Source organism: Diceros bicornis, chromosome 36 (genome assembly GCF_020826845.1).
Source record: "Diceros bicornis minor isolate mBicDic1 chromosome 36, mDicBic1.mat.cur, whole genome shotgun sequence".
NCBI classification, from domain to species: domain Eukaryota; kingdom Metazoa; phylum Chordata; class Mammalia; order Perissodactyla; family Rhinocerotidae; genus Diceros; species Diceros bicornis.
The window spans coordinates 34,695,914-34,817,809 of NC_080775.1; the positions used below are offsets into that span (position 1 = coordinate 34,695,914).

Sequence of the window (121,896 nt, forward strand, 5' to 3'; positions counted from 1 at the left end):
ATAAATGAACGAGGAAACATTACAACTGATTCCACAGAAATACAAAAGATCATAAGAGACGTCTATGAACAATCTAGAAAAACAAATTGGACAATCTAGAAGAAATGGCTACATTCTCTGAAACAGACTACCTACTAAGACTGAATCATGAAGAAATAGAAAATCTGAACATACCAATAAGGAGTGAAAAGATTGAATCAGTAATCAAAAATTTCCCCAAAAATGTAAGTCCAGGACTATATGGCTTCACTGGTGAATTCTATCAATTATTTAAAGAAGAATTAATACCAATCCCTAAACTCTTCCAAAAAACAGAAGAAGAGAGAGCACTTCCAAACTCATTTTACAAGGCCATCATCACCCTGATACCAAAACCAGACAGGACATTGCAAGAAATAAAAATTACAAACCAATTTTTCTGATGAATGTAGATTAAAAATCCTCAACAAAATATTAGCAAACCAAATTGAACAATACGTTAAAAAGAGCATACACCAGAATCAAGTGGGCTTTATTCCAGGGATGCAAGGATCGTTCAACATCCACAGATCAATCAAAGTGACACACCACATTAACAAAATGAAAAGTAAAAATCATCTAATCTTCTCAATAGTTGTAGAAAAAGCTTTTGACAAAATTCGACATCGATTTATGACAACAACTCTCAGCAAAGTGGGTATAGAAGGAACATACCTCAAACATAATAAAGGCCATATATGTCAAGCTCACAGCTAACATCATACTCAATGGTGAAAAGCTGAAAGCTTTTCCTCTAAGATCAGGAACAAGTTAATTATTCCCACTCTTGCCACTTTTATTCAACATAATACTGGAAGTCCTAGCCATAGCAATTAGGTAAGAGAAAGAAATAAAATGTATTCAAATTGGAAAGGAAGAATTAAAACTATCACTATTTGCAGATGACATGATATTACGTAAAGAAAACTCTAAAGACTCCATCAAAAACTAACTCCATTACTTATAACAATAACTATAAGAAACAAATTCTATACAAATTCTAAACAAATAACTATAATAAACAAATTCAGTAAAGTTGCAGCACACAAAATCAATATACAAAAATCTGTTGCATTTCTATACACTAACAACAAACTATCAGAAAGGAAATTAAGAAAACAACTCATCTACAATTGCATGAAAACAAATAAAATAGCTAAAAATAAATTTAACCAAAGAGATGAAAAACCTATACACTGAAAACTATAAGACTCTGATGAAAGAAACTGAAGAAGACAATAAATGATGTAGTGTAAAGCCTGATAGCTGATTTTTCATTTTTGTAATCTAAGTGACTGACTTAAGCTTTAATTGCCAAGATATCCACTTCAAAAATGGCTATGTTAATAAACACATTCCCAGCCACTCGACTAGATAAAGAGCCAGACCACCCACATTGAAGTTCCTTTGTTTAAAGATCTTTCTTTGATTTAGATAATTGACCTTTGGCCACTTGTTTTTTAATCTTTTCTTCCTGTGCTTTAATTCCTGCTCTTCTGTTTTAAATTTACCTATTAAGAGTGAACTTGCAAAAGCCTAAGCCCCCACCCTTGAACCCAATAAAAGTAGAGCTCCATGCCTGCACTCTCTCTCTCTCTACCAATAACCTCACTGTGTGGCCCCAGGTGTGCCATGTACCTTCAGGACTTGTGAGTAATAAACCTTGTCCTCTCACAGTTTTCTGATTGTTATTGCATCTTGAAATCATAAAAAACCACAGCATAGTCCACTTACAACATAGGTTCCAAAAGGGAAACCCAGGCCAGCCAGGTGAGTGCCCACAGACATTTCTAGCTGATAGCATCACTATTGATAGGTAGACACTGGCACAAAACAAAGTGAAATACATTCCACGCTCATGAATTAGAAGAATTAATATTGTTAAAATGCCCATACTAACCAAAGCTATCTACAGAGTCAATGCAATCACTATTAAAATTCCAATGGCATTATTCACAGAAATAGAAGAAAGAGTCTTAAAACTTTTATGAAACCACAAAAGACCTCAGATAATCAAAGCAATCTTGAGAAAAAGAACAAAACTGGAAGCATCATGGTCTCTGATTTCAAACTGTTACAAAGCTATTGTAATCAAAACAGTATGGTATTGCCATAAAAACACACACATAGATCAATGGAACAGGATAGAGGGCCCAGAATAAACCCACGCATATATGGTCAATTAATTTACAAAAAAGAAGCCAAGAACATACAATGGGGAAAGGACAGTCTCTTTAATAAATTATATTGGAAAAACTGGACAGCCACATGCAAAAGAATGAAACTGGACCACTGTATTACATCATATACAAATATCAACTCAAAATGGATCGAAGACTTGAACAGAAGACCTGAAAACCATAAAACTCCTATAAGAAAACATAGGCAGTTAGCAACTTGACATCAGTCTTGGTGATGATTTTTTGGATTAGACACCAAAAGCAAAGGCAACAAAAACAAAAATAAACAAGTTGGACCACCTCAAACTAAAACTTCTGCATATTGAAGGAAACCATCAACAAAATGAAAAGACAACCTATCAAATGGGAGAAAATATTTGCAAATAATCCATTTCCGAGATATATAAAGAACTCATACAACTCATTAGAAAAGGAACAAACAATCTAATTTAAAAAAATGGGCAGAGGAACTGAATTCTGCAAGGTTCTAGAATACCAAAATTTATGAGACTTGAGTCCTTATCCATGGGACCTTCACTATCATTAATTTAGAAGATGCATCATATTCAAAGTTACAAATGAAAATCATTTTTAAAAATTCATGTTACTGTGAAAGAAGTGTGTGGAAACAGTTGTGGCCTGGTTATTGGGGAAAGGCTTTAAAACTGAAGTGAATTTTAAAAAGCTTAGTTTTGAAGGAAAGACATTTGATATGTGTCTATGATATGCAGGGCACTACATAGAGGTTCTGCTGGAGCTGTTGAGACACCTGTGCTCCCTGGAAGGCAACCAGGAGTAAGAGCCAAGCCAGCAAGAGCTCCAAGTTTGGACTGAAGACTTTGAAGTCTCCTATATTCTATGCCTTGTATTTCCTCTCATTACTCCTAAATTTTATGGTGCTGTGGCGTTAAGGAAGGATTGCCCACACCTGTGTAAATCTGTACAAGTCTCCTTTCACACTGAAAGGCACTGGAGGAGATCTGTGATCTCTTATGAGCCGTTATCAGCAAAGGCAAGGGTGAGGTAGAATACAAGAGCAGAAAAAGCTGAAGAATCTATTCTTGTACAAATGAGGGTTAATAACTCAAAAATAGATGAGGAATATTTGAAAGGGGTTGATGTACCAATGGGACCTGATGACATGTTAATTTTGATTAGATATTAAAATAATAATGGCCACCATAGCTAACAATTAACTAGCATTTAGTACTTGCAAGGCACTATAATTTATTCTTTACATATATTATCTCATTTGATCCTCACTACCCACTTAAGTGACAAATAATACTATTCCCATTTTAAAAGTAGATAGATTGAGGCTCAAAAATATTAAATAAATTTCCCACTGTCATTCCCCTAAGAAGTTTCAGAAGGAAATCTCTAATGCTGTAGCCTGTGGTCTCAGCCACTCTGCTACACGGGCAATGGTATGAACAGTTAGATTACAATACCTAATTGTACCTACAGGGACACTGGCAGATCTAAACAATATAAATAATATAGATAAAAATTGAATAGTATCCTTATGAAATTTGAATGTTATATTCAAGAAGACATTAAAGAAAAAGAGAAAGCTATCAGAAAACTGATAGAGCAGAACACATTTTGTTAGTGTTATCTGTGTTTTAAGCTAAAAATGATGTAGACAATTTTACCATTAAACATACATATGTTTTCAAATCTAGGCAAATCCTACATAAATGTGATTACTTTTCCCAAGATACTTATTTATTTATTTCTAATTATAGTCAGCATTTCCTCAATAACCAATATTTAGAGAGTCCATTTCAATGAGAAATGAGGAAAAAAGTGGAAAATTAATTTTCTCAGCTATATATATGTTCTCAGTTACATTTTAAAATTTATACACTACTCTAAAACTTAGTACATGTATTTATAGACACCTGAAAGTAGAAATTAAATTTTGGCTCCATTGATATGGTCCACACACTTTAACAAAATAAGATAAAATTCCAAAAGTTGTTCCGTGAGACATATCTTTAACCTCTTGTGAAGTATAAGGTATAGACAAATGGCCAGTAATATACACAGAATAGCCAAACTGTATGTGGAATTAAAACAAAAGATAGAGGACCCCCTAAAAGAAAAAGACAAAATGGACTCTTCGTTTAACTAGGACCTAAAACAAAACAGAGTCAAGAGGCCATACCAGGACTGAGGTGCAGTCGTGTACTCTGTTCTCAGAAAAACCACAACTTGTATCTGACACTGAGCGTCCCTTCCTGATGGATGGCCAGAAGCCTGATACAGCTGATTTTAGAACTCCAGTATCTATAGGGGAACCAACAAATCAGAGGGCTTTCAAAACAATCCCTGTGGTCTACAGTTTTTGCCTTTATAAGCTCTGCCCTCCTACACCCTCCCGGGAGCATACTTTCCATTTGCTTTGGAGGCTACCTCTCCCCAGTTTGCAAACTATATGAGCAATAAAGCTTTCCTAACTAAATTCTTGTATTCCAGAGATTTTTGTTGATGTGTGTAACAAGGATTTCAGCTTGGGGCTAAAAAAGATTATCAGTGTCAGCACATTGAGATGAGGGACTGGTGAAGTGGCCTTCCAGGGATCCATTTACATGAAGAGTAGGGGAGCAGTCTGGAAAAAAAGTCTCACCAGGGAAGAAAGAATCAAAGTACATAAGTTTGATCCAAGAATTATGTCTCAAAATCAAAGCTGAAAGATAATTTTTGGTAAGGCATTATGTACAGGTCATCTTCTGGGCCCACTTGCATGAATTTTGTCACAAAAGTTTAAATGATGCCAGATAAGATGCTCATAATTTTGGACTGAGAAACCTACCGATCAGGCAGATGTATCCAGTGATTTCTGGGATTCTCTGGATAATTCTTATTGGTTTCTCTTTATTTCTCTTACCTGGGCACCTCAGTAACCAATCAACTCAAATAGAGAGAAGATACCTGTTTCCAAAATATCTTTTTCTACTTATCATCTTGGAAGCTGGTCCTAAATATCTTTATTCATAGAGAATTGGATCTCTGATATGATCACCTTTGATGTCTTTAAGACCAAATATTCCTTCTAAAAAAACTACCTAGGGACAATGTCTTTCAACCACTCCAAACTAGGATATACGAGACATTCTAGCAGTTCAGTTTCATGTCAAATGACATGGGTGGCTGTCTTTCAATGCTTGACTTTTCACTACATGCCAGAATGCCTGTGTAGAAGTCTATCTAGTCTCAGAAATGGAAATATCAAGCTGTACTTGGGGTAACCCCAGGTGTGACTGGATTCTAATAGCAGAGACAGTGAGCCTGGGGTAGGGCTGGACAGGTAAAATAGTTTTAGTAGTTGAGTGAGCACACAAACAAGATGTCACATTTTGATATCCTCGGTCTCAGAAGCTTGCTTCCACAATATTTTCTATAACATAATTTCATCATAGACATAACCACACATTGCCTAAACATACTTTTGAAAAGATAATGTGTTTGAGGAGGCCTATTGCCCTCTCTACTGCCTCCCAGAAATACCGTTAGATTGAGAATCCCTAGTAAATCTTGCTTTGGAAGAATATTAGAACATATTTTATGGATACCTGAAGATAGCAGTGATCCCATGATATTATGTGAACATGCTGTTCGTGTTTGGGGAATGGTTTAGGGAAAGAATAAGAGAGAAGGAAGAGTGGTCCCTCATGGAGTCTGAACTTTCAATCACTGAGATTTAAATCCTGAATTTGTCATTTACCTAAAAACAACTGAGTTAAAGAAGAAATTATCAAACTATCCTTTAATAGCAAGATTCTTATTGCTATCAATAGATACAGATGTGTATAAGATTTTTGAGATAAGTTAAGAAATAAATATTGTTTTTTGACTATTTTGTCCCTGTAATATTCAAAATATTATGGACTTTCTTATATGTATTTATATTTAATTTGTTCTTTTTTCAAATTTTAGAAATATTCTGTTGTGGTTTTCCAAATGATCATCCAGTATTTATTCTGGGTCTATCATGAACGGTAAAACACAGTCATTAACTTTAAAAGACTTGCAGTTTAGTTGAGGAGGCAGAACTTATGTACGTGTAATCATAGTATTAAATGTAATCTAAATGCTAAATTTATGGCACAGACTAATAATGCTATAGTATTTCAGAAAAGAGAGTTCATAAGAGTAGTTGGGCTTGTCCAGATTAAAAAATTCTTGAAGTTCATGGGATACCTGGCACATAATGAACTCTCAACAATAAAAACCATAGTTAATAAAAAAGTGTGTGTGTGTGAGAGAGTGAGTGTGTGTGTGTAATTTGGCTCCATAGACTTACATTGAGAGGAGGAGGAAAAGGAATGGGTAGAAACATCAGAAGGAAGAGTCTCTCGTTCTACTGTTGCTGCAATTAAGAACTCACGAGGAACTTTCCACTGCTATAACAGAAAGAAAGGAAGAAGATAAGGGGTTTTGCTTACTATGGTGGTAGATTATATACAGGAGGCAAAAAAGAAAAAGGAAAAGAGAAACTACTAATTATTGGGAAGATCTAGTGCATTCTGTTACCAGAGGTTTCTGTAGATGTGTGGTAAAGAACAATAGTAGGGGCCGGCCGGTGGCATAGCAGTTAAGTGCACGCGCTCCGCTTCGGTGGCCTGGGGTTCGCAGGTTCGGATCCCGGGCATGGACTTACACACTGCTTATCAAGCTATGCTTAGGTGGCATCCCACATAAAGTAGAGGAAGATGGGCACCGATGTTAGCCCAGAGCTAATCTTCCTCAGCAAAAAGAGGAGGATTGGCAACAGATGTTAGCTCAGGGCTAATCTTCCTCACCAAAAAAAAAAGGAACAATAGTAATACTAGAGCATAACAGTGATAATGTGCTCAATTGAGGGTAGGAGTTAGCACTGAAGACGTAGATTTGGAGGAGCCCAGCTTGTTGTGGTACCTTGTACCAGGTGCCTTGGTACCTCATGATTTCAGTAGGATAGGTTAGAACTCACACAGCACCACTCATGGTCAAGTACAGAGCAAAGGGGCCCACCCACTCCTGCAGCTCTTCCCTCATTTCCACAGTTCCTATGGACTTATTTCAACTCTGAAAACTTCTAGCTCATTATGAATTTGGCTGTCATGCTACTGACAACCACATGCATTTATAGGTAGAAAAGGTAAATCACTAGTCAAGGTTTACCAATCTAATAGTGGTCTGAGGCCTAAGGCTAAGATACAAGAGCTGCTGTGGGAAAGTGATCTGAAACACTCCTTGACACTCAAGTAATAAGCTAGAAATGGTCATTCAGCTTGTGGTTATTTTGCAAGGTAAATGTTACAGTCTCTGCCCTTTAGGACAGTGTGTTGTTCAGGCACACATTTAAGGACAGCAATACATCTTGGAGATAGCTTTCATTCCTGATCCATATTTGTGGTTAACTATAAATCTATTTAATCCACCAGCTCATTGTTATCATCAAAACAGAGAACACACAAAATATTTCCTTCATTATAAAAATAAAACATAACTTCTCTTTGCTTCAGATTTCTTTTGAACACTAATGCATAAAAGCCCAAATTCAACTAATCTCATCTGTCACAGTTACACTTCACAAATGAATCATAAAATAGTTTCCTCTTTGCATGGCAAGTTGCCCTTGACAGCAAATTAAAATCTAAATAAGAGTTTGAAAAATACACATGCATGACCTCTTTCATTCAAACTCAATGTCAGAATACAAATTCTTTTGCTTTAAATTTCGGATATTGTGAACTTTTGAGAAAGTCTTCTAAATCTGTTTTCCAGTGGTTTTAAAGTCTCTGTACACTTGAATACCTTTTACTTACCTTCAAAATAATTGCTTTGGAAATCTCGCCAGAGTTGTTGGATAATGGTTTGTTTTTTTAAAAAAAATCACGTAAAAGTAACTTATTAACTGTTTACTTAAATAATACAAATATTAATGCTATAATTCTCTACCTCCTCTACCCTTCCTCAACAACAGCTTCTCTGGGGCTGTGACGCAACAGAGAGAAGTCAGGGGTCAATCTGTCTTACAGAGACGGATTCTTGATGGCACCACAGAGCAGGAAAGCAACCTCTCAAGACTGGGACAAGTTGACAGAAAGCTACACTAGAGAACAGGTGGAGACTCCAGCTTCAGTTCCAACATCTAAAAAGCGTGGAGGTTGTCATTTCTGTCCTTACAATAATAAACAGCTAAACAAACTAAAAATAAGTGACTTTTTTGGGACCTATCACAGAACCGAGGTCTCAGCACAAACCATGACTCTGAAATCTGGGGATAAAGGTGAATCCAGAAAGTCAGAGCTGGGATCCACTCACTGGGAATGAAAGTCTCTGGAGCCGTAAACTAGTCGGAACACTTAAAGGGTAATTTTGATGAATTGCTGGAAGCTGAATATGGACAAGTGTGAGTGACATATTCTTGAGGACTACAGTCTAAGGGAGCTACATTTTTGTGACGGTTGCCTTCAGAAAACCCATCTAGGGTTCTCACAGCAAAGAGCCATCCTCTGTGGCTCTGGCAGGGGAGGGGGGAGAGTAATCATTATTAAATACACCCAAAGCATTCTCCATAAAAAAAATTCTACGCTCCAAGGGAAAATACTTTACCAGGGCTTTATGCCACCTGGGAAAAAAACAAAACAAAAACATTTCCCTGACTCTAGCCCTTTCTAACCTCCCATTTCCCTTCAGTCGGTGAAAAAAAGCTAAGGAACCTTGTGAAAGTCACAGCCCAGGCACACAGCCCCACTAAAAGACTGAGATTTAATCATAAGATTATATAATATCCCCCCTCCCCCACATTATACCACCTCATCAAATAGGGCTCCAGTATAATAACAACGGATTGCAACTGAGAGAGCTGCAAGATTCAGAATCTATCTAAGGAGGACTTCTTAGGGAACCTCGAAGACATTAGCAGAGACAAAAACAAAGGCACGAGAGGAGTTTACGGCCTCTGGCATCTTCAGCTACAGCAAACATTAAACACAGCCCAAACCTCACATGAAAAATCTGCTTAGCTCGGTTCCTGTTACCTAATACATGATGTCTGTTTTCAACAAAATATTACAAGGCACACTAAAAGGAAGCATATGCACAGTCTGGAGATACCAAACCAGCATCAAAACCATACTCAGATATGACACAAATTTTAGAATTATTAGACAGGGAATTAAAATAATTATGATCAACATGCTAATGTTGTAATGGAAAAAGTAGACAACATGAAAGAACAGATAGGTAATAGAAGTAGATGGATGGAAACTATTTGATGGATTCATCAGGAGACTGTACATGATTGAGGAAAGAATTGGTGAACTTTAAGACATGGCAATAGAAACTTCCTAAGCTAAAACTCAAAGAGAAGCAAGAAGGAAAAGAAAAAAAACAAAAAGTTGGAAGGAAGTTATGGAGGGAAGGAGGAAAGAAGAATAAATAATAAAATATCACTGGTATCTAGACTTCTTTATAGTTATTGTGGTAATTTGGGGAGTGGATTAAAAATAAAGGACAAAGGTCTAGTCAAGATCACATAATCTTGGGAGATTTAACAATTGAATTGATGCCTAAAGAATCATGGAAGCTAGGATCTGAGTGTTTGTATACCCACTCAAAGAGGCATGTTTTAATCAAAGCTTGTATAAGACATTTATTCTCCCAATGCAACATTTTTCCATCCCTTCCCAATCAGGATCCTCTCTAAAACCAATACCACTGGTCTTCTGTGATGCGTTTAGTCTGACTGTATAACACACACCTAAATTCAACAATTTCTGTCCTGGAAGACTTTATTCCAATGATCATCATTCAACTCATTATCTTGAAGCCAAGGTAGTTAATTTTATTTTTCCCAGGTCCAGCATCAATAGATCAGAGCAAACACAAAATTTATATGGATCCTACTCCTCAGATTAGTTGAGTAATAAAAGCACTATCCAAGGTGACCAAGAGAAGAGGTTAGTAGTAAAGGGTAACTACAAACTTTTAGATCCCTAGATATTAAGGTAGATACTCAATTTGCTGACCCCATTGCATGGAGGTGTCCCCTTTTAAAAGTTATCCAAACAGAATATTGGGCTTTGCTCTACTCAAAAAATATTTTTCATATTTTCTGTAGGAAAATTGTACTCCAGAAATGAAGCTTGTGTAATTCTCAAAATCCATGTAAGCATAAGAGGTTGTTGTCCTATTTCTCCTGAATGACAGTGTCTCTAATTCCTGTCCCCTATAGGTCTGGGAGGGAACATTAAGTGGAAGCAAAGCCAGCCATATAATTCAATCTTCCTAGTTTTCTAGCACTGGTTATCCAACTATTACTTTACATAGGAAATATAGGCTAGCAATGTTCTAGTAGTTATTATAGTTATTATAGTGTTCATGTACCTGGGACAATGAAGACCAGATTGTAAACCATTCTCAAACCAGTTTTTCTCCACTTCAGTGTTCTAGTATTTTTGTAGATTTTGAAAATAAAATTCCATTTAAATATTTGCTTTATATACAAAAAATGTACAATATTTCAAAGTTGCTGTGTTTTCAATACCAAATATACTATTTGAAAGCTCATTATTTTGATTGACATAAGCTTAATGTCCTATATTTTCCATAATAATTCTTATAAAATCTCATTTGATGACCAGGCTCTCTTGGAGATTCAACAATTCAGTCTTAGGATTGGATTTTTAAATAGAATGTTTTTGCAGTAATTTCTTGATGTTAGCCTTAACTGTTTGGATCACCATAAATCAATTGGGGTACACAAAATAATCTACACAGAAAATAGACAAAATAAATGTAGTCAACTGATATTTGACAATGGAGCAAAGGCAATATAATGGAGCAAAGATAATCTTTTCAACAAATGATGCTGTAACAACTGGACATCCACATGCAAAAAATTGAATCTAGACCCAGGCCTTAACAGGCCTCATAAAAAGTAACTCAAAATGGATCATAGATCTAAATGTGAAATACAAAACTATAAAACTTCTAGAAGATAACATAGGAGAAAACCTAGATGACCTTGGGTATGATAATGACATTTTAGATACAATACCAAAGGTATGATCCATGAAAGAAAGAATTGATAAGCCAGACTTCATCAAAATTAAAAACTTCTGCTCTGTGAAAAGACAATGCCAAAAGAATGAGAAGACAAGAGGCAGACTGGGAAAAAATATTTGCAAAAGACACATTGATAAAGGAGTGTTATTCAAAATATATAAAGAACTCTTAAACCCCAACAATAAGAAAACAATCCAATTAAAAAATTGGCCAAAGACGTTAGCAGACACCTCACCACAGAAGATATACAGATGGGAAATAAGCATCTGAAAAGATGCTGCACATCATATGTCATCAGGGAAATGCAAGTTAAAGCAACAAATGAGATACCACCAGACACTTATTAGAATGGCCAAAGTCCAGAACGCTGAAAACACCAAATGCTGGCAAGGTTGTGGGGCAACAGAAATTCTTATTCATTGCTGAAAGGAATGCAAAATGGCACTTTGGAAGACAGTCTGGCAGTTTCTTACAAAGCTAAATGTACTCTTACCATATGATCCAGAAATGTGCTCCTTGGTATTCACACAAAGGAGTTGAAAACACACCACACAAAATCCGCACACAGATGTTTATAGCAGCTTTATTCCTAGTTGCCAAAACCTGGAAGCAACCAAGATGTCCTTCAATAGGTGAATGGATAAACTGTGGTACATACCAGAGAAATGGAATATTATTCAATGTTAAAAAGAAATGAGCTATCAAGCCATGAAAAGACATCAAGGAACCTTAAATGCATGTTACTAAGTGAAAGAAGCCAATCTGAAAATACTACATACTATATGATTACAATTATATGACATTCTGAAAAAGGCAAAACTATGGAGACAGAAAAAAAATCAGTGGTTGCCAGTTGTTGGGGACAAGGGGAGGGATGAACAGGTGAGCAAAGAGGAGTTTTAGAGCAATGAAAATACTCTGTATGATACTGTAATGATGGATATAGTTCATTACACATTTGTCCAAATCCATAGAGTGGACAACACCAAGAGTGAACCGTAATGTAAAATATGGATTTTGAATGACTATGATGTGTCAATATAGGTTTATCAGTTATAACAAATGTATCACTCTGGTGAGGGCTGTTGATAATGGGAGAAGCTATGCAAGAGTGAGAGCAGAGAGTATATGGGAAGTTTCTGTACCTTCCTCTTAATTTTGCTATGAACCTAAAACCACTCTAAAAACTAAAGGCTTTAAAAAATATATATTTGACTAAAGTTTTATATCTAAGAACGTTTGTTTTAGTTTTAAACACACTTGTTATATGGCCTCTTCTGAGAAGCAGTATATTATAGAGTTTAAGATCATGGGCTCTGGAGTAGGTTTTGGGTTGGAATCCTGTGCCTATACCGTAGAGGTTATGTGACTGGAGAAGTAATTTAAAGCCTTAATATTCTCATCTGTAAAGTTGAGATAATAATAGTGCCTATTTTGTTTAGTTCTCATGGGGATTACATGTGTTAATATATATAAATCATTCAAAATAATGACAAAAGATTCAATGAGTATTTGTTATTATTTTAAAACTCTCTTTGATCATGAAAATTACACAGCCCTGGGGCTACACTTACATGTTGCTAAAGCCAGCTGATTTTTTGGTAAAATCATTTTTTAAAAGATGGACAAGTGTTTGTAGTTCTGAAAAATATATCAATGTTTAACTAAGTGGTGTTTTCAGTTGCTACCCAATAAGGTAAAATTTGATTAATATACACAATGTTTCCTGCAGTAGTTATCATCAATCTATCTTTTTAAGTTTTCATGTTTTTCACATAGAATCCTGTCTTTCTCACCTCAACTTACCAACAGAATTTCCTGAAGCACTTGTTAAATGTAGTGATGCTTAGGGCTCTCATCTGAAGGTCTGGAATGTGGAACCTCAGAATCTATACTTTTAATAAGTATCTCATGTATTTTAATGATTAGCTCAGTTTGAGAAATATAGATCTGAAATATCTATATATTAGCTGATTTCTATGTCCCAAGATGGTTGGAAACAAGTGTATTTTTCATATGTATTATAAACCATATTAGAAAGTTAATCTTCATTTGTGCAATAGGATCCCAAATATCTCTGAGACTATTGAGAATGACTTGTCTTTTTGGATCAATTTACATGGTTCATCTTGACTCTCATTGTTGGAATAATCCATTCCTTTTTCCTAATGGGGGGGTGTGGGAGGCAGAATTATGCACCCTCCCACCCTCAAGATGCCCACTTTCCAAATCCTTTGAATCTGGTATTATGTTGTTTTACATGGCAAGGAGGAATTAAAAGTTGTAGATGAAATTAAAATTGCTAATCAGATGACCTCAGAATGAGATAATCCTGGGTTATCCAGGTGGGCCCAAAGTAACCACAAGAGTCCTTTAAAGTGGCAGAGGGAGACAAAAGAGGATGTCAGAGTCAGAGACAAATTTGAAGATTCTAGGCTGCTGGCTCTGAGGATGGAGGCGGGAGGCATGAGCCAAGGAAGACAGGCATTCTCTAGAATCTGAAAACGTCAGGGAAGCAGATGCTCCCTAGAGCCTAGGAAGCAACACAGCCCTGCCAACTTGACTTTAGCTTGGTGAGACTGAGCTATTTTGGACTTCTGACCTTTAAACTGTAAGATAATAAATTTGTGTTGTTTAAAGCCACTAAGTTTGTGGCATCTTTTTATAGAAGCAATTGAAAACTAATACATAGGGAAATTAATGTTGACATTCTGAGCATTTGTCAAGATGAAATAGCTAATTTGAGAGTTGTAAATTTCTCTGAAATTTTCTCTGAAGTAACTTTAATTTATTGTTTTGAAACAATCACATACATGTGCCTGTGCAACCTCAAGCATACTCCATGGCACCAGTAACTAAATGCATACTAAAAATAGTCAATTCAATCACATATTTTCTTATTTCCTCTATTCTATTATCAATAAAATGACTAACCTCACTTTCAGAATGGTTTCATTGAGGTATTTATGATATTGTTGAAATGCTTTCTCTGTCCACCTCTTGGTTTTCCTTCATTCTGTATTCACATAATTTTCATGTGGCTTCTCTCCAACTTTGACTAAAAATGCCAAATTGAATCTCAAGAGTTGTATCCTAACTGTTTAACAATTCCATGGAAAGAAAGTTCTTTTATTTACTAGATCTCTAAAAATATCTCTGGGTTGATTCTTTTTCTTTCCTTCTCTTTTCTTTCTTTCCTTCTTTCCTTCCTTCCTTCCTTCCTTCCTTCCTTTCTTCCTTCCTTCCTTCCTCCCTCCCTCCCTCCCTTCCTTCCTTCTCTTTTTTCCCCAGCTTTATTGAAATATAATTGACATATAATATTGTGTCAATTTAAGATGTACAACACATTGATTTGATACATTTATATATAGCAATGTGATTGCCACCTTAGCACTTAGCAGCTAACACCTCCATCTTGTCACATAAGTACCATTTCTTTTTTTGCAATGAGAACATTTAAGATCTACTCTCTTAGCAACATTCAAGAATGTAATACAGTATTGCTACTACAATAACAATGCTCTGCTAGATCCCTAGAATTTATTCATTTTCTATCAGGAAGTTTGTACTCTTCTATCATCATCTCCCCATATCCCCCACCACCGAGCCCTGTGTAACCACCATTCTATTCTCTTTTTCTGTAAGTTCTCCTTTTTAAAATTCCAAATGTAAGTGATATCATACAGTATTTGTTTCTCTCAGTCTGACTGATTTTACTTAGCATAATTCCCTTCAAGTCCACCCATGTTGTTGCAAATTCTCTTCTTTCTCATGGTTGGATAATATTCCATTTTGTGTATATATATTTACATCTTCCTTATCCATTCATCTGTTGACAAACACTTAGGTTCTTTCCATATCTTGGCTGTGTAAATAATGCTGCAATAAACATGGGAGTGCAGATATCTCCTCAATGTCTTGTTCCTATTTCCTTTAATATACACCCAGAAATGGGATTGCTGGATCATATGGTAGTTCTATTTTTAATTTTTTGAGGAACCTCCATACTGTTTTCCATAATGGCTATGGCAAATTACATTCCCACCAACCGTGCACAAGTATTCCCTTTCTTCACATCCTCGCCAACACTTTTTATATCTTGTCCTTTTGATGACAGCCGAACAACACGTGTGAGGTGATTTCTCACTATGGTTTTAATTTGCATTTCCCTGATGATTAGTGGTGTTAAGCATCTTTTCATGTACCTGTTGGCCACTTTGAAGAAATGTCTATTCAGTTCCTCTGCCCATTTTTTAATCAGATTTTTTGTTGTTATTGCATTGTATGACTTCTTTATATATTTTGGAAATTAACCCCTTATTAGATATATAATTGGCAAATAATTTCTCCCATTCTGTAGGTTGCCTTCCAATTTTGTTGATGGTTTATTTTGCTGTGCAGAAGCTTTTTATTTTAATGTATCCCACTTGTTTATTTTTGTCTTTGTTGCTTGTGCTTTTTGTGTCATATCCAAAAAATGATTGCCCAGACCAATATCAAGGAGCTTTTTCCCTATGTTTTCTGCTAATATTTTACAGTTTCATGTCTTATGTCTAAGTCTTTAATCCACGTTGAGTCAATTTCTTGTAAGCAGTCTAAGATAGGGGTAAAATTTCACTTTTTCTGCATGTGGTTATCCAGATTGCCCAACACAATTTGTTGAAAAGACTATCCTTTCCCCATTGGATGTTCTTGGATCCCTTGTCCCTTAGTTGACCATATATGCAGGGGGTTATTTCTAGGCTCTCAATACTGTTCCATTGGTCTATGTGTCTTTTTATGCCAGAGTATGCTCTTTTGATTATTATAGCTTTGTAGTATAGCTTGAAATCAGGAAGTGTGATGCTTCCAGCTTTGTTCTTCTTTCTCAAAATTGCTTTTCCTATTTGGGTCTTTTGTGGTTCTATGAAAATTTTAGGATTATTTTTTCTATTTCTGTGAAAAATGCCTTAGAATTCTGACATGGATTAATTGCATTGAATCCATAGATGGCTTTGACTAGTATGGATATTTTAACAATATTGTTTCTTCTGATGCATGAACATGGGATATCTTTCCATTTGTTTGTGTCTTCTTCAATTTCTTTCATCAGTCTTGTAGTTTTCAGTGTAACGATCTTTCATCTCCTTGGTTAAATTTATTCCTAAGTATTTTATTGTTTTTGGTACTATTGTGAATGGGATTCTTTATTTCTTTTTCAGATATTTTGTTGTTATTGTATGGAAACACAACTGATTTTCTGTATGTAATTATATATTCTTCGACTTTACTGAATTTGTTGATTACTTCCAACAGTTTTTTGGTGGAGTCTTCAGGATTTTTTAATATATAAGATTATGTCATCTGCAAAAAAAGACAATATTACTTTTTCTTTTCTGATTTGCATGTCTTTTATGTCTTTATCTTACCTGATTACTCTAGCTGGGATATCCAGTACCATGCTGAATAAGTGTGGGGACAGTGGGCACCCTTGTCTTGTTGCTGATCTTAGAGGAAAAGTTTCAGACTTTCACCATTGACTATTGTGCTAGCTGTGGGGTTGTTGTATATGGTCTTTATTGTGTTGAGCTATGTTCCTTTTATACCCAATTTGTGGAGTGTTTTTGTCATGAAAAGATGTTGGATTTTGTATAATGCTTTTTCTGCATTTATTGAGATGATCATATGATTTTTATCTTTCAATCTATTAATACGATGTATACATTTATTGATTTGTGTATGTTGAACCATCCTTGCATCCTATGGATAAATTCAATATGGTGATGGTGTATGATCCTTTTAATGTGCTGTTGATTTTGATTGCTAATATTTTGCTAAGAATTTTTGCATCCATATTCATCAGGGATATTGTTCTGTAGTTTTCTTGTAGAGTCTTCATCTAGCTTTGGTATCAGAGTAATGCTGGCCTCGTAAAATGAGTTTTGCAGTGTTTCATCCTCTTCAATTTTTTTGAAGAGTTTAAGAAGGATAGATGTTAATTCTGTTTTAAATGTTTGGTAGAAATCACCAGTGAAACCATCTGGTCCTGGTCTTTTTTTGGGTTGTTGGGAGGTTTTTGATTACTGATTCAATCTCTACTCGTTATTAGTCTGTTCGTATTTTCTATTTCTTCGTGATTCAGTCTTGATAGGTTGTATGTTTCTAGGAATTTATCCATTTCTTCTAGGTTTTTTAATTTGTTGGTGTAAAATTGGTCATAGCAGTATCATGATTCTAAGTATTTCTGTGATGTCAGTTGTAATGTCTCCTCTTTCCTTTCTAATTTTATTTATGAGAACTCTTTTTTTCTTAGTCTAGCTAAAGTTTCATCAATTTTGTTTATCTTTTCAAAAAACCAGCTGTTAGTTTCTTTGATTTTTTTCTATTATTTTCTGGTCTCTCTTCATGTATTTCTGCTCTGATCTTGCTTATTTTCTTCCTTCTGCCAACTTTGGCTCAGTTTGTTCTTCTTTTTCTATTTCCTTGAAGTATAAAGTTACTTTGTTTCTTTGAGATCTTTCTTTTCTATTAATATATATCACTATAAACTTTCCTCGAAGAACTTCTTTTGCAGCATCACATATTTTTTATTCCCCTTTTTATTTCTTTGTTGACTCAACAAAGCCCACGGCCATTCTTCCTCAGCAAAAAAAAAGAGGAGGATTGGCATCGGATGTTAGCTCGGGGCTAATCTTCCTCACACACACACACACACGAAGAATGTTCTTCATCAATGGAGTTTATAATATGATTACTATGTAATTTTTGTTTAATAAAAATATTCAAATATAAAGTTCACTGTTTAATTAGCAAGGAATGTATGGACTTGGGAAGGAAATAATATGAAAAGAATGTAGGATGTATGCTACAAAGAGAAGAGTCTTTTGTGTGTCAAAGAAAATGTGTATTAGAATTGTTTGTTTTGTTTTGTTTTGTTTTGTTTTGTTTTGTTTTGTGAGGAAGATCAGCCCTGAGCTAACATCCATGCAAATCCTCCTCTTTTTGCTGAGAAAGACTGGCTCTGAGCTAACATCTATTGCCAATCTTCCTCCTTTTTTTCCCCCCAAGCCCCAGTAGATAGTTGTATGTCATAGCTGCACATCCTTCTAGTTGCTGTATGTGGGCCAAGGCCTCAGCATGGCCGGAGAAGCGGTGGTTCGGTGCACGCCTGGGATCCGAACCCGGGCCGCCAGTATCAGAGCGTGCGCACTTAACCGCTAAGACATGGGGCCGGCCCTAGAATTGTTTTTATATTCTATAAAAGTCTTTTGAAAACAACTACTGACTAGAAAGAATGAACAAGCTGTAGAAAATATCCATTTATGAGCTAGTATTCAAAAATGAACCTTTTTGTGGGACAGATTTGCAGTTTTCATAAATCTGAAAACAAAACTCACATGATATAAATTCAATTTATTGCCATATTTCCACCCTTCCTAAATATCATAGATTTATTTCAGTAGGATTACCATAGAAATATTTAAAATATATTCTACCTAAAATTGATTAACCCGAGACATATGAAAACAGAGAACATCTTTAATAGTTAAGAATCTGAAAAAAGGAGACAGATGACAGATCTCTTACCACTAAATGTTAAAACACTATTAACCTCTAATAATTATACCTTTTATTAGTGTTGATCTGGCACAAGAATATTAACCATCATGTTGCAAAGTTGTGAACCCCAAATCATATATAAGAATTTGGTATATGAGAGCATTCAATCGCAAATTAAGGGGAAAAGGGATTGGTGCAGGAACTCACTCAAAACATATTTGAATTATATTCTCATCTCAAGTTACACTCTCCAAAAATTCCAGGTAGATTAGGCATAAAAATAATGAGTACACAAGTGAATGAAATTGAATGAGGGGAGAAATGGAAGGAATTAGAGAGGAAGGATGACAAGGATAAAGTAGATAGATATAAATCAAAGAGTATACATGTTGATTTATCATATATGCTATGATTTAGTAGAAGTAAAAACTGAGAGAAAATTACAAAAGAAAGAATTTTAGATTTTGGTGCATAAAATATAAAAGTTTCTGCATTAAACACATATCAAGTCACAAGGGAGACAACAGGAAACACACGCAAACATGCACGCCGTCACACACGAGTGCGTGCACATACCCAACTCCAGTAAACATGAGCAAAGAACATTAGTGGACTTGACCAAAGAGGAAATGTAAATGACTAATAAAATTTAAGAAAAGCCCGTACTCATTAATAATCAAATAAGTTAAAATAATAAGATACTATATGTTGATTTTTTTTCTTTTTATAAGTTTTGAAAAAACTACAAGTTATTTGAGGTCCTGTAATATGATGATATGAGTGTTTAGACTTTGCTTTGGGGTATGTAAATTAGTATAATCTCTCTGACATTTAGCTTAATATGTATCAAGGGCCTTAAAAATGTCCATGTTCTTTGATTTATAAATTCTAATTTTAGAAATCCATCCTACAACGTAAAACCTTGATAAGAAGTATTTAGGAATGGTCTTCAACATAAATATTACAGAATAAATGAATGGTTAAGTATGGTGTGAGGAATAGTGTACTATCTTCTAAAATATGTTTCCAATCAGGTTTGAATGAATGACCTGAAGAAAAGCTTACAATACAATCTTATGTGAAAAAAAGCAGGATAGAAAGTTGTGTATGTAATTTAATCTCAAAATAAAATAATAGAAAGATTGGTAGGAAGTCTACTAGAATATTAGAATTTTTTTCCCTGAGGTCTGGACGTGTATAGCATCATTTTTTTAAATACTTTTGTAGTGTAAGTGCCTGACACTAAACTTTTGATTGCCAAGGCCTCCATTTCCAAGACATCCATCTAGAATAAACATATTGTATTTTTAAACAATGTGTATTTTTAAACAATTTTTAAACAATACAAACAGTTATATGACCCAGTGACTAGCAAACCAACAAGATAAGAAACCAGGCCACTCCATCAAGTTCCCCTTTTAGGAAGTCCTGAGTAACCTAGATAACTGACCACTTGAGTGACCACGCTTCTCCCGTCCCATGCTCTCATTCTCGCTCCTGTATTTAAATTTACCAATAAAGAGTGTGAACTCACGGAACCCTCAGCACACCACCATCATTCCTCAATCAAGCAAAGCCCCAAGCCCGTGCTCTCTCTCTCTTCCCACGACCTCACTTTGCGGCTGTGTCGGGGGGAAGAGACATGCTGTGTCACTTTCCATAGACATGCTGTGTCACCTCAGGACCTGCAAGTAATGAATCTTATTTTTCAAGCTCCCTGATGGTCCTTGCTGAGGTGTATCTTGCAATCACAATAAGCACAAGGGCCAGCGCAGCCACAACGTGGAGGCCAGTCAGGCGAGCGTCGCAGGGGCTCTTCACAAGCAGTCTGCCAGGCGAGTGCCCCGGGCCTTCCCAGCCTACAGCGTCACTACTGACAGGCCGAGACCGACAGTAAACAACTCTCTATATTTTCTATCTCTATATTTTTATTGGCTTCATGTGTCTTTAAAAATCAGAAAAAAAAATCATAACTCTCCTGAAAATCATCAAAAGCTTGCAATGGAAGACCCGGGCAAAGAACTTATGACTAACTCCCCGACAGTATCCAGTCCTTCCCCTCAACTAGAAAGAGCGCTAAGGATCCATCGTCTCGAATTTTTACCGTCATGGTTAAAACACACTTTTTATCAACCTTAAGGGATCTGTCCAGCTTATAATGTTAAGTGCTTAGGAAAATTTATCCTCAGGTTTCAAGAAAAATATTAAACAAAATGTCTACTCTTAAAGAATGACAAAAGGAAGCATTAACTAAATGCCAATGGTCTAAAACTCACGTTTTCTAATGAAAGGAGGAGGTTAAGGATGGGAACTTCATAAATTATTATCTTCAGTTAAAAATATAAAGAAATTAGTTCTGGTAACACATTATTTAAATTTCATAGCATCAAGTCACACTTCCAGAATTGTTATGTGCCTTCTGTTGGGTGGGAGGATTTTGCTACTGCTTTTATTAAATTAAAATAAAGTGAAAAATATTTGGTCCGAAATTAACTGAGGTAAACATAATTGAAGTCCGCTAACTCCAATCTCAGTCCCCCTCAAAGACTTCATATTTCAAAGGAAGCAGAAGTTTCATGTGTGGTGTGAATTACCCTTAGATTTAAAGGCTATGGCATCTGTCACATATTGACTGCTGGGAGTTAATTCAGCTGGCTCTGGCTCACTATGGGCCTCTGAGCATTCACCCAACACTATCTGATAGCAATGTTCCACAGAAAGTGTCAAATGTCTCTGGTTTCATTGCAATAGTCTAAAAGTGATAATTGGTCAGACAGTAAGATTCTAAAACACAGATGTGTTACACCTCCCAAATTCAGGTATTACCTCCCTCCAATCCTAGACTGTAAGGCCCTGGAGGGTAAAACTCTTAGCAACTGTTTCATTCCCAGCACATTTCACAGTACCTGATAAATAGCTGACACAAATATTGCTGACAAGGAAAAACATTATGGAGTGATCCTCTAATGGTAAACACGAGTCCCAATTAACTGATGCAGCAGTAAAATTAGCGACATGGAATGACTCACATCTTAGAGCTTTCTTGCAATCTGTATGGTTGATAAACTGTTTCTTGTGGTTTTGGGTCTTTTAGATTTTAAGATAAATGGGTATGAGTCAGTTGATTTCTGTTATTATAGTAAAACCACACTACATAGGTACCAAACCCTTTATCAAGGAATACCAGAAGTATGAAGCTTCCCTCCACATTTTATTTTGCTGTCTACTGCGATGGATTACTATATCCTCATCTAAAGGAAAAAAAAGCAAAACAGATTTTCAACAGTCAGAAATTCTATAAGTGTTATTTCCAGAAAAACACTTAAATTCCATCCCACCTCAATTCCCTCACATCACATAGAAAAACAAGGGTCCTGTGAAGTTGAGGGCTTTGCCAGAGTCATGAGGCTGGCCAGTAGAAACCAGAAATGGGACCAAGTCTCTCAACTCGCACTGCAGAGCCCTCTGCTCCACACTGGCGACCTTGGAAATGGAACAACAGAGGTGGGAACTCCACTGCAAGGATTGCATGTCTGCAAAGGATTACTTTGGCCCAGAACAGATGAGTGAAGGCTGCACCTTAGACAGAGTCCACCCTCAACACAGCACCAGGGAGCTAGGGAACAGTGTTCAGAGGGGAGAGGGGAATCAAGAGGTTATAACCACTTCAACCTCCTCCACTCACCATTCACTGTATCTCTACTAAGAAAACAGTAGAAACCCCAAATCCGAGGCCGTGAGAAAACGGAGCTCTTAGGGCTAGTGATTATTTTCCGGATTTAATCGTAGGAAGACTGTGCTGGGACCATTTGTTGACTTTTTTTAGAGTTAAGTTACTCCTTAACTCTATTTTACTCTTTGTACTTAAAAAAATTAAGAGTATTTGAGACTTCATGTAAATTAGCACAACTCTGAGGAATTCCAATTCAATCTGGCAACAAGACACACTCTAGCTGAGACTTAGCAGATAAGAAGACAAGAAAAGTGCATTTTAAACTTTCATTTCTTTGAACTAACTCAAAAGGTAACAAAAAATTATTTCAATATTTGTAGCCTCTGGATTTTCTTATTTTTATATTTAATTTTCTTGGAGTGTAATTTGTAAGGAAGTCTTAGTCTCACATTTGGGGTATCTCTATATCATCACTTTACTTTTGGACCCTCTTAATATTGTCATTAAATTTCTTTCTTTTTCTTCCAGCTTTATTGAGATAGAACATTGTGTAAGTTTAAGGTATACAATGCAATAGTTTGATCACGTATATATTGCAAAATGATTACCACAATAAGGTTATTTAACACATCCATCACCTCACATAATTACAATTTTTTTTGAGGTGAGAACATTTAAGATCTACTCTCTTAGTAACTTTTAAGTATGTAATACAGTATTGTTAACTATAGTCACGATGCTGAATATTAGATCCCCAGGACTTATTCAATATAAGTTATAACTGGAATTTTAGTACCCTTTGACCACCATCTCCCCATTTTCCCCACCCCCCAATCTCTGGCAACCACCATTCTACTCTCTATTTCTGTAAGTTTGGCTTTTTTTTAGATTCCACGTATAAGTGAGATCATACAGTATTTCATACAGTATTTGTCTTTCTCTGTCTATTTCACTTAGCATAATGCCCTCGAAGTCCATCTACATTGTCACAATGGCAAGATTTCCTTCTTTTTTATGGCTGAATAACATTCAATTGTGTATATATACCACATTTTGTTTATCCATCGACAGATACTTAGCTTGTTTCCTCGTCTTGGCTATTGTAAATGATGCTGCAATGAACATGAGGGTCCAGAAATCTCTTTGTGATGGTGATTTCATTTAATTAAAACGGGGCTGGAGTTGAGTTTCCTCCCCTTCCGCTTTCCCTCAGTGTGCTGTTCTGTAGAGCTATGCAGTAACCACACATATGGTTCCTCAGTACCCTCGACTTCTTCCCCTGGGACAAAGGGGCATGTGATCCTACTTTAAATTTGAAAGGAAAAGAAATTCTGAACTGATCAATTGTGAAGCATGTTCCCTTTTACTATCTCTCAATAATGAAGGAGTAAGCAGAATCAATGAAAGCATAGATATGTTCAAAATATAATTTCAAGAGTTCATTCCACATCTGGCTCATACCACCCTGTCCAGCCTCAGATTTTATGTTCTAATTACACTAGCTGGCCCACTGCTATTCTCTGAATGTTTGTGTCCCCTCAAAACTCATATGTTGGGCCGGCCCCATGGCTTAGCGGTTAAGGGCGCGCTCCGCTGCTGGCGGCCTGGGTTCGGATCCAGGGCGCGCACTGACGCACCGCTTCTCCGGCCATGCTGAGGCCACGTCCCACATACAGCAACTAGAAGGATGTGCAACTATGACATACAACTATCTACTGGGGCTTTGGGGGAAAAATAAATAAGGAAAAAAAACCCCAAAAACTCATATGTTGAAATCCTAATCTCCAAGGTGATAATATTAGGAGGGGAGGCCTTTGGGAGGTGATTAGGTCATGAGGGAGGATCCCTCAGGAATGGGATTAGTGCCCTTACAAAACAGGCCTGGGAGAGCTCCCTTTTCCCTTTCACACTGTGAGGTCATCAGAAGAAAGCACCGTTTATGAACCAGAAAGTGGGCTTTCACCAGACACTGAATCTGCTAGCACCCTGACCTTGGACTTCTCAGCATCCAGAATGGTAAGGAATAAATTTCTGTTGTTTATAAGCCACTCAGTTTATACATTTTGCTATAGCAGCCTGAAAGGACTAAAACATCCAGCATATCCACACTTACACCACACTGCTTTCTGCTTTCATATTTTGCTTATGCTGTTCAGTTTGCCTCCATTATCTGGCGATTTCTGTGTTCCAAGACTCAGCTGATAGCATTTCCTCTAGGAAGCTATCCTTTTGCCCTCAGAGCCCCTCTTCTTCACAGTTCTCTGTAGTTAGGGTATCAAGGCCATAATTTCAATTATCGTAATATATTGGAACATTCTATTTACATGTCTATCTTTTCCTACTGGACTAAAAGCTCTGCAAGGACAGGAATAATATCATCTTTACTTTCTAAAAACCCAGCCTCTAGTGTAGAGTATGGCATAGAACAGTATCTCGATAAATACTTTCTTGAACTTAGAGGACATATCAACAGCTATTTACTTATGTTCTCATATTTTTCTAAGTGACTTAGAATAAAACTGATATGTTTTAAAAATGAGTATCTGTTTAAAAATGCTTTCTATGGAAAAAAAAAAAACACAGACCAGACACTAAGAGAACTAAAACTACCTTTTAAAATATTTAATTCATTATTCTATTATGCCCCAAAGTTACCTTTATTTGGTCTGGTGAGTTAACTTTGAAGACAGCTGTCACATCAACTTCTATGATCTTCAGAAAGTCATTCTATGCTTCAGTTACTTTTCTTGTGAAATTGGAGATGATAATGACTGTGTTAAACAATATTCATAAAAGATCCTTAATTAAAAATTGTCATAAGTGAATGCTGCCAAATACTGATTTCAAGCACGTTTTCTAAGGTTCTGATCATCATAGTAGCGATCAAAAAGAGGAAGGATGGTGTTTCTATTCTACAGTTTGATATTTCTGTTTCTCAGATTAAGGTCACTGAGTTAACATTCTGGTCGTATTTAACTCATATCTCTTATTTCCAAATTATTCAACTATACCATGGAAAATAATACTTGCTTGATCTTATTATTAAACAGTATGCTGACAGGCTTACAAAAGCATATGATTTTTCATTTCAGTAAACCATGTTTAAATCATCATCGTCTTCCTTATCTATCTACTAGGTGGTATTTGGTTTATTGCTATCAATGTGAATTTTATGTTTTTTGACTCTTCACTCAAAATTGCTCTTATCATCCATTCCTCAAATTAAATACTACACCTAGAGATAGTGTAATAGTAAAGACAAATGTCTGAGTAATACAAATAACCTAGGAAACTGATGACAGTGTTTGGGGATAAGACTAAAAGTTGAAGATTTGCTTTACATCGAGACTGCTGTGCCACATCCTTTGCTTATAAGTTTATCAATGACCTCTGTCCATACCACTTCTTTGTTTTCACTTTTCAGCATTCATAGAGTTACAGTGTTCACTCTTATGTAGATAAATTCTGAATTGCTAGATCTGATTTCTCACTGTATTTTTAGAATCTCCTATTTCCTGTGGATATCTCAATTTGGATATTTCAACTTTTCAAGTTCTAGTGAATGAGGCTAGATCAAAAACCAGGTTTACATTCAAAGTTTGGAGACTAGCTTTGTTTATTACCAAATCAACATATATGCAGAGCAATTTCTGTACAAGATACAATTTTAAGAGACTGAGTGAATGCAACTCCTGTTTGAAACTTTCTCAGTTTCCCAAGGCGGTGTGATGGAAGTTTAGTGGTGAGTGCTGCTGAGGCAGACTGAGACGCGTCAAACAGAAGGGTCCCAAGGAGAGCTGACAGGAGACTGCAGGACTCAAGGCTCTACCCAGAGCCACAGGTGCACCCTTCTACCTTCTACTGCTTACGAGACCCAAGGCCAGATAACAGGTGTGAACTTGACCCACCACAACCTTCGGTAACACTGCGCTAGACTCAGAAATCAGTGTGTCGCCATCTCCTCAAAACCAGGATCTTTCCCTCACTGTAATCAATGGATCCTCTGTTGCCATGAAGCCACAGTCATAGGAACTTGGCAGTATTGTGGTTAACTTTCCCTTCTTTATCTAATCTGACCACTTCGTGACAATTTGTTCCCAATAGTATTTCTCAGATGTACCCTTTATTATTTCAGCAAATTTCTCACAACCAAGAATTTTTATTGAAAACTGTCATATGTTCCTACTTTTAATATCCTTTCTACTTTTAACTTATCCACTACAAGATTGTTAAATAACATTCCTCCAACACCACTTTTATCACATCACTTTCCAGCTAAACTTCTGCAGTGGCTCTGTAGCTGCCTCTCTGACTCAATTTGACCCTTCAGTCCTGGTCCTAGTGTCTCTCTGTGTCCCACCACTAATCATCAAAATTAATTGCTTGTTACTCTCCTCCCGCATGCTAATGTCTTAATAACCCCCTAAACTGACAGTGTTTGCTGCCATGCTCCTGGGATCATGCCTTTTAACCAAATGCTTTCCTTCCTAACTGCCATTCCAGGTGATTATGTCAACATTGTCTTTTTTCTGTTAAACATTCTTTGATTAGCCCATTAATCTCTGGAGCAATATTGCAGCCGGGCAATCTCTGCAGCAAGATGGCCCTGCTCTTGTTTTACTTGCCTTGGTAAGAGGAATAAAGCAGGAAGTACTATATTTCCCTCACAATACCAACTAGGGTTTCTTTACACAGGTAACCATGAGGCAGAGTGCCAAAAATGTTTCTAAGCAGGCTAGTGTTCTGGTCAGGATTCTCTACTAGTGTGAAGCAAGGGCAAAGAAGGGAATTTAGTGAGTCAGGAGGCCCATCTCCTGTTTTTGTGGCTGGGCTAAACCACCAGGTGCCAAGGAAAGCCTGTGCCCTTGAGCATGCATCTCCAAGCCCACTAGAGACTGAGACCACAGGAGGACAATTAATCCAGACTCAACACAGCAGTAAGCTTGTCATATCCTTCCAGTACTGTTCAAGACTCATAAGAAATGAGAGAGTTGGGCTGGCCCAGTGGCATAGTGGTTAAGTTCGCACACTCCACTTCGGCAGCCCGGGGTTCACAGGTTTGGATCCCGGGTGTGGACCTACACACTGCTCATCAAGCCATGCTACGGTGGCGTCCCATAGACAAAATAGAGGAAGATGGGCACAGATGTTAGCTCGGGGCCAAGCTTCCTCAGCAAAAAGAGGAGGATTGGCATCGGATGTTAGCTCATGGGCAAGAGCCTGCAGAGTCAAGGCATCAATGGCTGGTATTCAGTGTCGTTTAAATACCAGCTGTTTAAAACAGACGTTTTAAAAATTGTATTCAATAAATTTTGTTAATTCATTTGCTGATTATAAGAAGACTGTTATAATAAACATAATAAAAATCAAGGCTATTCTGAGCCAGCCCTGATGGCCTAGTTGTTAAAGTCGAGCGTGCTCTGCTTTGGTGGCCTGGGTTCGGTTCCTGGGAGTGGAACCAAACCACTTGTTTGTCAGTAGCCATGCTGTGGTGGCAGCTCACATAGAAGAACTAGAAGGACCTACAACTAGAAATACAACTATGTACTGGGGCTTTGGGGAGAAAAAATCAAGGCTATTTTAAGTTTTATAATATCCTACGCTTTTTTTGCGCATGGCCATTTTCATTGAGACAATGCTCCACTGCTATTCACAGGGTTTTCATGGCTGATGTTTTCAGAAGTGGGTGGCCAGGTCCTTCTTCCTAGTCTGTCTTAGTCTGGAAGCTCCACTGAAACCTGTCCACCATGATGATCCTGCTGGTATTGGAAATCCTGATGGCAGAGTTTTCAGCATCACAACACGCAGCCACCACAGTGTGACACCCGACAGATGGGTAGTGTGGTTCCCTGACCAGGAAACGAACCCCAGGCTGTGGCGGTGAGAGTGCGGAATCTTAACCACTAGACCGCTAGGGTTAAACATCAGTAAATGGAAGGCATAGAATTCAAACTCACACCTTGATCACCTTAACTTTGCATTCTCTCCAAGCACACTGTACACTGGACCGGTCCCTGCTGACACTGCTCTCTGTCCATCCCTATTGCCAACTGATCTGAAAGCCCTGTTCTCTAAGACACAGTAAAAAACAGTTAAGAAATTCTGAACATTCCTTTTATTTATTTAGTTAGTTAGTTTTTATATTTTTTGTGTGAGGAAGATCAGCCCTGAGCTAACATCCATGCCAATCCTCCTATTTTTTCTTCCTTTTACTCCCCAAAGCCCCAGTAGATAGCTGTATGTCATAGTTGCACATCCTTCTAGTTGCTGTACGTGGGACGCCGACTCAGCATGGCCGGACAAGCGGTGCATTGGTGCGCACCCGGGATTTGAACCCGGGCCGCCAGTAGCGGAGCCCGTGCACTTAACTGCTAAGCCACGGGCCCGGCCCCTGAATATTCCCTTTCTTAGAGGGGATTAAAAAGATAAACATCTAACTTATTTTAAATCTTTGAACTTTTTAGAAATTGATTATCAAAAATATTGCAAATTATCTGTTATTTGGATTTCTTTTTTTTAAGGATGGTCTTCCCCCTGAGGTAACATTCATGCCAATCTTCCTCTATTTTCTATGTGGGTCGCCTGCCACAACATGGCCACCGACAAGTGGTGTAGGTCCACCCCTGGGAACCAAACCCAGGCCACCAAAGAGGGGTATGCTGAACTTAAGCACTAGGCCACAGGGCCAGGCCCTTAAAAGTTCTCATCATAAGGAAAAAAATTGTAACTATGCATGGTGACAGACGTTAACTAGACTTGTTGTGGTGATCATTTTGCAATATATACAAAAATCAATCATTATGTTGTACACTGAAACTAATATAATGTTATAGGTCAGTCATATCTCAATTTAAAAAATAAATAAGGGGCCAGCCCCATGGCTTAGCGGTTAAGTGCGCGCACTCTGCAGCTGTGACTCAGGGTTCCGATCCCAGGGGCACACTGACGTACCGCTTGTCAGGCCATGCTGTGGCCATGTCCCATATAAAGTAGAGGAAGACGGGCACAGATGTTAGCCCAAGGCCAATCTTCCTCAGCAAAAACAAGAGGCAGATTGGCATTGGGTGTCAGCTCAGGGCTAATCTTCCTTACAAAAATAAATAAATAAACAAACAAACAAATAAATAAAGTGGAACAAGAGCTATGCAAAACTACTATTCCTGAACTTGAATCAAAAGTTACAATTCAACAGGAACAAGAGAAATAATAGGAACTGTTTAGACGAGCTCCTGTAAGAACAATCAGCAATGATTTTTCTCTTTTTCCTCTTTTTAAATGGTTAATCCTAAAATCATAAGGAATGAGTCTTCTGATTTTACCAAATATATCTGTATCAATAATGATAACAATAATAATTATAAATGACTTTTAAAGTAGAAATTAAATTGGAACTAAGGTTGTGATAAGCCACACTTCACAAATCATGGAGTTTGGGGGTCTGTAACAGTTGGTTAAATATTCCTGAAATCCAGACAAATGACAACTGGCAAATATAAACTTAGGAAAGTCACTGAAGCAATTCTTGAGGATCAATATAAAGAAAGGCAGCAGACAAATACCATTATCTGTCACCCTACATGTGATTTGACCACAAACTAACCATTCATTACCTCTAAAATGTATTCAATTATAGAAGCTAGGGCAGTAATCTAGTTGTCTGAGAAATTGGTTGTGTTCATAACACGATCAGTAAAAGTTTTCTCCTTCCATCCCTCCCCAAACCCATGATCTCTCAGGTGGCAATTTGGTGAGCTTGGTCCCAATTTAAATGCTAGAAGCATTTAATTGGTATTTGGGCAACAAAGGCAATAATTTTAAGCTCCTATAGAAATGCAATATTAATATAGAATCTATTAATATAACATAAAGTTCATTCTAGAGATTATTAAGAGCAGTCCATTAAAAAAGTTACTTCCCTTGAAGATGCTTCAAAATCCATGACTTAGTTGCTTATTCAAACTTTCACATAGAATGTAATATAATTCTTCACTTCTATTGATTTAGAATTCCAAACTGGAAACCTGAATATATCAATGAATAAATAATTATAGAATGTATAGAGTACTTGAACTTGTCATATTTTTCCAGATATGCATTGATTTAAATTAGTTTTTTCTTAATAGTATCACTTACCTTTAAAGAATCCTTCAAAGTGAATGCATCTTTTTCCCTAAGAAATCACATAAAAGATAGTTGTGGCAAATGATATTTGAAAAGAAAGTCAAGAATTATTTCCCATTGAAAGTCAGAATTTTTCCTTGAATTACCTTAGGTAAAGGGTAGATTTGTTTCTGGTTTTTCAGTATTTTACATTATTTTTAATTTATGGACAGTAAAATTTACTCTTCTTTTGTGTAGTTTTATAAGTTTTGACAAATGTATAGAGTTGTGTAATCACCACTATAATCAAGACACAGAAGAGTCCCATTACCCCCTAAAAAACCTTCTAGTCGTGACATTTGTAGTTAAATTCTCTGTCCATCCTTATTCTCTGGTTACCACTGATCTGTTGTTTGTCCCTACAACTCTGTCTTTCCCGGAAAGTCATATAAATAGAATTTTACAGAATGTAGCCTTTTAAGTCCTTTTTCCATCAACATAATGCATATGAGATCCATCCAACTTGGTGAGTACATCAAAAGTCAATTCTTTTTTGTTGCTGAATAGTATTCCACTGTATGGATGAACCGCAGTTTATTTATGCATTTACTAATCGAAAGAATTTTTTTCTGCATCATTTGTTGAAAAGGCTGTTTTTTCTCCATTGAATTGTCTTTCTACTCTTGTAGAACTTCCAACTTACTCTAAATGTAAGGATCTATTTCTAGACTCTCAATCTATTCCATAGATCTAAATGTCCAGCCTTGTGCCATTACCACACTTTATTACTGTATCTTTGTATTAAGTTTTGAAATATGAAAATGTGAGTCTTCCAAATTTGTTCTTTTTTTTCAAGATAGTTTTGGTTATTCTGGATCCTTTGCATTTTCATGTGAAATTTAAGATCAGCTTGTCAATTTTGCATAAAAGTCAACTGGGATTTTGTAGACTCTGTACTGAATCAGTAGATCAGCTTGGAGAACAATATTCAGTCCACCTGTCTATGAACATGTGATGTCTTTCTATTTATGTAGGTCTTTCTTAACTTCTTACAAAAATATTTTATAGTTCTCAGTGTACAAATCTTGAAATTATGTTGTTAAATTTATTACTAAGTATTTTATTCTTTTGGATACTATTGTAAGTGGAATTATTTCCTTAATCTCATTTTCAAATTGCCCATTGCTAACATGCAGAAGTGCGATTCATTTTTGTAAGTTGATGTTGCATCCTACTCATTGTTGAAATTTTTAATAGTTATAATAGTTTTTGGTGCCTTATGATTTTCTATATAGAAATTCATATCATCTGCAAATGGAGATAGTTTTAACTTCTTTCTTACCAATCTTGATGTTTTTATTTCTTTTTCTTGCTTATTGCTGTGGATAGATCCTCCACTACAATGTCGAACAGAGTGATAAGAGTGGACATCATTTTCTTGTTCCTGATCTTAGAAGGAAAGCATTCAGTCTTTCACCATTAAGGATGATGTTAGCTGTGGGTTTTTCATTGATGCCTTTATCAGGTTGAGAAATTTCTTTTATGTCTTAATCTTCTAGGGCTGCCACAACAAGATATCACAGACGGGGTGATTTAAACAACAGAAATTTATTTTCTCACAGTTCTGGAGGCTGGAAGTCCAAGTCAAGGCACATTTTTCCCTCCCCATTAGAATCTAAAATTATACTGAAATAATTAAATAGAAGAAACTGGTGTTCTAAAAGCAGCGGTCCACGTGTTTTCAGGGGAGAAAAAGACTTTGGGCAGCTTTCCTGGCCCTTCTCAGTCTGTTACTAGATCTATGAGCTTCCTTTCTCTCTGTGAAGTACTTGGACTATGTAAGTCAGTGGGCAAATTCATGGCTGACAAAGAAGCCTGGGAAAAGATAAATCACAAGTTCACCATTCATAAAACCATGACCTGAAGACTGCCTGACGAAGACTATTCTGCTCATATTAAAACTGTAAGTAAAGGGGCTGGCCTGGTGGCATAACTGTTAAGTTTGTGCATCCACTTCTGTGGCCCAGAGTTCACAGGTTCGGATCCCAGGCCCAGACCTATGCACCACTTATCAAGCCATGCTGTGGAAGGTGTCTCACATATAAAGTAGAGGAAGATGGGCATGGATATTAGCCCAGAGCCAATCTTCCTCAAGCAAAAAGAGGAGGATTGGCAACAGATGTTAGCTCAGGGCTAATCTTCCTCACCAAAAAGAAAAAAAAGAAAAACAAACTGTAAGTAAATATATTTTCAGTCCTCATGCAGTGTAGCTTCTGGGAAAATCTTAGTTGAATAAAAGAAAGATACCATTAGCCTAGAGGAGAAGAAAATGCCGTTGGTGTTAACCTCAACCCAGTTACAACACACAGGTTGTATCTACAAGCAAGATAAAAATAAATGCAACAAAGGAAAGCTTATTATCATTCTCTGTGGTATTGATGTGTGACAGGCCCAGGACAAGCATGATAAAAATAAATGCAAAAAAAGAAAGCTTATTCTCATTCTTTGTGGTCTTAGTGTGTGACAGGCCCAGGGTTTTACACTGGGGAGCAGGGTGTGGTAGACTAGAACAACTTAACCTTCTGGTCATGTGCAAGTCTGCTCTGCATAAGGCTCATGAAAGCAACCAATGAGAGAAAGTGAGGAGAGATTTGGCGAGATGAAGTTTCCTGTAGACAGCTTTAAATAAGCAGCCATTTAAACAGGAGGAAAGGCAAGCAAACAGGTAAATAATTCACAGGAGTTGAGTTTGACACATTTTCAGAAGGTAATAAAAGGCTGTATTGATTCCTTTAAAGAAATAATTCAGCATTTATATTGTTTAGCTGGGTTGCTTTAAGAACTCTATGACAATATTTCATTGACCTTCTACAGTTACCTAGAAAAGCAGCTGTAATCATTACAGAAAGGGACATACTCATAAATTCCCTTTGAATTGTAACTCCCACATGATCACACCATAAATAATTCTAAGAATTCTAGGTGTTTCCTATCATTTAATTTTTCTCTTAGCATTGACTGTCTTCTATTCTTTTTGCAGTCTCTGATATTTTCTTGTGGCTTCAGTGTAGACCAAGCTTTAAAAGTCCTACCTGGAACTTTGTATTCAACTGTGAGAACACCTGTGTGCCCAGACCAGAGGGGAAGAAAGCTGGGATGTGAGAAGGGAAGTAGGACATAGGAGGGATCTTCTTTATCTGAGGATGGAAGCTAGAAACAAAAGCACTCTCTGGTGAACTTATACGGTGATACCACTTAAATGAAATCATGATAGATTTTCTCCAGAATTTGTCAAATAGAGATGATCAGGAGGAGAAGGGCCATATATGTTATAGTCCAAATTGGAATGCTTTTGAGAGTGGGTGGAGGTTTTAAAAATAACGAAATTAGGAAAACAAGTAAACCAGGACTGGATTGGGCAAACTGAGATGTAGGGCCATTCTAAGTCATAAAGTTAGAAATCCTGAATTTGTCCTTGGGTGACTGAAGTGAAGCAGGAAACAGAATTTGCTAACTTGTGGAAGGGACAGTAGGTAGCCACAGAGTTGGTGAATAGTATTCTCATCATCCCCTTATTGAGGAGGATGTCCTTATTCGATCTACACTCAGAGAAGCATGTTACTGACTAAAGAGAGATGATGCCTGCCCTCCAAGAGTTCACAGAAGTACTTGGTTCAGCAACAATTTTCAAAATGTTAAGACCTTCATTTTTATTCAAACTTGTGTTAATGATTGAATAGCACATTGCTATAATATATTTTTAATTTTACTTTTTATTTAAACCCTGGGTGTAAAGAAATGCTCATGTTTCTAGCCAATTTATATTGTACCAACAGATTAACAGGTCTTCTCCTTTGCAGAATATATTTCAATTAATGCTGCCAATAGCAAAATGACCTAAAGAGGTGGGTCCAAGACTGAAGATGCTTACAAAATAAATGTGATGACTATAGAACTGGCAGGAGTTAATACTATCTCAGCCTAAATGAAAAGTATTACATAATAAAACAAAATAAATGGAAAAAATCTTTCATGAGTGTCAATCATCTATCTATCCATCTACCTACCTGTCTATTTATCTATCTATTATCTATCTATCTATCATTGCGGTAACAACACTTAATACTAGATCAACGCACTTACATTTTTAAGTCCACAATACCATGTTATTAACTATAGGCACAATGTTGTACAGCAGAGTTTTAGAACTTATTCATCTCATGTGACTGAAATTTTATGCCTGTTGAACATCACCTCACCATTTCCCCCTCCTCCGAGTCCCCGGCATCCACCGTTCTTCTCTGTCTCTAGGAGTTTGATTATTTCAGATACCTACTATAAGTGGAATCATGCAGGGGTTGTCCTTCTGTGGCTGGCTTATTCACTTGTAGCATATGATAGCAATTCTTTCTTTTTTAAGAATGAAAAAGATTCCATGGTATGCACATACCATATGCTCTTAATCTATTCATCAGTCAATGGACATTTAGGTTGTTTCCACATCTTGCCTATTGTGAATAGTGCTACAATGACTATAAAAGTGCAACTATCTCTTCAAGAGCCTGTTTTCAATTCCTTTGGATGAAAACCCAGCAGTGAGATTGCTGGATCATATGGTAGCTTGATTTTTAATGTTTTAGGTAACTGCCATACTGTTTTCCACAGTGGCTGCATCATTTTTCACTATGACCAACAGTGTATAAAGGTTCTAATTTCTCTACATCATTGGCAACACTTGTTATCTTTTGGTTTTTTGATAATAGCCATCCTAACAAGTGTGAGGTTATATCTCATTGTGATTTTGATATGCATTTTTCTTATAATTAGTGAGGTTGATCATCTTTTCATACACTTTTTGCCCATTTGTATGTCATCTTTGGAGAAATGTTATTCAAGTTCTTTGCCCATTTTTTAATTGGATTATTTGTTCTTCTGCTATTGATTTGCAGGAACTCCTTATATATTTTGGATATTAGCCCCTTGTCAAATATAAGACTTGCTAATATTTTCTAAAATTTGTACGGAACCATGAAAGACTTGTAATAGCCAATGCAATCTCGAGAAAGAAGAACAAAGCTGGAGGCATTGCACTTCTTGATTTCAAAATATATTACAAAGCTATAGTAATTAAATCAGTATGGTATGAGCATAAAGACTGACATATAGACTAATGGAACAGAATAGAGAGCCCAGAAATAAGTCCACGCATAGTCAACTGATCTTTGACAAAGCGGCCAAGAATACTTAATCAGAAAGGATTGTCTCTTCAATAAATAATGTTGGAAAAACTGGATTTCTCCACGTGCAAAAGAATGAATTGGACCTTTATTTCACACTATACACAAAAATCAGCTCAAAATGGATTAAAGACGTGAACATAGACCTGAAACCATAAAATTCCTAGAAGAACACATAGAGAAAGAGCATCATGACATTGGTCTTGGCAATGATTTTTTGGAAATGACACAAAAAGCACAGGAAACAAAAGCAAAAGTAGACAAGTAGTTACTACATCAAACTAAAAATCTTTTGTACAGCAAACAAAACAGTCAACAAAATTAAAAGTCACTTATGAAATGAGAGAAAACCATGAGTGCCAATAATTTAGATTTATGAGGTCATCCATAAAAAATACAATTTCTTGGGGCCAGCCGGGTGGCGCAGCAGTTAAATGCACACTCTCTGCTTCAGCGGCTCGGGGTTCGCAGGTTCGGATCCCAGGTGTGCACCGATGCCCCACTTGTCAAGCCATGCTGTGGCAGTGTCCCATATAAAGTAGAGGAAGATGGGCATGGATGTTAGCCCAGGGCCAATCTTCCTCAGCAAAAAAGAGTAGGATTGGCATCAGACGTTAGCTCAGGGCTGGTCTTTCTCACACACACACACAAAAAATACAATTTCTAAAGGATTGTCAAATGTGTGTCTGAGAACTTTTATTTCCAGTTGTGTTCATTTTATCATTTGAAGGGTTACAGAATCGGAATCTTAAAATGCTAAAATGGGTCCATAAAAACAAGTGTGGAAAATGGATCATGTGTAGTGAATCATTAAGCACACCATATCTTTCACAATATTCACAAATATATGGAGGTTTCAAAGAGTTTTTAATTAATGCTTAATTATATGTTGCAAGATTTCATTCTTTTTTATGTTAAAAGAAATGTCCTAGGACTGCCAATGGTAAATATAGATATTTCAGCTTCCAAGCATATTGTATGTTGGGGGGGTGTTAATAAAAGGAATTTCAATGGATGCAATGACACTTTTCAAATCTAATTACCATTTCTGTGATTACAATGTCCTTATTTTACAGACGAGGGGTCTAGGCATAAAGAATATACAGTTCCAGTTTGGACTGGAAACTTTCAGATCCCACTAGCCAGCTCTACATTTCCCATTGCCTTAGCTCATCAGTTCTAATCCAGTTGGATAGACTCACAGCTGTGTTCATTCCGATTTCACTCTAATTGTGTTTCCATGAAATTACATTGCATGGGTTTTATTACAATCAGGAGGTACCCACTGTCTCGTTAATGGAAACCTGGGTAAAGATCCTAGATCAGTGGTTCTCAACTTGGGTGATTTTGTCTACACCCCAGGATGATTTGGCAAAGTCTAGAGGTATTTTTGATTGTCACAAAAGTGGGGGGGGGGGATGTTACTGGCATCTACTGGGGAGAGGCTAGGGATGCTGTTTAACATATCCAAAGGCACAGGACAGTCCCACCATAGAGAATTAATCAGTCTCATATGTACTGTGCCCTGAAGGGCCCAAGTGCAGTGCTGAAAATGACCAGGTGGTCTCTGCCATCCCAGAGGTTTCAGTATGGAGGAGAGAAGGACAAAAGCATGGAAATAAGATGTGCGAAAGAAAAGACCAAGTGTTACCCTGAAAATAAAGCAGGGGGCTGTGAGGGGGTGATAGTGGAGGACTGATTAGGAGGGTCTGAAAGCCCTCACTGGGGTGACATTTGCTGGGACCAGAATGACAGGAGGGAGCCAGCCCTGCACGAGTCTGGGAGCAGCGTGTCAGGGAGAGAAGCTGCGACTGATGCAAAATCTTGCAGGCAAGAGTGAGTTTGGCCAGAAGAGGTTAGAAAGGTGGCCAGTGCGGCTGGAAGGAGCCTGGGAGGAGAGAACAGGAGCTGGGGTGGAAGGTAGGGCCAGGGCCTGGTGGGCTGTGTCAGTTACCTTTCCCTCTCTGACTTCATTGCCCCAACCTTGCATTTCAAAACTACAAATGTTGACTATCTCACAATTTGTGTGTATCAGCAATCAGGCACGTTTTAGCTGGGCACCTCTGCCTCAATGAGTTTAACAGCTTGGGGCTGTGGCCTCAACTGAGGCTCGACGGGGGGAGGACTGGCCCCCAAGTTCACTCTCAGCCTTCAGGGTTCAGTTTGGACTGAGAGCCTGAGTTCTCTTCTGTCTGTTGGCCTGGGCACTCCCTTGCTTCTCTCCTCGATGGGCCTCCACGTTGGGCAGCCCCAAAACACCAGTATTTGATTCCTCATTTCCAGGGATTCGACAGAGTGAGAGAGAGACACGGAGTAAGAGGAAGTGAGAGACTTTTTTAGTTAAAATCTAGACAAGACATCCCGTCACTTTGGCTGTTATTATGTTCAGAAGCCAGTTACTAACCACTTAGTGGTTCCACGGGGAGGTGTATAACATGGGTGGGGCTTACTGGGTACCACTGTGGAGGCTGTCCACCTCATAGGCCAAGATGAGGCTCTTGGGTCTGATTCTACATAAAGCAGCAAACAATTGAATGGTTTTATGCCACAGTATGGCAATATCTGAATTTCCATTAGTTTCAACCCCCTCATGATGCTGACCTGAAAATGAGGCCAAGTTGGATGTGAGTGTCCCAATATCACATTCCTGGAACCCAGGCCTGTTTTGAGTGGTGTTCTGTGCTGCTTGTCACCCCTCATTATTATTCTTCCATCTCTAAGTTTGGGCCTTAGGTACATGTGACACCAGCCCACAGGGGTAATAGATATTATCTCATATACACTGGGTGACGTCCCTAGGAAGTAGATTCTAGCCTGATCCCCATGGTGCAGGTTTGGAGACTGGGGAGGACCTGAGAGGCACAGTGACTTTCCCAGGATGCAGAACTGGTAAGAAAAAGGAGGTCTGCATTCATCTCTGTCTCCTCAAAGCTAGGACCCTAGTGAGGTTTCCAGGGAGCTGTGGCTAGGGCTGTGTGGGTTCCTTGTGTACAGTTCAGGAGATGACATGGGGGAGGAGGGTGAGCAGCCCGGGGGCAGGGAGCAGCTCTGGGCAAGTCTGATTGAGGGAAGGGGCCCAGGTAATGGAATCTTGAAAAATGACCTCACTTCTTTGGTCACAGACCTCAACAGGTCTTAGAACTCTGGTAATCAGGCACCCACAGACCCCCATCCAGCTCACTTGACTGGCGACGGTCAACAGACAAAGATGTTTAGTTGTTGTGTCCCGATTTTTGGAAGATCTGGGCTCAGAAGAGCCCAGAAAGAGAATCTTTTTCGTCGTTGCCGACGTTGGCTCAGCCCTCATCCCCGATGCCTCTGGGCATCTGGCAGGAGGCAGCGAATGGTAACAACGGGGCAGCCCAGGAAAGGCTAGTGCAGGCCAGGACACAACTGTGATCCCACCTGATCAGCCCCACACCCCTTGACCCTCTTCGTGTGTGTGTGTGTGTGTGTGTGTGTGTGTGTGTGTGTATGTGTCTGTGTGGAGGGGGGAAGGCAGGGCATGAGGGGTGGGTCTTTCCTAGGCAGGAGCTGGTAGTTAGGTGTCGGAAGCCTGGTGGGTTTGTCATGTTCATACCCCAGGTCATGGCTGGCAGCATGAGAAGGTGAGCTCCTCTACTCATATGTTACCGAGCCCTAGAGGTTTCATCTCTTTCCCTCCCTGACCACAGTTCTTTGCAGGGATGCCCCTCTGTGCCTGAACTGAGGAGCAGACTTTCTCTTGGGGGTCGGCCCCAGTGGCAGTGTGCAAGCAGCCCCTGATTCCTTGTGGCCCAGCTCCCGGGCAGTCTTTGCAGAACTCCACTCAGGAGGTCGTCGAGGAGCTGCCCAATGGTTTCAACTCCACCAACTCACTAGACAAGGGGCAGGTGCACGAGGCCACCCGCACCATCCAGTGCTGCTCTGAGATGAGAGCAGGAGCAGAGGGTCTCCACACTCAGGACCTTGAGACACCGGGCTTGGACCAGAACTAGGGCGGGACCAGACTGGGGCTGTCCCTTTTTCAAGCTAAAGGGGATGCACATGCAGGTCACCTTGCCTGGTTCAGAGCTGAGCTGCCGTGACCCTCTTTCCCTTGCCCGGTGTGAGCTTCTGGAGGCCACTGAGGCAGAGCCAGAGGGTAAGGGGGACTGCAGGCTGGGTATTCCCGGAAGGGAAGTGGGATCTTTCCTGTGTTTAGAAGGACACGTGGAAAGTCAGCTATGTGGGTGAACCTTTCCCTTTATCCCGCTGCAGCGCCAGCTGCAGAGCTCCAGCCGGCGGCAGAAGCAGGGCAGTGGACAGTGGTGGAGGTAGAGCTGGCTGCAGCTCCGTCAATACCACCCCCTCTAGCGCTGGAGCCAGCGTCCCCTCCCTCAGCAGTGTTGGAGCTGGAGCAAGGGCCCACGTCGGCTCCAGCAGGAGTGGGAGCTGCTGAGCTGGAGTCACCTGGACCATCACTTCTAGTGGGAAGTCCATCTCCACCTGTGGCCATTAAGGAGGGTGAGAAGAAGCCTAACCTCACGGCCTTCCCTCCTAATCTGGTGGCGGAGCAGTTGACCGTGATGGATGCGGTGAGCAGCTGGGCTCTCAGGGCGGAGGGGCAGGCCTTCCCTCTGCCATCAGTGCCCCAGACCTGATCCGGACTCCTATGACCTGGGCCCAAATCCTGGCACTCCCCCTTACCAACCGTACGACCTGGGTATCTTTCTGAACCCCCAAGGCTTTGCTGTCCACAAGCAGACTGTAGAGGTGGACACTAACAGGACCTGCTGCACAGAGTGGCTGTGCCGGCTCCATGAGGTAGAAGAGACGGAAAGCTGCACGGGGCCTGGCCCATCAGTGGGGGAGGGGAACTCACTGTGTGCAGCCAGGTCCCTGGTGGCCCAACCGGCTGCTCAGGAGGCTCAACAGCCTCAGCATTTATTAGAGACCTGATGTGTACTTCACTACAAGGGAGACAGACAGGGCCTGTGGTTGTAGCTGCCGCAATGGAATGTGCATCAGAGTTGGAGTGGGACTAGAGGGGGGATCAGGGTGGTGGAAGATGCCCCCTTGGGATGAGCCGAGTGGAGCCACCATCTGGAGCTTGGAGTTAGCCAGGACGGGCTGGGTGCAAATGCCCCCTCCCTTCTCTGCCAGTATTGGGTCCTGGGTCATCCTGTGCTGGGTGCCCGCAGTGGACAGAGAAGAAAACCCAGGGACTCTCACAAGGCTCAGACCACATCCTGAGCTTCCTGAGCTCCAGCTCTAAACCATGACCCCTGTGCGGCACTTTGGGGGCGGTAGACACGGAGCTGGGGTGTGGCAGGGCTGGGTGACACTCCCCCTGTTCCCCAGGAGCTCTTCCGGAAGGTGGTGCCCTCTCAGTGCCTGGGCTCCACCTGGGGCAAGAGGAACAAGCCCGGCAATGAGCACCTGGCACCCACCGTCCAGGCCGCCGTCGACCACTTCAGAAGGGTGGTCAGCCTCGTCGTCACCACCTGCCTCGGGGACCCGAGCATGACGGCCCAGGACAGGGCGAGGGTGGTGGAGCACTGGATCCAGGTGGCCCAGGTGTGCTGCGGGAGGCCCAGTGGAGCCCCTCTCTGGAGCCTTGGGAACTGCCTCCACCTTTATCAGCTCCCAGGATTGCAGTGTGTGGTCTAAGCCCCTGCACAGTCCCTAGGCCCTTCCTGCCAGGGGCCCGCTGATCTTGACTCCAGGTCCCAGTGGGAAGATGCTCACTTCCTCCCTGGCTCCTTCCCTGGGTTGAGCTAAAATCCTCCTCCCTGTGAGCGTTACTCTCTGGGTCCTAAATGTGCCCTTCTGGGGCTCCCTGAGCATCTGTCTCATCCAGGAGGGGAGATTTAAACAGAAGGGGACTGAAGCTAGAGCAAGCGGGTCTCCAGCGCCCCACCTCACAGCTCATTCTCTTCCCTTCCCCAGGAGTGCGAGATCCTGAAGAACTTCTCCTCGCTCCGCGCTGTCATCTCTGCTCTGCAGAAAACCTCCATAAGCCACCTGAAGAACACGTGGGCGGATGTTTCCCGGTGGGTAGGCCTCTCTCCATAGGAGGATAAGGGTGGATGGGGGATCTCTCGTATGTCTGCCATTGCCCCCTCAGTCACGTGGGAACTCCTGGGAGGCAGCAAATGCTGGGGACAGGGCCTGGGCCTCGGTGGGGGGTCTCTAAGCCTCCCTGGGTCCTTAGTGAACCAGTTCTGCTTCAGGACTCAGTTTCCCTAAATGCCAGGGTTGAGCCACACTGGAGATTTTCAAGTGTTTATGGCAACAGAACTCTATGCCCAGTTGAAACTGAAAGTGGTCAAAACAGAGGTGCTCTGTAGAACTGGGGAATGGAGACCCCAGTGAACAACAGGAGAGTTCCCTCCCAGTCCCATGAGACCTTAGCGCTCAGAGGAGCCCAGTGAGAACACTCCTCCAGGCAGGTTGCATCTCTTGGGTTTGCAAAGAAAAGGGATTTGCACTCAGACCCCTCACATTATCCCCCAATTTATCCTTCCTTCTTTCCCCTCCCCTCAGGGAGAGCTCTGAAAAACTTAAGGAGCTCTATAGCCATGACAAGTCCTTGAGAAGAGAATTGATGACCAAGGTAGAGTGGAGGCTGGAGGTCTGGAAAGAGAGGAGGGGCGAGGGGGAAAAGGGGACTGGGCAGGCTGTGGTTTTGACAGTTTCTCACTTGAACGTTCTCTGAAACATTCCTGTCTGTCTTGTCCAGATTAACAAGCAGAGGGATCTGTTTGGTCCACGGGTGGGTGGGGTGCCATTTGTGGGCACGAGGCCCTGGTCCTGGGACTCGGTGGTGTTGGCTGGGCTGTTCCAGGAGGATTTGCTGAGCTGGCACCATCAGCAGGTCTCTGGCTTCCAAGCACGTCCATTCTGCTGGATGTAGCTTCTTCCAGGCTGTTGGGTGGTTGGGCTGGGTTTAGCCCTCAGCCTAAACCTGTCCTCAAGAAGCCAGGCCCCTGCCGCTCCTTCTGTCTTCACCATGTCTCCAAGGGGAGGCCACCCTGCCTGCCCCAGGTTCGGGCATGGCAGGGGATTCCCGTGGCCCAGGTGGACAAACAGGCTGCTCAGCCTTGGTTCTGAACGTCTGGACCAGAGACAGATGTGTGTGCATTTTGGGACCGCCCCGAACCCCTAGAGCAGTCACTGGAGCCAACCACAGGAGTCTCACCTGAGTGCCCGGTTGGCAATGACATATGCCCCAGGTGGCTTATGTGAAGCGTCTAGGCAACTGACGGATTCTTAGTGGATCTTTCTGAAAGGACGTTGGGAGCTTCATGTAAACGAGGAAGCAAAGCGTCCTGTCACCCCCTTCCCTGTTGATCGGAGGTGGCACCTCGGGGGTCCAGTTCCTGAGTGGATAAAGAAAGAGTTCATTGCAGGGGAATGTCCTGAGGGCTTTCTTGGGGAGGAGTAGGCTTTGGCACGGCCTCTGTCCCAGCCTGGGGGCCAGACACTCCATGGGACTGGGGCAGGCAAGAGCCACTCAACCGGACTCCCAAGACACCTCGTCTTCTCCATCCACAGCTCGGCCCAGGACCACGCTTTGAGAGCTCAGGGGACAGTACTGTGGTCAGTGGTGGGGCGGGGGTTAGGTGAGGACGTTGGTACAGGGCCTCCGGCTGGGAGGGGCAAGCGGCCTCTCCTCTGTGGGCCCCTGAGCAACTCACTGCCCCTGTTTGGGCCTCTGCCTCTTCATCACGGAAGTGGAGGGATGGTGATTGTGTGGTGCAGGCCTCACAGGGTGGTGATGAGAAAAGAGGGAGGAAAGGAATGTGGGAGCTTTCTGCCTGCTCCACACGGAGGGGTGAGGGTGAGGACAACGATGACAGTCATATGTCACTGAGTCCTCAGGAGAACCTCTGAGGTAGCTGGAGTTCTCACACTTGCCAGATGAGGAAACAGGTTCGGGGAGGCCAGGCCACAGGCCCAAGCTCACACCCAGAGTGCGAGTTGGAGCTGGGTTTGTTATGGAATCACAACACCTTGGAGGATGGAGTGGCACTGGTACCAGTTGACTCGAGTCAGATGTCCAGGGTGGGAGGCCAGTGGTGCTGGAGAGAAATGGGGTGAGGGGAGTATGGCCCGCTGACACTGTCCTCGACCCTGGCAGGAGGGGCCCTCCACGTTTGCCCCCCCGGAGATCAGCCCCCAGAGAGTGCAGGAGAAGCAGCAGCAGCAGGTGAGTGTTCCTGTCGGGAAGGGGCTCTGCCCTCCCAGCTGGAGGCCTCAAATCAAGAGAGGAGGGCCCTTCCTCCTGGTGCCACAGTGTCTGACTCCCCTAGTAGAAGTGACCAGGAGGGGGGCCTGGAAGAGCTGGTGCAGGATGGGTTGTTGTGGGGAGGACTGGGGACCGCATACCCTGTGATTTGCCAAGAGCCGGCCCTGGGAGGTGAGGAGGAGGAGTGTGGGTGTTCTTGGGGTGTGAAGGGAGGAGGAATTGAGGGGAGGCTGCTAAGGGTCCTAGGCTGCTCCCCGTGGGAACCCTGGGGTAGGCCAGGAGGCTGAGGGTGAGGACTTTTCAGGGGAGGGTCTGCAAGGGGACGACTTGAGAGCAAGGGCTCATCTCACCTAAACCCCCATGTGACAGGGTGTCGTCCCCTATCTTGGCACTTTCCTCGGTGACCTGCTGATGCTGCACCTGGCGATGGGTGATTATCTCGAGGTGGGTGAACGTGGGGACCAGGCAGGGAGGACCAGGATCCTGAGCCTTGGTTCCCCAGGCTGGGGAAGCTCAGAGCTGCCTGATGGCACAGCTGCGTGAGGTTTTATCTGAGCTGGACTCAGCCTCTCCCTCCCATGCTGCCCGTGGAGAGAGAGAGGATTCGGGCCCCTCCAAGTCAGGCAGCACGTAAGTGGCTGAGCAGTCCCCTCTGCCTGAGGCCTCAGTCTCCAAGTCTGTCATCAGAGAGGGTTGTGCTGCCAGGTCCCTCAGCCTCACTCCCATGTCCTCCTTCTCTGGAGCCCAGAGCCTAGCCTAGGTCCAAGTCCTGTTTTCTCTGCATGCCCGGCCCCCTCTGGGGACCTGGCAGTCGTGCACCATGAGAAGGGGTGGGCATAGAGGGCTAGTCAGGCTAGGGGGCTCTGTCTGATGGACTCTGGCTGTCTGCCTTCCAGGGGAATGAGATCAATCTTCAGAAAAGGACTGAGGTGAGCAGCTGTGGCACTCCCTGCAGGGGAGGGGAAGGAGGTGGAAATCAGAGACCCTCTGGCCAGAACAGTCCCTGGCTCCACCCCCCTGTATCTTACATTGAGTGGAAGAGTTTGATAACAGAGAAGAGGGAGACCCATCCAATTGGCGGGTGGGTTGAGGGGAGGACGGCGTCAAGGAAAACTTCCTGGAGGAGGGGCTGATTATTCCCCTTCTGAGAACAGGTAGAGCCTGGATGGAACTGGAGGGAAGGAGGGTTTCCAGGACTGGTCCCCTGCCCCACTTCTCACCCCCCACAAGGCCCCTGCAGCATCCCCCACCCAGGACCTGTCTGCATCCTCTCCTTTCCTCTGGTCCCAGGAATACCGAGTCATGAGGGAGATCCTGCTGCTCCAGGTGGCCGCAAAGAATTACAACCTAGAGCCCGAGGAGCGATTTGGGGCCTGGTTCCAGGACATGCAGCTGCTCAACGAGAATGATAGGTGAGGCCGGGCAGGAGTTGGCTGAGGGCAGAGGTGGACTCTCCCTGTTGGCCAGTCCAGAGAGCCTGTCTCCTTGGCCCCCCGGTCAGCCCCAGGCCTTATCGTGTTGCGACCTCTGGGACACCCAGACTCCAGCTGCTGGGCAGGCAGTGGGGGGACACATGAGCTGTGGCTCCTGGTAGGCTCACAGGTGCCTCTCTGTCCTGGAGCTACAGCCTGTCCTGCCAGCTAGAGCCCCAGGCCTAGTTGGCCAGCAGAATACTCAAGGCCAAGAAGAACCGGCCATCATCAAGGTCAGCGGTGAGTGAGTGTCTGGGCCGGGGTGACTGACTCCTAGGGGTTCAGTAAAGCTTCGGGCTAAGCGTACCCTTTGGGAGTCGGACAGCTGGCACTGGGATCCCAGCTCCACTACTGAGCAGTCCTGTGACTGGGGTGACTCTCTTCAGCTTCCTGAGACTCTGTTTCCTCCTCTGTGAAATAGGTGATACTAAATGATCGCTCATGTGACAGGGACAAATGGGGTACTGGTGGCTGACAGCACTGAGCACAGGGACTGGAGCACCCAGTGCAGTGGGGACAGGGTGCGGCGCCATGATTCTGAGGGAGACCTCCCAAGATAACCCGACTCTTCTACTCAGCCCCCAGGCCCCAACACCCAGCCCCGTACCAGTGGCCAATCACAGCCGCATCCTCAGCAGCGGGGACACAGCTGGGATGCTTGCAATGCACCGGGCCGGCTCCTCCCACCTGACGCGTAGGGGAGCATTGCAAGCTGATTCCTGGGGCCCCGTGAAGCCCAAGAGAGCGGGGACGACCCCACATCAGCTCCCTGACATGTCTACCCCAGCATCTAGTCACCCATTGGGGAGGGACAGTAGTTATGTGTTGTAAATAATAAATGCCATATTTGAATATTATATTAAAGTCCTGTTCCCTTTATAGCCTGGGAGTTGTGGTGTGGTTCTGTCGCTTTCTGTAGGCATGTAAGGGAGACATAGAATCTCACATTTCTCCTTGAATCAAGAACTCTTCTGGGTCATCAGCTTATTGTATGTAGGAGAAGGGAGAAGGGCCAGCCCCTTCCCTGGCCAGTGGGGACACACCCAAGTCCCCCTAAGTCAGAGGACAAGTTCATTTCAGTATCATTCAGCTGCTCCAGGAGCAGACACGGCCCGCTGCCCGTTCTCTTGGGATTTAAAGGCTGAAGGTACTTTCACAGGCAGAGCAACAACCACTGAAATGTGGGTGTCTTTAAAACAGCACTACCCAGGACCATGTCGTGCCACAGGCAGGGGCTGCCTTTCTACATTCTGGAGGAAGAGGGAATAGTTTCTGCTTCTCTCATTGAGGTTTCTTTTGATCACATTTTAGGAACTTGTAGTTTTCTAGTTCAACCTCTGGAATTGCATCAGCTGTAAGTGGGGAAAACAATGTAAAAAGATCAAAACGTGCACGGGGAGAGGACAAGGCCCGAGGAAGGTCATTTGCAAATGGTCTACAGGCAGGCAGGACTTTCCCTCCTCAGGCCCCTCTAGGGGCTCCGTGTTCACCCCTGACCTAGATTTGAATCCTCCTGGGATCCTTGTCCAGGTCTCTGACTTCCTTTTCCTGCTTGTTTTGTATGCAGGGGGAAATATTGTGACGCAGCTTTTAAAGCTACTGCTGGGCCTTGTTCCATAAACATGACTGCTCTGGGAACTAGGATTTTCAGCACCCCTGCCTTCCTTATGCAATACCCTTTAGGGCAGAAATTCCCGAGAAGGCCTCCAGCCTCTCTCTCAGGTTCATCCTTGCTCCTCCTCCCTGGCTTGGCCTGATGGGTCACAGGTGAGCTCTGCTTTGCCAGGATAAGGGACCATAATCCTGGCCAATGAGTGACCCCACACTGTCCCTTGCTGTCCAGGGTGACTTCTGAGCCCATGTCATTCTGAGGTCCATGGTCTCGGACAATCCTCCAGTTTACACAGTCATTGTTGGTGTTACCAACTTGTCCAAAGGGGCAATTGGGCCCGAGCCCTTAAAGTGTGTCACCCCTGGGTGGCTGTGTTTTTTTCCCATCTTGTGCTGTGGTTACATCACAACCACCTGTGAGGGTATGACCCTTCCCTGTTGGGAGCTTTGAAAGATGAGGCATTAGAGGGGTGTGGGGGGGTCCAGCAGGGAATGCCACGGAACTGATGATCCATGGATGTGCATGAACACAGCCTTACCAATTAAAATACTGAAATGCTTCCCATCTCGTGGTGAACAGACACTGCTCTGAGCTTACCCCGAGAACCCACCCCATGACCAGGAGCTTTCATGCACTTTTTCTTTATTTTTTTTTTGTGAGGAAGATCAGCCCTGAGCTAACCACGATGCTAATCCTCCTCTTTTTGCTGAGGAAGACCGGCTCTGAGCTAACATCTATTGCCAATCCTCCTCCTTTTTTTTCCCCCCCAATGCCCCCGTAGATAGTTGTATGTCATAGTTGCACATCTTTCTAGTTGCTGTATGTGGGATGAGGCCTCAGCATGGCCGGAGAAGCGGTGCGTCGGTGCGCGCCCGGGATCCGAACCTGGGCCACCAGTGGCGGAACGCGCGCACTTAACTGCTAAGCCAAGGGGCCGGCCCCAACCAGGAGCTTTCAAAGGGTTACAATGCAGCATTTTGAACCTCATCCCTTGGGGACACCCTGTAAGACAAAGGCCAGATGAATCGCTTGGCACTTGTGAGTTATTCTCTCCTTTCTGATGGCTGCGAGTGTCACCCAGACACACAGGCTGGACTCTGCCAGGGAGACCTTCTCAGGACAGCCAGAAGCTGAGGATGAGTGCTGGTTCCCAGCATCCCAGGCCCTTCCTGACATGGGACAGCCATGCAACAAAGAACAGAAACATGCAGATCTAGAAGTAGATACCTTATTTGAGAACATAGACATAAAAGCGCTTTTGAAATAGTATTTTGGAATCTATTGGAATATTACACAAAAGGATTATCCACTTTAAGTAGGTTTTACCCTGACTGTGAGGGCAAAACCCGACTCATCCCATGACATTGATAACTCCCTGCTGACTTTAAAGTACAAATAAATAATGTACATAGTGAAGGAAAAGGAGAGAACAGCATGAAAAAGAAAGATCTCCCTTCTCTCCTCACCTGAAACCCAACCTCTCACCTCAGAAAGAAACTGCTGTCTATATTTTCTATGTCACACAGCAGAGTTTAATGAAAGAAAAGTATTGGTATATTTTAAAGTTTCAAGAGCTCAAAGCAAGGAAATATTAGGGACGCTGCCAAGAGATCTCACTGAGGTGCCTGCTCCATTTCATCTGCTGTCAGGACGTCCTCCTTGGCCCCTCACTTTCTCTGCCTCGCTAGCAAGTCTGTCTGCCATCAGTGCTATCACCAGTCTCTCTCCTGTGCTCCTCACTGCCCTTTCCTCCTTCCTGATACCTTCCTCAGTCACCAGAAATTGTTGGCAGTGGAGCTGTGAAATGCCCAAATCAGCTCCTGGAATCATCCCTGCCAAATCTGAAGACCGGCAGGAGTGGGCATGGGACCTGGAGTGCAGACCACCTGCGAGCACACCTGGCAGGGATTCATTCACCTGTGTGACTAGGTGCAAGTTTTTGCAACGCTTTGGCAAGATTGAAAGGACTTACCAGTTGTCCTGCACTGCTGCAGGCCTGGAGTCCTTGCGGTCTCTCGGGCCAGCAGACCTGGTGGGGCTGGTCCAAGGTGTCCTCCCAGAGGCCCGTCATTGCCAGGATGGGATGGGATTCTAGTAACCGGCCTCTTGAATATGTCACTGGACATCCTCAAAGGGATGGCGATGCTTAAACCAGGCTTTGGTTTGGACTGGTTCCCACAGTCATGCTGCTTCCTCTGTGAAGATGTGACTATCATCCTTCTTATCATCCTTCTTTTCCTCTTACCCTACAAAAATAAATCATGAAACTGGGTCAAATGATAAAGGAAGCCTGCCCTTTTAGGACAATTATCCTGGCTGTTTTGTACTTCCCACCCCCATCCTCTGGGGATAGATCTGACCTGTGTCCTGGGATGTCATCAGGCAGATTTGCATCAAGAACAGAAAGCTCAAGGTCAAAACTCAAGGCTCCTCCAGATCATTTCCCCCCTCCATCCTGTTAACACGCCCTCCTTGTTTGAGTGTTAGTCTATTCTCTTCTTATTCTTGTCACTCTCAACCGCACAAGTCCGGGCACTCCCTCTCAGGACAGTCGGTCCCCAGTCCTTTACTAAATCCCAAATCCTACCATTTCTGTGTTTTCTGACTACTCATTTGCTTAATCCATTGACCACTCGGTGTTCATAGCAGTTAAATCAATAGTGACATTATCGACCAGCCCCTGTTAGCGACTTACTCCCACATCCCAGATGTTCACATAATCCAAATGGTGATGTTCAAAAGTAACTAATTCAGAAAACATATTCACCCACCACAATTTCCTGATCTCTAATATTTTTATTCAAACACTCATGCAGTAGATACCTGTGCCTCAAGATCAGAAGTAATGCCAGAGCACCAATCCTCACCTTAAATTTCTCCTACACCTATCAATCCTGGATTGCATGGACTATGATCTCAATAATTTCCTTGGAATAATAAAAAATTCCTTACCACTCATTTATGTTGTAAACCTCCAAACTCAGAAGATCTCGATTATCTGCCATGCTGTAGCTACTGCTGGTCTTACAAAAAGCTGAAGAAAAAGCACGAAACATGATCTTTTGGTACCCCTGTAAATACAAAACCATCTGCATCAACTGGGAAGCATCCACAATGCCTGGAAATTTTGTTCTCTTTTTTTGTGTTGGCTCAATAGCAAAAAGACATATCAATTTAAAAAACGGGCAAGGGACCAGAATAGACTTTTTCCAGTGAAGACATACAAGTGGCCAACAGGTGTATGAAAAGGTGTTTGGCATCACTAATCATCAGGGAATGCAAATCAAAACCACAATGAGCTATCGCTTCACACCTGTTAAGATGGCAATTATCAAAATAACTAAAGATGACAAATGTTGGTGACGATGTGGAGAAAAGGAACCCTTGTGGGAATGTAAACTAGTACAGCCATTATGGAAAACAGTATGGAGGTTCTTCCAAAAATTAATACTAGCATGTGATCCAGCAATCCCACTTCTCGTATATACCCACAGGAATTGAAATCAGGGTCTTGAAGAGATACCTGCACTCTAATGTTCATTGCAGCTAATTCACAATAGCCAAGATACGGAAGTAACCATATCTAAGTGTCACTGATGGATGAATGGATAAAGAAATGGAATATTAGTCAACCTTGAAAAAAGAAGGAATTCTTGCCATTTTTGACAACATGGATGGACCTAGAAGACATTATGCTAAGTGAAGTAAGGCAGACAGAGAAAGGCAAATACTCATTGATATGTGGAATCTTAAATAGTCAAACTCATACAAGCAGAGGTTAGAATGGTGGTTGCCAGGGGCTGGGGGATGGAGAAATGGGGAGCTGATGGTCAAAGGATACAAAGTTTCAGTTATCAAGATAAATAAGTTCTGGAGATCTAGGATACGGCACAGTGCCTACAGCTAACAAGACTGTATTGCACACATCACATTTGCTAATAGAGTAGATATTATGTTAAGAGTTCCTACCAAAGAATAATAGTAATAAAGGAGGTGAGAGAAAACTTTGGGAGGTGATGGATATGTCTGTGGCCTTGACGGTGGTGACAGTCTCAAGGGTGTATACTTATGTCCAAATTCATCAAGCTGTATATGGAAAAGTATGACACCATTGTTGATTCTTCTGCACCTTGAAATATACCATGATCTCATCACAAGAGAAAAAAAATTATAACTGTGTATGGGGACGGATGTTAACTGGACTTATTATGGTGATCATTTCAACATATGTACAAACATTGAATCATCATGTTGTACCCCTGAAACTAATATAATGTTGTATGTCAACTTTACCTCAATAAAAAAAACACAACAGACAAAACCATTTGAATATTGTAAATGAGTTCAGTGAATCCCTGAAACTGCCCCATTCCTATATGAGAGTTACAGGAAGCAGAGAGGATGAAGGAAGATGGAAGAAAGTTGTACAAAACAGTATTCAAATTAAAATCATTTAAGTTGCTATCAGCTCCTTGTGGCAGAGTTCTGTGAGCACTGATCTTCTTTCACATTTTTCCTGGAAAAGCATACTTTCACATCCAACCCATAATAGTTTCATCGTTGGCTCTCATAAGAAAATTTCAACTTAATAAATAAAACCAAAAGCATCCCTTATGTGTGAATAAAGTTAGTGAACTTTACAGAGAAAAGAGCATATTTGCACAATCTCAATAAAGGAAACAGAAGAACTGAATGATGATCGATTCACATTCAAGCTTATCTTTGAAAGCCAGCAAGACCAGGTTATCTTTTCAAGGATGTGTGTAGAGCTGTCAGCCTTGGAAGATACAAATAGTGGCCTCCTCTGGAGCAAAGGGCAGGCTCGCTTACTGCCCAGTATAATAAAACTAACACCCCCCCGGGGCAAAGGTCAGCAGACTTCCTGCCCGTTATCAAAGATTTGAGTTCCTTCAGCTCTGAGTTCTTGCAGCCCTCTGCATGTCACCTCGCCCACTGTGTATCACCCTGTAGGAAGTGGGATTTAGTGAAATGGTGCAAATGCTGATACTCTGGCCACTGCCATTGCTGTGTCATTAAGTCCTTTGTCTCTGACCCATGGGTCTCATGTCTTTTGACAGCATCTATAAGACCATGGTAGGCTAACTTATTTGTTTGCAGGTAAGGGAAAATATCAGGCCTTTACAGTTCCTGACAAGCCCTTAAAGTAACTAGTAGTCTTAGGGACAGAGAGCTATCCAGAACTTATGCATGGGTGGTCTTCATAGAAGACTTCATAAGTCTCTGAAACTTCAGTAAGTCTCTCTGACCTCTTTTATTTCGACCCCAAGTAGAAGGAAAGGCACCAAGCTATTACAGACCTAGGGCTTGTGCAAGCCACCTAGAGACCTAGTGACCAGAAACTTCCCATGGGGAGCAAAGACAGATGGGCATATTTCCAAAATGGACCCATGTGCCTGTCATCCACCAGATAGTACATTATCTTAATTTATGATGATTTGATTAAAATCTTGTGATGGGCCAAAGATACACTTCTAAGAGGAGTGAGGCACATGGCAGTTGTAAGCAGATTAACACATTTGATGAATATCCAACTCTGAACTAAACTTAGTGTTCTAATCAATTAAAAGGTACAACAAATTTAATTAGGTCAATTAAATGATATTTAATGGTCTACCTGCCTATTACCCTGTAATAATGAACAAGCAGCTAATATAAATAACTACAATTGGTCTTTAAAATATGATAGTCAAGACTGTTTGAGATAAGCTGGAGAGAAGGAAGGGGAGAAATAGATAAAAGTTAGCTGCTCTGAAGCCACTCTCAAGACCCCTGGATCTACATGCAACCCAGGAGATCGAGGCAGATGGCTGTGTGCCTAGATCCTCCTGCACTGTGCTTCTCAGGGATGTCACGGGGCTGAAGCAGCTTCCTGAATCGTGTTTACACATCCATGTGTACAATACCCCTGACCATGGGGGTGAACCACCATTCAATCCTCCCTTACACCCCTCTAATTAAAAATTAGATTTCAGAATCATTGTATCATTACATGATAATTTATTCTCCAAACCTGTAGGAGGCCAAGCTAAAAGAAAATCAAATTTCAATGGCTTATTTACTTTGAAGGACCAAGATGTTCTTTCACACTTGGAATCCGGATTAGAGGATAAATCCATCAAATCAATGGAAACAACTTAAGAAATGGACAGAGGGATATTTCATTCATATATACACAGTTTGCACTGTGGCAAAAATAGAGTTATATTTTAAAAAATTAGAATTTTTGGAAATTTTATTGATATTAAAGACTTTGTTCTGCTTCTACTCTCTTTGGTTTACCAAATCAAACTCACTCTTTAATGGGCATTTCTAGCATTGAGTGCTAATAACAGCAGCTTTTTTAAATTCTTAAATTTCCCAGGTCAAAGACCAAGGGCAGAGGTCGTCGAGAGGTCAAGTCTAATCTACCTATGGATGTGGCAGCCTTAACTATGGATGTTCCAGCCAGACATTGCCAGCAGAGCCGCATCTCATCACCCACAGGTGAGTTTTTACTAGTAATCACAGATACTTGAGGCTATAAAAGGAAATTCTTTATTAAGAACTGAAGTTATGGATTCCTATCTTGGGTTCATTACTTTGAATTTTTGACCCAAATCATATATATCGATTAGACCATGTTCAATTCTATGATCATTAGAAGATGCAGCCTACAGCTGAAGAGAAACAGATACAACACCAATATTTTATCCTCTCTGAAGCCCAAGTGAGAGCCCCTGGAGTCAGAAGTTTTCAAGACAAGAAAAAGTCATCCTTCTTCGGAACAGAAAGAGTAGAGGCTAGTCAAACATTCAACTTTAAATTGTTAACATGACTTGTTAGAATGTGATGGAGCAAGCAGAATACCTTCTAAGTTTCATGATTTTTCTCCAGAATACTGAGATGGATGACCTTGAAGGCCAGTTTCCCCATTAATGTCTTTATTCAGTGAAAAAATTAATTTCCCTATAAATTAATTCCCATAAAAATGTTGAAACTATCATAGTCTCTGACTAAAAGGAAATAAAACAAATTGAGCAGTTGAATAGCAGTGTAATAAATTCCATACAAGTATCTTACTGCAGCATTATGTATAATAGTGAAACTGGATGTAATCCCAACTCTACCAAAGAAGAAATAAACAGATCATGGTATTCCTGTTCTTTGGAGTACCTCTAAAACATCTAAAAAGCTAAGTTAGAGTGACGTGCACTGATAAGGAGAGATGTCTATGATATATGGTTTGAGAAATAGTAAATTGCAAAATGATGTAGTTATGTAATTTATGTTAAAAAAAACTTTGTGTATTTATAAATTCATAGGAAATGTCCAGAAGAATAAGCCGCAACCTCTTAACAATAGTTCCTTCTGACTAGATGAGTGAGTTTGCAGGGAAGGGGATGGAAGGGGAAGGTTTCACTTTACTCTACATAGATCTGTGTAATTTGACTTTTTTTACAGTATGTATTTCTTTCATAATTAGAAAAATGAGTGTTGTGACCGTTTGGTGCAGGGCAACAGTATTATGTTCACCAGTCTCTGTACTGTATGTTACTGCACAGCACGGACTGTAGGAGAAAGCCCAGAGGAGCAATGAAGACAAAGAAGACATGACACCTGCAAAAAGTCAGTGGAGTATTTCTACATAACAAACCTTCCAGGTGAGTGACGGTCAGTATCTTCCACTGCTCCAGCTCTCACAATAAACCTAGAAGCTGCCCAGGGTAAGCCTGAGGACCACGCCCCGCTAGTCCACTCCCCGCCCAGGGCCTGTGTGTGCAGGGTGACTTCCATCAAGCAGACAATGGACTCAGGATGGGGCCTGTGCCTTTGGAGAGGCTGGCAGAGAGGCGCAAAGTGGAACACCAAGTGCACACACCTGAGAGGCAGAGTTCCAGGTGGAGACTCAAAATGTACCAAGAAACTGTGTGAAGTAAAGGAAGCTACTCGACCTCTCTGAACCTCAGTGTCCTCCCCTGTAAAATGGGTGTCACAGGCCTACTACACAGAGCTGTTGGGAAAGATACATAAAAGTGCCTGTGACAGCCAGTGTCCACATTATTAACAAAGTCGTATCCGACTTCAGAATAATCAATGAAAAGAATAATCTTGATGAGACCAAAGATGAGATGCCCAGCTTCGTAAGCAGCCCCAGCAGCATGAGAATGAGAGGACCTCTGAGTAAGCAGGGTTCTTCACAGCTCCACTGGAAAGGACGAACGCGGGCTACAACAGTATAAGTGGGTGTTGTGTAGTGACTCGTTTAGAGATCGTGGGTCCCTAAAGACACTGTCAAATACAGTTACACACAGTGGCTCCTAGGAAACAACTACAAAGCAATCAATGCAACAGACAGGAATGGGAAGGGGGTGAGCAGAGGAGGGTCAGAGGCACAAAATATGATGGAAGACACTGAACCACGACGAGCGCCCAGCTCTCAACAGCTGCTGTGGTTGTGCCAGGAGATCAAACGTCTGAGACAGCCATTGTGGGGACTGCCGGGAGCACAGTGGTCACTGCAGCCACACCCCAACAGCAGTGCATCAGAGCACACAGAGCCCGAGACTTTCCTCTCCATTAATCCTTGTTTCAAGATGATGAATAGCTTCATGTTACAATGTCTCCTTCCAACCCTTGTGGACCAGCGTCATCAGAACCCCCTGAAGAGGGCACAGGCCAGAGTAGGATGGAACACTGGGGGCTGGGGGAGCGGCACTACACCTGACCACATGGACTATCAGTTGGGCCTATTGAACACGAGAGAAGAACCCGAGGATGTGGTCTAATGAGACTTCCCCGTCTTGCCACATTCAGAGACACTACAGAGTTTCTTGTCCTTTCTTTACAAAAATATTAAGGAATTCATGTGTCATTAATTCATAAAGAGGCAAATTCTTGACAAAGTGAGAGAGTCCAGTTTCCATGACCAGGTTTTTCAGTTGTTTTGATAATATCCCACATTCAGGAATCGGAAATGTAACCTACTGGGACATGTAATATAAACAAGGACTTTTTTCATGTAGATCAATGCCCAGATTTTTAGAGACGACATAAATCATGAAAGCTGCTAACCATTCCTCCACAGCTTTCAATAAAACTTTTAAGTTAGTTTACTGATCTCAGGAAAAGAGAATTTGGCAATTCAAGTTTTTTGATTCTGCATTCAAGCGTACAGTACGGCCAAGAGAATGAGCAGAAAAAAATTAACAGGAAGGTCTTGCTTGCATTTTATCTTTTGCAAATAAGCAAGATATTTTATGCTGTTCCTTTCACTACTCTAATCAATTTTTAAAGAAATATGGTACAACTGACTATCCCTAGGTGTGTTTATCCTGGAACCTTGCCAGAATCCAAAGCAGAGATGTTAAAGCTGACGGGTTTCAACTGCTGCCTAGGTGCTGTCTACTTTGAACATCCCTCTCCCAAAGCTGGACCACTGGTCTCTTCCTGAGGGATCAGAGTCACCACCTGTGTCCCTGAGAGACTGGCCACTCACGCCTGGGCTGAGATTAGGTGATCAATCTAAAGGGCAAAATACTTAAGCTATTATCATCTTAAGGTTGCTGTTTCGGAGGCCTCTGCACTGGAATGGGTTGGTGAAAACAGCCTACTAGATACTTGCCTGGGAATTGGGCCGTTCTCCTCTGCTCTCAGTGGCTCCTGGGGAAACAAATCATTAACGTCAGAGATGCCTCAACTTCCACATCTGCGAAAAAGGCAAGCAACAGCCAATGTTACCACCCTGCAAAGCTCTTAAGTTGTGCTTGCAAGAGGGGCCACAGCAGCGAATTTCTCCCAGAAGCTGATGAAATGATGGCACTTTGGCTGGAGAAGGCAGAGGGCAGCAGGCAAAGTGGAAAGTTTGGGGATGTCAAACCAGTTCCCATAAGCAGTTTAGAGAAGCACCTGGCCCTGGACTAGGTAGGAGGCTGTGGAAAGACCCACAGGCATGCAGGTGGGAGGAAGAATCAAGCAGAGGAGGGAGTAGGTGGGGAAGAGGCGCGAGCCCCGCTTCAATTTTGGACAAAAGCAGTTGCACGCTGCAGGCCCTCGGCTGCCCATGCAGCCACCACACCCTCCTAACTCCCTGGTCCCGGTGGGCCCGTCACATCCCTCCGGGACTCAGTCCACGTGGAGCGGTGCAGGACCAGAGTCCTGAGCCAACGGCGGTTTGGCCCTCGGCCAAGCGCACACCGCCCTGCTCCTCCCCCCAGGACTAGGCTCCGCCCCGTGCCCAGAGCATCCTGGGAGTTGTAGTCCTGCAGCCCTGCAGGCTGCCGGCTGTGAGCGGTTAAGAGACAACAGGTGCGGTCCCAGCATGTGCAGCGCGGGGCCCCGCCTCCCGCGACTTCGCCCCTTCTCTCCACCACGCCCACTTTCCACGCCCTGCCCCGCCCCCCCGGGCCGGGCTGCGCACGTTGAGGCTGGCGCCCAGGTGGGGCTAACCAGCCTAGTGGAAGCCCACGTAGAAACTCCCTGGCCGGTCTGTGAAAGGTAAGTTCACGACCTAAAATGGAAATCCTGGGTGCCTGGGAACCTGGATCTTGCCTTCTCAAAGCCACCCGTCCCGCCATCCCCTCCATCCCTCTGGCTGCCAAGATCCTCCCTCTGGACCCCGTGGTCAGGGTCGCTGCAGAGCGCCTCTTGGAGCCTGCCCGCCTGATGGGCCCATACCTTGGTCAGGCCTCTTAGCCATGACATTCATTTATTTGCTGTTGTTTTCCTAGTTTCCTAAAATGGAAGCTTAGATTATTGATTTTAGATCTTTCCTGTTGTCTAATACATGCATTCAATGTTACAGATGTCCATCTTAGCCCACCTTTGGCTGCATCCCACACATTTTGATAAGCTGCGTTTTAATTTTTATTTATTCAAAACATTGTAAAACTTTTCTTGAAATTTCTTCTTTGACTTGTGTTATTTATGTGGGGGGGGGTTTGTGGGGGGGGGTCGCAGAGGTCAGCAAACTTTCTGGAAAGGGCCAAAGAGTAAATATTTTAGGTTCGAGAGTGATGTGGTCTCTGTCTTTACCACCCAGCTCTGACACTAGCACAACAGCAGCCATAGAGAATATTTAAATGAAGGAGCATAGCTGTGTTCCTCTAAAACGTTATTTAGGGATGCTGAAATAGTCTTCCTCTTTTGCTTTTTTCTCCCAACTATTTAAAACTGTAAAAACCATTCTTAGCTTGGGGCCATACAAAAACAGGCGGCAGGCCAGATTTGGCACTGGGCAGAATGTAGTTTGAGAGAAAAAAAAAAAAAACTCTGTTGTTTAATCTCCAAGTATTTTGGGATTTTCCGGCTATCTTTCTTTTATTGATTTTTAGTTTAATTCCATTGCAGTCGGAGAGCAAATATTGCATGATTTCTACTCTTTTAAATTTCTTCAGGGTATGTTTTATAGTGTCTATCCTGGTCAGTGTCCTAGGTGAGTTGAGAAGAATGTGTAATCTGTTGTTACTGGAGGACTTAGTCCATAGATGTCAACTGTGTCCAGTTGCTGTCCATGTTGCTGTTGATCCAGCTGTGTCCTCACTGCCTTCTTCCTGCTGGATCTGTCCATTTCTGTTAGAGGTGTGCTCAAGTTTTCAACTATGATACTGGACTCATCTATTTCTCTTTGCAGTTCTATCAGGTTTTGCCTCACCTTGTTGTCAGGCATGTACCCATTTAGGCTATCCACGTCTTCTTTGAGCATGGACCACTTTATCATTACATAATGCTCCCCTTTATCCCTGATAGATTTCCTTGCTCTGAAGTCTACTCTGTCTGAAACTAATATAGCTACTCCTACTTTCCTTTGATTAGTGTTAGCATGGTATATCTTTCTCCATACCTTTACTTTTAATCTATATGTGTCTTTATATTTAAAGTGGGTTTCTTGTAGACAACATATAGTTGGGTCTTGTTTTTTGATCCACTCTGACAATCTCTGTCTTTTAATTAGTGTATTTTGACCATTGACATTTACAATGATTATTGATATGGTTGGATTAATACCTGTCATATTTGTTACCATTTTCTATTTGTTGCCCTTGTTTTTTGTTCCTATTTTCATATTTCACACTTTTTCTGACTTGTGGTTTTAATTGAGCATTTTATGAGATTCCATTTTCTCTTATTTCTTAGCATATCAATTATATATATTTTTTAAACACTTTAGTGGTGCTGTAGTGTTTGCTTTATACATTTACAACTAATCTAAGTCCGTGTTCAAATAACACTATAATGTTAGACAGGTAGTGCAAATACCTTATAACAACAAATATTCCTAATTCCTTCCTCCTGTCTTTTGTATCATTGTTGTCATTCATTTCATTTGTACATAAGCACACATAAATGTTTATGCATACATAATAAAATGCATTGTTGCTATTATTGCTTTGAACAAACTTCCATCTGTTAGTTGAATTAAGAATAAGAAAAATAAAAGTTTTTATTTTACTTTCACTTATTTCTTGTCTGATGCTCTTCTTTTTTTAAACGTAGATTCAAGTTTCTGATCTATATCATTTTGCTTCTCGCTGAAGAACTTCTTTTAACATTTCTTACAAGGCAGATATACTGGTAACAAATTGCCTCACTGTTTGTTTGTCTGAGAAGGTCTTTATTTTTCCTTCACTTTTAAAGGATAATTTCATAGATTACAAAATTCTGGGTTGGTGGGGTTTTCTCTTTAAACACTGAATATTTCACTCCACTCTCTTCTTGCTTGCATGATTTCTGAGGAGAAATAAGATATAATTCTTATCTTTGCTCCTCATGATGTAAGGTTTTTTTTTCCTCTGGCTTCTTTCAAGATTTTTTTCTCTTATTTTTTATTTTCTGAAGTTTAATATGATATGCCTCGGTGTAGCTTTTGCCAAATGGTGTTCCCTGAGCTTCCTGGATCTATGCTTTGGTGTCTGACATTAATTTGGGGGAAATTCTCAGTCATTATTGCTTCAAATATTGTCATTATTGCTTCAGATATTGCTTCTGTTTCTTTCTCTCTCTCTTCTCCTTATGATATTCCCATATGTGTGTGTTACTCCTTTTGTTGTCCCACAGTTCTAGGATGTTCTGGGGTTTTTTTCATTATTTTTTTCTTTTATTTTCAGTTTTAGAAGTTTCTATTGTTATATGCTCAAGCTCGGAGAATCTTTCCTCAGCTTCGTCCAATTTACTAACGAGCCCATCCAAGGCATTCTTCATTTCTGTTATAGTTTTTGACTAGCACTTATGTGTTTTTTTTTTTTTTAGAATTTCCATCTTTCTGCTTACATTATCCATCTGTTCTTGCAGCTTGTCTACTTTTTCCATTAAAGCCTTCAGCATATTTATCATAGTCTTTTTTGTCATTTCCAGGTTTGAAAATTCCAACATTCCTGCTGTATCTGACTCTGATTCTGATGCTTGTTCATTCTGTTCAAACTGTTTTTTGCCTTTTAGCATGCCTTGTAATGTTTTGTTTAGAGGTGGACGTGATATACTGGGTAAAAGGAACTGCTGTAAATAGGCCATTAATACTGTGGTGGTAAGGTGTTGAGGAGAGGGGAGGTATTCTACAGCAACATGACTAGGGTCTCAGTCCTGCGGAGCACCCGCTCCCTTGGACTGTGAAGTTTACCAGTGCTTCTGAGGGCTTCTTCCTCGTCCTCAGGCAGGACAGGAGGGCTAAAGGGGGCTGGAGTTGGGTGTCTTCCTTCCCCTACATGGAACGCTAGAACTAGCTGAAAATGGATATTTCCCTTCCTCCAGGTATGTTAGGCTCGGATCAAACAGCATCAGGTTAGTCTCTGGTTAAAGAGTTTAGAACAGAATGCTCTGGCATTTTTCAAAATGTATACTTTTCCCGTCCCGCTGCCAGAAGCATGAGTGTTTTTCCTCCAGTATTCACTGTGGGAACCTGGTAGAGCCCCTGGAGATAAAACTCACAAAAGCATGGGCCCCTCTATGGCCGGGTTCCCCTGGAGTTTTTAACTTTCATACTTGTCCTCACTAAGCCTCCAGCAAATTGTCCATTTCTGCTCAGGTTTTCATACTGGTTCCCAGTGAGAGTTTGCTTGTGGATTTCTACTCCAGTAAGTTGTGATTCGCTGTATGTGTCTGTTTGTTTCTCCAATCTTGGGGCCAGTGGTTTCCCTGTGACCTCACTTCTTTGATAATCTAAGAAGGGTGGTTGTTTTTCATTTTGTTCAGCTCTTTACTTGTTAGCATAGAATGGCAACTTCTAAGCTCCTTAGATGTCAGACCAGGAACCAGAAGTACCTCATTTCATTTTATGTATCTTCTCTAGGTAATTTCTTTGTGGTTACCGTAGGGATTGTATAAAACATCTTAAAGTTATAACAACCTATTTTAAACTGATAACTTCAATAAGTTGCAAAACTCTACTCCTTTACCTCTCTATCCTCATCCATTTTATGTTATGGATGTCACAAATTACATCTTTTTATATTTTGTTTCCATTAACAAAGATTTGTAGTTATTTTTTATGCTTTTGTCTTTTACATTCTATACAAGAAGTACAAGTGGTTTACACACCAACAGTACAATACTATAGGATTCTATATCTGTTCATATATTTATCTCTACCAGGGAATTTTATATTTTCATATGGTTTCATGTTGCTGTCTAGTGTCCTTTCATTGCAACTTAAAGGACTCCCTTTAGCGTTTCTTGTAGAGCAAATTTAGTGGTGATGAACTCCCTCAGCTTTTGTTTATCTGGAAACACCTTAATTTCTCCTTCAGTTTTGAAGGGCAGTTTTGCTAAATATTTTATTCTTGGCTGGTAGTTTTTTTCTTTCAGTACTTTGAATATATCTTCCCAGTCCCTGCTGGCTTGAAAGGTTTCTGCTGAGAAATCCACTGGTGATCTTAAAGAAGCTGCCGTACATGTGACAAGTCACTTTCCTCTTGCTAATTTCAAGATTCTCTTTTTATCGGTGACTTTTGCCAGTTTCATTATAGTGTGTCTCAGTGTGGGTCTCCCTGGGTTTTTCCTAGTTGAAGTTGTTTGAGCTTTGATTTGTATGTTCCTTTCTTTCCTCAAATTTGGGAAGTTAATGGCCAGTATTTCTTCAAATAAACTCTGCCCCTTCTCTCTCTTCTCCTTCTGAGTCTCCCATAATGTCTGTATTGATCTTCTTCATGGTGTCCCATAAGTCCCCCTTTTTTTTTTTTTGCTCTTCTGACTCAATAATTTCAATATCTTCAAGTTCACTGATTCTTTCTTCTGCTTTATCAAGTCTACTGTGGAACTCTTCTAGTGAATTTTTCAATTCAATTATTATATTCTTCAGTTCCAGAATTTCTGTTTGGTTCTTTTTTACAGTTTTTTCTCCTTTTTGATATTTTTCACTTTGTTCATGTATCATTTTTCTGATTTTCTTAGTTGTCTTTCTTCTCTTTTACCTTGTTCAGCATTTTTAAGATGGTTATTTTGAATTCCTTGTCAGGTAATCCATTGTTCTCTGTTTCTTTAGGGTCGATTTCTAGAAATTTGTTTTGGTCTCTTGATTGGGCCACATTTCCCTATTTCTTTATATGCCTTGTGATCTTTTGTTGAGACATTGCCATTTGAAAAACAGCCACCTCTTCTAGTCTTTATAGACTGGCTTCATGTAGGGGAAGACTTTCACCAGTCAGCCCACTAGAGATTCTGGGACCTCTCAGAATTTCTCTGGGACGTGTCTTCTCTGGGCTTGTGAGTGTGATTTCCCAGTTAAACAGTTAAATGCCCCTGTTTCTTCTCACGAGCCTGTCCTCTCTCTTTCCCTGGTGTCTGAGATACTGCAGTCTCCCTGATGCTGCAGCATCTTGACGCCTCACTTTGTTCTCAGTGGCCCCCAACCTGGCAAGCAACTATGCCACCAGTTCTCATCAGCACTCTTAGTCAAGTGAGACAGAATATTCCCTCAAGGAGCCCCACAAAAACTTTGGGCCTATGTTCCACTTTTCTCTTTTCTTCCTGCAGGAGAAGCTGGGCATTGGGAGTTTTCTCCCAACCACGCCATGCTATGGGGAATGGGGGGAAAAGCTAGGGCAGGCAAAATGCAACAAGCTTTTCTACCTGCTTCAATGTGGCTCTGTTGGCTTTGTATTAGCCTGGGTGCTGCAGCCTCTTAACTGGTTTCTGGAAGTCTGACAAAGGCAATTTGGTCTGTATGTTGTTAAGTTGGTGTCTCTATGGGGCAACAAGGGCCTGGGTCTTCCTATTCTAATATCTTGCTGATGTCCCACCTTCTAAAGCTCTATTTTTAAATGTAATACACTATACTCCTTTGAACCGATAACTGATTTTTCTGACTTTGCTGCAACTGAAAATTTACGTAACCATTTCAATTGCAAATAAGTGATTGAATTGGGATATTGTCATTCAGCTTCACAGTGGTCATGAGAAGTCATTATCTTAATACTAAAGATACACTAAGAAAAATCCAAGGGGACAAAGCGTTTAGTCCTATGTCTGTGTTGTTGTTGCTGCTGCTGTTTTGCAGTCATTTAGACTGTGAGCACAGACTCCATAGTCAGACTTCCTGGGCTTTTATCCAAGCTCTACCACTTACTAGCCGAATGTCCTTGAGCAGGTCATGTAATCTCTCCTGCCACAGCTTCCTCATCTATAAAAAGAGAAGAACAAAATTACCTACCTTATAGGGTTGAGGATTAAATTATACGCTTAGAAAAGTACCTGACAGAGGGTAAATACTTGTTATTGTTGTTCCTACTATTGTTTTGATTCACACAGAAAAAAATCATTACCTGAGAAAATGAATTTAAAATTGATTTTTAACTTGGAGGGAAAAAAAATGAGTATTTATGAAATCCACTGTTCTTCTTTTCTCATGAATTCTTCATTTTCCATTCATATTAACAGAAGGAATAATAGTATAAATAGAATAGTGAAGCAGCTGTGAATACCCAATTATATTTTATTTAAGCTAATCTTGAAGTTAGTTTACTTTGCTTAGTATAGGTTAGTGGAATGTATTAGCCAAACATGATGTGTGGCAGGGAAGGAAGAGGATGGGTCAGATGGTGTGAAACACTGGTTGCAAATTGGCAGATGTTAATAACTGTTGACATCCATTGGGTGTTCAGTCACTGCTCTAAGCACTTCACTTGTAGTTACTCTTTCAAGTCTGACAACACATTCAGGAGTAGATATTAGTATTATCTCCATTCTGAGGTGAAGAAACTGAGGCCCTGAGTGGGTAAACAACTTGCCCAAGATCATACAACTAGTCATTGGCAGAACCAGAATAATCCACGCATGTATCACTGAAAATTAACTTTACATGGTGAAGAAAATAAGAATGTCATTAATTATCATAGAATCTTAATTTGAAGGAATTTACATGTAATCTCTTTGAATCACTAGAATATTGGTGCCAATTTGATATCAGATGATATTTTTCTTAAAGTTCAAGTACATAAATAACTGTATGTGTAAAATTAATGCAGAACTATTTCAAAGAGAGTGTTTTTTTTACATGGTATGATTTTTTTTTCCAGAACTCAGTTAATATTGTCAAGATAACTAGCCATTTTTCTGGAAATTGAGGTACATAGTCCTACTTCTTAAATTAGTCTCTCCTTTGAATTAATGTGTTACTAATAATTTATCATTTGAATGATCTATCTCTTGTAAGAGTCCCTGTAATTGTTTCTTAAGAGTCTTAACTTTGTGTGTGTTGTTCTCAACTGGGGACAGTCCCCTCACCCAGGGAATACCAGGCAGTCTCTGGAGACATTTTTGATTGTCACAACTTGGAGGAGAGTGAGGTGCTACTGGCATTTAGTGGGTTGAGGCCAGAGATGCTGCTAAACCTCCTACAGTGCACAGTGCACACGACAGTCCCCCACAGCAAAGAATGTTAATAGTATCAAGGTTGAGAAACCCTGATGTGTGTGTATGTGTGTGTGTGTGTATCAATGTCATTCTAAAACATAGGCATACAAAAATAAATTAATTTTTAGATGGTACTTTGTTATCAAATGCAAATGTTTATTCTTTATCATTCAGTTATAATTGATCACTTCCAAACAATTGTCACTTGATAAGATTCTATAAATGTGTATTGAGCACTTCTTCTTTGCCAGGCACCATGCTAGACACTAGAGGTAGACACCATTCCCGCCATCATGAATCTTAGTATATCCTTCTAAAGGGACCTGAACATTAAGTTTTGTATCAGCCTAGATTAGACTATTTCACAGTATGATATTTTCCCAAAAAGAAGAAAGGAAATTGGCTGTTGACTTTCTCAACTCAAGATGGAAATATAAAAGTAAATTAAATGAAAATAAATGGAATCAATGAAACTGGTCATTGTTGGCTTGAGTAAGTTGATGGAAAGTGTTGGCGATGTCACACCACTGATTTTTCTTTTCTCCTGTCCTTTAGGGAGTAAAGTTTCACAGATACCATTGCTCTTACTAAAAGTAACTGTCTCTTAGGACATAGTGAAAATGACATTTGGAATTTTTAAAATGGTCTCTTCTAGTCCTACTTCTTCCTATTTAGTGACACTGTTAGTATTATGCATAATCTGGCAGAGCTAACCTTATGGAGGAATGAAATGAGTATAGCAACTTAAAAGCACTCAAAATATTTATCCCCATTATGCCTGAAATTGCAGCACTTGAGAATAATTCCTTTGGGTAGGCATTATGTCTTCAAGAGTTTTGTATTAAAATGCAGATACTCCAGAGAGAAAAAGAGGGAGAACATAACAAAAAGTAAAGTTTGTGAAAGATTTTATTTTAAATTTTCCTACTTTGGGCATTTAGAAAAGATACTAACTTGTAAAAATATGAGGGGAGAAAAGCAGATTACAATTGACAAAATAGCAGGTACAATGTAAGATACGTATTATACGCTTCGTGTATAATATGTGACATATAATACACTCTCAGTGGTGTGATTGTAGGGGATTATTATTATTTACTTGGTCATACACATGCATATTTTGTTTCTTTTCCAGTTAACGTGTCCTATTTATGTCAGTTTTTTATAAAGTTAATTATTTAGGTCAAAAAGAAAGCACCGAGTCCTCAGGTAGGTTTAAGCTCAAACTACACAAAGTGTTCTGGAGATCTGGAGGGGGTGGGGCACATTTGGGCACACAAGAACATGTGCAGTCCACGAAGGACCCGGGATGGAATCGCAGAGATCTAACTCTTGACACAGCTCCCATCGAAGTTGAGCATGTTTCCACTGAGCGGGCCATTGAGCTTACACAGGATATAACGCACGCTGGAGACGGGGGTCTGACTTTGTCTTGGGTCGGGGAGGGATGAGAATATTTCCTTGGCAGTTTACAGTTACATTCTGCTCAGCGTGAGCTCTAAAGACATAAGCCCTTTTTCAAAATCTGTGACACACTGACAAGATTTCATGCTCAACATAAGCAACCAAACCAAATGCACAGACTTGTGCCAAACAGTCTGCCACCGTCCTCAAAGGAAGGCTACAGACAGACACACTCTAACTAAACCACCACATCTAATGGCTGAGAATTCTGCTAATAACATACTTGATTCAAAGAAATGCAATATCATTGCATTGTGCCCAAACGTGCCCCACCCCCTCCAGATATCCAGAACACTTTGTGTAGTTTGAGCTTAAACCTACCTGAGAACTTCAGAATATAGAAGTGTTTAAGTTACAGCCAGTGTTTGCAGGTTAACAGCTTGTAAAATACTCTGAAATCAACAGTGAAGACTGTTCTCTCTTTCAGTGTGATTATGTGCAATGTTTCCATTCGTTTCACCAAGCATATGTTGAGTACCCGCTGTGTTTCGTCTGTGCTAAGTTTGAAGCTAGAAAGATGAATAAGTTATGATCTGTGCACACAGGGCTTAGAGTTCAATGAGGGGCACCAGCCCGTATGGTGTGTGTATGATGCTGTGGAACACAGAGGAGGGATGCTGGGGGCATGGGGGTGCTGGGAAGGTTTGGGAGGAAATGATGCTGGAACCGAGCCTTGCCAGACAGACAGGGTGGAAAGGAAGGAAGTTTCAAACTGACATAAAAGCACAGAGACATGCAAGAGCCCAGAGTTTTAAAAAACTGCAAATAGGGGCTGGCCGGTGGCGTAGTGGTTAAGTGAGCACACTCCATTTCAGTGGTGCGGGGTTCACAGGTTCAGATCCCAGGCACGCACCGATGCACCGCTTGTAAAGCCATGCTGTGGTGGCGTCCCATATAAAGTAGAGGAAGATGGGCACCGATGTTAGCCCAGGGCCAATCTTCCTCAGCAAAAAAAGAGGAAGATTAGCATCGGATGTTACCTCAGGGCTAATCTTCCTCACACACACACACAAGAAAATGGCAAGTAGTTCCAAAAGATTGAATTGGACTTCCACTTCTGGCCAAGATGGAGTAACATGGACTGGGTTTACCCTCCCATCAGAAACAACTTAAAAAAACAGGCAAAACGTAGAAAACTCTTGTTTTCAGACCCTGCACACCAGGCAGTGAGGACAGTGACCCCTGAGAGAGGGGAAACCAATGAGGGGAGCCCTGTGGTCATCCTAGCTCACTGCCTGGAGAGAGTCTCCAGGGTGCAGCTTAGAGAGTGGGAGCCCATGTGGAGCCTGAGTGTCCGGGGAGGCCATGGCGTCTTCAGTTCTCAGGAAGAGAAGCAGGGAGGGGAGCGCTGCACAGGGAGAGAGCTCCAGAGACCCGCAGAGGCCCCCAGAGTCTTCAGGGGAGTACCGATCACCTGAGGGTGGGGGAGCTACCCGAGGCTCAAGAAAGAACCGTTGGATAGAAGCAGAGAGAATAGTCCTTGAATGAAAAACCTGATAATTCACAGGGCATCAGATAGAGTATTTAAAGAACATTGCTTCAGTAGTGTGCCAAAATTAGCTCTAGAATAAAGGCCACTCTCATCCTGCCTATCAAAGCTTAAAAGAAGCTTCAAAAAGATGACACTGTTTCCAAGTTTTTTTAACTGCTTCCCAGAATAAAGCTCAAGAAAATATTTATAGGAATAGAAAAATATCCAGCACCTAAGAAGGTAAAATTCACAATGTCTGGTATCCAGTGAAAAATGACAAGGTGTGCAAACAAGCAGGAAAATACAATGAATAATGAGGAGAAAAATCAGTCAATAGAAACATACCCAGAAATGACACAGACATTAAATTAGACAAAGATAGAATTAGTATATAAAGACATTAAACGGTTATTATAACTATATTCCATTTCTTTAAGAATCTAAAGGAAAGACTGAGCATATTAAGTAGAGAAATGGAAGACATTAATAAACAAACTGAACTTGTGGACATGAAAAATACAATATCTATGGTGAAAAACATACTGGATGGGATTAACAGCAGATTAGACACAATAGAAGAAAAGAATAGTAAAGGTGAATGTGTAGCAGTAGAAACTATCCAAAATGAAACACACAGAGAACAAAAGTTTAAAGCAAAATGAGCAGAGCGTCAGTGAGCTATGGGACTTCAAGTTGCTTACACTGTAACCCTGTACCTGAGGCCAAAGCTGATTGATTTATAGGTGGACACCTTGACCATGGCTGGGCCCGTGACTTTCTTCCTTGGGACTGTGAATTTAGGACCCAGAGAGAATCAAGCCAGTGTCACTCTGTGTGACTGAAGCAGGAACACAGAAATCTCCATTGTTTCCCACCAGGTAGACTGAGAAGCAGAAGAAGTTAGTGTATAACAATGGGAGGAAAGAAACAGACATAGAGGAAAGTAGAGGTGTGATATGGAGGGAGAAATCATGGAGTTTTCCAGGTCCTGGCTCCAGTTGCTTCTGAGCTTAGTTGTACCCCCGTCCTGTTCAGCTTCTTCTTAGAGTCCATGAAATATGTTTTTTTGTCACATATAATGAAAAAGGCCTTAAATTATATAGAGGTGATGCATTTGATTTTGGACTCATGATGGGAGTGTTTATGGGATATCAACATGGAAATGTCCAATAGGCAGGTGAACAGACTTCTCTGAAGTTCAGAGAACAAGTATGCACCCCAAATTTACATTTTTATTCTATCCATCTATAGAATAAATAGACTCCCTAAATCTGTAGGAGTATATGAAATTGACAATGGAGAAGATATAGAGGGAAACAAAAATAAAGCCAAGGATGGGACCTGGAAAACAACCACATTAAAGAGGCAAAAAGTGTATCCAGAGAAAGACTGAGAAGGAACATTTATCAAGGTAGGATGAGAGCATAAAGTTGAGGAAATCAAAAGAAGGCAGAATCTAAAGAAAAGGGAAATTGATAATATTGTCAAATTCCTAAAGGACCTAAGACATTCCTAAGCTTTGATTGGCAACCACCAACTTCCTATATTTCTAACCTTACTTCCTTTTTTCTGCCCATATTTACCATACTTGAGTTTATATTTCCGTTTCTCATCTCAACGTGCTAAGATAACCTTAGTTATTCATCTCTTTAGGATAGTTTGACTTTGGCAATCTTAACCCTACATTATTTACAATACCTGACAAGGATCCGATCAAAGCAGATCCACAGAGAAGAGCTGAGCCCTTCTCCCCAGAAAAACAATTGCATGCCAGTAGGACTGGGGGAGGCAAGGAAGGAGCTGGAGGAGAGCGTACGGTTTCCATAAGAGGAAGTCAGACCTCATCAATCTATCAAAGCTCTTTTGGGAGGCATATATGCATATGGACAAAAGCCCATCAACGGTGTCTATTTAGATTTCCAAAAAGCCATTCACAAAGTTCCACACAAAAGGCCATTTTAAAAATGGAGTTATCCTGGTATGATGGAGACTGGTGCAGTGCACAGGGAAGTTGCTTAGAGACAAGAAACAATGGTTTAGGATAAAAGGGCACTTCTTGGAGGAAGAAGCATGAACACGGGCATTCCCCTATGACTACCTTTGTTTAGTATTTTTATGACTTATTTGCAGGAGGGAAGGCACAATGAAAAGCCCAAGGATATGGGAATAAATTGATGTTAGTATGAGGCTATGTGAGAAGGCAGAAAATATTGAATTGTTCTTTATAGGGGCAAAAATAAAATATTGAACTTAGGGAAAAATAATCTCAAGTATACTTAGAAGTTTCTTTACTCATTCATTCATTACACAGTTATTGAGGATCTACTATGTGGCCAGATATTGTGCTACAAGTTGGAGAGAAAATAATTGAGAAGGGGTTTCTCCCTGCTGTGAGAGAGCTTAAATGGAGCAAGAAGATATTCCTGATTCTTGAGAAAAGTAAATTAAAGGTGAATAAAAGGATGTAGCTCACAGAACAGGAAACACATGGAGCTTAGTTTTCTAAGAGTTAAGCTAAGGTTGCAAAATGTAAATATACTCAAAATATTTAGATAATTCTTAAAAGGCACTGATATGCTAGCTCTGTTAAGGGAAGCTAGAATATTTGGGGCTGCATACATAATATCTCTATACATCAGGACCATTTTTTGTTGCAAGGGACAAAAACCCAATTCAAAACCAACTGAAAAAGAGGTAAGCCTGACTTCAGGCATAGCTGGGTGTGGAGAGGCAGATGTCACGAGAGCTTGGTGTGGCTCCCTCGCTCTCCACCTCTCAGCTCTCTGTTATTCTGTGTTGGTTTCATTCTAAGAGTTTTTTCACAGGGAGTAAAGGTGGCTTACATATGGGTATGGAAGGTGGAAAAAATTTCAGTTTTCTGTGTTGCACAGCACCTGTGACCCTTTTTTTCCCAGCACCCACGTCAATTCCTGAAAAAGGACAGTGAATGGCTGAACCACTCACTGTGGCCAGAAAGTTGAAGTATCATTACTGGCCGGGCCAGGGACAGCACAGCTGCCAACCCGAAGAGCCAGGGCGAGGGGGAGCAGTCAGCCTCCCAGAACCACACAGACTGAGAATGAGGAGGAAGTCGTTTCCCAAGTAGATGGTCGGCAGACAAGAAGTAAGAGAGAACAACTATCTGCTTCCTCTCTATAAGTCATCATAGACTGATTATGGTTGGGGGAGGAGCCTCTAAGATAATCCCCCTCTCATTCCTGCCTCCTGCTATTCACACCCCTGTATAATCCCCTCCCTTTCAAGGTGGGGGATTTAGTGACTCACTTCTAAAGAAAAGAATGTGGCAGAAGCATGGAACGTCACTTCTGAGATTCGGTTATAAAAGACTGGGCGTTCCAGGGGCCAGCCCCATGGCCTAGTGGTTGAGTTCAGTGCGCTCCCCTTTGGTGGCCTGGGTTCACAGGTTTGGATCCCAGGCGTGGACCTACACCACTCGTCAGCTATGCTGTGGCAGCATCCCAGATACAAAATAGAGGAAGATTGGCACAGATGTTAGCTCAGGGCCAATCTTCCTCAAGCGAAAAAAGAGGAAGATTAGCTCAGGGTGAATCTTCCTTGGCCAAAAAAAAAAAAAAAGACTGCAGGTTCCATCTTGGATGCCCTCTTTCCAGCTCTCTCTTGGATTGTTCACTCTGGGGCAGCCACCTACCATGCTGTCAGTCCTATGGAGAGGCCCAGCTAAATGAGCTTGGAAGTGGACTTTCTGAGACTGATAATAACCAGGTGTGTGAGCTTGGAAGTGGATCCCCCCCACGCCAGTCTTTAGATGAGACTGCAGACCTGGCTGACAGCTCAACTGCAGCCCCATGAGAGAACTGGAGCCAGAGGCACCCAGCTAAGCTGTCCCCAGATTCCTGACCCACAGAAACTGAGAGATCATACATTTTTATCATTATAAGCCACTAAGCTTTGGGGCAATTTGTTAAACATCAATAAATAACTAATACACTGGGGTTGGTACAATAAGGTAATATTTATGTTCTTATGTGCAAATGACCAAAAATAGGTAAATACAAGATCAGATAAACAAATCTGTTAAAATATCATATGTGATTCTGTCATGTTTGAATATTTTCTGTGTTGAATGTGAAGAAAATGAACTTTTCCCCCATAGATGAAACTATTGGGTATTATTTTTATCAATAAATAGACTGAATATATAGCAGCTGCATTGTATCTTATTAAATACAAATCTTAAATCAAGATACAGTAATTACAGCATTCTGTAGCTAGTTAAAGTCTAGACTACATTATTTGGCTGTGTTCTGGACTGTTTCTCTAATTTTTTTGTGGTTCCAATGAGATTTTCAATTGTAATTGGCGGTTAAAAAGAATCATTTTGCCAAATTTCCTTTTACTCCTTGTTTAAAAGATCTGACACGAATCACCATGAGGGAAAGGTCCATATGAGGTCAACATGACTTTGTCTTTGAGATCTGTTTACGTCTTCGTGTTGGTAGTTACCTAAGTACCTCTCCCTGATGAAAAGTCTAAAAAAATCTCAAGGGAAAAAGAAAGAGGACTGAGTCCAATATCAAAAAGATGTTTATTAAAGCCAATTTTCTTTAGCAGCAGCCTTGCAATAAAATAAAAGATATTTTTAAATGTATAAATTCATAAGCCTGGGTATAAACCTAGACTGATGTAGTTTCATAAAAATTATCAAGTTGTAACCTCTAAAAGCTAAGTAGGTAATAGAACTGTTGATTAACCTCAACTGAAGTGCTTATACCTGCTACTATATTCAGAAGTTAATAGCTACCCGGGGGCATTTTTAACTTACATGTGACGTTGAGTAGGGTTTTCCTCTGATGATCGCCCTCGTATTTCAGAAAATTCTAATTAGCAACTAATTACCATTGCACCCTGTCATCACACAACCCTCATGTTGCTGCTGTAACTTTATTTCTTCAAATAAGACAGAGGGAGGCTCCAACAAGTTCTGAAGCTGCTTTTGATAATTATATAGCACAGAGAACAACACTACCTTTGCTATTATTTCTGTAAGATATAACTGTCTCCAGACAACCAGTGCGCTCAATGTAGAGCCAAAACAATGTTGGTCTGCTTGTGTATTTGGGAGACCAGTGTCTCACAGTGAGCCTGTGTTATGTTTCCCACCGTCTCATAGGGAAGGTTATATGTCTCCAGGTTTTCTTGCAAGGCACTGGAAGCAGGGCCCTTTACTTGGGATTCATTGGAATTCAATGAATACTTAGAATTCATTACTCATTACCAGTTAACTCATTTTATGGTGCAAATTTCTTCATCCTAACCAATTCTCACTCACGTGCATAGAAAATTCCATGTTTTAACATATAGTATTACATTTGGTTGAGTTTTTTTTTTCTTTTCCTTCCTTATATAACTTTCAACTACTGTAGAGGACTGTTTTGAAACTATTTAATTGTTGTTGTTGTTCAGTCCTCTGAAGCTTAATGAGGAAAGTTGTATGAATATACACATAGTAATGCAAACATACTCCCTTATTGCCTAGGTGCTAGGTAATGCCCAAAGTTATTGAGCCCAAGGAACTGAAGTCGTGTTTGTGATGATGGATGCTTTGCAGAGAGCCAAGTCTATAGAAGCTGGAGAAGAAACAGAACTGATGGTTCCATCTTCTCTTCCAGAGACAAGAACTTCGACACCCCAGGGCCCTGAGAGGTTTAGATCACCCTGGAGCTGTTGCAAAGCTAATCTGGTGCCATTATGTGGAAATGGAGGGATTCTGTGCACCACCACCCTGATTTCACATTGGAAAGCCAAGGGTTTTTTATTCCAACTCCAGACAATTCCACAGAGAAGTGGTTATTATGTATGATTATTTGCCTACTTAAACTACAAAAGTTTTCTATATATAATAGCAAAAAAAGAAACCATAAAGGAAAGCCTGATAGATTTTGCTACAAAAAAGGGAAAACATTTCCAAGTAAAAAAAAAAATACAGTAAATAAAACTAAAAGGCAAATGAAAATAATGGAAGGTATTGGCAAAATGTATGACAAAGGATTAGGGCTAATGTTTGTAATACACAGTTCTTTTTAATCTCTATAAATACAATTAAGTTTCTTTTTCTTTTCCTTTTCTGGGGATAGTGTCTAGAGGCATTCAAAATGGTCCAGCACTTGACATACTGTTGTAGGCTATCTTACAATACAGCTTCCAGCAATGCCAGGCTGTCCTGAGCCCCTGGTATTAGAATTGTCTATCTGTATACCAAGAAGGGAGGGACAACACCAGAATCCACATGTCGCGTGTGCCCAGGTCAGCTTCAAGGAGTTCATGCCGTGAGACCTAAAGTTCTTATGAGATTGTCTAAAACAAAAAAACATATCATCTGGGCCTGTGGTGCCTCCATGGTTGCTAAATGTGTCTGTGACAGGATCAAGTATGCTTTTCTAAAGGAGGAACAGAAAATCATTGTGAAAGTGTCGACGGCACAAGCACAGTCAGAAAGCTAAATTTAAAAATGGAGATTTTTTTGAATAATAAAAATAAAATCAAAAGCCTTCTAAAAATTTAAGTTTCTTCTGTTCCTACATCATGGGAAAGTGGATGGGCATATTTTCACCAAATTGGGAGATATATTTGGGGTGACCTGACTTAAAATATAGCCTATGTGTTGTACAAGAGGTCCATTTGGGAGGACCCTGGGGAAAACCAAGGGAGTTGGGCAGTGCTGCGTTAGAGCAGTTGGACCTGAGGCTCAAAGCAAGGCCCTTGGGAGTGTCCATTGGGTCAGACATACTAGCTGAAGTATCAATGGTATTGACACTGGCTAAAGCATAGAGTGTTGTGAGGACTCAATGAGATCATCCATGTAAAGTGCTGAACTCAATGCCTGGCACATTCACTCACTGATTAATTTACTCAGTAAATTTTTATTGAGTGACTGCTGTATACCAGGTGCTGTGTTGGGTGCTAGGGATACAGCAGTGATCAAAACAGACAGCCATCTCCACCCTCTTGGGGCTTACATTCTGCTTAGGTTCCTTTTTTTCTAAATTATCCAATTTGCTGGCATGTAATTGTTCATAGCAGTCTCTGATAATCCTGTGTATTTCTGTGATATCAGTTGTAATGCCTCCTTTTTAGTTTAAATTTTACCTATTTCAGTCTTGTCTCTTTTCTTGGTTAGTCTAGCTAAAGGTCTGTCTATTTTATCTTTTCAAAAAACCAACTCGTATTTTTGGTGATCTTTTCTATTGTCTTTCTAGGCTCTATTTCATTTATTTATGCTCTAATCTTTATTATTTCTTTCCTTCTGCTAACCTTTGGGTTCGTTTGTTCTCCTTTTTCTAGTTTTTATAGCTTCTTGAAGCATAAAGCTAGGTTGTTTGTTTGAGATTTCTTTTTTCTTAGTGTAGCCATTTGTCACTTTATACTTCCCTCTTAGAAATATTTTTGCTGCATCCCATACGTTTTTGTATGTTGTGTTTCCATTTTCTTTGACTCAAGGTATTTTTTGATATCTTCTTTAAACTATTGATCCTTCAGAAGTATGTTGTGTAATTTCCACATATTTGTGAATTTTCCAGTTTTCCTCCTGTTATTGTTTTCTCGTTTCACACCTTTGTGTTTGGAAAAGATAGCTGGGATGATTTCAGTTTTTTAAAATTTGTTAAGATTTGTTTTGTGGCCCAACATTCTGTCTATCCTGGAGAATCATCCATGTGTAAGGAAGGAAAAGAAAAATGTGTATTGTGCTGCTCTTGGATGGGATGTTCTAGACAAGACTTGTCGTTCCTTTTGGTCAATAGTGTTTTTTCACTTCTGCTGTGTCCTCATTGATTTTCTGTCTCAATGATCTATCCATTGTTGATAGTGGGGGAATGAAGTCCCCTCCTACTATTTTATTACTCTCGATTTCTCCTCTCATTTCTGTTAATTTTTACTTTATATAGTTAGGTGCTCCGATGTTGAGTGCAGTATATTTACAGTTTTTATGTCCTCTTGATGAACTTCCCCTGTATCAATATATAGTGACCTCCTTGTCTCTGGTGAACAGATTTTGACTGAAAGATTATTTTGTCTGACATAAGTATAGCCACTCCTGCTCTCTTTTGGTTACCATTTGCATGTTATTTAGTTCAATTCCTTCATTATTACTCTATGTATGTCCTAAAAGCTAAAATCAGTCTTTCGTATGTAGCACAATGTTATATCTTGTTTATTTTGTCTGTTCAGCCATCCTGTGTCTTTGATTGGAGAATTTAATCCATTCACCATTAAAGTAGTTATTGGCGGGTTAGGACTTACTATTGCCCTTTTGTGTGTGTGTGTGTGTGTGTGTGTGAAGATCAGCCCTGAGTTGACACCTGCTGCCAATTCTCCTCTTTTTTACTGAGCAAGATTGGCCCTGGGCTAACATCCGTGCCATCTTCCTCTACTTTATGTGGGATGTCTGCCAAAGCGTGGCTTGATGAGCAGTGTGTAGGTCCACGCCCAGGATCTGAACCTGCTAACCCCGGGCCACCAGAAGCAGAGTACACAAACTTAACCACTATGCCACCAGGCCAGCTCCACTATTGCTCTTTTTTGGATTTTCTGGTGGTTTTGTAGTTTCTTTCTTCCTCTCGCTGTCGTCTCTTGTGATTTGTTGATTTTTTTGTAGTTCTATGATTTGATTCTTTTCTCATTATCTATTGTGTATCTACTAGAGAATTTTTCTTTGTGGTTTCCATGAGGCTTATGTAAAATATCTCCTACCTATAGAAGTGCAACTTAAAGTGATAACAACTTGACTTTAATTGCATACAAATCTATACACTTTTATTTCTCCCCTCATTCACATTTTATGCTATTGATGTCACATTTTACATATTATTATATTGTGTATCCACTAACAAATTACTGTAGCTATAGTTATTTTAATATTTTTGCTTTTAACATTCATACTATAGTTAAAAGTGTTATGCACCATCATTACAGTGTTGGAATATTCTCAATTTAACTATATGTTACCTTTACCAGTTAGATTTATACTTTCATATGCTTTCATGTTGTTACTTAGTGTTTTTTCATTCAACTTGAAGAACTCCCTTGAGAATGTCTTGTAAGGCAGGTCTTGTATTGATGAATTCCCTCAGCTTTTGTTGGTCTGGGAATGTCTTCATCTTATCTTCATTTCCGAAGGACAGCTTTACTGAATAAGGTGTTCTTGATTTGCAGTGCTTTTCTTTCAGCACTTGCGATAGGTCACCCCACTCCCTCCTGGCCTGCAAGGTTTCTGCTGGGAAAACTACAACCCCTTTAAATGTGATGAGTCACTTCTCTCTTGCTGATTTCAAAATTCTCTTTTTGTTTTTGACTTATGACGATTTGATTATAATGTGTCTTGGGGTAATATTCATCACATTGAACTTGGTGGGGTCCTTTGAGCTTCAAGAACCTGAATATCTATATCCCTCCCAAGATTTAGGAACTTTTCAGTCATTATTTCTTTAAATAAGCTTTCTGCCCATCTCGCTCTCTCTCTTCTCCCTCTGGGACTTCCTAGTATGCGTATTCCTTCCCATGGTGGTGTCCCATAGATCTCATACACTTTTTCACTCTTTTTCATTATTTTTTCTTTTTGATCTCCCAACTGGATGATTTCAAATGATGTTTTTGAGTTTGCTTATTTTTTCTTCTGCATGATAAAATCTGCTGTTGAAGCTCTCTCGAATTTTTGGTGTTGTCATTATACTAGGATTTCTGTTTGATTCTTGTTTATGATTTCTATTTCTCTATTAATCACCTCATTTTGTTCATTCATTATTCTCCTGCATTTGTTTAGTTGTCTGTGTTCTCTTGCATCTTATTCAGCTTCTTTAAGATGACTATTTTGAATTTTTTGTCAGGCAGTTTGTAGATCTCCATTTCTTTGAGTTAGGTTACTGGAACTTTGTTACTTTTGATGGTGTCATGTTTTCCTGATTCTTTATGATCTGTGTAGCTCTGTACTGTTGTTAGTACATGTGAAGAAGCAAATACTTCTTCAAGCCTTACAGACTGGATTCCACTGGTAAAAATCCTTCTCCTGTCAGGTCCGTGGTCTGAAGGGTTTGCCTCCAAGGTCACAGTCAAGCCTACTGGAGATGGGTCACGTGGTTGTGGCTGGGTCCACAGTGGTGTCCATGATTTGTGGGCCTGTTACTAGGGGCTTGGGCAAGCTGAATCCTGTCTGGCCCCTCAGTGGATAGGACTGCATCCAGGACCTTGGTCAATAGGGCTGGCTGGGACAAAGGTCCACTTCAGGGTTCACATTTGAGTCTGCAGAAGGTGGACCTGTTTCCAGGTGTGTGGATGGTTAAATGGTAAATCTCTTGTCAGATTCCTGGGATGGCCCCACCAGGACACTAGGTGGATCCCTGGGTGGCAGGACTAGCCCAGTGCCACAGCTTAGAGGTGTTCTAAATAAGTCACAGGGCTCCTTCAGATCTGCAGCCAGATTGAGGTCTGCAGGTCCTCCTTAGAAGGCACAGATGGGGTGCCTCCTACCAGGTCCTTGGGTGGGCATGTCGGCTCCCTCACTGCTGCTGAGAGGGGCTGGAGCCACGTTACAGGACTGCTTCAGAACTCATGGTTGGACCTAGGTTAGTGGACCTGCCTCCAGGGGCAGAGATGGGCGTGTCTCCCAGCAGGTCCCTGGACAGGCATAACTGCTACTGGAGTGTGGCTTGGATGGATGGGAGCCAGGTTACAGGGCTGATTCAAGATCCACTTTTGGAATGATGTCCGTGGGCCATCCTCTGGGGACATGGATGTGTGTATCTCCCACTGGGTCTCTGTAGAAACTTGTCTGCTCCTGGAACATGGCTGAGAGAAGCTGTAGCTTGGTCATAGGCCACTTCAGGGTCCACAGCAAGGACCAAGGCAGACAGGCCTGTTACCTAAGACACAGAGAGGCGTAACTCCCTCTGGGTCTCTTGGTGGTTGGTGCTGATGGCAGGACCAAAGCCAAATGGGGCTGTAGCCAATTCAACAAGGAAACGAGGCTTTTAGCGTGGCTGCAGCCAGGGATATGGTCAGCAAGCCTGAGACCTGGCTGTGGGGTTGCCTTCTCAAAGAAAAGTCCCTCCCCGGTCTTGGGCTCCACCAGTGTTTCACAGCTGCCTACTTGGATCTCGAAGCTCCCAAAAAGGCACTTTTGTCCGTAGATGGCTGCCAAATTATTGTTCCTATGGGAAGACAAGAGGAGGAAACGTCCTATCCACTGTCTTGCTGTCATCCCCATAGGTATGATCCTTTCGGTTACTGTGGGGATTACATAAAACATCTTATAGTGATAACAATCTATTCTAAATGGATAACAACTTAACTTCCATTGCATACAAAAACATTACTCCCTTACATTTCCACCCCACACTTTATGTTATCACTTTCAAAATTACATATTTTTATATTTTGTATCTATTAACATAGTTTTATTGTTATAGTTACCCTCTGTGCTTTTACCTTTTAAATGGTATACGAGAATTTTAAGTGATTTTTGTTACCGTTATCACAGGATTCTGTATTTGTCTATATGTTTACCCTACCAGAGAGCTTTCTATTTTCATGTTTTCATTTGCTTTCTAGTGTCCTTGTGTTTCAAGATGAAGGACTCTTTTACAATTCTCCTAAGGCAGTTCTGTTGGTGATGCTCTTCCTCAGGTTTGTTTATCTGGGGAGGTCTTTATCAAGCCTTCATTTTTGAAGGACAGTTCTGCTTGATATAGTATGCTTGGTTGGCAGGGTTTTTAAAATCTGACTGCACTTTGAATATATCATCCCACTCCCCTCTGGCAGGCCTGTAATGCTCCTGCTGAGAAATTGCAGATAGTTTTATAGGTCTTCGCTTGTATCTGATAGGTCCCTTTCATGCTGCTTTCAAGATTCTCTCTCGTCTGGGACCTTTGTCAGTTTGACTATAACGTGTTTAGCTGGGGCTTTTTAAGCTTCTTGAGTTTGGATGTTCATTTCCTTCTTCAGATTTGGGAAGATTTCAGCCATTATTTCTGCAAAGAAGCTCTCTTCCCCTTTCTCTCTCTTTTCTCTTTCTGGGACTCCCATATGTGTATTGATCTGATTGATGAAGTTGCAAAAATCCCTTATGCTTTCTTCATTTTTCTTTATTCTTTTTGTTCCTGTGACTCAAGGATTTCAAATGACTTATCTTCAAGTTCACTGATTATTTCTTCTGCTTGATGAACTCTGGTGTCCAACCACACTTGTGAATTGTCCAACTCAGTTATTATATTGTTCAACACAAGAATTTTTTGAGGTCATTTTTATATTTCTTGTTGGATATTCTGATTTTGTTCATGAATCATTTTCTTGATTTAATTTGTGTCTTTCTATGTTCTGATGTAGCATGTTGAACTTCTTTAAGGCAATTATTTTGAATTTTTGGTCAGGCAATTCATAGATCCCTGTTTCTTTAGGATCAGTTTCTGGAGATTTATTTTATTACTTTAATTGGGCTTTTTCCTGCAGCCAAACCTGGACACAGTTCACAAGCAGAAGCCTTGTGCTCTCTCTAACAGTTGGGGGCAAAGGAGGGAATGTGGAATTGTAGGGTTTCCACTTCAGCTGTCTGTGTGTGCTGGCCCTTCATCCTTGGCAGGTTCCTAGGTGTGATTTATGGTCTCTGAGAGAGGGTGGGACAGAGCTTCAGGAGTGGGTTCTGGAGCCAGACTGCCTGCCAGACTTCCAAATCCTGGCCCCACCCATTAGAGCATTGTGACCATGCATAAACTCACTCATCATCTAGGAACCTTGCAAATAATTGTGCTACTTCAAAGAGGAAACAATACTACTTGGCAGATGGTAATCCCTTCTGATTCATTCATTCAAAGCTATTCACTCATTGAACAAGCAATATGAGGATAAAGAGATGTCTCCATAGGACGTGCTGTGACAAGCTCACAGTCACTGGAGACACAGACACAGACATGTAGACTCCAGAGGGTGTGAAAAGATTATAGGAGAAACACAAATAATGAGGAAGGAGAGGCAGGGTGGTGGATGAGAGGCAGGAGGTAACTCAACTGCAGATGGGACATTTGGGCTGAGGTCAGTAGGATGGTAGGATTGCTACAGTTAGAGATGAGGAGAGAGCCCCCACTGTGCAGATGAAGACAGGAAGGCAGGACATGTTAGAAGAAGAGAGGGGATCTAATATGGTGGCCATGTAGTGGCCTTAGATGATCAGGGGCAGGGAGTGGGCACAAAGCAACAAGGCCAGATCGGCCCCTCTGTAAGAGGACCCATAAACTAAGGATAAAATTTGGGCTTTTATCCCATAGGCAACAGGATACCATGTGATCAGGTGGTCATTTGGGAAGTTTCCTCTGGAGGACTTGAGCAGTTCCAGCTGGGGGCAGGTCACTGTTACAACACACAGTGGGAAAGCCACAGTCTTTATAACAACAAAACCAGCTGTAACCACGTGAGATTTCTTATTGTACAAGAAACTTCAAAACCCAAGGATCCCAGGATATGTTACAGTCCCTGCTAACATTTGTCCTGCTTAGCACCCTCTACACTGTGTCTGAGTCGGTCCTCACACCAGTGCTGTGAGGTGGGGACAATCAGCTCCTGCTTAGAGCACGAGGTCACACAGCTAGGATATGGGAGTCAGGATTTGAGCACTAGTCTGGGGAGGTCCTGAGCCGGCCTGCCTCGCCATCTTCTCATAAGAAAGGGTGCTGCCCCTTCACAGGAAAGTGTTCCACAGCTGCAACTACTTCACATTCTACAGCGTGCTGCTGGGCCTGGGCGCCTGCCTCTCCAGGCTGCTCAGCAGCTGCCTCGAGGGCACGTGGCTGACTGCCCGCCTAGACAAGGCCACCATGCAGAATGGCTGTGAGGGAGCAGACGTGGGTAAGTGGCCCATCCCAACTGGCCACACGTCTGGGGAGGGCTGGTCTTGCACCTTTGTAGAAGCTGCCTGGAGGTCAGGTATCAGCAGTTCACAGTTCACACTCTTCACTTGTGCTCAGAGCTTACCTTCCCGTGGAGGCTATAAAGCTGAGTGGGAAAAACATTCAACCCAGTGGTTAGAAGGGAGTTTAAGTCTACTAAGTAACCAGCACTTTTGACAGACCTTTGAAGTATAATGGAGGGCAGAGAGAGGTAGCGGGATTCGAGCTGAACAATTAGAAGTTTAATTTATGGATGCGTGGCTTAGACATTTTTGAGAAAGAATGCCTTTTAGATTTAATGGTGTCAGTTGGAAACTTATTTAGTCAAGAAAAATGGTCTGTTCAGTTGAAATACTTCAAAATCAGCCATTTCTGTGCAGCAAAGGTAGTTTTTCTACTTCGGTCCCATGTCTATTCATGCAGTCATCCATTTGTCATGTGACTGATGCCTTCTCTCTATTAGCCACAGCAGCTCCCAGCCCCTTTGAGATTCAAATTCCTCACAAGATGGATGGACTAGAATGTGATCTCTATGAGCCCTTCCAGCTTTTTGTACCTCATTTTCTAGATTCTCAGCAAAGACACAGGCACCATTTAGGAACAAATTGATGCTGGGCCAGCCTGTGACCTACTGCCTGGCTTGACTTGCCTTTGGGATTTTGGGGGCTCTATGTGGACCATTATCACACCAACCCATGCTCATCAGCTTTTCTCGCATCCTGATTGCAGGCCACAGGCTGTCAAATACTGGGGCCTAAATCAGTCAGCAGGTAATGCCTGCTGTTTGAATCCACACTGGGGTTGAACTCCAGGACACAAGTACGCTGACTTCCCTGGTATCCCTGAGATGCCTGAGATGCTTCAGGTTCCCCCTCCCCTGCCCCCTTTCTCCACACTCCACGCCCTGGGAGCCCTTCTACCTGGGAGATCAGGAGGCTTAGCCCCCTGTCAGCCTGGCCATGGGACCCCTGAAGCCTTGTGTCCTTGCCCTTCCAAATAGGCCCTTCTCTTTTTCCTGGAAATGAACTCTACCTCTGCTAGCTGAGTCCTCCATCCCCCATTTCTTGGAGTCTCTGTCCATATTCCAGGCTGCAGGCCTGCTGCCCTCCAAGATGGGGCTCAGTTTTGCCTAATCTGCCCTGTTGCTCACCAGAAGCTCTCTAGGTCACCAACTCCTGCCCCCTCAAGGCTCTATACTGTCTACTCCCACCCCTTCCACCCCTATTCCTCTGCTCTGACTTCTCCTTGGAAGCCCATAGCCATGTCTTATCTGTGGACATTCAGTGCCAGTCGGGACTCAGCTCATTTCTGTTCCTAACACTGTAGATACCCAGCTCTGTGGGACAACCTCAGATCCCTCCAGCCATCTTCATGTCCCCGGGAGTCCTGGTCCAGCTCCTTTCACATGTCACACCACCCAGAAAGCTTTTCCAACAGCCTCTGAGAAGAACAGAGACAAGCTGCCCCTTCCCCTGGTCCATCTACTCTGATTCTATCTTAGGTTCCTGCCTCTCAGCTAGGTCCAGGATGAGGTGGCTCCTGCTGCAGACTTTGATCCATAACCCTAGACTGGTCATCCTCAGAAAATCAAAACCAGGCCATGGTTCCTGTGAATTTACCCAGATTCTGCAGACATGGTTCAAGAGTTGACACTGTCCTCCAGCATCTGCTCCAAGGCCACTCCAGGATGTCTGCCCCCTAGAGAGATGCAGACTACCCAGAAGTTGTCCCTTGCAGTGTGATAGGACGGCACAACCACTGTCCATGCAGATGGCATACAGCACTGTCTACTCGGGGCTGGCCACGAGCTGAGCTCAGCTGGGCTGAGTGATCAAGTCTTAGGTCTATTTCACTCCCTCGGCAAAAAGATCAGTACTAGTGAAGAGTTCTGTTGATCAAACTTTGCCCAATGATTTCCACCATTCATGGGTAGGAGCAGCCTCAGGGAGTTGCATGTTAAGAAGCACTTAGTTTGACTACATGGCAGAACTTTGTTTTACTGAAGAAGGTGATAAATTATCTACATCAGGGCCTTTTAACTGTGTGGCTCTATTTTTCTCTGGAAGAAGTATGGCCTCAACCCAACAAGATTCCCATTGCTTCCTCCTTTCTATGTCTTACAGTGCATGGGCTAGAACGTAATTTACGATCCATCCTCCAATCTGGTAGGGCAAGCAGGAATACAATGAGCTCTCTCTCCCTTGGCTATTGGGATGATGAAAGGATCAGAAGTGACCTGGCCTTGTTCACGTGGAAGACACACAGATTCTCTCTGACAGGGTGGAGTCACCTAGGAAATCCACCTGTCTGAGGAGGCAGAGGTGGGGTGGATAGGCATTCTATGTGGGGGACAAGAAGAGCAGAGGTGTGGGAGGTGGAAAGCCCTGGGCATGTTTGAGGAGGGTGATCCATCTGGTGTGTTGAGTTTAAGAGTGTTGGAGGCTGCTTAGGCCATTCTGAGGAGGCCAGAATGCCAGGCTGGGAGGCCCAGGGCTTACCCAAATTCTTCACATTTCAAGCATAAGGTCTGTGATGTCCTGAGACCTGTTCAAAGTCTGACCATTCAAAGTCACTCACAAAGCTTGTGCAAGAGCTATGAGGACCCACCAACACAATGAGGGAAGTCCTGTCCACCTCGTGAGTCCCACAGCCACTGAAATTCAGTAATCATTAGTGAGCACCTATTGTAAACTCAGTCGTGTTGCTAGGTGTGTTTTCCTCTTTTAACTTAATCCGCACAACTAAGCTTTGTCATTCTGCTTTCAGAAACTGAGGAAACTGGGACTCAGAGTGTTGGGATCCCCACACCACCAATTTCTAGTTGTGTGACATCCGCCAAACTACTTTGCCTTTCTGTGCTCCTTTTACTGTATATATAAATAGGGAGTGATACCTACCACATCCAAAATTCTTCTGAGGACAAAACGAGTTTATGCATTCAAACACTGTCAATCTAGTATGTGACATGTCCTACACTCCCCATAAATATCAGTTATTGTTTTTTGTAATGTGACACTTTGTGGTGATCTGATGACTATCTTCGCACCTCTCACTGTTCTCCCAGATCCATGAAGAAAGAGGCCTTCTCCAGTTTTACTCACCATTACCAAGTACGTGCCTGTAACGTGGTAAGATCTTGGAATAAGTAGAAGAACAAGGCTATGATGAATGAGTCTTTCAGCCATGAATTCAATACTGAAATCACTACTGGCATCACGGACAAGTGGGAACGAGAAGAAGATCAGGAACACGGGGTTCTGGTCTGAGCTCTGCCACTAGCACAAATCTCAGTTTCCCTGAATGAGAGCTAGTGCTGCCATTACAGTCAGTGCTCCTCACTTGCATCCAGCCAGTGCTTACTGAGCACGTGCTACGTGCATTTGCCATTCCAGGGACACAGGACACCTAAGGAGATGAGGTCCTGCTGCAGCACGTGGCACAGGCCTCTCTTGCAGCTCCTGCTGTGATGGTCTCTCAGTCTCTTCCCTGGACTGCTTGTGAGTTCCTCAAGGGAAGCGATCAGGTCTCTCTCATTCATGATGGCATTATGTATTGATAAAAGGTATAATCCATCAAGACGATGTCACAATTTTAAACACACATATCTAACAGCAGAGCTCCCAAAACATATGAAGCAAAATCGACAGAATTGAAAGGAGAAATAGACAGTTCTCCAACAATAATGGAGATTTCAATACTCCACTTTCAAAAAAGGATATTACAACCGGACAGAAAATCACTAAGGAAATAAAGAACAACACCATAATCAATTAGACTTAACCTTCCACCCAAAACAGCAGAATATGTATTCTTCTCAAGTGCATATGGAACATTCCCCAGGAGAGACCATATTTTAGGCCCCCAAACAAGTCTTAGCAAATTTTTAAAACATTGAAATCAAATAAAATATAATTTCTAATCACAGTGGAGTGAAATTAGAAATCAAGAACAGGAAGAAAACTGGAAAAAATCATAAATACATAAAAATTAAACAATACAGCATTAACACCCAGTGGATGAAAGTTGAAAATATGAGGGACACTAGAAAACACCTTGAATAAAATGAAAATGAAAATACAACCTACCAAACTCATGGGATGCAGAAAAAGAAACGCTCACTGGGAAATTTATAGTTGTAAATGCCTACATTAGAAGAAGAAAGATCTCAAAACCATAACCTAACTTTACACCTTGAAGAGTAGAAAACGAAGAGTAAACCAACCCTGAAACCAGCAAAAAGAGGCTTATAATAAATATAAGAGCAGAGGTGAAATAAAGAACAGGAAAACAAGAGGGAAAATCAGTCAAATCAAAAGTGTTTTCTAGGAAAAAAGCAATAAAATTGGCAAACTTTTAGCTAGACTAACCAGCAAAAAAGAAAATGGATAAAATTATTATAACCAGAAATGAAAGTTGGATATTACTACCACCTCTATGGGAATAAAAATGATTATAAGATTGTACAGTCTTCTTTGCCAACGAAGAAGCCCTCCCAGCCCTGCGTGAGGGGGTGAACTCTGCTTTTCCTAAGGACTCGGTAATGGTCTCCCCCGGGAAGCTGCCTTGCAAGTACTGCTGATTCTCCTGAGGACCTACACCCACCAGTCCCATTTGCTACTAGACCTAGTAGCCTCAATTCCCAGCATGTCCCAGAGACTGAAGTGTAAAATATGACCCATGAGGAGTTGTGCTACGTTCCAAAATAGCTGCATCCTTTCCCCAGTGTATACAGAAACAAATCTAGGAAAACTGTGTGCAAATGGCTATTAAGGGGTTTGGATAATGGCGGAAGGAACATAAAGTTGGATCCGGTCTAATTTATTGATATGGGCCCACTAAGCAGAGATTCTCTACTCTTTGCTGTGTCTTGAGAGGGCACAAAGAGTTCCAGCAGTGTCATTGGTTGCCGGGAATACACTAAGTGAGGCTGACCTTCCTTGGTCTCCTATAGAAGAAGGTATCCAAGGCTTAGGTGGTTGGAACGTTAGAGTGTATTTATCATGTAAGACATGCCTACCCACCCCAACAGGGTCCAGAGGACACACTTGCACTACTGCTGTGGAAATAAATTCATGAGGGCAGCCCCAGAGTCCGTGAAGAGCTCTGTGGCCACTCTCCTCTTTAGGGCAGACATTACAGTGGAACTGCTGCCAGTGACCTGGGATCTTGATATGCAGTGAGGACACCTGGATCCCGGGGCAGCAGAGACCAAGCAGAGGCACTGAATCTCAAGAGACAAGGTGGTTATGGTTTCTGTAATGGATAGTGGAGTCAAGGCAATAATGAGAATCCATTTGACTCACAGAAACCTATGGTGGTAGCTAGTTGATCCGAGTGTCTGTAGAGGGAAAGAGAAGGCAGTCGATGAAATTCTTGATCTGTGTAAGAATAGTTCTAGATCAAGTGAACAGAAGTCTAACTTGAATCACTGAAACAGTCATGGCCCTTCAATCATTTCCCACCCCTGAGCCACTTGACAGATACAGGAGCCCTGGTGTGAAGGGGAGACTGATTCCTTTGACTAAGGATCTAGATATACTATTTAAAATTAAAACGGTTAATCTTTTCCCAACCTTCCCCCAAAGGATGTACAGCCTTTTGTGATGGTGACCATACATTAGGGAAAAGGAAATAATCAGAATTATAGGGATTATTGAATACAGGTTCTGAAGTGACACACTAATTCCAGGAGACCCAAAACATCACTGTGCTCCATGAATCAGAGTAGGGCTTATAGGATCAGGTGATCAATGTAGGTTAGCCCAGATCTGTCTCATAGTGGCTCCAGTGGGTCCCTGAGCCCATCCTATAGCTTTTCCCCCAGTCCCAGAATGCTTAATGGTAATTGACATACTCAGCAAATGGCAGAATCATGAGACTGGTTCCCTGACCAGTGGAGTGAGGGCAATTACGGTAGGGAAGGCCAAATGGAACCCACTAGAATTGCCTCTATTTAGGAGAATAGTAAAATAAGAGAAATACCGCATTCCTGGAGGGGCTGCAGAGATTAGGACCACCACCGAGGACTGAAGGATGCAGAGGTGATGAATCCCACTATATCTGCATTCAGGTCATCTCATGGCCTGTGTATAAAACAGATGGATCTTGGAGAAGGATGGAGGATTGTCATAAACTTAACCAGATCGTGACTACAACTACAGCTGCTTTCCCACATATAGTTTCATTACTTGAGTCCTGATACCTCGTATGCAGCTTTTGATCTGGTAAATGGTATTTTCTTTATCTGTTAGGAAAGACACTAGAAATAGTTTGCTTTGGCCTGTCAAGGCCAGCAATAAACCTTCAATGTCCCACCTCAGGGTGTAGCAGCTCTCAAGCTCTACGTCATAACTTAGTCTACAGGGACCTTGATCACCTTTCTCTTCCATGAGGCATAACACTGTTCCGTTACTTTTCTGTTTTTTGGGAGCTTTTTTGGTGAGGAAGATTGGCCCTGAGCTAACATCTGCGCTCATCTTCCTCTATTTTATATGTGGGATGCCATCACAGCATGGCTTGATGACCAGTGCGTAGGTCCACACCCGGGATCCAAACCCGCAAACCCCAGGCCAGCAAAGCAGAGTGCGTGAACTTAACCACCCACCACCAGGCCAGCCCCTGTTCCGTGACATTTTTGACATCATGCTCATTCAACCTAGTCAGCAAAAGTAGCAGCTGTTTTATTGGAAGACACTTGCATGTCAGAAGGTGGGAAATAAATGAAATGACTCAGGGGCCTCTCGCCTCTGTGACACGTCTGTGAGTCTAGTGGTGTCAGGCATTTTGAGGTGTCACTTTTAGGGTTAAAGATAAGTTGCGGCATCTGGCCCTTCCTACAAATGAAAAAGAGGCATACTGCCTAGCGCGCCTTTTTGTATTCTGGAGGCAACATATTCCTTATTTTGGTGGGCAACTCCAGCTCTTTTACCGCATGATCCAAAAAGCTGCTAGTTTTGAACAGGGTGCAGAGCAAAGAAGGCCCTGGGGCAGGTGCAGGCTGCACCCCACCGTCCCATGAAGTGGTGTCTACGAGGTCAGGCTGGAGCAGGCCCTCAGGCACAATCAAGTCACATGAGTGTGTGTACCCAATGTCCGTGACCCCAGCCCTGACACATTCCCTTCACTCTCCCAGACCACATCTATGGCCTCACGGAGAATACCTACAATAAGTTGACTGAGGAAGAGAAGACTCAGGTCTGCTTTATATATGGTTCTGTGTGATAGGCAGGCGCCACCCAAAAGTGGACAGCTGAAGCATTACAGTGTCTGTGTGGGACATCCCTGAAAGAAAGTGACAAGCTACAATCCTCCCAGGGGGCCCAGACTTAAGCAATGCACCTGGTTGTTTATTTTGCTTGGAGGGAGAAATGGCCAGAGATAACGAGTCAAGTTCAGTTCACAGAGGCACGATTTGGCTGGCTGGTCAAGAGCTTGGAAGGAATGTGAGAGGAACATTGGTGGCAAGGAGGTGTGGAGAAGAGGCATGTGCCTATACTTCTCTGAATGGGCAAAAAAGGTGAATTTCTTTGTTTCCTATAAGAATGCGCACCAAAGGGTAACCTCAGCAGAGGAGGATTCTGATAGTCAAGTGGACCAGATGGCCTGTTGTGTGGGTGCTACCCAGCTTCTCTTCCCAGCCACTCCTGTCGGGGCCCAAGGGGGCCGTGAACAAAGTGGCGGAGAGGCAGGAATGGAGGTTATGCATGGGTTTAGCATCGTGGACTTCCACTCATCGAGGCTGATCTGTCCACAGCCACTGCTGAGTGCCAAATCTGCCAGGAGCCTAGACCAAAACAGGGTCCCTGATAGGGCACTATTCCCCAGGGTGATCAGGAAGCAACCAGCTGGCAGGTGATTACAATGCACCTCTTCTACCATGGAAGGGGCAGTGTTTTGCTCTTAGTGTGTTAGACACCTACGCTGGATACAGATTTGCCTTCCCTTCACACAACATTCCTGTTAACTACCATCTGTAGACTCACAGAATGCCTTATCCACCACCATGGTATTCCACTCAGCATGGCTTCTGATTAAGGAACTCACTGCCCATAAATGAAGTGCAGCAATGGACCCATGCTCATGGAATTCACTGGTCTTTTCCTGTTCCCCACCATCTGAAGCCGCTGACTTGAGAGAAGAATAGGCGTGTGAAGACGGAGTTACAGTACTACTACCTAGGTGGCAATACCTTGCAGGTTTGGGGCGGTGTTCCCCAGGAAGCTGCTTATGCTCTAAATCAGCGTCCATTATATAGCACTGATTTTCCCATAGCCGGGATTCACAAGTCCAGCAATCAAGGGTGGAAATGCGAGGGGCACCGTTCACTACTACCACTGTTACCCCTCATGATCCACTAGCATAATTTTTTTTCATGTTCACGTGACCTTATGCTCTACTGGTTTAGGGATCTTCATTCCAAAGGGAGAAAACACATTGATTTCATTGGACTGGAAATTAAGACTGCCACCCAGCCCCTTACGGCTCCTCTTGCCTCTGACTCTACAGGCAAAAGGAAGAGAGTTTCCATGCAGGCCGCGGTGATTGATCCTGATTACCAAGAGGAAACTGGACTGCTGCTCCACAATGGAGGTAAGGAATACAGGAGATTCCTTAGGGTTTTCTTAGTATCATATGCCCTGTGATTAACGTCAATGGAAAACTACAAGAAACCAGTCCAGGCAGGACTACGAATGGCTGTGACCCTTCAGGAATGAAGGTCAGGTTCTACCACTGAAATTGAAAAGGGTTTGCAAAGAACCACAACCAGCTGAGGTGCTTGCTGAGGCAAAGGGAATATGAAGTGGGTAATGGAAGAAGGTAGTTATAAATACCAGCTATGAAAGGGTGAATACCTGCAAAAACATGGAGTGATTGTTATATTTCTTCCTTATTCAGGTATGAATAAGTTTGAGTACTTTTGTGTATTTTGTACACTAGTTAAATTTACATAAGTTTAAAAAAGCAGTAAAAGATTGAGTGATATGTACCATTGTGCAAACGTGATTCTCTTATGGATGACTGTAAGTGCACTTTTGACAAATGGATGCCCAAAGGTGCAATAAATTGTCGCCCTTCTGCTATATCATTGGGCACAAGGGTTATTAAATGTTGCTACACGCAGGATCAGTTCTCAGGAGCCTCATAGTCCTGCAGTAGAAACCCTGCGGGCACCCTTGACTACCTCCTTGTCCTGATTAGACATGGGAGCTGGCGCTTCTCTTTCTATTTGGAGGTAAAGTATAGTCTTCCCTATCTTTCCTTTAGCAAATCACTTTCCTGGATGGCTGTGCCATGTCAGGAAGGGCCTGGGCTGCTGGGAACCAGGATGTATGCTCAACACCAGCTTGCACTGTAAAGGCCTCCCTGGCAGAGTCCAGCCTGCTGTGTGTCTGAAGGACACTTGCAGCCTTCTGATGGAGGAGGATAGCTCAGAACTGCCAAGCAATTCATCTGGGCCTTGTCTTACAGGGTGTTTCCAGACGTGATGTTCAAAAAGCCACGTGGGAACCCTTTAGTTCCTGGTCATGGGGTGGGTTCTCAGGGTGAGCTCAGAGCAGTGTCTGTTCACCACCAGATGGGAAGCACTTCAGTATTTTGATTGGTAAGACAGTGTCCATTCATGGCCATGGATCATCAGTGTGGTGGCATTCCCTCCATGGACCTGCCTACACCCTCCCCTCTCATGCCTCATCTTTCAAAGCTCCCAACAGGAAAAGTTCACAGCCCCCATGACACATAACCACAGCACAAGGCTGTGGAAAATAACACAGCCATCCCAGGGGGCTACAAAATCTATGGGTTCAGGCTCATCTAGCCCTTTAGGACACGTCAGTAATATCATGACTGAGTGTGTAAACTGGCGAATGTCAGAGACCATGGACTTCAGAACTACACAAACCCAGAAGTCACCTTGGCATGCAACGGAGAGGGTGGCGGTTTTCTGTGGCCAAATAGAGGGACCCATAGCCTGGGAAATGAAAACCCGTCCCTGATCCACCAGATCAACTCCCCCAGGGAAGAGTGGCCACAATGTACCTGACAGAGGCTGGGGCCTCCAGGACATTTCCTCCTGAAACAGCATTACATAAGTACGTGCAGGGATGCTGGAGAGCCTAGTGTGTAGGCAGCATAGACATGATGGAAGGAGGCCCAGATGTAGCCTTAAAAGCTGCATCACAAATCTTCGCCTGTGGATAGAAAACAAGCAGGAAAAGGAAGTCAGAGACCTGGACAAGGATCCCAGGAGGATTCAAATCTAGGTCAGGGGTGAACACGGAGCCCCTAGAGGGGCCTGAGGAGGGAAAGTCCTGCCTGCCTTTAGACCATTTACAAGTGACCTTCCTCGGGCCTTGTCCTCTACCTGTGCACGTTTTGATATTTTTACATCGTTTTCCCCACTTACAGCTGATGCAATTCCAGAGGTTGAACTAGAAAACTACAAGTTCCTAAAATGTGATCAAAAGAAACCTCAACAAGAGAAGCAGAAACTATTCCCTCTTCCTCCAGAATGTAGAAAGGCAGCCCCTGCCTGTGGCACGACATGGTCCTGGGTAGTGCTGTTTTAAAGACACCCACATTTCAGTGGTTGTTGCTCTGCCTGTGAAAGTACCTTCAGCCTTTAAATCCCAAGAGAACGGGCAGCGGGCCGTGTCTGCTCCTGGAGCAGCTGAATGATACTGAAATGAACTTGTCCTCTGACTTAGGGGGACTTGGGTGTGTCCCCACTGGCCAGGGAAGGGGCTGGCCCTTCTCCCTTCTCCTACATACAATAAGCTGATGACCCAGAAGAGTTCTTGATTCAAGGAGAAATGTGAGATTCTATGTCTCCCTTACATGCCTACAGAAAGCGACAGAACCACACCACAACTCCCAGGCTATAAAGGGAACAGGACTTTAATATAATATTCAAATATGGCATTTATTATTTACAACACATAACTACTGTCCCTCCCCAATGGGTGACTAGATGCTGGGGTAGACATGTCAGGGAGCTGATGTGGGGTCGTCCCCGCTCTCTTGGGCTTCACGGGGCCCCAGGAATCAGCTTGCAATGCTCCCCTACGCGTCAGGTGGGAGGAGCCGGCCCGGTGCATTGCAAGCGTCCCAGCTGTGTCCCCGCTGCTGAGGATGCGGCTGTGATTGGCCACTGGTATGGGGCTCGGTGTTGGGGCCTGGGAGCTGAGTAGAAGAGTCGGGTTATCTTGGGGGGCCTCCCTCAGAACCATGGCGCCACACCCTGTCCCCACTGCACTGGGTGCTCCAGTCCCTGTGCTCAGTGCTGTCAGCCACCAGTACCCCATTTGTCCCTGTCACATGAGCGATCATTTAGTATCACCTATTTCACAGAGGAGAAAACAGAGTCTCAGGAAGCTGGAGAGAGTCACCCCAGTCACAGGACTGCTCAGTAGTGGAGCTGGGTTCCCAGTGCCAGTTGTCTGACTCCCCAAGGCCACGCTTAGCCCGAAGCTTTACTGAACCCCTAGGAGTCAGTCACCCCGGCCCAGACACTCACTCACCGCTGACCTTGATGATGGCCGGTTCTTCTTGGCCTTGAGTATTCTGCTGGCCAACTAGGCCTGGGGCCCTAGCTGGCAGGACAGGCTGTAGCTACAGGACACAGAAGCACCTGTGAGCCTACCAGGAGCCACACCTCAGGTGCCCCCCCACTGCCTGCCCAGCAGCTGGAGTCTGGGTGTCCCAGAGGTCACAACACGATAAGGCCTGGGGCTGACCAGGGGGCCATGGAGACAGGCTCTCTGGACTGGCCAACAGGGAGGGTCCACTTCTGCCCTCAGCCAACTCCTGCCCGGCCTCACCTATCATTCTCATTGAGCAGCTGCATGTCCTGGAACCAGGCCCCAAATCGCTCCTCGGGCTCTAGGTTGTAATTCTTTGCGGCCACCTGGAGCAGCAGGATCTCCCTCATGACTCGATATTCCTGGGGCCAGAGGGAAGGAGAGGATGCAGACAGGGCCTGGGTGGGGGATGCTGCAGCGGCCTTGTCGGGGGTGAGAAGTGGGGCAGGGGACCAGTCCTGGGAACCATCCTTCCCTCCAGTTCCATCCAGGCTCTACCTGTTCTCAGAAGGGGAATAATCAGCCCCTCCTCCAGGAAGTTTTCCTTGATGCCATCCTCCCCTCAACCCACCCGCTAATTGGATGGATTTCCCTCTTCTCTGTTATCAAACTCTTCCTCTCAATCTAAGATACAGGGGGGTGGAGCCAGGGACTGTTCTGGCCAGAGGGTCTCTGATTTCCACCCCCTTCCCCTCCCCTGCAGGGAGTGCCACAGCTGCTCACCTCAGTCCTTTTCTGAAGGTTGATCTCATTCCCCTGGAAGGCAGACAGCCAGAGTCCATCAGACAGAGCCCCCTAGCCTGACTAGCCCTCTATGCCCACCCCTTCTCATGGTGCACGACTGCCAGGTCCCCAGAGGGGGCCGGGCATGCAGAGAAAACAGGACTTGGGCCTAGGCTGGGCTCTGGGCTCCAGAGGAGGAGGACAGGGGGGTGAGGCTGAAGGACCTGGCAGCACAACCCTCTCTGATGACAGACATGGAGGCTGAGGCCTCAGGCTGAGGGGACTGCTCAGCCACTTACGTGCTGCCTGACTTGGGGGGACCCGACATCTCTCTCCCCCATGGGCAGCATGGGAGGGAGAGGCTGAGTCCAGCTCAGATAAAACCTCACGCAGCTGTGCCACCAGGCAGCTCTGAGCTTCCCCAGCTTGGGGAACCAGAATGGGTGTCTCAGGCGGAGCCTGTGTTCACTCATCCCTAAGATGGGCCTGATGCCCCAGCTCCCAGGGGCAGCTGCAAGGCTCTCATGAGAGATGTGCCAAGTGCTGAGAGCTCAGAGCTCAGAGCTCAGTTCGGGGGCTCCTGCATCCCCAGGCTCAGGATCCTGGTCCTCCCTGCCTGGTCCCCACGTTCACCCACCTCGAGATAATCACCCATCGCCAGGTGCAGCATCAGCAGGTCACCGAGGAAAGTGCCAAAATAGGGGACGACACCCTGTCACATGGGGGTTCGGGTGAGATGAGCCCTTGCTCTCAAGTCGTCCCCGTGCAGACCCTCCCCTGAAAAGTCCTCACCCTCAGCCTCCTGGCCTACCCCAGGGTTCCCACGGGGAGCAGCCTAGGACCCTTAGCAGCCTCCCCTCAATTCTTCCTCCCTTCACACCGCAAGAACACCCACACTCCTCCTCCTCACCTCCCAGGGCTGGCTTCTGGCAAATCACAGGGTATGCGGTCCCTGGCCCTCCCCACAACAACCCATCCTGCACCAGCTCTTCCAGGCCCCCCTCCTGGTCACTTCTACTAGGGGACTCAGGCACTGTGGCACCAGGAGGAAGGGCCCTCCTCTCTTGATTTGAGGCCTCCAGCTGGGAAGGCAGAGCCACTCCCCCACGGGCACACTCACCTGCCGCTGCTGCTGCTTCTCCTGCACTCTCTGGGGGATGATCTCCGGGGAGGCAAACGTGGAGGGCCCCTCCTGCCAGGGTCGAGGACAGTGTCAGCGGGCCATACTCCCCTCACCCCATTTCTCTCCGGCACCACTGGCCTCTGACCCTGGACATCTGACTCGAGTCAACTGGTACCAATGCTATTCCATCCTCCAAGGTGTTGTGATTCTAGAACAAACCCAGCTCCAACTCGCACTCTAGGTGTGAGCTGGGGCCTGTGGCCTGGCCTCCCCGAGCCTGTTTCCTCATCTGGAAAGTGTGAGAACTCCAGCTACCTCAGAGGTTCTCCTGAGGACTCAGTGACATATGACTGTCATCGTTGTCCTCACCCTCACCCCTCCGTGTGGAGCAGGCAGAAAGCTCCCACATTCCTTTCCTCCCTCTTATCTCATCACCACCGTATGAGGCCTGCACCACACAATCACCGTCCCTCCACTTCCGTGATGAGGAGGCAGAGGCCCAAACAGGGGCAGTGAGTTGCTCAGGGGCCCACAGAGGAGAGGCCGCTTGCCCCTCCCAGCCAGAGGCCCTGTTCCAACGTCCTCACCTAACCCCCGCCCCACCACTGACCACAGTACTGTCCCCTGAGCTCTCAAAGCGTGGTCCTGGGCCGAGCTGTGGATGGAGAAGACGAGGTGTCTTGGGAGTCCGGTTGAGTGGCTCTTGCCTGCCCCAGTCCCATGGAGTGTCTGGCCCCCAGGCTAGGACAGGCCGTGCCAAATCCTACTCCTCCCCAAGGAACCCCTCAGGACATTCCCCTGCAATGAACTCTTTCTTTATCCACTCAGGAACTGGATCCCCAAGGTGCCACCTCCGATCAACAGGGAAGGGGGTGACAGGACGCTTTGCTTCCTCGTTTACATGAAGCTCCCAACGTCCTTTCAGAAAGATCCACTAAGAATCCGTCAGTTGCCTAGACGCTTCACATAAGCCACCTGGGGCATATGTCATTGCCAACCGGGCACTCAGGTGAGACTCCCGTGGTTGGCTCCAGTGACTGCTCTAGGGGTTCGGGGCGGTCCCAAAATGCACACACATCTGTCTCTGGTCCAGACGTTCAGAACCAAGGCTGAGCAGCCTGTTTGTCCACCTGGGCCACGGGAATCCCCTGCCATGCCCGAACCTGGGGCAGGCAGGGTGGCCTCCCCTTGGAGACATGGTGAAGACAGAAGGAGCGGCAGGGGCCTGGCTTCTTGAGGACAGGTTTAGGCTGAGGGCTAAACCCAGCCCAACCACCCAACAGCCTGGAAGAAGCTACATCCAGCAGGATGGACGTGCTTGGAAGCCAGAGACCTATTGATGGTGCCAGCTCGGCAACTCCTCCTGGAACAGCCCAGCCAACACCACCGAGTCCCAGGACCAGGGCCTCGTGCCCACAAATGGCACCCCACCCGCCCGTGGACCAAACAGATCCCTCTGCTTGTTAATCTGGACAAGACAGATGGGAATGTTTCAGAGAACGTTCAAGTGAGAAACTGTCAAAACCACAGCCTGCCCAGTCCCCTTTTCCCCCTCGCCCCTCCTCTCTTTCCAGACCTCCAGCCTCCACTCTACCTTGGTCATCAATTCTCTTCTCAAGGACTTGTCATGGCTATAGAGCTCCTTAAGTTTTTCAGAGCTCTCCCTGAGGGGAGGGGAAAGAAGGAAGGATAAATTGGGGGATAATGTGAGGGGTCTGAGTGCAAATCCCTTTTCTTTGCAAACCCAAGAGATGCAACCTGCCTGGAGGAGTGTTCTCACTGGGCTCCTCTGAGCGCTAAGGTCTCGTGGGACTGGGCGGGGGCTCTCCTGTTGGTCACTGGGGTCTCCATTCCCCAGCTCTACAGAGCACCTCTGTTTTGACCACTTTCAGTTTCAACTGGGCATAGAGTTCTGTTGCCATAAACACTTGAAAATCTCCAGTGTGGCTCAACCCTGGCATTTAGGGAAACTGAGTCCTGAAGCAGAACTGGTGCACTAAGACCCAGGGAGGCTTAGAGACCCCCCACCGAGGCCCACGCCCTGTCCCCAGCATTTGCTGCCTCCCAGGAGTTCCCACGTGACTGAGGGGACAATGGCAGACATACGAGAGATCCCCCATCCACCCTGATCCTCCTATGGAGAGGGGCCTACCCACCGGGAAACATCCGCCCACGTGTTCTTCAGGTGGCCTATGGAGGTTTTCTGCAGAGCAGAGATGACAGCACGGAGCGAGAAGTTCTTCAGGATCTCGCACTCCTGGGGAAGGGAAGAGAATGAGCTGTGAGGTGGGGCGCTAAAGACACGCTTGCTCTAGCTTCAGTACCTTTCTATTTAAATCTCCCCTTCTGGATGAGACAGATGCTCAAGGAGCCCCAGAAGGGCACATTTAGGACCCAGAGAGTAACACTTCACAGGGAGGAGGATTTTAGCTCAACCCAGGGAAGGAGCCAGGGAGGAAGTGAGCATCCTCCCACTGGGACCTGGAGTCTAGGTCAGCGGGCCCCTGGCAGGAGGGCCTAGGGACTGTGCAGGGGCTTAGATCACAGACTGCAATCCTGGGAGCTGATAAAGGTGCAGAGGCGGTTCCCAAGGCTCCATAGAGGGGCTCCACTGGGCCTCCCGCAGCACACCTGGGCCACCTGGATCCAGTGCTCCACCACCCTCGCCCTGTCCTGGGCCGTCATGCTCGGGTCCCCGAGGCAGGTGGTGACGACGAGGCTGACCACCCTTCTGAAGTGGTCGACGGCGGCCTGGACGGTGGGTGCCAGGTGCTCATTGCCGGGCTTGTTCCTCTTGCCCCAGGTGGAGCCCAGGCACTGAGAGGGCACCACCTTCCGGAAGAGCTCCTGGGGAACAGGAGGAGTGTCACCCAGCCCTGCCACACCCCGGCTCCATGTCTACAGCCCCCAAAGTGCCGCACAGGGGTCACGGTTTAGAGCTGGAGCTCAGGAAGCTCAGGATGTGGTCTGAGCCTTGTGAGTCCCTGGGTTTTCTTCTCTGTCCACTGCGGGCACCCAGCACAGGATGACCCAGGACCCAATACTGACAGGGAAGGGAGGGGGCATTTGCACCCAGCCCGTCCTGGCTAACTCTAAGCTCCAGACGGTGGCTCAACTAGGCTCATCCCAAGGGGGCATCTTCCACCACCCTGATGCCCCCTCTGGTCCCACTCCGATTCTGATGCACATTTCCCTGCGGCAGCTACAACCACAGGCCCTGTCTGTCTCCCTTGTAGTGAAGTACACATCAGGTCTCTAATAAATGCTGAGGCTGTTGAGCCTCCTGAGCAGCCGGTTGGGCCACCAGGGACCTGGCTGCACACAGTGAGTTCCGCTCCCCCACTGATGGGCCAGGCCCCGTGCAGCTTTCCGTCTCTTCTACCTCATGGAGCCGGCACAGCCACTCTGTGCAGCAGGTCCTGTTAGTGTCCACCTCTACGCTCTGCAGGTGGACAGCAAAGCCTTGGGGGTTCAGAAAGATACCCAGGTCGTACGGTTGGTAAGGGGGAGCGCCAGGATTTGGGCCCAGGTCATAGGAGTCCGGATCAGGTCTGGGGCACTGATGGCAGAGGGAAGGCCTGCCCCTCCGCCCTGAGAGCCCAGCTGCTCACCGCATCCATCACGGTCAACTGCTCCGCCACCAGATTAGGAGGGAAGGCCGTGAGGTTAGGCTTCTTCTCACCCTCCTTAATGGCCACAGGTGGAGATGGACTTCCCACTAGAAGTGATGGTCCAAGTGACTCCAGCTCAGCAGCTCCCACTCCTGCTGGAGCCGACGTGGGCCCTTGCTCCAGCTCCAACACTGCTGAGGGAGGGGACGCTGGCTCCAGCGCTAGAGGGGGTGGTATTGACGGAGCTGCAACCAGCTCTACCTCCACCACTGTCCACTGCCCTGTTTCTGCCGCCGGCTGGAGCTCTGCAGCTGGGGCTGCAGCGGGATAAAGGGAAAGGTTCACCCACATAGCTGACTTTCCACGTGTCCTTCTAAACACAGGAAAGATCCCACTTCCCTTCCGGGAATACCCAGCCTGCAGTCCCCCTTACCCTCTGGCTCTGCCTCAGTGGCCTCCAGAAGCTCACACCGGGCAAGGGAAAGAGGGTCACGGCAGCTCAGCTCTGAACCAGGCAAGGTGACCTGCATGTGCATCCCCTTTAGCTTGAAAAAGGGACAGCCCCAGTCTGGTCCCGCCCTAGTTCTGGTCCAAGCCCGGCGTCTCAAGGTCCTGAGTGTGGAGACCCTCTGCTCCTGCTCTCATCTCAGAGCAGCACTGGATGGTGCGGGTGGCCTCGTGCACCTGCCCCTTGTCTAGTGAGTTGGTGGAGTTGAAACCATTGGGCAGCTCCTCGACGACCTCCTGTGTGGAGTTCTGCAAAGACTGCCCGGGAGCTGGGCCACAAGGAATCAGGGGCTGCTTGCACACTGCCACTGGGGCCGACCCCCAAGAGCAAGTCCGCTCCTCAGTTCAGGCACAGACGGGCATCCCTGCAAAGAACTGTGGTCAGGGAGGGAAAGAGATGAAACCTCTAGGGCTCGGTAACACATGAGTAGAGAAGCTCACCTTCTCACGCTGCCAGCCAGGACCCTGTATGAACATGACAGACCCACCAGGCTTCCGACACCTAACTACCAGCTCCTGACTAGGAATGACCCACCCCTCATGCCCTGCCTTCCCCCCTCCACACAGACACATGCACACACACACACACACACACACGACGAGGGGCAAGGAGTGTGGGGCTGATCAGGTGGGATCACAGTTGTGTCCTGGCCTGCACCAGCCTTTCCTGGGCTGCCCCGTTGTTACCTTTCGCTGCCTCCTGCCAGATGCCCAGAGGCATCGGGGATGAGGGCTGAGCCAACGTCAGCAACGACGAAAAAGATTCTCTTTCTGGGCTCTTCTGAGCCCAGATCTTCCAAAAATCGGGACACAACAACTAAACATCTTTGTCTGTTGACCGTCGCCAGTCAAGTGAGCTGGATGGGGGTCTGTGGGTGCCTGATTACCAGAGTTCTAAGACCTGTTGAGGTCTGTGACCAAAGAAGTGAGGTCATTTTTCAAGATTCCATTACCTGGGCCCCTTCCCTCAATCAGACTTGCCCAGAGCTGCTCCCTGCCCCCGGGCTGCTCACCCTCCTCCCCCATGTCATCTCCTGAACTGTACACAAGGAACCCACACAGCCCTAGCCACAGCTCCCTGGAAACCTCACTAGGGTCCTAGCTTTCAGGAGACAGAGATGAATGCAGACCTCCTTTTTCTTACCAGTTCTGCATCCTGGGAAAGTCACTCTGCCTCTCAGGTCCTCCCCAGTCTCCAAACCTGTACCATGGGGATCAGGCTAGAATCTACTTCCTAGGGACGTCACCCAGTGTATATGAGATAATATCTATTACCCCTGTGGGCTGGTGTCACATGTACCTAAGGCCCAAACTTAGAGATGGAAGAATAATAATGAGGGGTGACACGCAGCACAGAACACCACTCAAAATAGGCCTGGGTTCCAGGAATGTGATATTGGGACAGTCACATCCAACTTGGCCTCATTTTCAGGTCAGCATCATGAGGGGGTTGAAACTAATGGAAATTCAGATATTGCCATACTGTGGCATAAAACCATTCAATTGTTTGCTGCTTTATGTAGAATCAGACCCAAGAACCTCATCTTGGCCTATGAGGTGGACAGCCTCCACAGTGGTACCCAGTAAGCCCCACCCATGTTATACACCTCCCCGTGGAACCACTAAGTGGTTAGTAACTGGCTTCTGAACATAATAACAGCCAAAGTGACGGGATGTCTTGTCTAAATTTTAACTAAAAAAGTCTCTCACTTCCTCTTACTCCATGTCTCTCTCTCACTCTGTCGAATCCCTGGAACTGAGGAATCAAATACTGGTGTTTTGGGGCTGCCCAACGTGGAGGCCCATCGAGGAGAGAAGCAAGGGAGTGCCCAGGCCAACAGACAGAAGGGAACTCAGGCTCTCAGTCCAAACTGAACCCTGAAGGCTGAGAGTGAACTTGGGGGCCAGTCCTCCCCCCGTCGAGCCTCAGTTGAGGCCACAGCCCCAACCTGTTAAACTCATTGAGGCAGAGGTGCCCAGCTAAAACGTGCCTGATTGCTGATCCACACAAATTGTGAGATAGTCAGCATTTGTAGTTTTGAAATGCAAGGCTGGGGCAATGAAGTCAGAGAGGGAAAGGTAACTGACACAGCCCACCAGGCCCTGGCCCTACCTTCCACCCCAGCTCCTGTTCTCTCCTCCCAGGGTCCCTCCAGCCACACTGGCCACCTTTCTAACCTCTTCCGGCCAAACTCACTCTTGCCTGCAAGACTCTGCATCAGTCGCACCTTCTCCCTGACACACTGCTACCAGGCTCGTGCAGGGCTGGCTCCCCGCTGTCATTCTGGTCCCAGCAAATGTCACCCCAGTGAGGCCTTTCAGACCCTCCTACCAGTGACCCCCAGCCCTCCCTCACAGCCCCCTGCTGTGTTTCTCTACAGCACTTGCTCTTTTCTTTCTCATGTCTTTGCTTTTGTCCCTTTCCCCTCTAGATTGTGAGCTCCTGGCGGGCAGGGACCACTTGGTCATTTTCATCCTGCACTTCGGCCCACCAGGGCACCCGGCACAGAGTGAGTGCTCAGTGCACAGCTGCTGAATGAGTACATGGGAAGCTCTTGCACCCCTCCCCCTGCTTATGACCAACTTTGATTGTGGAGATGAACACTAGTAAGAGGAGGTACAAGTTGTTTCTGAGGCAGGGGGACAGCCAGAAAGACCTCTGCTTGACTCTTCGCTGCTCCAGGTGCTCAAGAAAAGTTCAGCAGACACTGTGTAAATTCCAGGTTTACAGCAGAATGACTTGATATATATATATTATGTAATGGTTACCAAAATAAGGTTAGTTAACATCCATCACAAAACAGAAATAAAAGCTTTTTTCCTGGTGATGAGAAGTTTTAGGATCTACTCTCTTGGCAACTTTCAAATATACCACACAGCAGTGTTACCTTGCACAGTGCTGTATATCAAGTATGTCTCAGTAGACCTGAAAAAACATAAAAACAAAAACTCACTGGCAACCACTGACACAAGAGGCTGCCCGCCCCCTGGTGGCCCGCACTAGCGCTGCAGCCCTTGCCAAAACACCACCAAACAGAAAGGAACTTTTCTTCAGGTGTCCTCAAGGCAGAGGCTCTCCAGGGTCCCAGGGGTAAAGGAGCAGGACCTGTCGGCTTCTAGGGATTGGGAGCAATCTCGGGAGCCTACCTTTCCCCCCATCTTGCTGCCCTTTACCAGGTGTCCTCTTCACTCCTGAGGCATCCAATCTCAACCAGGACAATGAATCTCCCCTCCCTCCAGATGAGGGCCCCGACAGTCCAACAAGGACTGGTCTTCTCCCTGGACCCTGGACTTGGTGTCCAGTGCTCTAGCATCTTCTTCCTTATCCCCAGTTCTCATCCACCCAAGCCCCCAAGCCTCCTCAGTTCTAAATGATCTCCAGGGGGTGGAAAGCATTTTCTCAGCATTGATGACAGTAGGTCATCGACGGAGAACCCAGTCCGACAGACATGTTGCAAGCACATGGAACACTTGGAGTCACCTGCGGGATGCACTCCACTTTATATAGAAGGACCCTCACTGTGGTCTTCTCTCCTGTTCCCAATGCCTACACTAGGGGAGGATGGGCTCATCACAGTTCTCGGTGCCCACAGAGGTGGACTGCAGGACCCCAGTCCTGTGCTCCCCAGGCTGGGCCAGGGATGGGTCTGGAACAGGTGGAAACCTAGGAACCTTACACATTCCTCTGCCCATCTCTGCGCCCCTGGACACGTATCTAGGAGAACGGATGTTACTGCCCTGTGGGAGAGCTGCCTGCAACCTCTCTCCCTCCTGCCTCTTGTCACTTCCCCGGTGTCGGCTCTTTCTTGACTGCACCTCCGTGGTCCCCACATGAGAAGTCAGTGAGAGTGGGTGTGCCTGTGCACATGCGATGATGAGGGGAAAATGACCCCATATGGAGAGGGGTGGGCAGCAATCCCCTAGGATCTTAATGCCTCTCATTGCCAAAGGAAACCTGAGGGAAGGGGTGGAGCCTTGGCCAAGGAAGCTGGAGCTCTCTCTAGTCTTCGGGACCCTGACCACCCCCTGTGGTCTGGGCCAGTACCTGCCTCTTCCTGGGCTAGTTTCCCAACTGTACAGTGAGGGGTAAGATGTGCAACAGCACAAGCATGTGCTCAGCCAGGACAAGTCATCAGGCCCCATAGATACATTAAGTACGCTTTAAGTGTACTGAAGACATTAATATTGCTGTGCAATCATCACCATGATCCATCTTCAGAACTCTTCTCATCTTGCAAAACTGAAACTCTATACCCATTCATGAATAACCCCCCATTCCTCCTCCTCCCAGCCCCTGGCAAACACCATTCTACTTTCTGTCTCTCTGAATCTAGTGATTTCAGGAACCTCATAGAAGGGAAATCACACAAGGTTGTATTTTTGTGACTGGCTTATTTCATTTAGAGTAATATCATGAAGGTTCATCCACGGTGTGCCATATCTTAGAATTTCCTTCCTTTTTTAAGGATGAATAATATGCCATTGTATGTATATTCCACATTTTGCTTATCCATACAACCCTGGACAGAAACCATAACTGGGCCCAAAAGCAAGCCCAAAATAAAATGGGGCCCCAGCCCGATTTTTATCAACTGTCCCCTGGAGACTCCTTTCTTAAGCCACGTCTCATATGATGTTTACTAAGGATCTAATCTTGGGCCGTGAGTTGTTTTTCAGAAACTCCGTTTTTGCTCCTTGAGCAAGTTTCAACTGGTTTGAGCCAATGAGACCACAAGACGGCTGGCAAGACTCAAACCACGAGTGCACAAGTGACTGGAGAATGACCTGGGGGACCAAGAACTCCCCTGTCGATGATGTTAAGGACACCGCCTTTTGAACGGGGGATGTATGACAGAACATAAAAATCTTCTGCGCTTGCAGAAAATGCCTAGGACTGCCCCCAACCTTCCTGCACCTGCTGCTTTGCCCTTAAAAAGCCCTTTTCAACAGCCCATCGGGGAGAAAGATTTAACCTTTGTCTCCTGTCTACTTGCTGGCCAACCACATAATAAAGCTTTTTCCCTTCTACAAGAGTGGGTATCCCATGTTTGGCTTAAGGGGTGCATTGGGCAGCGAGCCCTTCCTCGGTTACAATACTTGGGTGGCTTCCATGTTTTAGCTGTTGTGAATAATGATGCTATGAACATGGGTGCTGAAATATGTCTTTGAGAACATGCTTTCAACTGTTTTGGGCAGGGGTATATGCCCACAAATGGAATTGCTGGATCCTATATAATTATATTTTTAATTTTTTTTAGGAATTGTTATACTCATTTTTACAGCAACTATATATTTTATATTCCTACCACAGTGCACAAGGGTTCCAACTTCTCCACATCTTGGCCAACACTGGTTCTACTCTTTTTCTTCTTTTTTTGATAGATGTCATCCTAATGAATGTGAGGTGGTCTCTCACTGTGTTTCTGCTTTGCATTTCCCTAATGATTACTGATGTTGGGCATCTTTTCATATGCTTATCGGTCACTTGCAGATCTTTTTTGAGGAAATGTCTATTCAAGTACTTTGTTCATTTCTGATTTGGGTTGTTTGTTTTTTATTGTTGAGTTTAGGAGTTCCCTATTTATTCTCGATAGTAAGCCCTTGTCAGATACATGGTTTGCAAATATGGTCTCCCATCCTGTGGGTTGTGCTTTTACTCTATTGATAATGTCTTTTGAGGCACAAAACATTTTAATATTCATGAAGTCCAGCATGTGTATCTTCTTATTTTATTGCTTGCTCCTTGGGTGTCATATCCATGAAATCATTGCCAAATCCTATTTTGTCAAGTTTTGTCTTATGTTTTCTTCTAAGGCTATTATAGTCTTACATTTAGGTCTTTGATCCACTGGGAATTAAGCTTTGTATATGGTGTTAGATAAGGGTCCAAGTTGATTCTTTTGCATGTAGATATCCACTTTTTCCAGCACAAGTTGTTGAAAAGACTGTCTTTTCCCCATTGAATAATCTTCGCGCCCTTGTCAAACATCATTTGGTCATATGGGTGAGGGTTAATTTCTGGGCTCTCAATTCTGTTTCCATTGGTCAACATGTCTGTCTTTATGCCATGACAATGTTGTTTCGATATTGTAGATTTGTAGTAAGTTTTCAATCAGGAAAGAATGAGTCCTCCAACTTAGTACCTCCTTTCAAGATTGTTTTGGGTATCTGGACTTACTTGAGATTCCATAGGAATTTTTGGATGGGTTTTTTTCTATTTCAGGACAAAATGTCCTTGAGATTTTGATAAGGACTGCACTGCATTTGTTGATCTCTCTGGATAATGTTGACACCATCACAATAAGGAGTCTTCCAATCCATGGTGATGGGATGTCTTTCAGTTCTGGTAGCGCCGGGCGGTTGTTCAGGTTGACAAGTGCTCGAGGTAGTCATCCAGAAACCCACAATTCCTCCTCACTGTGCCTTCACCATTTCCTTAGAACCCATCGACAGTCAAGAGAAGGCAAAATGCATGTAAAATGCACGTGGGAAGTTTTCAAGGACTGGGTGTGCATGGAGCACACATTTCTTCCACTCCTCTCCATTAGCAAGAACCACGGACTGAACTAGCAGACCCTAACACAAGGGGCCTGCAGACTCAACCAGCAGACCCCAACAAATGGGGACTGTGGACTAACCAAGGGCTAAGACTGATGCTGTCTTAGAGCATCTTGTCAATCTAGACTGACCCATTGACCCTGGACTGGAAAGCCAGTTAGATCGGGAGCTCAACACAAAGACAGTGGATCTCAGATCCGAGAGGAACTTACCCACGGCCCTTGGAAACAGCGAAAAAGATGGAGAACTCAAAGGTTTTGCGGGTACCAATGCCTGTGTTTCTCATCTCCGAAGCCATCAGATGAGTCCTTTGAATCCCACTGCTGCCACCAAACTGTTACAAAACAAAATTTAACTGAGTAAATTTTAAACATCTTATTGGCTTTATTCAACAATTCATGAATCAGGCAGCATCCAGTCTAGCAGAGAGAAAGGAGCGCCAAGGAGCTGGAAAACATGAAGGACTTTTATAGGCAGATGGGAGCAGGAACAAGGAAGTTACACTAGACACAACAGCGGGTTGGTTACAGCAAGGTTACCTTCATTTAGGGGATGGCAGGGCTCCATCAGGAAGATGACCTACCTGCTGCTCATCAGGCGATTCCCCACTGACTGGTTTAAGATTCCATTCCTGGGAGGGCCAAAAGTCTAATTAAGTCTCAGCTTGTTGACGTGGGGTTTAGCCTAAGCGGCTCCATTTGGGCCTGGTGTCTTGTTTTAAACACATGACTTCTGCTGGTCCCTGCTTTCCCCAGTTACCCCTCGGCTGTCCCTTCACTGACCATTGTTGGTCACACACCCACTGCACCTGCCTCCAGTCCTTCCCCCTCAACACCGTAATCTCACACACAGCTCCTCCCGACACTATCATGACGTCTCCCACCACACGTCCCCTATACCTTCCACACTGCCAGCCAGATGCTTCACAAACACCACCACCATTTATGTCCAATGGGCTGAGAGGGCTGCCCGTGCACTGGGAATCAGGAGTCGCAAGGTCTGTCACTTGGCCTCCAATCACCTATTGTACCCCAGCTGAAGTGCTTACCCTGCGGAGAGACTCAGTTGTAGCCAACTCCATGGAACAACATCATCTTTGCCCCAGGCTTCCTTCAAAATGCTCCACCCACTTTCTGCCCCAACTGCTCCTTGAGGGGTCATTTTGGGGTAGCCTTCGAGGCCACCTTGGTGATTTTGTGCCCAGGCACAAACATCCCTCAGCCCACAAACACTGTAACAATACCCCCTGAAATCATATAGCACAGGTAACCAGTGAATGGACGCAAATTACTGGTTTTACCTCCAAGACCGCTAATGAATATTTGACACCAGGAGCATCCACTTTTGGGTTTCACTGTGGGCTGATATCACAAGGCTCTCACCCAGTGAGCGTCTCTCTTCCCCAGCCCTCTGAGCAGCTTGCTCCAGGCTATATTCTGCAATGCATCACTGTCTCTCTCTCAGCCTGCTTCCCTCAGGTCGCAGGAAACTTCCCCTGAGTTTCCTGCCCTGACTGGCTACCACCAACCCATATAGACACTGTCAGTCCTATAGCACTGGGTGTTCAGTTCTACTAGGACTGACTGACTGGACTGGGCACAGGTGCGGTGGCCCTACCCACATAAAATCAGGTAACTGAGGCAACCAAGAAGTATCGACAACCTTAACCCAACATGGACAACAACTCCGTAAGACCCTATCCTAGCCCTTGTACAACAGTCTCATGAGTCTTTTGCCTAAATGGTTTTAGAAAACGGCCTGGCCCTAGAGTGTCTATACCAGCTAAGGAAGGAGGGGTTTGTGCCTTTCCTGGAACCACTTGCTGAATGTACATCAACACACAAGTCCAAACCTACCACCACCAGATGGCCCAAGAGATTAAAATATTGCATAATATTACCCAAATCTTGAATATTACCCAAGGCCCCTGAGATCATTGACCTACTTTCATGGCTGGTCTCTCCAAGTTGGGGACAATGGAAACGGACTGGATTTTAGACTGTTGCTTGTACAATCATAGGACTTGTTTCTATAGCCCTCATTGGACGTTTACTCTCTTGGCTACAAGATGCCCTACCCCTAATAACTCCATTAATTACCCTTATTAAATATCCCAACCAACTTAAAATTAACTAAATTAAAATTAATCAATACGCTGATTAATGTAAAAGCTTTAAAATTTTTATCGAGGAAAATCTGCTTAACACAGAATACACCGTTGAGAGCATTTTAAAGAATACAGTTCAGTGGCTTTTAGTACAATGATTATGTCATGTGGCTATCACCACTATCTAATTCCAGAACATTTTCAACACCCCCAAACAAACCCATACTCATTCGCACTATTTTCTCCTAACCCAAGCCCATGGAAACAACTCATCTGTTTTCTCCCCCTATGGATTTGCCTATTCTGGACAGTGCATTCAAATGGCATCATGCTATCTGTGGCCTTTGTGGATGGCTTCAGTGAGCACACGTTTCAAGGTTCATCCATGGCTGAGCATGTAGCAGTACCTTATTCCTTTCTATGGCTCTATACTATCCTATATTATGAATAGGCCACATTTGGTTTATGCAGTCATAACTGGATAGAAATTTGGGTTTGTTTCACCTTTGGACCATTGTGAATAATGTTGCTTTGAATGTCCATGGACAAGTTTTTCTTTGAACATATGTTTCCAATGCTCTTTTGGACATACCTACCATGTGACTCTCCAGGTTAATGGTAATTCTAGGTTTAAGATTTTAAAAAATGCCAAGCTGTTTTCTGCAGTGGCTGCATCATTTTACTTTCCCACCAGTAATGTTATGTGGGTTTCCCTTTCTCCACATCTTTATCAACACTTGTTATTTCCCATTATGTTGAGTATAGCCTTCATTTTGAGTGTGAAATAGTATCACACTATCCTTTGAATTTGCATTTTCCTAATAATTTATGATACTAAGCATCTACCTAGTGCTTATTGGCCATCTGTGTATCTCCTGGAGACATGTCTATTCCAGTTGGTTACCCATTTTCATTGGCTTCTTTGTTTCTTATAATTGAGTTCTAAGAGATCTTTATATAGTCTCAATATTAGAGCCTTTTCAGTTACATAACTTGCAAATAGAGAACACATCAGTACCCCACTTTTAACAATGGATAGAATATCCAGACAGAAAATCAGGAAACAGCAGACATGAAAACATTAATGGACCTATCAGACATACACAGAACATTTTACTGAACAGCAACAAAATGCACTCTCTTCTCAAGGGCACATGGACTATTTTCCAGAACAGATCAAGTATTAGGTCACAAAACAAGTCTTAACAAAATTAAGAAGACTGAAACCATACCGAGTATCTTTTCCAAATACAATGGCATGAAACTAGAAGTCAATAACAGAAGGAAAACTGGAATATTCATAATACATGGAAATTCAACAACAAACTCTTAAACAGCCACTGGATCAAAGAAGAAAACAAAAGGGACATTAGAAAATAGCTCCAGACATACAAAAAGAAAAAATAAAAACACCAAAACTTACAGGATGCAGCAAAAGTAGTACTAAGAGCAAAGTTTGTAGTGATAATCTTGTACATTATAAGAGAAGAAAGATGTCAAAAAAACAACCTGACTTACAACGCACAGCATTAGACAAAGAAAAAATGAAACCCAAAGTTAGCAGAAGGATGGAAGTCACCAAGAAGAGAGAGGGAAAAAATGAAAGAGAGTATGAAAGATCAATAAAAGTAAGAGTTGACTTTTTGAAAAAAAAAAAAAATTGACAAACCCTTAGATAGAATATCGAGGAAAAAGAAGAGAGATGACTCAAATAAAGTAAATCAGAAATGAAAGAGGAAGCACTACAACTGATGCTTCAGAAAGAAAAAGATGAGAAGAGACTATTCTGAACTAGTGTACACTCACAAACTGGGTAACCTAGACAAAATAGATAAATTCCTAGAAACAACCTATGAAGGCTAAATCATGGAGAAACAGAAATCTTGAGCAGACTAGTAACAAACAAGCAGACTGAATCAGTAATCAAACACCTCCCAACGAGAGGAGTGTAAAGTGAATGCCTGACTTCACCACAGACCCCTGAGCCAGCCTGCCCCAGCGCCAGGCTGACTCCCGTGGACCTAGCTGGCTCCCTGCAGGCTTCTGCAAATCCAGGCCCCTGGCTCACCCTGGAGCATGCCAGCTCTGGTGGCCTCAAGCAGCATCCTTGACACCAGGCTCCCACCAGCTTCTGGGAACCCAGGCCCCCATCTCAGCCTAGGGGCTGCCATCTTCAGCAGCCCAAGGTGGCTCCTGTGACCCCAAGTGGTGTCCTTGGCACCAGGCTCCTGGTGGGCTCTGGTGAATCCAGACCCTGGCTCACCCAAGTTCCTGCCTACAGGCAGCCACAGGCAGCACCCACAGCCACAGGCAGCTTCTGCAACAGGGCACGCAGTGGGCTCCCACAAACCCAGGACCCCAGGTCACTGTAGCACTTACCGGCTCCAGCAACCCCAGGTAGATTCCATGGCATCAGGCTCCCTCGGGGCTACTGGGAACTCAGGCCCATGGCTCACCACACCACCTGCCAGTTTCAGCAGCTGTAGACAGCTCTCATGGAACCAGGCTCCTGGCAGGCTCCCACAAAACCAGGCCCCCCGCTCACCCAGGTGCTTGCTCACTCAGGCAGCCCTAGGCAGCTCCCATGGCACCAGGCACCAGCAGGCTCCCATGAACCCAGGCTTCCATCTTGACCCAGCACCTGCTGGCTCCTGCAGCCTCAGGCAGCTCCTGTGGCCCCAAGCCCCCAGCAGGCTCCCAGGAATCCAGACTTCTGGCCTACCCCAGCACAAGCTGTCTCTCATGGCGCCAGGGTCCTGGCAGGCTCCTGTGAACCAAGGCTCTCAGCTCATCCCAGTACTGGCCAACTCCCATGGCCCTGGATGACTCCTGTGGCTGCAGGCTCTTAATCAGGACCTGCCAAACCAGGCGCCAGTGGAGCTACTCATGAACTCAGGGTCCCAGCTGTGCCCAGGGCCAGACACAATACTGTGGACCCAAGCTCTCCACTCACCCCAGTACCAGGCTGCCCAAGGACTCCAGCAGCAAGTCTGCCCCTGGACACCACCAGATGGCCTACCCAGGACCCCTGGATAGGCTGACTGTGAAGGCTTTGGTTTGCTAAAGCCAGTCTGTAAAGAGTGGAAGAGGTGCCTACTTCTTCAAATTTGTAGACACCAATGGAGGCCACAAGGATCATGAATACTCAAAGACCCATGACACCACCAAAGAAAAAGAATAAAACTCCAATGACCGACCAAGAAATGGAGATATAGGAACTATGTGACAAAGGCTTCAGAACAACCCTCTTTGAGAAATTCATAAAACTATAAGGAAACACAGATAGACTACTAAATGAAATAAGGAAACAGTGCATGAACAAGTGAGAAGTTCAACATAGAAACAGAAATCTTTAAGGAAAAACAAACAGAAATTCTAGAGTTGAAGAACACAATGACTGTGTTCTTCGAAATCAGATTCAACCATGTACAAGAAATAATTAGTGAACTAGAAGATGTGTCATTTGAAATCATCCAAAGAAGCAAAAAGTAAAACAGGAATAGATGGGAACGGGGAAAGGCAGTGTGAATTATGGGATACCATGAAAAGAAACAGATAAGCATTATTAAAGTACCAGAGGAGAAGACAGGGACAAAGGAAAAGAAAGTTTACTTAAAAAAATAGCAGCTGGGCTGGCCCCAGGGCTTAGCGGTTAAATGCGTGTGCTCCGCTACCGGCGGCCCAGGTTCGGATCCCGGGTGCGCATCGACACACCGTTTGTCCGGCCATGCTGAGGCCGCATCCCACATACAGCAACTAGAAGGATGTGCAACTATGACATGCAACTATCTACTGGGGCATTGGGGAAAAAAAGGAGGAGGATTGGCAATAGATGTTAGCTCAGAGCCAGTCTTCCTCAGCAAAAAAAGAGTAGGATTAGCCCGGATGTTAGCTCAGGGCTGATCTTCCTCACAAAAAAAAAAAAAAAAAAAGATCTAAAAAAAAAAAAAATAGCAGCTGACATCTTCCCAAATCTAGGGAGAGATTTAGACATCCAAGGTCCTGAAGTCGATCTGTCACCCTAAAATTTCAAACTAAAACTTTCTTCTCCAAGACACATTATAACAAAACTATCTAAACTCAAAAAAAGGGTCAAACAACATGATCAAGTTCAACATGATGCAAATCAATGAATGTGACACACCGCATTAATAGAATGAAAGATAAAAATCATAAAATAATCTCAGTCGATGCAGAAAAAGCAGTTTGACAAAATTCAACACCCCTTCATGATAAAAACTCTCAATCAAGGGTTACAGAAGGAACATAATAAAAGGTTTACATGACAAACCCACGGCTAACATCATATTGAACAGTGAAAGGCTGAAAGCTTTCTTGCTAAGACAAAGAACAAGACAAGGGTGCCCAGTCTCAATACCACTCTTCAACATACTCCTACAAGTCTTAACCAGAGACATTTGGCCAGAGAAAGAAATATAATGCATCCAAATTGGAAAGGGAGAAACAAAGTGGTCTCTGTTTGCAGATGATATGATTTTATATAGAGAAATACCTAAGGACTCTCCCCCAAACTGTTAGGACTAATAAACAAATTCACTCAAGCTGCAGGAGACAAAATCAACATATAGAAATCTGTTGCCTTTCTGTACACTAACAATGAACTATTTAAAAAAGATATAAAGAAAAAAATCCTATTTACAATAGCATCAAAAACAGTAAAATACTCATAAATAAATTTAACCAAGAAGGTGAAAGGTCTACACACTGATAACTATAAGACATTGATGAAAGAAACCAAAGACACAAAGAAATGAAAAGATATCTTATGTCTGTGGATCAGAAGAATTAATACTGTTAAAATGTCCATGCTACCCAATGCCATCTCAAGATTCAATGCAATTCCTATTAAAATTCCCATGGCATTTTTCACAGAAATAGGACAAACAATGCTAACATTCATATGGATCCACAAAAGACCTCAAATAACCAATGCAACGCTGAGAAAGAAAAAGCTGAAGGCATCACAATTCCATTTTAAACTTTATTACAAATCTATAGTAATAAAAACGGTATGATACAGGTATAAAAAGAGACACATAGACCAATAGAACAGAATCAAGAGCCCAGAAATAAAACCACACACATACAGTTTGCTAACAATTGACGAGTCAGCTAAGAAGACTCCATGGGGAATGGATAGTTTCTACAATAAATGGTGTTGGGAAAACTGGATAACCACATGCAGACAAATGAAATTGGATCCCTATTTTACACCACTCTAAAAATGATACCAAATTGAATAAAAGACTTAAATGTAAGACAGCAAATATGAAACAACTAGAAGAAAACATAGAGAAAAAACCCCATGAAACCGGTCTTGACAATGATTTTTTTGGATGTAACATCAAAAGTGCAAGCAACAAATGCAAAACTTAACAAGTGGGATGACATCAATCTAAAAAGCTTCTGCACAGCAAAAGAAACAATCGGCAAACTAAAAGGGTTAATATCCACAATATATAAGAAACTCTTACAACTCAAAAGCAAAGAAACCAACAAAACAATATGAAAATGGTCAAAGACCTGAATAGATACTTTTCCAAAGAAGACATAAAACTGGTCAACAGGTACATGAGAAGATGCTCGTAATCACTCATCATCAGGGAAACGAAATCAAAACTACAATGAGATATCACCTCACACCTGCTAGAATGGTTCTTCTCAAAGAGACAACAGACAACAAGTGTTGGCGAGGCTGTGTAGAAAAGAGAACCCTGTGCACTTTTGGTATGAATGTAAATTGCTATAGTCACTATGGAAAAAATATGGAATTTTCTCAAAAAAATAAAAACAGAAATACTATATAAATGAGCAATTCCACTTCTGGTTGTATATCCAAAGGAATTGAAATCACTATTCTGAAGAGATATCTGCACCCCCATGTTCATTTCAGCATTATTCACAAACTGAGGACATAGAAACAATCCATGTGTCCATCAATGGATAAACAGATAAAGAAAATGTGAGATATATGTATATATACACGAAATATATAATGGAACATTATTTAGCCACGCAAGAGAATGAAATCCTGCATTTTGCGACAACGTAGATGGACCTTGAGGCATTATGCTAAGCAATATAAGTCAGACAGAGAAAGAGAAATACTATATGTTCTCACACATATGTGAAATCTAAAAAAGCCCAATTCAAAGGAATAGAGACTCGGGGCCGCCCGGTGGTGCAGCGGTTAACTGCACGCGCTCTGCTGCGGCGGCCCGGGGTTTGCAGGTTCGGATCCCGGGCATGCACCAACGCACCGCTTGTTAAGGCATGCTGTGGCAGCGTCCCATATAAAGTAGAGGAAGATGGGCACGGATGTTAGCCCAGGGCCAGTCTTCCTCAAGAAAAAAGGGGAGGATTGGCATCGGATGTTAGCTCAGGGCTAGTCCTCCTCACAAAAACAAAAAAAAAGGAATAGAGACTAGAATGGTGTTTGCCAGGGCCTCGCGGGTGGGGGAAATGGGGAGATGTGAGTCAAAGTGCGCAAATTTCTAACTGTGAAATGCATAAGTTCTGGGGATCTAATGTATAGCATGATGACCATAATTAACAAGACTATATTATATACTCAAGAGTTGTTAAGAGAATAGATCTTAAAAGTAATGACTAGATGGGGGCCAGCCCCGTCGCTTGGTAGTTAAGTGCACGTGCTCCGCTACTGGCAGCCCGGATTCTGATCCCAGGCGCGCACCGATGCACCGCTAGTCTGGCCATGCTGAGGCGGCGTCCCACATACAGCAACTAGAGGGATGTGCAACTATGATGTACAACTATCTACTGGGGCTTTGGGGAGAAAAGGGGGAAAAAAAAAAGTGATGACTAGAAGAAAGAAGTTAATTATGGGAGGGAATGGAGGTGCTAACTCACCGTACTGTGGTAATCCTTTCACAAATCATCATCTTGAACACGAAAACTTACATATGTTATATGTCACTAATATTTCAAGAAATCTAAAAAAAAATCTCTCAACAAAGTACAACCCAGGACCAGATGACTGCACTGGTGAATTCTACCAAACCTATAAAGAAGTATTAAAAACAAGCCTTCTTACGCTCTGTCAAATGTTGAAAAAGAGGGAACACTTCCAAACTCATTTTACGACGCCAGCATTACCCTGATACCAACACTAGACAAGGACACTAAAAGAAAATAAAATTACAGACCATTACACCCGATGAACATAGATGCAAAAATCCTCAACAAAGTACTAGCAAACTGAATTGAACAGTGTATTAAAAGAATTATACACTACGACCAAGTGAAATTTATTCCTGGTATACAACGGGAGTTCAACACACAAAAATCGATCAGTGTAATATGCCACATCAATAAAATGAAGGGGAAAAAAACATGACCATCTCAATGGATGCAGAAAAACCATTTGACATAATTCAACACCCTTTCATGATAAAACACTCAACAAACTGGGAATAGAAGGAAAGTGCCTCACCATAATAAAAGCCATATATGAAAAACACACAGCAAACATAATACTCAATGACGGAAGGCTGAAAGCTTTTCCTCTAAGATCAGGAACAAGGCAAGGATGCCCACTTTCACCACTTCTATTCAACACAGTACTGAAAGTTCAAGCCAGAACCATGAGGCAATAAAAATAAATAAATAAAAGGCTTCCAAATCGGAAAGAAAGCAGTAAAATGGTCTCTGTTGGAAGACGATATCATCTCATATGTAGAAAACACGAAAGACTCCACAAAAAAGCCGTTTGACCTAACACGAATTCAGGAAAGTAGCAGGATACAAAGTCAACACAAAAATCAGTTGCATGTCTATACACGAACCATGAGCTGTCTGAAAAGGAAATTACAAAAACAATTCATTCATAATAGTATCAGAAAGAATAACATGCTTAGGAATTAACTTAACCAAGGAGGTGAAAGGCTTGCACCATAGAAACTACAAAACATTTCAGAAAGAAATTAAAGAAGACATACATAAATGGACACATATCCCATGTTCATGGATTGGAAGGCTTACTATTGGTAAAGTGTCAATATTACCCAAAGCAATCTACAGATTCAATGTAATCCCTATCCAAATCCTAATGATGTTTTTTGCAGAAATAGAAAAACCCATCCTAAAATTCACATGGAATCTCAAGGGACTCATAATAGCCAAAACAATCCTGAAAAAGAACAAAACTGGAGGACTCACACTTCCTGATTTCAAAACTTACTACAAAGCTACAGTAATCAACGGTATGGTATTGGCATAAAGACAGACATAGAAACCAATGGCATAGAATAGGGAGCCGAGAAACAAAGCCTCACATATACGGTCAAGTGATTTTTCACAAGGGTGCCAAGACCACGCAATGGAGAAAGGTTTCTTTTCAACAAATGGTGCTGGGAAAACTGGATATCCGCATGCAAAAGATTGAAGCTGGACCCCATCCAACACCATATACAAAAATTAACTGAAAATGGATCAAGGACATAAATGTAAGACCTCAAACACGAAAACTCTTAGAAGAAAACATAGGACAAAATCTTCACGACACCAGACTTGGCAATGATTTCTTGGATATGACACCAAAGGCACAGGTAACGAAAGAAAAACAATGGACAAATTGGGCTCCATGAAAATTTTATAAGTTGGTACATCAAGAGGCACTGTCCACAGAGTAAAAAGGCAACCCAAGAGAGGGAGAAAATATTTGCAAATCATGTTTCTGACAAGAGACTGATATCCAGAATATACAGAGAAGTTCTAAAACTAAACAACTAAAAAACAAGCCAATTCAAATATGGGCAAAGGACTTGAAGAGACATTTCTCCAAAGAAGACTTACAAATGGCATATAAGCACATGAAAAGATGCTCAACACCACTAATTATTAGGGAAATGAAAATCAAAACCACAATGAGACACCACCTCACACCCACTAAGATGAGTGCTATGGAAAAGACAGAAAACAACAAGTGTTGGCCAGGGTGCAGCAAAATTGGAACCCTGGTACACTGTTGACAGGAACGTAAAATGGTGCAGCCGCTATGGAAAACAATATGGATGTTCCTCAAAAAATTGAAGATAGAATTATCACGTGATCCAGCAATTCCACTTCTGGAGATACATCCAAAAGATCTGAAAGCAGAGCCTTGAAGAGATATTTGTACATCCATGTTCATTGCAGTATTATTCACAACAGCTAATATTCACAACAGCTAAAACGTGGAAGCAACCCAAGTGTCCACTGACGCATGAATGGATACACAAAATGTAGTATATCCACACAATGGAATATTATTCAGCCTTAAAAAGGAAGCAAATTCTGCAATATGCCACACATGGATTAACCTTGGGGACATTATGCTAACAGAAATAAGCCAGTCACAAAAAGATAAATACTGTATGATTCCACTTACACGAGGAACTGAGAGTAGTCAAAATCATAAGAGATGCAAAGTGGAATGGTGGCTGCCAAGGGCTGGGGGGAGGGGAGAAGGGAGAGTTATTGTTTAATAGGTATAGAGTTTCAGATTTACCAGAGTTATGGGGATGAATGGTGGTGATAACTGTACAATAGTGTAAATGTATTTAACGCCACTGAAGTGTACACTTAAAAATGGTTAAGATGGCACACTTTTTTGTTATGTATATTTTAACTCAATATACAAAAAGGGAAAAAAAAAAAAAGAAATGAGCTATTAAGCCACAAAAAGACATAGTGGACCCTTAAATACATATTGATAAGTGAAAGAAGCCAACCTGAAAAGGCTATATACTCTGTTCCATAGTTTTCATGTATTCCAATTACACGACATTCTAGAAAAGGCAAAAGTATGGAAACACTATAAAGATCAGTGTTGCCAGGAGTTGGGAGGCAAGGAACGAAGAGGCAGAGCACAGGGACTTTTAGGGCAATCCAATTCTTCTGTAGGATACCGTTGTGGTGGACACATGAGATTATGCATGTCAAAATCCAAGCACATGACAGCGAGACAGCGAACCTTAATGTAAACTACGGACTTGGTTACGAACACTGTAGCAGCATCAGCTCCTCACCTGTGAGGAAAGAACCGCACTAACACAGGTGGTCATGCAAGATGTTAACAGTAGGGGAAACTGCAGGGGAGAAGGGAGAAATGCTCTGCACTATCTGCTGAATTTCTCTGTCCATCTAAAACTTTCCTAAAAAACAATCTATTAATTAAAAATTAATCAATGGAAGGTAGGGAGTGGGTAGAAATAGGGATGAAACAAGAATATCCGAATATTGACAAATGTTGAAGCTGGGTAATAGAGACATGGGGGGCTATCACACTTTTCTGTTTAATTTGTGAATGTTCAAGGTTTTCCACAATAAAACATTTTTAAAGCTCCAGATTAAATCTAGATTATATATACAAGGAATCAAAGAATGTGAAGAAAGCAGATATTTTTGAAGCAAGTACTCAAGGGGCACACTGAGGGAACGTGCAATCACACTGGATAGAGAGTGAACGTCCTGGTTTCACCAGGAAGGTTTGGAGCTCAGTGAGCAAGGCAGGCGACAGCACAGTCAGGGAAGTGACTGATAATGAACACGGAAAAATGTTCGCCCTCACTGGTCACAGAAATGCCAACGATGGGCCCTGACAGAACTGCCCCAGGATTTACAACGTCGAGACACCCAGAGTTAGAGCAGGCTCAGGGACAGAGCACCACGTCCTGTGAGAATGCCAATCAGCACCGGCTTTCTGGAGGGCAAACCCCCCGAACCCTGGAACCTGCAGGCCACTGGCCCGGCTGCTTTGTTGTACGGACTCTGTCCAAAAACAAAGTGATTGGGTAAAGATGATGGACTGAATAAACATATGTAGAGCCCCTTTGACATAAAATCCCTAAAAAATGACCCAAAGATTCCTTCATTGATGAACAAATTCATAATAGCCCTGGGAACCATCAAGAGAGCCGACATTTTGAGGAAGACATCAAAGAGAGACAACAGCTGGTGACCGGGGACCCCAGTGGGGGGCTCCGGGTGGGCCATGGAGACCAAGCCAGAGCGCCCTCTCCCTCTCCCCCTCCTCCCCCTGCCGCTCACCTAACACCTCCTGCATCGCCCCTCCACTCCCAGCCACTGCCCACCTCACGCTCCAGGAATACAGGAGCAGAGGCGCAGGGCGCCCTTTCCAACAGCACAGCTGTCCTCTTGCTCTCTGCGCCTCCCCAGGCGGCGGAGCCCAGCCCTGCACCTCCTCAGGGCCCAGCACACTCCTCCCGGGCCCTCAGCCTCCTCCTCTCCATCCGGTCCTCCCTGCAGCACCTGCTAGCTCATCTCCACTTTACAAACAAACTCTCCCTTGGACCCAGGCTCCCTTTTGGCTACTGTCCACTTGCCCGACTCCCCTTCATGGCGAAACTTCTTAAGTAAAGTGCCTCATCCCTACTGCCCTCCCATGGCTCCCCTTCCCCCACTCTAGACCCAGCTTCATTCCCACCCTCTCAAGGAGACTGAGGTCACTAGTGATCCCACGTGGCCGAGTCCAGCCATCTTCTCTCCATTCTGATCGGAGCTGTATCCCAGCCAGCTGAGCACCCCTCCTTTCTGCAATACCCTTTTCCCCTCGTGGCTCCTGCAACCTCATGCTCCACCATTTCAGTCCCCTTTCCTGGACCCTCTTCAGCTACACCTCTGCAAACGCTGCCTGCTCCTAGGCTGGGCCTGGGGCCCTTCCACAGCTGCAGTGTCTCCAGGAAACCTCATTCAATTCCACGTTTTTAAACATCTCTGACCTCATCCTCACTCTGCAGACACACCGATGCAACTTTAAGAGCTTAGGTGCTAGCTCCCCAGCATCAGCACCTAAGGAGTATCTCAGACTCGATTCCTCTCAAAATTTCACTGTCATATGAGTTCCAAAATAGCATCAAATATTTCCAAAAAGGAGGAAAAATTTGCATACAATAAATAGTGGTGAACAAAGTAACCGATAAAACGTATACTTACATCCAATCACGGTTGCTTGATGGGGAAAATAAGAACACAGAACTGAGATCAGTCTCAAGTTGGGGAGTGGAAGGTGAGGAGCTGAGAGTGTAGAACACAGGAATTGATCAACTCTAAGCATTTCCAGAAAGAAAGGCAGAAACTGTTGTTCCTAAAAGCTGAAAGACACCCACTAGAAGAATAGAAAAATCATGAGAAAGCCTAATAAATTAAAAATTAAATTAAATGGTAGACTCAACTTCCAATTTATCAATAATCACAATTCTGAATGGATGAAATTGCTCTATAAAAAGACGAAGGCTCTCAAGTTGAGTTGAAATATAGTCATAAAATAAAGAGATATAATATGGTTGAAAATGAGGAGATAAAGAAATAAGACTTTAAACGGACAAAAAGGGGTTTTCTGTGTTGATAACTGTCAGCAACACTTATGCACCTAACAATATGGTCTTGAAACATAAAGCAAAACTGGACAAACAAGAAGACACAGGCACCTCCAGAATCACAGGGAAACCTACCTTACCTCTCTTAGAAATCCACAGGTCATGGGGCAGCCCCATGGCTTAGCGGTTAAGTGCGCGTGCTCCGCTGCTGGCGGCCCAGGTTCGGATCCCGGGCGCGCACCGACGCACCGCTTCTCCGGCCACGCTGAGGCCGTGTCCCACATGCAGCAACTAGAAGGATGTGCACCTATGACATACAACTATCTACTGGGGCTTTGGGGGAAAAATAAATAAATAAATAAATAAAAATTAAAAAAAAAAAAAGAAATCCACAGGTCAAGTGATACAGTAAGTTAGGAAACAGATCTGCTGACGAACACAAAAAAGCTAGATCTGGCCTCAGCCCGAGGGACAACAATATAAGCAACTAGTGGAGAGGATGCATTCTCCTCAAACCACAATGAAACAATCACCACAATGGACTGTGTGCTAAGCCACAATGAAATCTCTAAATTGTCCACAAAGCAGAAATCTATAAGTGACCATATTACTGGACCTTCAAGCAATAAAAGTAAAAAATAATCACAAAATATTGGCTCCCCTCCCCCAACCTATCCACTTGAAAATCTGTCCACACTCTTCTAAATCTCTCAGGTTAAAGGGGGGATCCAGACAGACAGACAAACTCTTTAGAAATGAACAGCAAGGAGAGCAGCATGAGGCAAATCCATGGCGTGGGGAAAAAGGGACAGACGAAGGGACACAGCCTCCACTGCAGGTATCAGGGAATATCACCTGTACACGAAGAAGCTGAGCACTTCCCTCCAGGAGCCAGAACACCACCACAATAAAACCAAAGACAGAAGAAGGAAGCGAGGATTCACGAGGCAGGAACAAGAACGTAGACCTGAGCAATGGAGTCAAGGGCTGGCTGTCTGGAAAGACCTGTAACAGTGAGAAACCTTCACAGTCTGACCAAGAGGAACAGACAAAGGCACCAAACTGTACCATCAGGTACGACAAACTACAGAAACAGCTTTAACGTGATAGGAGAACATAGCAGATAACTGACCAGGACATCAGCAGTCCTCAGCTGGAGCTGTCCTTTCCCCAGGATGCATCTGGAAACACGCAGGATGGGTTTTGTTTCTTGCTTTGTGTTGTCCTAATGGTTGTTGCCCTGGGGGTCCAGGAGGTCCTGAACAGCCTGTCACATAGAGCCATTTCCCACCTGAAGTGTTACTGACATCTGGAAAGACAAGCACTGATCCAGATTAAATGAACAATGTGGCTGAGCGGCCCAGTGGCGTAGGGGTTAAGTGCACGCACTCTGCTGTGGTGGCCTGGGGTTCGGATCCCGGGCGCGCACCGATGCACTGCTTATCAAGCCACGCTGTGGTGGCATCCCATATAAAGTGGAGGAAGATGGGCATGGATGTTAGCCCAGGGCCAGTCTTCCTCAGCAAAAAGAGGAGGATTG

The 121,896-nt window shown here is 43.3% G+C and overlaps 1 protein-coding gene, 1 long non-coding RNA gene and 1 pseudogene across 20 annotated transcripts; 1 reads left to right on the forward strand and 2 right to left on the reverse strand.

Moving 5' to 3' along the window:
* Positions 1 to 65,653: 65,653 nt before the first annotated feature.
* On the reverse strand, positions 65,654 to 97,446 carry LOC131398867 (ral guanine nucleotide dissociation stimulator-like). Of its 14 annotated transcripts, none has more exons than XR_009217008.1 (10): positions 97,371 to 97,439; positions 96,809 to 96,878; positions 96,548 to 96,682; positions 94,729 to 95,283; positions 94,092 to 94,124; positions 93,609 to 93,730; positions 93,316 to 93,399; positions 91,828 to 91,979; positions 87,775 to 87,875; positions 85,552 to 87,130 (listed from the first exon to the last, which is right to left on the reverse strand). XR_009217008.1 is itself a non-coding variant. In XM_058532807.1 (5 exons), the coding sequence occupies exons 1-5, from the start codon at positions 94,759 to 94,761 to the stop codon at positions 81,891 to 81,893; spliced, it is 348 nt and encodes a 115-aa protein (XP_058388790.1). In that variant the 5' UTR covers positions 94,762 to 95,180; the 3' UTR covers positions 81,755 to 81,890. The 14 variants fall into 14 exon arrangements, 2 of the variants coding, with proteins under 2 accessions (XP_058388790.1, XP_058388789.1); XR_009217009.1 differs by having other exon boundaries at positions 93,309 to 93,399; XR_009217010.1 differs by lacking the exons at positions 93,316 to 93,399; positions 93,609 to 93,730.
* On the forward strand, positions 72,763 to 74,364 carry LOC131398906 (large ribosomal subunit protein eL34-like; annotated as a pseudogene).
* Positions 97,447 to 99,121: 1,675 nt separating the features above from the next.
* LOC131398870 (uncharacterized) lies at positions 99,122 to 120,005 on the reverse strand. 6 transcript variants are annotated; one of them, XR_009217022.1, is made up of 6 exons: positions 106,790 to 107,113; positions 106,474 to 106,521; positions 106,103 to 106,224; positions 102,221 to 102,258; positions 99,259 to 99,349; positions 99,122 to 99,142 (listed from the first exon to the last, which is right to left on the reverse strand). It is a non-coding gene; the product is annotated as an uncharacterized LOC131398870 (long non-coding RNA). The 6 variants fall into 6 exon arrangements; XR_009217024.1 differs by lacking the exon at positions 99,259 to 99,349 and having other exon boundaries at positions 99,128 to 99,142; positions 106,790 to 107,111; XR_009217021.1 differs by lacking the exon at positions 99,122 to 99,142 and having other exon boundaries at positions 99,149 to 99,349; positions 106,790 to 107,111.
* Between the last annotated feature and the right edge of the window lie 1,891 nt (positions 120,006 to 121,896).

What these genes read in the sequence shown, in the direction of transcription:
- LOC131398867 (XM_058532806.1), bottom strand. Translation starts at nt 94,761, where the DNA reads ATGCTGCACCTGGCGATGGGTGATTATCTCGAG. An exon ending in CGATGGGTGATTATCTCGAG is followed by an intron (nt 94,125 to 94,728) that starts GTGGGTGAACGT and finishes TCTGCCTTCCAG; the next exon opens with GGGAATGAGATCAACCTTCA. An exon ending in ACCTTCAGAAAAGGACTGAG is followed by an intron (nt 93,731 to 94,091) that starts GTGAGCAGCTGT and finishes CTCTGGCCCCAG; the next exon opens with GAATATCGAGTCATGAGGGA.